At 28.7% G+C, this 144179-nt stretch overlaps 3 protein-coding genes across 7 annotated transcripts; all 3 read right to left on the minus strand.

Moving 5' to 3' along the window:
• Positions 1 to 6590: 6590 nt before the first annotated feature.
• On the minus strand, positions 6591 to 90481 carry Axn (protein axin). Of its 2 annotated transcripts, XM_065514665.1 has the most exons (12): positions 89100 to 90481; positions 59885 to 60181; positions 15943 to 16488; positions 15642 to 15874; positions 14842 to 15567; positions 11754 to 11888; positions 10960 to 11056; positions 10759 to 10893; positions 10443 to 10698; positions 10226 to 10370; positions 9816 to 10151; positions 6592 to 9740 (listed from the first exon to the last, which is right to left on the minus strand). In XM_065514665.1, exons 3-12 carry the CDS (start codon positions 16033 to 16035, stop codon positions 9614 to 9616), a joined length of 2283 nt encoding a protein of 760 aa, XP_065370737.1. In that variant the 5' UTR covers positions 16036 to 16488; positions 59885 to 60181; positions 89100 to 90481; the 3' UTR covers positions 6592 to 9613. The 2 variants fall into 2 exon arrangements, with proteins under 2 accessions (XP_065370738.1, XP_065370737.1); XM_065514666.1 differs by lacking the exon at positions 11754 to 11888 and having other exon boundaries at positions 6591 to 9740.
• An 8235-nt stretch (positions 90482 to 98716) lies between these two features.
• Positions 98717 to 112611, minus strand: LOC135949142 (ninjurin-A-like). 4 transcript variants are annotated; one of them, XM_065498603.1, is made up of 4 exons: positions 112435 to 112595; positions 100061 to 100237; positions 99464 to 99669; positions 99214 to 99331 (listed from the first exon to the last, which is right to left on the minus strand). In XM_065498603.1, the coding sequence occupies exons 1-3, from the start codon at positions 112483 to 112485 to the stop codon at positions 99466 to 99468; spliced, it is 432 nt and encodes a 143-aa protein (XP_065354675.1). In that variant the 5' UTR covers positions 112486 to 112595; the 3' UTR covers positions 99214 to 99331; positions 99464 to 99465. The 4 variants fall into 4 exon arrangements, with proteins under 4 accessions (XP_065354677.1, XP_065354676.1, XP_065354675.1 ...); XM_065498605.1 differs by lacking the exons at positions 99214 to 99331; positions 99464 to 99669 and adding an exon at positions 98717 to 98987 and having other exon boundaries at positions 112435 to 112611; XM_065498604.1 differs by lacking the exon at positions 99464 to 99669 and having other exon boundaries at positions 99009 to 99331.
• A 13846-nt stretch (positions 112612 to 126457) lies between these two features.
• LOC135948744 (ninjurin-1-like) lies at positions 126458 to 134276 on the minus strand. The gene is made up of 3 exons (XM_065498181.1): positions 134144 to 134276; positions 131857 to 132033; positions 126458 to 126661 (listed from the first exon to the last, which is right to left on the minus strand). Exons 1-3 carry the CDS (start codon positions 134192 to 134194, stop codon positions 126458 to 126460), a joined length of 432 nt encoding a protein of 143 aa, XP_065354253.1. The 5' UTR covers positions 134195 to 134276.
• Positions 134277 to 144179: the final 9903 nt, after the last annotated feature.

The following is a 144179-nucleotide window of genomic DNA, read 5'->3' on the forward strand; positions in this document are numbered from 1 at the left end:
GAAATGTGAGCTTTACAAAAAAACCGAAACCGACCTTACCAAAAAACCATAATATTTACTTTTATCCAAACAAATATAAATATACACTAATAGCTCGGTTTGTATCGCTTCGTTCTGCGTCGGATTCGAAGTTGCGTCTTTTAAAATTTCTGTGATTTCGATGTTGCGTCGATTTTGTTCCATTTTGCGTTGCATGGCTTCGAAGTTGCGTCGTTAGTGCTTCGATTTGCATCGTTTTTGTTTCAGTTTGCGTCGCAAGCTTTGAAGTATTGAAAAATCTGTTTTTTCAGCAACAATTATGAATCTGGGAACCAATTAAATGAAATTCAATACAAATGTATGGAAAATCTTGCTTCGTTTTGCGTCCTTTCTGTTTGTGTCGCGTTTCTCCAGGCCCAATTATATACATATGTACACTTAGTCGCAAAACTCTACATACGATATCGACATTTCATTTAATTTGCGAATAATTTTATATTTAATGTTTAATCTTTGAAAATGACCATTTGTAAATATTTATCAGGGTACACTTTATATCACTGCAATACATTTTTTTAAAAAACTATGGTCACTGTTTATTAAAATTGAAATTATTGCAATATTCTATATATGAAGCGTTGCAAAAGTCTACATACGACATCCTGTTCGTGACAAACTTTCATATCTATCAAACCGTTTATAGTTCCTATGGATAGTTTGGACTCTAGATTTTGACAAACTAACGATTTCCCCCACATTTGCCGTAAATTTTCTTTTATTTGACATCTTGACAACTAATGTTCCGAAGTCGGCGGATATTTCCTATATTTTCGCCATTTTGAGATTCATTGTATTACAATTAATAAAAAATTAGCACCAAATCTCACACACGCAGCTACTATAAATAGAAATCAACTCATCAATTGTGAAATTAACGTCTTTATCATAACAATTTTGTATAGAAGCGTTGCAAAAGAAGACTTTTGCAACGCTTCATATGTAGAATATTGCAATAATTTCAATTTTAATAAACAGTGACCATAGTTTTTTAAAAAAATGTATTGCAGTGATGTAAAGTGTACCCTGATAAATATTTACAAGTGGTCATTTTCAAAGATTAAACATTAAATATAAAATTATTCGCAAATTAAATGAAATGTCGATATCGTATGTAGAGTTTTGCGAATAAGTGTATATATGTATACATAAATGTCTTTGTAAGTTTGTTTGTTCAGCAATTACGCCTAAACCGATTTTATTGAAATTTGGAACGTAGATCGGTCTTTACTTGCAAGCTATATATTTTTTCAATTCTTGGACCAGAAAGTGATAAAAAGGTGAAAACCGGTCAAATCGATACCTTTAGTTCTTAAACAATCAAGACTAAACGGCTGAACCGATTTAATTGAAATTTGCAACGTCCCATGCAAAGTATATAGTATTTGCGAATCAATTTCTTATCAGTGCATGAAGTTTATCCAAAAATGGGACGAATCGGAACAAGGGGTATGGCACCTTCCATATAAAGTAAATAGTTATTTTGAAATATCTTGAGAACTATAATTGCGAGATACTTCAAATTTTGTCCGAATGGCTCTCTTATCACTGTACGGAGGTTAGCTAAAAATGTTCTGGATCGAAACCGTGAGTGTGATCCCTCTCATACAAAGTACATAGTCAATTTTGAATATCTGGATAACTAAAATTGCGTAATCCTTCGAACTTTGCCCGAAAGCAGTAAAAAATTACCCGGGAGTTTTTTCCCTTTTCTCATTTTTCCTATTCAAATTCTATGTTAAAAAAAACGAAAAGGGAAAAAACTCCCGGGGATTTTTTTCATAATTGGGCTGATAAAGTTTTCATATTTCCTTTAAACTGCGTTGTTGCCAGTACTCGTTGTTTGTCTTAAAATGAGGGGCGTGTTATTAATGAATATCTGGAGAATTGCAATAGTGTGATTCTCATTAATTTGCATGTATTATTTTGGTACGATTGATCTATTGAAAATGGTATTAGTTCATACAAAGTAAATATATATTTTCGAATATCTAGAGCAGGGAAGCGCAAAAAGAGAAATTGTAGTTTGTGTGCATGTATGGGTTAAAAATAAAAAATTCGCAATAACATCAAGCAACAGAATGAAATATTTCTATTTTTACGCTCTATTTTTTGCAACTAAATGAGTTATTTGTATTTTTTACGCTCTTGCTGTGTGTTTTGTTTACTTTCGGGTTGTGTACGTGTATATTCACGAAAATGTTCGTAATCTCAACAATATGAACGCCTACCAATGATCTAGAGGATGGTTATAGCTAGAGTCTTCTTACTTTTTATAAATTACTTTTCTATTATTCTAAGTAGTTTGACTAAAAAATAGGCTGGATCCAATCTTGACCACTGTAAAATCATACGTCTTTAGAAAAGTATCAAGAATTTTAAAAATAGCAGGATATTTTTAATATTTTCAGTGACATGAGAATTGATGAGACTTTGTGAATTGACCAAATATATTTACAATTTTTTTTTAATCTGATTAATTTAATTCAAAATTTAAACTCAGCTAAATAGATAAATTTATTTCATATGAGAGTTGGTGTCTCATTTGTATCTCCTAATTTATTGATATAAATCATTTGCAATTGGAAGCAATATTTGGCATTCATCCAGTGCTTGAGAAATCTTGGTAATAAGGTGAATAGCGAATTCAAAAACAAAACATTTTATTTACTATTTTTACTATACTCGTAGTTTTGTATTAAGATTTTTGTAGTTGTACACAATTTCCCTTTGAAAATTGTCATCAATTTACATACATATCGAGCCATAACCGCCAAAAAGATGTAAGCGCCATGATTATCAATTTTTGTTTTCTGATAAAAATCGATAGTTCTCGATCATTCGCATCATCTCACAAAATACCATCGCTGAATAATGTACCGTTATGATTTTACAGCAAAACCAATTTAGACGTAAGTACAATTTATTGTTTTTTCTACATATTTTGTGAACATGAAGTGGCACTTACGTCTTTATTAGTTTTAACAAATTAATTAATATTAGTCTTTTAAGGCTAAAAACGTACACGAATTTAATTTGAACAAATTAAAAAAATTTAAACATTAAGTTGTGTTTTTAATAAAATTGGCGAAAAAGACGTAAGCGACATAAATACCCGTTATCTTAGAAATATATGAAATAAAATAAATGCAATGTATAGTTAAGAAGTAACAGTGCATACATACTAGGGTATTCAATTAATCGGTTAATCGAGCTAATAATTAATCGGGGTTTATATTTATTCGGTTAATAATCGGTTAATTTAAAATTATTCGATTAACCGAATAATTTCTATTTTAATTTTAAATTAAAAATACAACAACGAATTTTGAGTACAAAAACACAAAAAAAAGAAAACAACAATTCAACCAAAAAATAATAGCAAATATGGTATTTGAGATCCTTTTTGTATACACATTTGAGTTTTTTAGGGTTTTATTGAAAACTTCTGAAATAATCTTTTAAAAAAACAATATAATTTAAATGTTTTCCTTTAAAGTTATTTTTTCTTTAGATTTAATAAAACTTGACTTGGAAAAAACTCTTTCGCTGATGTATTGTTGGAGAAATCGAAATCATGATAAAGAATATCCAATATATCAGTTCTCTTTTATACCATTGGAGTCCTTTTTGGATTGTTTTAGATATTGAATACTTTTAACAGTTTCGTTAAGTTCTGATAAAACACTCTTTTCCAAAAAAATTTTGTCTATACATGTAAATACAAAGTTTCAAATACATGTAAATTAAATATGTACATATGTAAGTTTTTATACTCACTAAACATGTTTCTTGAATGATCGAAAAAATACGTAATATGTATGTAATTTTAATTTGAAATTTGTTTTTTAATTGAAATGGAAAAATAAATCCAAAAAAATACGTATGTTAAAGTGCAAAAAAAAGTAATTTCGGTTAATCGGTTAATCGACACAAATTAATCGGTTTATTTGTTATTCGAAAATCGGCAATTTTAAATTATTCGAACAGTTATAGCCCTGACATACATGTGGTTTCTATACCACGATATGTATACTACGTACACATTCATAGTATACGAACCAGCTTTACACCATAGTGTTTGATGGTTTAATTATATTATAGGTTGACACACATGTAGTATACTACGCTAGTATAGTATACAAATCCTATGTCTGTCAGGGCTATTAACCGTCAAAAATTAACCGGTTATCCGATTAACGGTTAATCGATTGAATACCCTAATACATACTCAATTTCACGGTAATACTTAGACTTTAACCAAGGATATTTAAAAAAAACCTTCCCCTGTATAATTAGCTTTTTGGAGCTTACGTCTTTATTTCTGTTATGACTCGATATACCCACCTGTATATCACCCAACCTTTTATTTCATCCATTTTATTGTTACCCAAAATTGTTTTCAATATTTTTCTTTGGTGAAGGTTATAAAAGATTTGGCGTTGCCAAATAAAGCACTCTTAATTGTTAAATATCTTTTAGTTTTCTTAGCCATTTTACAATAAAATATAAGTCCTTCGATTTTATTTATCATATTCAAAACTTGTTCTCCTTTAAAACTCCAGAACCTATTTTTTTACTTATAAAAAAATTTCCCTATTCTGTTTAACACTAGTTTTTACAGAATCCGAAAAAGAATATTATGCATTAAATAAAACAAAAAGTGAATATTATTTTTATTTTTTGTATCTATTTTTTTTCATTTAAATTATTTTGATTTGATTTTATTTTTTGTTTTATTTTAAATAAAATTATTCATTATTATGTAAATGTAATGTTGTTGTTGTTTTTTTATTATTTTCTTTTTATATAAACGTTAAGATGGCAAATTCTCTTAAAAAAATATCATTACGTAAAAAATATTTTGTGTTGTTGTTGTTGCATGTGTAAATACAATATAAATTATAAATAATAATTTTAATAATAATAATAATCATAATATTAATTTTTTTTAATGTCTATATATTTTGTTTGTCATAAATTAAATAAGTTTTGTAATGTTAAATAATCTGAATAAGTAGTACATAATTATAATAATAATAATAATTTAATAATAATAATAGTAATTGTAAGCTTCACACCTATAGTATGTTTTGTTTTTGTTATTTATGACATTATTATTTTCATCATTATCGTCATCATCATATAATTTTTTATTTATTTAATTTTTTTTTCTTTTATTAATTTGTTTTATTTTGCATGGTTTTTCTGAATTCATTTTTAAATGTATTTGTTTTGTACAGACTTAAATATAATTTTAATATTGTTTTTCTCTTTTTGCTGCTGCTATTGTTTAAACTAACATAGTTATGTAAGTAATTATTATGTTTTAATGTGGTTTTAAATAATTCGCCTATAAACCAGGTCTATATAAACAGCGGATAAAAGAATGTTTTTTGCTTTGGAAATTAGTTTCCGTGTTTTTTTTTCATCTTCCTTTTTAAATATGTGATGATTTAAATGTGTATAAAGATTTCAGTATGATACAAAAATTATGATTAATTCTGAGAATTCATCAATACGGTCTGAACATTGTGGTTTAGATTAGGTTAAGTAGGTTTGTATGTTATTGAATGAATGAATGAAGTAAGTAAGTATAAGGTAGGGTGATGGTGTGTGATTTAGATGCATTTCTATGTTAAGTTCGATAATGATTATGAGTTGGTATAATAATGTATTGTATTAAATTTAATTTAATTTATTGTATATGTTGTTTTTGTTGCAATTAGAATTTATTATTATTTTTGTATATATTTTGCTTAAAAAAATATTGTAGTCGGATTTTGTCCTATAGTAAGTAAAAAATATATATATTTTACAATTACTACGAATTACAAAGAAACATTTGCAAAAATTATATTGTAGTTACATAATTAAAATATCAAATCATTGATATTTGAACTGAAAGCAAATAAATTATTATGATATTTAATTTTAATTTTAAGAGAATTATGCAAATTATAAACAAACTGATAACTGATAAACTGATTTATAAAAATATATAAAAAAATAAAAAAAATCACATTTTCTTGTATTTATTGCAGGCAGTCCTTAAGTTAACACTTTAAATTATTTTTATTATTATTGTGATTACTGTTAAATTAATAATAAAGAATACTCAACTGCTTTGACAAATTATTGAATTAATTAGATACAATTATAACAATAAAAAAGGAAAATACTAAAAATAAATAGATTCTTAATTCTTTTGATTATAAAAAAAATGGCGTAGAATAAAAAAATATAGTTTTTTTTTTGTAACTAAACATCAATCAATTAGATTTCGTTTTATTCGTTGATAAAAAAATGTTCGTTTTTCTTTTAATTTTTTTGTTTGTTTTGTTTTGTATTGTTTGTTTGTATAATATAAAAAATTATATTAAATATTTTACATTTTCTTTGTTTAACTATCCATTAACTAAATACATTTCTTTATACATTATATAAAACATATTTTAAAACAAATTGAAGAAATTCAATAAATTTTCTATGTGAAAATGTTCTTTTAACGTAAATAACTAAAGCTAAATTCTGCAAAATAATTGTCGAAATTAAAAAAAGAACAGCAATTAGCAACCTAAATGAGACAATACAGAATTCTCCGCTTTGGGACTAAAGGAGAAAAATGCTAAAATTATTTATTATTTCAGTAATATACATGCTAGATTGATTTTAACAAATGTAGAATTTAATAAAAATAATGTACGATCTTATTTTGAAGATTATGACAATATTCGATCAATAATTTTTGAAACTGAATAATTTGTTAGGGTAAATACTACAATATACGTAAAAACGGATTTTTACTCACATCTAAGTAATGGAATTTATATGGACTTTGTGAAAGGAAGAAGATTACCAGACATCTATCTATATTAGGTTATTAAAGATAAACATCGTATGTTACAACAAACTCATTTTACAAAAAAAAAATACACAGTCTATTACAAGTTCTGGTATAATTATTATTGTCCCTACTGTATGAAATGTACCGACCATAAATGCGTCATCTTTACTGTTTATTCATTTACGCATTAAAAGTTTTTGGCTTGTGTTATTTAGCATCATGGAATGGGGATATACAAAACCGTATTGTAATTGTTGGTCTAAAAAATGTGGCATAGAAACAGGCGACATTTTTCGAAAGGTGTTACACGTAATTTTGTGTATGCAAACGTTAAATTGTCTGAAGAAACTGGAAGAGAGGTTAACAGTAAGCGCAGCTAGCGAACTCCCAATGCCGATACAGATTACAAATGAGAAAAGTTTCGCATTAGTAGGAGGAGTTTTTCAACAGACAAAATGACAGAGTCTATGCTACGTCATCTCGATAAGCATCGTAAGCATCCGACATTTTTGAGAATGTTGTGTATTCACTAACCAGGGCAGGGCCCTCAGGATATAAGGCAACGATAACACAATAACCTGGCTAAAAAACAATTTGCCCAATTTTATTTCTACTGATGATTGGTCTTCTGGTAATCCAGGTATGAATCTTTAGATTATAAATTATGGTCTGCATTAATCGTCATTTAAATTTGGAATCCCTAAAGCGTGCACTTATTCGGGGAGTGGTAAATTTTCTTATGAATTGGGTGCGTACTGCGATAGGCGGTAGGCTTGTCGGACATAGGTCGTGCTGGCAAACGACGGCCATTTTGAATAACCGTACCTTTTAATATCCTCAAATATGCAATATAATAAATTAAAAAAATATATTTTAACATTATTGTTGTTACGATTTTATCACGACAAATCCGTGTACCAGAATTTATGATAGTACTAGACATAGAATGGATGTAGAGAGAAATGCCAATGAAAAAAAAATCAAACAAAATTCCACTCTTTTCACACATATGTATGTGTAATACAATAAAAAAATTAATGGGAACACATTCTCTTGAATTAGGTTTTTGACAACAGTCTTAGGTTTTTGGCTCTCAGTTACCTATCTAGTTTTCATCTTTTTTATCGACTGAATTTTAAGTGCGATAGTGTCAAAACAAAAGGACCAAGGGGTATGAAATTTAATATTAAAATTTTTAGTTGATCAAAAATATGTGGAAATACGTTGAACCGCCACAGCGAGCATCTGCTGTTAATAACATGATATGGCCTAAACAAGTGGAACTAAAAATACGAAACTTAGTCTGAATATTTTCTAATAATAAAAATATAATTATATGTATAAATGTTAGGACATATGTTTATTTAATAAAATTTTTGTTTGTCATTTTGTATAAACAACATATGTATGCGTTCGTGTTCAATATGTATGAATTGACACATATGAATAAAACACACTTATGTGTTAAAACAGTCCTTTTGCATATATATTTATGGAAATATTTGAAAAATTAATTGAGAATCACATGGAATATAGGAAACAATTTTGTCCAAATTGGATTAACATATTTGTCCTTTATTTAATTTGTTACGGTGTTAACTTAACAAAATTAATGAAAAAGGTGCTAACTTGTAATAGAATTGAAGAAAAACATATTATACTTTGAAATGGTTTTGAAGTTAAGAAATGTTAAATGATTCAGAAAGATATAAATTATATAAAGAATGAATTCTCAAAGTATGAATTTATAATAAAAAAATAAGTTTAGTTACTAATTAAGGTGAATGTAAAACATTCATCATTCTAATCATTAATTAACTTGGATATTGTAAATTTATATTCACGGTATTGTGGCAGCATTGAAAACAATAGTCGGGGATGCTTATTTCAAGTCATCAATTCTACTGTATCGCAACCACGTTGTGCTAATTGCAATTTTTCCGGGTATGTTGATAATACACCATTTCCAAAAGTTGTATACAACCACAACATATGAAATAAAAATCTTACGGTGAGGCTACTACTACAATATGATTAGTTTTTGGAGTAATAATAGTGTGACAACATTGAAAACAAAAGTCGTGGCATGCTTACTTTGCATTATCATTTCGATGGTGGTATTTAGTGAATATCTTCGACTGTTCAGATTTTTTTCAAGATTATTTTCTTCCTATATAATCCATTCAACATAGATTTATGTTTACCATTTAATTAGCATAACTAAAAAGAAATGAGCGTTATGCAATATCTACTTAAAAACTACTCTAAAAACAGATCAGTCAAAACACTTGGAGGAAACTTGGAAATTTTAAAGTTCTAAAATTCAATTAGAAATTTCTAACACTGTCTACCACTTTAAATATAAAAATGGATTAAAATTTCTTTAAAGGATATTCTGCATTCAAAATATACAATTCTCTCAAAATTAAAAGTAAAATCTATGAGGGAAAACAAATTATACACTACATATTGAAGAAGAAAAAAAAAATAAATTTAATTAATTACATACATTATCAGAATATTATCAGTCATGTTAAAATGATAAACAAATGTATTTAGTTCTATTACACAATTTTAGCATTTTTCGTTATGTTTTGAATTTTGTAAGCTTATCATCGTATTATAAATTAATAAAGTGTTTATGTTGGTTTTAATAGTTGTATTGTTGCTTCTATTGAATCGTTTTGTTACATGCAGATGATGTATAAAAACTTAAAACTTACACTATTATTAATCGGATGGTTTAACGAGACCCATCACTTTGCCCTCAAATAAGGGAAGGATATCGTTGTCATTGACAATTTCTTCTTGAATAACTGGACTGTCGGGATCTTCGCAGTGTGTTTTAAAGAAAAACCTGGAAAATAAAATTTTGTAATTTTTTTTACTATATTGGGATGTGAATTTTATATATTTAAATTTTCGATTTTACCTAAAATGACCCTTTTTGGGTAAATAGTCCTTAAATTGCTTTAGTGTGGGTTGGGTACCGGGTATTTTAGTTCTATAGGGATATTCTTCATCACAAAATGAAAATACAACTGTAGTCGTCTCTTGGGGTTTAGCGGGTAATGGAGGCGGGAGCGATTGATGGTGTAGACTACTACTGCCACTGCTGCTGTTACTAAATGAGGCTGATGGTTGTTGTTGCTGTTGCATTGGTGGCAGCATATGTTGTTGGGTATATCGACGAGACCGTCTAGTCTCATCTTCCAGTCTTCTTTTTGTCTCTTCTAATTTTGAGGCTGTACTCGTGCCAGAACGTGAACTGTAATTTGATTTTTTTGTTCGTTTGTTAATTTTTGTTTAGAAATAAAAAAAAAAATTGTAATTCCTATTTACCTATTGTCTTTGTACTTCATTAGAGTATCAGCTGAGAATAGGCTTATGCCACTATCTGTATTCATGGAAGGCCATTTATTTGTTAGCTTCCTGGCTGAGGAACTATGATCTGGCATTGATTTTGAGTGTTTCATCGAATGGCCACCTAGAACAATGAATCAATGATTTAATTCAATTAATGTTTTCTTTTTATTCACATAATACAATAATAACTTACTCATACTCACGGCACCATCACTCAACATGCCTGAGTCATGCGTTATGGTACGCCTTCTGGATGGTAAAGGTGGGCAGGGTGACATTGTACCAGGAGAACGATGTGGGGTCTGATCATTCCAAACGCGGGAAACATGTTGATCAAGTATATCCTGATCATTGTCTTCGTCGATAGCAAATTTTTCACGTATGGCTTGTGCAAACGCACGATCACTGGCAATTCTTTCATTGGTCGGCAAAGATTCCTCAGGGAAATGCTAAAATTGTTATAATGTTATTATTTATTTTTTTAACTATTAAAATATTACAAAAAATACCTCTATTCGGCCTCGATCTTCAAGGTCTTGTTTACGTTTAACCTCCTCTAGTTTGGGTATAAGTAACGCTATTAATTCATTTTCTTTTAAGGGACGATGTTCGTTTGAATGAAGACGTTGAGTGCGAGGTATTACCTTAATAAGACATCAAAGATTATAATGACGTTCAAATTATGAAACCATATTTATGCAACAACAAACCTGAAAGGAATTTGTTTCCTTATTTGCCAAGGCACTCTGACGTATAGCTTTAGTTTCAGTAGAGCTATGTCTTCGTTGAATATATGGGCGTCCATCCCTAAAAAATATAGAAAAAAACAAAATACAAATATGTGGGTTTATTTTTTTTTTTTGCAAACATTTGACAAAAGGAGAAACATTTCAACTAAACCCGAATTCAAATTTGCAACCTTTAACACAAAATATCACTTGCAGTTGAGAATATGGAAATTTTGTCTAAGAGTAATATTATTATACGTTTTTTTTTATCACAAATCCTGAGTATAATTTCTTTTGTAAAACTTACAATTACAACTGTGTAGAAAAATCTAGGTTAATACATTTATTTTGTAGTGTTGCAAACACTGGCATTTTAACTATATTTACTATACCAATAAGATTTAAAGAATATTTGCTATCAAGAGTGAAAGTAAAAAATATTTTGAATTTGGAAGCAATTGCATTTATGTTGCTTCCTAATAACTTGTAATACAGCTTCTCGCGGTGTTTAGCTTACAAAAATTGTGACATACAGCGAGAAATCACGAACAAAAATCATGTAATAATATCTCAGTAGTATCGGAAACACTTATCAAATTTTGGCATACACGAAAACCGGAGAAGCTAAATATTATGAAAAGCTGTATGGAAGCAATAGAGAATATGTATACTTGTAATACTTATATTTTTACGCTATGTTTAAATTAGACAATAATATAACTCGCTGCAATGTGTTTTTTTATGTTAAAGGCACTTGATATTGGTTATTTACTTACATAGAACAGCTTGAAAGAGACATTGTATCAGAATCAGTTCTACCGCCCGAACTGACACTGGCCCTTTCAGAATCTACACGGGAATTCGGTACATAGGAGGTATTTGTTTTTCCTGTATACACATAACCATGAGCACTACACTCACATGCATTGATTTGTGTGCATTATTGGTTTGATATATTTTTTAATATTTGTACATTTAATAACAAATTTGTTTTGATAGAAAACGAGAGTCGGGTTTCATTCATTCCATGCATCAAATTATTACAAAAATTAAAGAAATTAAAATAAATTTATAATAAATATAAAAAATTAAATGAAATTAAAACAATAAAATAAAAATATTATTAAAATACAAGCACACATTTGATTGTAGTAAACGTTTGGCGTTACGGATAATAAGGCATGGTGTAATATTTTTTTTGTATTATTATTTGTTTAAATTTATTGCATAAATTTAGTGTGTGGATGTGCATTGTTTGCAGGTGGCATTGTTGTAGGTTGTGGTGGATGGCAATGGATTTTTTGTGGTTGGACGTGTGCAGATGCAGATTAAAATGAAAATAAAAGAAAAATAAGAATTTACACAAATTAATACAAAAAAATAATTAAAATAATAAAAATTAAATACAGTACACGAAATAACAATTACAAATTTATCTTATCATTAAGAAAATATGTATTAAAATCTAAAACTTAAAAAACTTATACAAAAAACTTAAAAAATTACAGAAATATATAGAATTATATTCGCAAATTATAAAGTACATAATTATTATGGTCATAGATTGGGTGAGAATACCGATTTTATTGTCAGTCTGCATACATCTGTTAATTCTTCGAAATTCCCGATAGAATTCTAATTAAAACTAACAATATTAAAAGTACGGTTTTCAATATTAGTGGTAAATGGTTTTAAACTATTTAGAAGAACATAGCAGCAGTATTGTAAATACATAGCAGTATTTTTTGCCACCTGATTCTAAATGATAAATGTTCATTGATTACTTCAATAATGTAGTGACATGTATTATAAGAAGCAATAATTTTATTTATAATTTAGAAATAATTTAAAACATTGCCCGTAAATTAGGCAATTTACAACAAAATAGACTTTAACAAGTCATAGTTTATATTCACCTGTACAAATTTTAGTTTATTTAAATGTATTAACTACCCAGCAAAAAAGTAATGGAAGTCATACTTTGCAAACGACATCTTCATTACATGAAAACAAGCTGAACATATTTTTTAGCTTTTATGAAATAGCATTATAAACTTCTCTTATCTAATTTTATCATTAGTTTTTAGCAATTTTTTAAAATGTACTTAAAATGGTTCAACGTATTAAATTCTTTTATTTAACACGGTAAAAAATAATAGAAAACTAAAACTACAAACGAATGAATAATTACATTCAAATATGCTAATATACAGTTTGTCAACTAATTGTTTTCAAAACAAAAATATTGTAAAGCATTTAATTTGAATGAAGACAAACACTAACTAACAAATATTAAGTTTTTTTATTATTCATCTTAGTACGATTATTAATTTATTTATCTTAAGTTTAAATATGCGAAAAAATAAATTAATATCAAAACGAAGCTGTAAGAAAAAGGATAAATAGGAAAAACATCAATAATTGTTTTCAAATTTTTACACGGACAATTTTAATTAGAATTTTTTTTCTTATTTGGACAATACTGATGACGCCAGTTGACATACATTAACTTTGAACTACAGCAATCAAAATAACGAAGTTTTGTAACAAAAAAAGAAAATATAAAGATGCCAGAAAGCGAGCCGTTTTGAAAATTATTCAATTAGTTTATTATCAATATTATGAGGGAAAGTCTCCTAAAAAACTTTAGAAAATGTTTTATTTGTAACTGTAAACCGTGCTGGGAAGGAAGAATAATTGGAATTAATCAACTTGAAGAAAAAGGGCTCTTACAAAACGAGCTGAATGAAAATAATAACTATTGAAACAAATCCACAAACAGGCATGCAAAAGGTCTTAAAAATGTATGTGGACTATCAGTTTCGCATGAATAAGTTCAAAAATGTCTAAATTAAAACAAATGTTCATCGCGAGTAACTATAAAGATGCCGTTACTTTCGGGCAAAATGTAGATTAAAAACTACACTTTGCTATTGATCACATTTTTCTGTCAATAGAGTGTTAGGATGACGTTATTTATTGTGATGAAACAAAAATAATGCTCTACATTGGATTTATTAATGAAGAATGGTTAAACATTTCCCTTGTATACGATATTCCAAAACTGATGCCGAGCAGATTGGCATCTGCGATTGATGGTAAAGGTGTATGCATAAAATATTAGAAGATTACTTTACCAAATCGCTAAAAGATGTATTATTCTATAGTACTATATTTTGAAAACAATTGTTTGAAACTTTTGAATATTGTGTTATTTTCTTTTTTCCTACATTCTTCCTAACTATAATTCGAATTTTAGGTTTCCTTTGTCTTACTACTTTTTTTGGTCTTTATTTCATTTTATTTGGGCCTTATTTGTTTTTCATAAAAATGATTTGTTGTTATAATCGACTTAAAATATTCTTGATGTAACTTAATAGCATTATAATTGGACTACAAATATTATTCTTTTGAAAACCTTCGAACTAGTGACATCAAACTAATTGTTAATAATGAAATACGAAATTATGAGTTGTCGCCGCAGAAATATTATTAAATTATTTTTCTAATTGGCCATTATTTCATTGGGTGTTATTTCATATCGCCAATATTTGGAATTTCGAAAAATCAAACATTTGCATTCAAATTCATTTGACCCTACTTATAAAGCTATTTTAGGTTTTTAAGTTTCAAAATTACGCTGTTACAAAACATCGATAATTTAACAAAATTATGGCTTTCGACAGAAGAAGTCAGCTATAATACGATTTTAGCTATAAAATACATTTTATATTACATATTTATATTACATATTTTCTTATACTTTTAATAAATCACAACAGATATACAAAATAAATATACATTTTACTTATTTACACACAATAATAAATGAAAATGAAACGAATTATAATGAAAAACACTTACCCAGGTGGTCGAATTTCCAGTCTTCTCTTTTGTGTAGCCAATAATAAATCACGTGTTAAGCGCATACCCATGGGCATATCAGCTGATACACGTCCGCCTTCAACGCGTAGTTTTTCCAAATCGTCGCTTAATGACAATTCCGAATCTTCATGTAGGGTGGGTAAGGTTGAGCTGCGAGGTAGGGTGTCTGTCGCACTAACGGAACCGCTAGAGCTGGCTGAAGTTGAGGGACCATACACGCTGCCACTAGCACTGCAACTACCAGCAGTTGAAGCACCAATAGCGGCACTAGTACTCGCAGGCAAATTTATAATTGGACCCAATGAACTGCTAACTTTTCCGCTACTAGTGGAAGCGCCTGCAAATGGCAACGCACATGCTCCACCACCTCCTCCCGCTGTTATTGCTGCCGCACCACCGCCACCATTATTACTACCACAACTAGCACCACTACTACTACTGCTGCCAGTACTGCAGCTAGCGAGGCCCGTTGTTGGGCCGCCACTACTGCTAAAACGTTCATGGGCAGCAGACATTTGTTGTATATATAGGATGTACATTTCCGAACATAAAAATGATGGATAAATATTATCCCGTATTGTGTTTTCAACATGTTTTTGCATTTCATCGAATATATTTGGACTGAGAGGTATTTCATTTTTGAGTCCAGCCTTAATATTACGCCTCAAATCTTCCGATACAGACAGTGTACTTTTGCGCAAAAATCTATGTGAAAATGTCCAAAAAAAAAAGTAAATACAAAACAAATAATAATATAAAAAATCAAGTTTTTTACGCACCTGTAAATAGCCTGGATAATTTGCTTGATTTTTTCTGGATCGGTTTGTTGTTTCAAACCCTCACAGGCAAAGTAAAAATTTAAATGATCATTATATGCAGGCGCTTCCTCTTCCACGTACTTTTTAAATAATTCAACACCATCGCGATCTTCAAGTAGATGATTGAGTGTACGGGCCCAATTCAAATAGGATGGTGGTGAATTACGCATATGTTCTCCCAGCCCTTCGGTCATCTATTAAGGAATATACAAACAATTTAGCTTTATCTATTAAACAATATATAAAATATTAGTTTACAAACCTTTCTAACACGACATTCTTCTCCGGGTACAGGTGGTCTTGGCCCACTACACTCATTATCATCATATTTTCGGTAACCCGATGTATGGCTCATGCCACTTGAACGAAATGTTAATGGCTTTTTGAATTTTCCTTTTTCAAATTTAACTCGTTTAAATGGCGCTTATGTTTTGTATTTATAATTGAAATTATAATATTAGTTCGAAATAAGTTTCTCTTCCTGTATTTCGTTAGTATTTCTTCGCTTTACTGAATGATTCTTTATGTATTTTTCTACTGCCTCTTATTCTGCTTCTTAATTATTAAATGTGTGATGTTAATTATTTATTTATTAATTAATTATATTTAAATAATTTCGTGTATGTTTAAATATTATTATTATTTGTATATTGTATATTTATGTAGTTGTAGTTTTTTTTTATAAATTAATTTAGTAATTTTAAGTCGCTAATTAGACATTACATACAATTACAATTCGCTAAAGCCCTTTTTATTTAAAATATTAGGGCATGGAAGATTTTCAAATCGGAAGGCAATAATACAAGGCCTGAAAATATAGAGAATAATAAAACGGTATTAATTATCAAATTATATTAAAATTATATAAAATACTAATATTAAACTATGCATAATTAAATGAAAGTAAATTCGGGCATATAATGCTGACCTGCATCATTATTGATTTCGGATTACATATTTGGGTCGCGATTTGTATGAATACCAATATTTCTAATAAATGTACATACAGTATTGGCCATAACTAAAGCACCCCCTCAATGAATTTTTTTCATATGGTATTTTTTTGTATAAAATCAAAGTTTTAAATATGTATTATGTATTATTTTCATTTGTTAATATGTTTAGTATTGATAAACAAATACTTTCAAAGTTAACCTTTCTATAAGAGGTAACTTAAAATCAAAAAATATTTTAAGGTAGAAAATGAAACGGACAAAACTAAAGCACCCCTTCAAGGATATACTATAAACAAAAATTTTAGTTAATTTTTAGTTGCAAATCCTATGTTTTGGATGGCACAAGAACATCTCTTGGCATAAAAGATAATATGTTATCATGGCGTTTTTCGATATTCCTTCCCAGGCTATTTTAACGGCATGAAATAAATCGTGAAAATTTCCGATTCTTATTTCAACAATTTTCACGATTTATTTTCATATTAACAATGTGCCACAATTTCTCAATAGGATTGAGATCGGGAGATTGACCAGGCCAATGAAGAACTTGAATCTTATTGCTGTGTAGTCAAGTCTTACAAACTTTGGAGGGGTGCTTAGGATCGTTATCCTGTTGGAAGCTTAATATAATTGGTATCTCTTCACTGGCATAAGGCAACATTACAGCCTTAAATACATCACGGTAAATGAACCGATCCATGGTTGGTTGGTTGGTTTACGTGGTAGTTCACTACGTGCGAACAATCAAGTAGAGTCGAAGGGACCCCGTTTTGATGAGACCACACCACTCGTCAGATGTATTGTCGTTTACATCGCAATGTAACTAAAAAGTGCTAGCTAGACCCAACCTGTAGCTGTGAGATATCTTAGTAGGTCATTGAGTTTAGACCCGGCTACCTCACAAAGGTTGGTCAATGTATAGTTGCCCATGAATTTATGTCTCTTGACACTCAGAGCTGGGCATTCGCAGAGAAGGTGGAAAGTCGTTTCCTCCTTTTCCCTATCCTTACAACTGCGGCAATTGTCGTTAAAGAGGAGTCCCAGGCGATTTGCGTGCTTGCCTAACGCCCAGTGTCCCGTTAATACTGCCATCAACCTAGATATATCCCTTCTATTCCGGGTTATCAGTTGCATAGTGCGTTTTTCGTTAAAAGATGGCCACATCAACTTGGCTACCCTACATGTGTCTAAATTACGCCATCTATTCTCAGCCTTTGTAAGAAAATGTCTGAAGATGATACCTTTAATAGTCCCCAGTGGAATTGCTACTGAGACCGCATTGGAGATATCTAAGGCAGATCCCATTCTGGATAGTTCGTCTGCCTGTTCATTACCGTAGTGGTCCCTGTGCGCAGGTACCCAAACCAAAGTAATATCAGATAGACGACCTAGCCTTGACAGAGAGTTCTTACATTGCCTAACTAGTGAAGATGAATTTGTGTAGGCATTCAGCGAGAGAAGTGCCGCCTGACTGTCGACAAAAATACCTATATTGCCGCGGGTGTTATGATCATGTAGTGTATTGCAAGCTGCCATGATTGCAAAAATTTCCGCCTGGAAAACACTACACTCATTCGGAAGACGATACGAAATACCTATCTCGGGTTCGTCACAGAAGACGCCAGAACCAACACCACAGCTCATTTTCGAACCGTCTGTATATATCCTAGTGTCATATTTGTACACGAGATTACCCATACCCCACTCACTCCTGGAGGGGATTAAGACCTTGAATACCCTATTAAAATCTGTATATGGAGTAATATAGTCAGATAATCCCATAAATTGTATGACCAGAAAAGCAATCCCAGACCATTACATTGCCTCCTCCATGTTTAATTGTTCCTTTGCAATACATAGGATTCAGTCTTCCTCCTTTTGGTCTGCGTACACGCCTTATTCCAGCGGAACTTTTTATATTGTATTTGGATTCGTCAGGGAATAGGACTGTCTTTCATTTTTGGATACTCCAGTCGATGTGGCTTTGGCAAATTTCAGTCTAGCTTTTTTGTTCTTAGTTGATAGAAATGTTTTTTTTTGCTGGTCATCAGCTGAATAATCGGTCTCCTCTTTTACGGATTGTTCTTTCGCTAAAGCATAATCTGTGATATGCGACCAGTCTTAAAAAAATTTGAAACGAGCCTGGAAATAACTGATCTGTTAATTGAATATTTTTTACTCAATTCATGTAGTGATAAGCCAGTCTTCCAGTCTTCAATAACTTTAATTTTAAATTTACTGGAGTACTTGTTCCTTGTCATTGTTTTTTCACAATAAACTGTATAAAACTTAAATTTTGCACACTACGTCTTCCTATATTTTTCTCTTTTGGAATTTTTAAGTCCATTCATTGTGATTCCCGATAATTCACATACCGAGTCAAATTTTTAAACATCTTATAAGAGGGTGCTTTTGTTTTGTCCATTGCGTTTTGAGTTTTAATATGATTTATCATTTTAAATTAATTTTTAATAAAATTATCTTTTCCAAATGAATATTAAATAAACATTAACAATATTAGTTAATAAAATATATACAAAATAATCCCAAAAAAGCCGTTTTTATCAAAAAAATTATGATTTGAAAAAACCCATTGAGGGGGTGCTTTAGTTATGTCCAATACTGTATATGTCCACCACCGTGCACATACTACTAGAGGATTAGTAGTGGAACTTAAGTGAAGAGTAAAATAAGCATCTGCTCTTTCTGGTGCAACATTTATTTTAAAGTTGACATGTTATTTAATAAATGAGTATTAACAAAAATTAAAAAAAAAATATCAATAAAAACCGGTTAACCAACCGGCCTGTCGAATTATTCGAAATTATTTTGAAAACTTAATAAGTGTTCATTCAAATGCCAATTTTTTATCACAACATTTTCAAAATTTGTTCAGATATTGCGTTTGATAAAATTCGACAAAAAAAAGTAAAAATATTTTTTTTAACATTTTTGATACATATTATTATTGCAAATAAGTTTCTGCTATCTTCATAGAAATATATAAATTTAAAAATACTCGTAGCTTCCTAAATACTTTATTATAAAATTATTCATTGCTGAAGAACAAAATCAATAAAACTCAAATAAAAAAAATTATTTACAAAATCATAAAAAGTTTATTACAACTCAGAATACAAAGGTCAACACGTTACTGAACAGTTAAAGTTCACGAACTAGTAAAATACGATAAAGTAAAATAGGAGTTAGTTGAATAATTAATATTTGCTCTACTTCTGCACTTTAAACGTATTTTCTTTAAAGAACAAAACATTAATAAAATTTAATTATTATGCACTCATAATAAATTGTTAGCAAACAAAATGCTGTGGGAAAGGCATTATTTTCTTGACAAATAAAATACAATAAATAAGGAGTTAAGATCACATCCTTCTAATCTCAAGGTGGTATGGAATAAATTTGTTTCGATAAAACTCGCCTTTTACCAATGGTATATCCAAGTTTATATGGATGTTCTTATGAAACATCTGTTCCTATCATGGCTCAAAGAATTTAATTTATCAAAATTCAGTAACCAAGCCTATTGGCCTTCTGTATAAGATCAATTATGGTATTCCTAGAGTTCCCCATAACTGAATTCCGTATGTCAAGCCTTAATTTTACAACTTTAATTTTCATGTAAAATTCTCTGTATTATATATAACTACGCCAAGTTCGGCGATTATCTAAATAAAGGCTAAATCTATGGAATGTCAATCAAGACTCATTTTGAATTAAGTTATGTTTTGTTATATGTACTTCAAAAAACCATTTGACCATTTAACAAAAGAACTAGATTGAAATCTGCATTTGCATCGGGAACAATATGTTATATTTTACCTCAGGTGATAATGAAAGGCTTAAAACACTTTCAGCATTTGATTTTAAATGTTTAGGGGTTTCTTTTGCAATATTGATTGCATTTTCTTGGTTTGATTTCTAATATTATTCATTTCAAAAGTCTGAAGCAACTACTACATATTTGATCACAAAACATTCCTATGTCTGGAATTCTTGTTCAAGAAAATGCCAAAACAAACAAAGCAATAAAAATGGGAATGATAACGTTTGTTGCATCCAAGCTCTGGCAACAGAAGTGGCGTAAAAGAGACAATATGAAATTCTATAGAGCACTTCCCAATTCTGATGAAATTCTATAGAGCACTTCCCAATAAAACACTAGCTTTAAAAAAATGTCCAGCAGGTAAACTGACTAAGAAAGAGTTATCAGTGTTATTCTGTGTTAGCATGAATAACACTGATACCTTTAGATCAAGTTATTATTGAAAGTTTCAAATTTTATTATCGCAGTTTTGTTGTTAAAACTATTCTGTAGTATTTAGATGCAAAAAATCTACATTCTAGATTTTTCGTGGAAGATGCATGGAATTGGTTGGCATGACTTTTTGTTTTGTGTTATAAAATAAACTAAAGAAAATATATAACTATGTAGTTTTTTTCATAGACCTTCCTTAGGCGGACACCTCTCAATAATGGACAAATTTCAGGCGGCTGTAGCTGTCCACTATAGAGAGTTTTCACTGTACATACAGGGAAAATGATAATAAGCAGCACAGTGGCTTATTATCGTTCAGCAGTTGTTGAGAAATTTAAAGCTAATGTTGAACTTTTAATTATACCCTACACCACCATAGTGGGGAGGGTATTATGTGTTTCCGCAGATGTTTGTAACGCCCCAAAAATATTAGTCTAACACCCATCTTAAAGTATACCGATCGACTTAGAATCACTTTCTGAGTCGATTAAACGATGTCCGCCCGTCCGTCTGGCTGGCTGGTTGTCCATGTAAACCTTGTGCGCAGAGTACAGGTCGCAATTATGAAGATATTTCGATAAAATTTGGTACATATAATTTTTTCAGCCCAAGGACCATGCCTATTGAAACTGGCTGAAATCGGTCCATTATTTCACCTAGCCCCCATAGAAATGTCCTCTCGAAATTGGACTTTATAGGTCATAAATGTTTAATTTACATATGTATCTACACAAATTTCGCTCCAAATAAGTTTTATATATACAAATGTCACCAAATTTTGTTACGATCGGTCCATAATTAGTCATAGCTCTCATAGAGACCCGCTTCCGAAAATCACTTTAACGTGCATAAATCGCTTAAAAATGTTGGTATACACACAAAATTCAACATAGTTAATTTTCATATAGACACAAATCACACGACCTAATTTCATGGTGATCGGTCCATAATTGGTATTATGTTTGGCCAAGCTGGATCATATAATACCCAACACTATAAATTATTTTCGTGAATGATTTTCGGAAGAGGGCATTATATGGGAGCTATGACTAATTATGGACCGATCGCCATGATATTAGGTCGTGTGATTATGTCTATTGAATGTTATTTCTGATGAGTTATATGTTTATACCAACATTTTTACGAGATTTATGCTCGTTAAAGTGATTTTTGGAAGCGGGCTTTATATGGGAGCTATGACTAATTATGGACCGATCATCATAGGTGACATTAATTTGTGTACATTAATTTGTGTAGATACATATGTATATAAATTAACCATTTACGACCGATAAAGTATAATTTCGGGAGAACATTTGTATGGGTGCTATGTGAAATACTGGACCGATTTCAGTAATTTTCAATAGGCTTCGTTCTCGGATTTAAATCGCAATATCTTGAAATTTTATCGCAATATCTTCAAAATTGCGACTTGTACTTTGCGCCAGTCATATGAACAGGTAAAATAAAAATATAAAAAAATGTGGGAGTAATTTCATTCAAATGAAAAAAAGTGTTCAACAAACAGGTCAACATGTATATATAGGCTTAAAGAGGACACTTTGGCCTTTCTCCTGGTAGCAAAATTTGTTTAACCCCTTTTGGCCCTAAACACCGATGAAATTGAGATCTGAGCCACCGTGTGCTTTCCATCATACCAAACGTCTAGGAGTGATGTATGTATTCTGATACAGTGTGGCCATCTTCGATAATGGAACAAATATCATAATCACTTCTTCACTAATCTAAAGTACGTCACAGTATTAAACTTAGTTACTACTTTTTGTTTTTTAATGATACTTAATAATGTTGGTGAATCAGTCTAAGTATTAAGTTTCATTAAATAATTTAAAAAAAGGAAGAGTGCTTTGAATTTGCTTAATTGCGTAACATTGGAAAATATCATTCTAGTGCAATAAATTCTGGAGTAAAAATACTTGAATAAAATTAAAAAAATAATAGAAATAACAAAAAATACAAAAATTCTAAAGTTTTAGTTTAACCTTGATGTTATTTCATGAATAATTTGGTCCCTAACATAAATATGTATATAAAAGCTTGTTAAATAAATTAGTTATGTATGCAGCAGAAAAGCTTGATTGAATGCTTCCAATAAATTGTATTCCTATTGTCATACACGATTTTAAAAAAACAAGTAGTACATATAACATCTTCAAGAAAGTAGTTACTCAAATTAAAAGGAGATTATTGGAGACAGTAAAAAGATGAAGATTTCTTTTATTGTTATTTCTTCTTTTTAGTTTTGTTAAAGAAGGTAAGGAATTCTTCATTGAGGAAGGGATGATGAAGAATAGAATAGAATACGGTATATGTGCGGCCATTTTGAAACCAATTTTGATTGGTGGATGAAATCGACCAATACAATATATTCGGGATATAGTACGTACTATTATCATACAATAGCGGCAACAACAATAACACAAACACACACACACATCCATAAATACATACGAGTACAACAAAAAAGAAGGACAATTATTCAGCCATTATGTACAAAATTGAAAATATAAAAAAAGGAAAAAAAAAATATATAAAACACATTGAACTCATCCACAGGCAAATGGGGAATAGAATGAAAATATCGTAGAACAACAACATTCGGTATGTTTCAGTAGTTTAGTTGACGCACTGAGTGAGTACGATTCTTCTTTTTTCTATTATCAATCCAACAACAAAACAAAGGACTGAAATATATGTTCATCTAGTACGTTAGTATATCGTCAGTGAAAATGCAAAAAACACCTAAAAATTCGAAAAAATTAAACATGCTTAAATCTATATGTACTTAAGATTAAGTTTTGGATGTATTCATTATAAGAATACTTTTAAATTTATTTTTAATTTGAAATTGCACCACAATTATTTAAATATTTCCTTCCTTCTCTTTTGTAAACATGTTTGAAATGTTTGAAAACGCTTTTCGTGTTTTAGGTAACGATATATATTACTACCATTAAACACAAAAAATCACTTCATGAATAAAACTGAAGTCAAACAAATTTTACCGATGATGACAGAAACAACATTTAGCAAAAGACAAAAAAAAATAGCAACCATCACATCATCATCAGCAACAGAAATAGAACAACGTTACTGGGAAGCACTGATAAAAAACATCAAAATGTACAGTGGATTTCATCGCAAAATAATTTGTAATAAATATGTATGTAACTTCCAAAATTCTGACACATGGAATACATATCTACCTTAGAGTGCTCCAAGATTGTATGGACGAAAAAAACTTTCTAGGTACAGGCCGTCCCCCCCTCTAGAATTGTTCTATGTACTGTAGAAACACGTTGTGTAAAATATTAGGATGATAGGATAACGTTAACTGGTGGCGCAACGACGCTGAAGTTTTGAGGTGCATTTACAAGGGGAAAATATGCAATTTTTTCAGTTTTTGTAAAAATTTTGCCATTAAATAATGACTTTTACAATTTAATTTAAAAGAATCGAAATGTGTACGTAATTGTCGTTATAATAAGATATAAAAGACACAAATTGGTGAAAGAATGTTAAAGTTATTAAAAAATCGCCAGGCCATTAACGTGTCTCAGGCCACTAGAACAAAAAATGTATGAACAAAATTAACATATTTTGAGAAATATTAAAATAAAAGCTTATTTTTACTTAAAATATATCCATATTTACTTGTATATGAGTTTTTGTCCTCGTAGGATACCTATTCGCAGGTATGACCAAAAAAATTAAATTTTTTTAACGGCAGTTTCAAAACTCCAATTTCAAATTTTTAAAAATTTTGTTAAACAAATTTCAGAATTTTTTGATCATCACATGGGGATTTATTGACAACATAATAGGGAATAAAAATGTGAAAAAAGTATGTCAATACCTCCTATAGTTTTTCCGTACCTGCGATATAAATTTTGCGATTTTCGAGAAAAACAAATTTTTTGGCCATATTTTGGGGAATGACCAGAATTTCCTTCCTGTAATAATTTTTAAGTAAAATCTATTTTTTAGAATAATATAGTCCAGGTAATTTTAAATATAGTCTGAAAGTTTTACTAAAATCGGAAAACTTTAACCCTTAAATCGTGAAGGTCAAAGGTCAATTTTTTCAATATTTGGAATTTCTCATGGAAAGATAGCGAAATATTATATATTTTTGGGCCGATTTTGATGAAACTTAAGAAAAATATAAAATGAAGTCTAGTATTCACAATAACAGTACAAAAATGGAAATTATTTCTTGATTCTTGATCTTGATTCTGTTATGGAAAAAACTAATATCGATTCTCCCCGTGGTATTGGCTGGAATTTGAATGAATATCTCAACGATATAGATTATGCGGATGATTTATGTTTAATGGTCCATTGTTTCTCCGATATCGAAGACAAACTCAAGAAACTGGGAGCCAACGCAACAGCAGTTGGCTTGGACATTAATATCGGAAGACCAAAATAATGTGTATCGGTTCAACGAACTCATCGCCCCACACATTGTATAATGAGACAATCGAGGACGTCGAAACATTTTGTTACCTCGGAATAGAGTGTCCAAAAAACCGGCAAATTTGAAAAACCGGTTTCCGGTTTAACCGAAAAAGTGTGTTTTTGAAAATCCGGTTTTGATTATTGTCTTTTAAAAAACCGGTTAAATGGTTTCAGTTTTTGTTAAAAAAAACCGGTTAATCACCAGACTACAAACTTTCATGCCTCCGTCAAATAAACGGCCCAATTCTGGCCCAATTGGGTGACAAACGAACAGTTACTAGCGATCTCGAACATGTCTCCTTTTACTACGGAGATACTTAGACGCAAATGGACTTGGATAGGCCACATACTCCGTAGACCAATATATGACACCGCAAGAAATGCCCTGGAATGGAATCGAAGGCTATCGATGACCAGGTCGCCCACGAAACACTTGGCAGCGGATAACACTCAAAGAATGTCAAAAGGCAAATAAATCTTGGAACCAAATCAAAGCACTTGCAGCTGATCGTGTAAACTGGAGAGGATTTGTTGTGTGAACCTATTTCAAATCCATTACTTGTGGTAATTCATGTTTTAGCTGGGTAATACAATATTATAAATCGATTGTCTTCATTATAGCCCCACTGTGTGTTGACATTTTGTGGGCATATTCACAACAGTAAGTAATATACAAGTAAGTCTAGTACATATGAATATAAGGCAGCCATTGTGCCTGTAACGAAAAAATCTGTTCAAATAGTCAAAGTAAGTGACAAAGTGTGAGGAAATACTTGTTAAATACGATGAGTAAGCAAAAATTTCCACATACGCGCATACATGTTTTTAGGAACTCAATGAAAAGTGAACACAATATACGGAATAAACGAATGGGTGTAAAGGGGCCTAGCAATGGTAAAGAGGACATTATCTAAAAGTTGAACAAAAAACATGGCAGTAATAAAGGGACTACAAATGGAAATGTCATTTACATACTGCTCCACATTTTGGATGGCGAAAAGAACAAAGGAAATCGCAAATTAAATGTTGCAAAACATAGATCTCACAATTTCACATGTTTTACATAAAACACGATACGAGTATTAATAATAATAATAATGTACAGTGTAGGCTTAAACACTTTGAATAAAATTTAATTGCAAACTGTATGTTGTGTCTTGTACATTACTTTAGTCATTGGTAGTGATGACAATGAATATTTCATATTGTTGAAAATGTTTTGAATGACACTGTTTATAATATATATCTAATGTGCTGTTTTTCTATAGCGAATGAGCGTTTTGAGTGGACGTTTTACATGTATTTTGCTTTTGTTACAATAACAAAACACATCTTAAATTTCCACTCAAAGTACTCGTTCGCTATAGAAAAACAGCACATAAATATAATAGCTAACGATGCTCAAGTATTTTTCATGATTTTCATGCTTATGAACCTTTTCAAAAACATTTTTTTTTAATATATAAATTTGATTTTAGTCTTCAAAGTAAAATTACAATAATTCAAAGCACATACATATGACGATTTTCTAATAACTGTATAAGTGCACTGATAGAAAATTATAAACGGAAATCACACTTTCCAACATGATTTGTGCACAAACATTCGTAGGAGACAATTATGCAAATAATGTTTGTCAAACATAAATCGCTTAAAACTAAAATAAAATTATTTAAAATTATTACAAAATATTGTTAAAGGTAACAATGGTTTATTGCGCACATTTTCCATAAAACCGCTGTAAGTCTTCAATTTAGATAAAATTTGATATATGGGCATTTCCGCCGATTAGTCAACCAGGATCGAAAAATAAAATGTTGATAATCTTCGTGTTTTACTGAAGATATTTAGATATATTTTGATACAAATAAATTTTTCGGCCCAATGACGGTCATAGATGTTTAATTTATGTAGGTATCTACACAAATATTGATCCAAATATTCATGTCACCAAATCAGAGCTGTAAATGAATCATTCTTTTTTGATTTTAATTCATTATGAATTAGCTAAATTTTGAATTAATTCATTGAATTGAAAAAATGAATTGAATGAAATTTGAATCAATTCAAACGAATTAGACAGAAATGAATTTCAATTCATTTCCAATTCAAATGAATTAGTAAAAATGAGTTGCAATTCATTTACAATTCATTTGAATTGAATTGATTTTGAATTAATTCAAATGAATTAGAAAAAAGAATTAGCAATTCAAATGAATGATTCAAAAATGAGTTGCAATCAATTAAATTCAATCTCTAGGGGGAATGAAAGATTTCTCCTACCAAAATGAAAATATCCAGTACAAAAATTGAAAAGCTTTGTCCTGTATACGCGCCTGATCAATGAAAACATGGTGTTTGGAGTTTATTTCTTCAAGAAGAACTGATTTTTATTTTGAAATACGCTGAACGACAAAACATATTTAATATTCAAGAAGCAATTAATAATTTTTTAAATTTTGTGACAATGTATGTAGTTCAAAACACAATTGAGTTTCATAAATAAGGCTAATTAGATTTAATTAGAATGCATCATTCACCTTAAACAACAATAGCTTTTCAAAATTATCATCTGAAAGAAATCCACGTTTAGGGATGTTTAGAATAGAGGCGTACGAAAATAATCGTTCAACACCAGCTGACGATGGTAACGGCGCATTATATTTAAAGGAAGACTTTTTAACCGTCGATTAATTATACTGCATACTTACTGACATTGAAGAATCTGCTAAATATGCTGCGAATTTCGCGTCGGAGTTGGAAATGAATTGCTAATTTTTTTTCTAATTCTAATTAATAGTTTGAATTAATTCAAAATCAATTCAATTCAAATGAATTATAAATGAATTGAATTAATTCAAAATCAATTCAATTCATTTGAATTGAAAACGAATTGCAATTCATTTTTACCAAATTAATTTGAATTAATTCAAAATCAATTCAATTCATATGAATTGGAAACGAATTGCAATTCATTTTTACCAAATTCATTCGAATTGACTCAAATTTCATTCAATTCATTTTTTTGTGTGAATGATTCGCGAATTAATTCAAAAATGAGTGATTCATTTACAGCTCTGCACCAAATTTTATTATGATCGGTCCATAATTAGCCATAGCTTCCATATAAGACCCGCTTCCGAAAATCACTTTAACATGCATAAATCTATTAAAAATTTTGGTATACACACAAAATTCAACATAAATAACTTTCATATAGACGTAAACTACGACCTAATTTCATGGTGATCGGTCCCATATAAGGCCCACTTCGAAAATCACTCACGAATATAAATTATTGAATTTTTAAAAGAAAAATGTTTTTGCTCAATTACTTAGTGTAGGGTATTGACCGACCATATAATACCCTGTTGTTAAGGAAATTTAAAGGTATTTATGGGAAAAATCGTACGTTTGCGACCGGTATTTAAACCAATTAAACAAAAACTAATAGAGATATTTTATTGTGTAAATACCGGATAGAGACCTACATTAATACACTAAATTAAACTTAAACTCGATGAAATCAATCTTTTGCACTAAACATAGAGCTACCAAAATGCTTTGTTTTCTATATTCTTTGGACATCAAAAGCGTACGAACGTACGTTTGTGACCCAAGGAAATGTCCATATGCATATGATCCCAACAAAAAATTAGAGAAGTTAAGACACACTCGATACAGAGTAATTTTTAAAAATTTAAAATATTTATTTTATTAAAGTAAATTGAAAAACTGTTTCTGAATATTAAGGTACACGTCAGAGCCGTTGCACCACCTGCTAAAGTTATCCTATCATCCTAATATTTTACAGAACGTATTTCTACACAACATATAACAATTCTAGGGAGGGGCGGTCGCAATTTATTTTTTGTGTAACACTCTAATGTCAATATGAAAATAGCTCTTTATTCGAATGCGTTATTAGAACCAATAAATATTCTCTGAATCGTCAATGCTTATGATAACATTTTTAGAAGCAGCAGCCCCAAGAAATATTGTAATTAAACTTGCACCGCTTAACACAGACATGTTGCATAATATTTGTGGAATTCGTAACTCTCATTACTGAGAATCGTAATAATTTCAATGTAGGCTAAAATAAAAAAATATACTCTTACAAATAGCGGACATACATTGTTTGCAATACTAAAAGTAAAATGAATTACAAAAATTAATAAACCAAACAAAAAATAGAAATAAAACATACAAAATGGAGCGTAACCCTAACAAAACATCCCTCAAAAAAGAACAAAATCAAAATTATTTTTTAATAACTTACGAATTAAATAAACTCATATTTATATTTTCCACATGAAGCGTAAAAATATTGAAAAGAATTGTTGGTAATGGAAATCATAACAATGAAAATAAATAATCCTCATCATATTAACAGACTGTATTTTGTATGCTATGGGCAACATTATGTACATATGGATGTCCGTCTGTTTGCCTGTCTGTCAGTAAGTAAACAACATCGTATACAATTTCATTAATAATACCATATTTCATATTTTCTTTCTTTTATCAGGAATTGAAATGTGTTTCGTTAACAATTGTGCTGCTATAATTTTTTTTACGAGTACACAAATAAAAAGTACCTACTTATATAAATATGTATTTAGTTTTTTGGCATTTAAAAGTAAAATTAATTAAATAGGAAAAAATTCAATGTCTAGATTACATAATACCATTCATACAGTTAGGGTAGAATGAATGTTATGACGGGATTATTGTTATTTTTTAATTAAATTAAAATTTAGTTCCAGTAATTCTTTATTTTCAGCACAAGATGTATCAATATCATTATGGATTACGATTTTAATCATCATCATTGTTTTTGAAAATTACTATATCAGAACCATTCATTCGATCGAATAATTCTTTGCTACTGCTACCATTTTAAATGACGAATTTTTCTAAAATGAAACCAAAATCACCTTTTGAGCAATAGTTAATGACAGAGCGAGCATTGAATTAATTAATTCAATTTAAGCTAAATTCACTGACATCTTAATTCAGAATTAGAAGATTCAGCAATTCGTTCCGTAAAACCATTCACAAACATACAAAATTGTTTAGCTTCATTCAAGGTTTTTATTCGAATAGACTTCATTAATTGTTGAATTAATTCATAAGAAGTAAGAAAGTATGGTCGGTCAAGCCTGACCATATAATGCCCTACACTAAGTAAATGAGCAAAAACATTTTTCTTTTAAAATTTCAATAATTTGTATTCGTGAGTGAATGGGGCTTATATGGAAGCTATGCCTAATTATGGACCGATCACAATGAAATTAGGTCGTGTGATTTATGTCTATACGAAGGAATTTATGTTGAATTTTATGTGTATACCAACATTTTTAGGAGATTTATGCACGTTTATGTGATTTTCGGAAGCGGGTCTTATATGGGAGCTATGACTAATTATGGACCGATCATAATAAAATTTGGTGAAATGAATTCCGTATATATAAAACTTATTTGGAGATACCTATATAAATTAAACCGATAACGTCCAATTTCGGGAGGACATTTGTATGGGTGCTAGGTGAAATAATGGACCGATTTCAGCCAGTTTCAATAGGCTTTGTCCTTCGGCGGAAAAAATAATATGTACCAAATTTTATCGAAATACATATCTTCAAAAGTGCGACCTGTACTTTGCGCACAAGGCTTACATGGACAGATAGGCGGACGGACATCGTTTAATCGGCTCAGAAAGTTATGCTAAAGGTACGGTCGCACATGACCAATATTTACTCAAAAAAGCGTAACCACTTTTTCTAGCACAAATTTGTTTGACGTGTTTACTCTTACAAGTGTTTTGTAAGATCAAACAGCATCAAATAAAATAAACTAAATATTTGTTTTGAATTGTATTCAGTAAAAAGAGAGAGACAATAAATAAAAGAATTAAAATATATTTTATTTAGCGGTTACGTCTTTTTCGTCAAATATTTGCCATGTGTGACCCTACCTTAAGTCGATCGGTATACTTTAAGGTGGATGTTAGACTAATATTTTTGGGCAGCAGCCCCAAGAAATATACCCTCCACACTATGGCTGTGTAGGGTATAATAAAATTCATACAATCTTGAATGTTTAAATTTTGTTAACTCAAATCTAATACAAATTGAATGAAAATAATTACTTAAGCCTTTTTGTACAATAATAGATTTGAACTGAAGAAAAAAAAAATGATGACTAATTTCTTATCTGTTATATAAGGACTGAGATCGAAAAAGAGTATTATTTGTTTTTTTTATCAAGTTACATTTGTAAAGTATGTCAGTTATTATGTTTAATGTCAATTTGTGGTCATTTGTTGTTAATCTGATTAAAATGAGTGACGAGAAAAAAGTGCGTACTAAAATTATTAAATATTTTCAACGAAACCCAACTTGGTCCTACAAAAAGTTGGCCAAACAATTGAAGTTGTCCGTTGATAGAAAACCTGATTCATGTAGAATGAATGGTTCACATGATGTTTCTATAGCCAATAAACACATCTGGTAGGAGGAAAGCAGTCCGGTTAGGTCAGTACTCGGACTATTTGGTACAAAAAGTTAAAGCCAATGCAGGTTTAAAAACATAAAAGGCTCAAAAAGTTCCTGACAGGTGCTATGCTAAAAATTTGGAGGCCAAATACAGAGCACGGAAATTGAAGTCAAAATTTATACAAAAAATATAGCTGCTGCATATGCTCTGGAAAATTTTTCACAGCTTCCGGGTCAATATTTTTATGTTGCTCCTGCTCGAGGGAATGTTGTAGAAAAGTTTAGGACCCAAATGCAGAAAATTATCCCAAAAAGTTCTTGGTTCATGGCAAGCAATATGCAGTTACAATTCATTAATTGATAATGAAAGTTTTTGCTGAGAATATTTTAAAATTTAGAATTGCTTATTTTTTGTATTATCAACTAATTCAGTAGTAGAAAGTAAATTTATTTAAAGCAAAATATTAGCTCCTTGCCCCTGTAGTATAACATTAATCATCGAAAAAACGAAATTGCTAAATTTCCTATTTCTAATCATGTTTAAAACAAATAAAACACTTCCACCTTTACATATTTATTTCCTTTTTATTCAATCAATTAATCGTTGAAACATTTATTGCAATGTTTTGGTTTATATATAGTTTACAATATATGTGTAAATAATATACAAATTCTTTAAAACAATGAAATACTTCAAAACAAACCTTTTTTGTTAGCAGACAATACAAATCCATTCATTATTCTCTTGTATAACAATACAAGAGAATAAATAAAGGACCTACTTTGAAATATTATGGAAAAACAAAAACAAAGAATACTTGTAGATTTAAAATTAAAACATTTTAGAACTTTCTTTTATATTCATTCACGTGAGATTTACAAAGAAAAATGTTCTTTTTTATTTTTACTTCATTATTTTAATAAACTACTGATAAATTTGAATTTAATATCTATTTCTTATTATGTGATATTTCCTTAATAACAAACACATTTTAATAATTCAAGAAGAATTTTCGAAATGTTGGTTATAGTTTAAAAGTATACGGGTTAAATGTTTATTTCTGAAATTGGACATTTATCAATACAAATGTTTAAGTCGCAACATGAGACTGTGGAAATACCTTACATTTTACATAAATTGCTGATTTTCAATACCAAAATTATCTGAGGTCTTCGAAAAACATTTTTCAGGGAACAATGGGACTCGAACAATACTTCTCTACAAATAAGGATCCATATAAATAACAATTTTATCTTTTTATAGAAGAAGCTAGAAATGTTATAAATCGTTTTTCAGTTCTTTATGAATAAGCTAGAAATGTTATAAATCGATTAATTTTAAAAATTCAAATAAAACGACATATTCATAACATAACTACATTTGCTGTGATAAAAACTACTGGATTTAAATCAAAAAAAGAATTCTTAATTATTAAAAAGATAAATGTTGCTCAATTAAGAGCTTAGTTTAATATATTGTAAAACCATAAACAGTTTTTTAACAATTTCAACTAACGTCCTGTTTTTGACGTAAAACAGTTTAAAACAAATAAATAAAAGAGGAAATATTTCAAGAACTGAACTTATATAAAAAATATATTTTCAAAAATTGTTATTTGTTTAGTTGCTTAATTTAAGTCAGTTCGAAATATCCACCATATATGGGGATCAATTTGGATGATTTATTACTCTCAGATAATTCAGATGGAATTTCTGATTGAATTCATTGTTTTCAATTCTTTATGTTGAAGTTTCGCGTTCGGTTTTAACCGAAACCGTGGTTTTTCATGTCTTAAAACCGAAGCCGACAATTATTGTCTGACTTGAAAATGAGAGAATTACAATAGATGGCGTATCTTTTGAACGCGGTTTTTGTTTTTAATAACTTATAGAGTAACTTTGGATATTGTAGACTTTGTGTCCAATGTGGACCTGTGTCTTTTTTCAGAAACTACTGCTTTGTCGTACATTTTACAGTTTGTTTGAAACCACAATTCCACATGTGCATGTGTCATGAGTAATTGATATGAAGTCCTTTTATTCTTGTATTAAAAGATAATGCGCGTGATCAACTTTTCGGCCCATGTAACAAACAAAATTTGGTACATTTAGGGCCATTATTACAACTTGCCGTTATAGTTAAAGTTAACTTTAAGGGTACCTTTTTCTATTGTTTAAAGTTAACTTTAACTATAACGGCAAGTTGTAATAATGGCCCTTAGATAGTAGAATTTAATGTTTGGTTGTTTTATATAGTTAAAGTGGACACGTAGTTTTGCATATATTTGGATTAGTAGGAAAAATTAAGTTTTGATAATGAGATATTCATATTCGCTAAGCAGTTTCCATAGCAATGTTTTACATATTAAAACATTGCTATGGAAACTGCTTAGCGAATATGAATATCTCAAAAGCGACTTCAAAAAATATAATAAATCTTATTGTTTGAATTCTTAATCCAGTTGTCTTGAAAACAAAAAAAAAACTAATGAAATTGTTAGATACTTCGACGGTTCATTGAAAATATTGGAGGTCAATTTCAACAATAACATTGTTTTGGTTTGGATGAAGTACTGGTTAAACACTCGCAGTCAGCGTTGACGGCGAAAACCCCCTAACACACGTTTTTCATTAAAACTTTTAACCCAAGTATTATATTATTTTTGATCGAGTTACCTTTGTAAAGCATGTCAATTATTATGTTAATCTGATGAGTGACGAGAAAAAAGTACTAAAATTATTAAATATTTTCAACAAAACCCAACTTGGTCTATGTTAATAACTGTATCGGGAGAACTTGTCCGTTGATAGAAAATTTGGTTCAGGTAGAAGAAATGGTCCACATGATGTTTCTAAAGCCAATAAATTGAAAGCATTTTCAAAAGAGCTTCCAACACATCCGGTAGGAAAGCAGTCCGGTTAGCTCAGTATTAGGACTATTTGGTACATACGAAATTGAAGCCAAATTTTATACAAAAAATATACCTGCTGCATAATGGACGACGAAACTTACGTATAGAAAATTTTTTTGCAGATTCCGGGTCAATATTTTTATGTTGCTGATGCTCAAGGGAATGTTGTCGTTTTAGGACAACATTAGGACCCAAATGCAGAATATTTTCCAAAAAAGTTCTTGGCATGGCAAGCAATATGCAGTTGCGGCAAAAGAAGCCAAACATTTTTTACAAAGGACTCAATAAATGCCGAAATTTATATCAAGGAATGTTTACAAAAAAAGATGCTTCCATTCATAAGACTTCTTAATGTGTCCACTTATTTTTGGCCTGATTTGGCATCCTGTCACTATGGTAAGCAAGGTCTTGAGTGGATTTCCCAAGAGAGGTAAATCCTCCAAACTGCCTGGAGCTAAGGCCAGTGCAGAGATATTGGGCTCTTGTTAAAAGAGAATTCAAGAGCACAAAAATGTGTCCAAATGTGTGGTAGATTGGACTACCTGTTCGAACAAAGTGACAGAAAGCTCAATAAAAACCATAATGGAAGGGTTTCCGGAAAAAGGTTCATAAATTCATAACTATTGATTAGAACTATAAAAATATTATTTTTTGTTAATTGTAATAATAATTTCAATCAAATAAAAAAATCAAAACTGTAACTTTAGTGGTTATTGGATTTTTTCGATCTCAGTCCTTAATAAAATTGTTATACATATAGATACGAGTATCATTATCTTAAATATTTAGTTTAGTAGTATTCAGCTCAAAAATACCAAACGGCTCGCCAAACTCTTTAAATCAACTTTTTTCATGAAAAGTTGCAACGTTTTTATTTCAATATGCAAGAATTGAATTGTATTATTTTTTCTATAACAAGAAACACTTTATATCTTCAAAAATTATATAGATTTATTGCAAATTTATCGGTTTTTACAGCCTATATATGTACTTGCGGTTTCCTCTGGTATTAACTAAGTATGTATAATAAAATGTAATGTTTACCTACCCAGTATTACAACGATTGAAGTCAATAAAATGATTATAGTATTAGACCAGAATTATTGCACTTCTCCCCTTCAATTAAAATGGTATAATGTAATGAAACTATGCATTTATTCTGTAGATTGTTGGTTAATTGTTATTTTTTTTTTTTTAAATAATCTTATAGGCAATGAACTCTATTATTATTGAGCAAAATGTCAACACACTAAAGAAAAAATTATTTTAATTTGTAGGGATTATTTAACAATTTAACACAAAAGATAAGTTAAGTATTCCGTAGTATGGATAATGTTGGTGACGATGATAATGAGATGATTACGATCATAAATACGATTATAATGATGGAGATGTAATGAATACAGATAATTCCGAAACCGAAATAAACACACGAAACAATAATGAGTATTGAACAATGACGAATGCGACACAAAAACACTCACTCACATCACCACAACGACATCAAAAAACATACAAATACATACGATTATCGGTGGTGACAATTCTTCAACGGCACGAGAAGAAGGAACCTTTGATGGAAATAATAAAATGCAATTGGATTGTGGTACGTGCTTGTCTTTTAAGTTTTGTTGTTTGTTTTTGTTGTTAATGACGACAAACGACGATAGCATCAACCAAACGAAACAATGAGGCTGACACAAATGTAGGACCCGACCCGTAGATGAGTAGTTAGTTAGCACGATGTCAATGAGCAACAAGCTATGCAAAGCTGAAAAGTCAAACTGAATCAGAAAAAAAGGATATAAAAGGAAATTACCGGGGTTGCAATACAAATGAGCGACTTCAAAATTGAGATACACAGTTATTATTATTATTATGTACGGGAACGTTTTTACATACCAAAATATATGCGAATGTACATATGTACCAGTACATGAATTATAATCGTATATACAGTGATTTACAGTGGAAATGAAACACCATTTTTTTATGGACAAAAGAAAAAAGTTTGTAGCATATCGAAATATAGGTCGTAGAACCAAAAAGATTCTGAGACGATTTAGCTATATCTGTCCGTCTATCTGTTTGTTAAAAACACAATTGGGCCACAAATAATCTATGTTGAAAAGGTTTGCTTGGTATTGAAAATGGGCAATATCGGTCCATGATTTCACCTAACACCCATACAAATGTCCCCCGGAATACTGTTTGAGCTGTTATAAATATGTTGATTATGCGGCAATCCTGATAAAATTTGTAAAGTATGCCGAAAATCGGTTTAATGGTATGATTTTCGGAAAAAGTGAATAAAATTATAAACACATTAAACGGTTTAAGTTTTATTAAATTTAATATAACTATAAGTTTTTTGGCATACTCTTTATTTTGGCATATATTGTTAATAAAATTATATCAAATATTTGGTTTGATTTAACATCTAAAATGCTGGTACAATATAAAACTCTTTCGATGCAAATTTGGTAAATCCTTCTCCATAAAAAGGGTTGTCATTAGTTACTATAATCATATATATGATTGCTACAATCATGTATATCGTAAATTTAGCACGTTATATTGCCGCAATCATATAAATAATTACAGTGATCATAATATTGTTAAAAATAACTTGTAAAAATTTTGAAATGGTTACAATGGTTACAACTAACTATATTTTTTCTCTGCGTTTAACAATAAAATGTTAAATAACTTTTTTTGGGAGAACTTGTAATAGAGATTTTTTATAGGATGATGTGATACAATTGGGGTATTCACATGGTCTGCTATTAGTCATATTGTCATAATGTCCTAATATATTATAATAGTTGTATTAGACAGTTGTGTTTTAGACAAAAAAAAGTATTATTTTATGACAAAACAATAAGCATAGTTCAAATAGTCTTATAAGTTTACAACTTTTTTGTTTGAAACACAACAAAAATTTTATTAAACTATCATAATATATTAGAACATTATGACAATATGACCAAATAGTAGACCGTGTGAATACCCCAAATATATTGTAATAAAATAAATTACAAAATTAACTATTTTTGGTTCGTAAAAGGTGGATCATTTTCAGTTTGAATCACTGTATATGTATGTTGGGTATGGTATACAATTGATATTTGTTGCTTTCTATTTATTTTGTTTGCAACTGAGATAATCCTTGTAAACAGGGTGCTTATGTAAAATTGTATGCATGTAAATATATATTAGTAATAACTAGGGGTGGATTTATATGCAAATGCATGTCTAAATACCACATATTACTTATTATCTACACGAATCACACATTTTGTTATAAAGTGGCATAGCTTTGATAGGACATTTTTTTAATATTTTATTGATAATGCTTATTTTGTTATATTTTACTTCAAAATTCATATGATCACAATTTTTAATACAAATATTTGTCTCGACGAAAAGATTTTTGTAGAATTTGTTATAAAAATAGCATCACATGTTGTCAACTAACATCTTTTGACATCGAGCAACTAGCGGCAAGTCTTCTTCATTTCTCTATCAGCAATTGGAAATTTACATTTCAAATTAAAACACTTTCGATATATTAGAGATTTCGTTAGCGAATGATTTTGTTAAATCATAACACAGTTACGAGATGAAAATAAAGGTTGGATTTTAAAAGGCCATATCTAAAGATTATAACGATAAAAAGGTTTTAATCTCAAGATATTAGTATTAATTAGGGTATTCAATCGATTAACCGTTAATCGGTTAACTGTTCGAATAATTTAAAATTGCCGATTTTCAAATAACAAATAAACCGATTAATTTGTTTCGATTAACCGATTAACCGCAATATTTATTTTTCCAATTCAGTTCAATTACAAATTTCAAATTAAAAGTATATAATTTTTCGAACATCCAAGAAAAATGTTTAGTGAGAATAACAACTGACATATTTAATTTACATGTATTTAAAACTTTGTTTGCATTTACATGTACAGAACTTAACGAAACTATCAAAAGTATTCAATATCTAAAACAATCCAAAAAGGACACCAATGATGTGCTTAGAAAAAACTAAAAAAAAACTGAGATATTGCATATTCTTCATCATGCTTTCGATTTCTCCAACATCCACAATCAGCGAGAGAAAAGAAAAAAAATCGTTTAAAAGGAAAAAAAATTAAATTATATTCATTTTATAAAAGATTATTTCAGAAGATCTGACTAAAATCCAAAAAAAAAACTAAAATGTGTATACAAAAAGGATCTCATCAAATACCACATTTGCTATTATTTTTTGGTTGAATTGTTATGTTTTGTTTGTTTTTTTATGTTTTTGTAAACAAAATTGGTGGTTGTATTTTCAATTTAAATTTAAAATATATATTTATCGGTTAATCGAATAATTTTAAATTAACCGATTATTAACCGAATAAATCTAAACCCCGATTAATTATTTGCTCGGTTAACCGATTAAACCAGAAACCAGATTAATTAAATACCCTAGTATTAATATATCTATAGTTTTCTCAGGAAAACAATTATAATTTTATTGTTAGTATAATTTAAAGAATTCTATCTGCTGGAAACTTGTTGGTCATTGAGCTATCCATAGTTAATTATGTGCATATTATGCACAAAAATATAAGTGCATATTTTTTTAAGTTTTTAGGTTATATTTTGATTTTGTTTGAAACAAATTTTAGTCGCTTATTTTCCAATAATAAATCCCTGAAAATCCGCGTTCTAGTAGTAACCCTGCAGGATTTTCAATTATTTTAAATGAAATAGTCCATGTGACTTGTGAAAAGAGGTAAAAAGTTGCTAAAAAAAATATCATAAAAAAAACCGAATCAATTTAACTCGTGCGTCCGTCTGGCAGGTTGTACGCAAAGTACAGGTCGAAATTTTGAAGATATTGAAGAGGAAGCCTATTGAAATTGGCTGAAATCCATTATTTCACCTAGCCCTTCATAATTGGTCCTCTTCCTAAAGCCTTGGGGAAATGTTTTTCTTATAATCTGACCTACTATGCGACCAGTGAAATGTACAAGAAACTCGATTAACCTCCAACAATAAATTTCTGTGAATTTTTATTGAATATGAGTGAGTGAAGTCAAGAGAACCATCTTTGGAAATAGATGTCTTTCGATAGGGATGAAATTTGCACCAAGGTTCAGACACAATTTTTCTCATCCATGTAACTTATTACCTATTGTTCTTAGCAAAATGTGTCCCAAATAGTTTAAATAGCAATTTCTTCAATCTTTCGAAAATTTTGACATTTTATTCCAAAATAGTGGGATGCGATTCGAATATATATCAAGATAAATGTTTTAACTCAAAAATTGTATGTCTTGAGTTACAAAACATTTATTTTGATATACACACAGTTACTAATGTATACGTACAACCGACTTATTGTCATTTTTGTAAAAATCTATATATGTATATAAAAATACAAGACCTGAGTCAGGCCTTGTATTTTTATATACAGTCACACAGATAATAGTACGTACCCCTTAAAAATTCTGTAATTTTACAAAAATTGGTGATATTTAAAAAGTAAATAAACCAACAAATTTTAAATGAACACAAATATTGATTTCAATATTTAAATTTAAAAACTTAAATTTTATAAAAAAATCACAAAAACCTATTTCATAGCACAGATAATTATACGTACTCTAAAAAAAAGATTAATGTACAAAAATAATTCCAGGTATATATTATGCCTCAATTACTGCCCTGAATCGATTACTCATTGAAAATACCAGTTTTTGTTTGTTCCTGACAGTTTTTTTTCGAATGCGCCGTTCCAATTCATCCCATAAATGCTATATGGAATATGCTTTTTTGCAAAATACTTCGCACTGTTTCTGAATGAACATTAATAATGTGGTCATTTTCGAAAGTGTTTCGAATTTCCACGGCTGTTGTTTTAGGATTTTTACTAAGAATCGGCCAAATCTAGGGGAAATTTTTGGTGGACGTCCAGTTTTTGGCTTGCTTTCTAAAGATTGAGACTCAGACAAAATTTTTTTTACAGTCTGCACTGTATAATTGTCACGTCTAACAATTTTAGCAATTGAACTCAAGGAATTACCACCTTTCCTCTATTTTAAAATATGTTCACGCATTTCGATTCAAATGTCCTTTGTTTTCTTACCCATTTTAAGAAAAAAAAAATACTTTATTTTTTAAGAAAAAAATTTACTTTTTTTTACTTTTACTTTTTACTTAAAATGGGTAAGAAAACGAAGGACATTTGAATCGAAATGCGTGAACATATTTTAAAATATAGGAAAGGTGGTAATTCCTTGAGTTCAATTGCTGTTACTGTTGTCTTCAAGAATAAGCTTACAAACTAAGCTTTTAACACTTTCCGCATATTATTTTTTCTTTAAATCTACTAATTTTTAAAAAGTACCGATCTCAACTTGGTATCTCGTACGTATAATTCCCCCTCGCATCCCACAAAGCGACCAAAAAGCTATTAAAGGAAAAGACCTAAGCTTTCTTTTGAGAGAAAAGGGCCCATTTAGAAAAAAGTTTTTGATTTTGGAAAAAAAATTCAAAAATTTTTATTTTTTTTTGTCGAAAGATTAAAGAAATTAAACTATTTGGGACACATTTTGGTAAGAACAATAGGTAATAAGTTACATGGATGAGAAAAAACACTTGTTTGTCAAATATTTACCACCTCTAACTCAGAGAGTTCTTGACCGATCTTGTTGAAAAATTTTGCCTGAATTACTGAATATGACTAACCCGATCGGAAGACATTGATTTCAAAAGTTGGTTTACTTGATATGAAATCCCCCATATATAAATTAAACACGTTGAAAAAACTAAAACTTATTAAAATATTGTAAATTTTGTATTGTAAATTTGCCGTAAATAATTTTGATCAGAATTTTAGAATTTAAACAAAAAATTCATTTATTTTGACTCGATATTTAACAAAACACCCTGTTTTTTTTTATTAATATTATTATTATTGTTATTTATTTGAAATGCATATAACAATGCATCTAAAGTTATGTACATTATTCAAACGCTCACAAAAGGATGCTCTTTTGTTGGAAACATATATTAAGCGCAAAAGAGACGGAAATAAATAAATTATAATCCCAAGTAAAACGCCATTATAAACAACCCTCCATTATGTATGCGCAAGTCCAAAGTTTACTTATATACAAACAAACAGAGTAAATTACGCTGTATATACATGCTATGTATGTATATAAGGATGTACATATAGACTTGTACATACAACCATGTTAAGTTTACATACAATGTGTTGTGTATTGTTGAATTTGTTGTGGTTGTTGTTGTTTATTTGTAATATAATCCGGTATATATATGTATGGATATAAGTAATCGTATTTGTATATGTGGTAAACACTGCGTATGTATGTAAATTGTATATAATCATGTAATTGTATGATTACAAAGTATGAATGTATGTATGTACTTGTAGTAGTTGTAGTCGAATGAATGGGCTTTCCTGACATTGAGGTAATTGTTGAGAGGCAGTCATTTCATTGCAATTTTGTTGTTGTAGTTGTTTGATTTTAATGAACTTTTAAAATGATTTTAATGAGTTTGTAAAGTTTTACTCATTCATTCAACCACTCAGTCATTCATTACCTTTTTGTAATGGGGTTTGTTCGTTATTATTTTTTTTAATTGTAATTTTTTTCCCTTATACATATACATATTTTCAGAATCACATTCACACAGAAGGTCTTTTAATTATTACCACAAATACATTCACACATAAACCAAACCATGTTTTTTTTATACAATTGTTCCTGTACTGTATGTGTCTGTATCTATGTAAATATTCATACATACAAACATACTCGTACATACGTATTTTGCCATGTAATGAGGTTAAAAGTTAGCAAGCGCAATGATACTCTTGTGGATTTTGAATTGAATCAAGTGCATGCGAAAAAGTTCACTGTGTCTATCCGCAGTCTAGACAAATACGAACAAAAAAAAAGTTCTTTTGACCTTCATTACTATTGTTTTTACAATTTATGCATTCTGCAAATGCTTAACATTATAAATTGCACAAAAAGGAATATAATTAAAAAGTGAAAGTCATGAACTTTTATTTATACTTGAATTCAGAAAAAAGGACCTGTTGTTAATGACACTGGCAAACGACAACAGTTGTGAAATGAAATTAACAAAAAATATAAGAGTAAGTTTTTTTAAACAATTATTTTTGCACTGCACAGTTGGAAATAAACCTGCCATATCTAACAGGCTGGATCCGATTGGCATGAAATTTCACACAGGCGTAGCAGAGGATTATTCAAGTTTTTTGAAGACTAACCCCAAATAATTTTTTATGGATTGTCTAAAATCAATGATTTTAATATATGTAATCTTAAAGCCCTCGATAAGGGTTTATAGCGTGTGCTATTATCTCTCATAGTTATTGAGTTATACGCATTTGCAAATTTAAATGTCAAAATTTCACCATATCATGGCCCAGTTTTTTCATAATAACGGACACAATCTAACGGACAATAAATTAAAAAATCACATGAAAAAAGCTTCAAAGTAGCCCTATTGTATGATATATATGAATTAAATAACTATTAACAATTTTATTAATATTTATGACATTCTTTGGAAGATAGAGAGAGAACTAGTGTTTATAAAAAACCGGTTTGTCGGTTAACCGAAAATTGGTTGTTTTTAAAAAAAACCGGCTTTTCGGTTAACCGACATCAAAAAACCGGTTAACTGTCATATATGTGTAGAAAACATAAAATTTTCAATATATAGCTATATACTAGGGATGCCAATCCCGAAATCCCGGGATTTGTGAAAAAGAATATTATGAGATTTTTGATATTTTAGGAAGATTTTTGAAGCACCCAAAATACCTAGAACTAAATTTCAAATATTTATAATACTAATCTCGCTTCAAATCCAAACGCAGCCAGATTTTTTCATTTGAATCACGGAGCAGCACATCTACTTTGCATTGACAGACTTTTACACAATTTACACTTTTACGAAATTTATGTTCAAGTTATTTTCTGAAGGGGACTAGGGGCAAATGTAGCCCGATTTCAGCAATACTTTACAGTATAATTTCTGAGTACTTACAACTTATTTTGTGCAAAATTTTATAAGGATATTTAGGACTGCTCAAACAGTACTCCGGGGGACAATTGTATGGAGGTAGGGAAAATCATGGACCATTTTATTTTAATTCAATGCATTAGTTTTTGATTTGTTATATTTTTACTTAAATATATTAATGAAATTAATATTTTTATTCTTGAATTTGATGTTTTTGACGTTTAACTAAAATTCCGAAGTCCCGAAATCCCGAAAAATCCCGGGATTCCGGGATTTACATTTCTAAAATCCCGAATCCCGGGATTTGTAAAACCCAGTCCCGTTTGGCATCCCTACTATATACAGCTTTAAAATTTGTAGTGTTTAGTAGTAAGGAATGATTAATATTAAATAACTATAAATATACAAAAGTTCTAAGTCCATTTTATTTTGTAAATATTTCAAAATTATTATCTCAGTCAAATGGAATTGAGTTTAAATATGTTACTACTAAATATATGTATATATAATTATTGGTTTATTCCTTCAATTTCAACTAAAAAATGTAAATCAATTTTTAATAATTTTGAAATTTTTTATCACCTCGACTTTCTGATATGAAACAGAAAATGTAAACGCGCTTCTTCTTAACTTTGATTATTTGTCATTATAAATCATACCAAATAATTAATAAAACTCCAATCAGATTTCAAAAATATTTCAGATTTAGATTTTGACACGTTTTTTGTCTCTCCTGTAATATTTCTGAAAAGCTAACAAAATGATTAATAAGTTAAAATTTTAAGAACAAAACACACTAATGAAAGAAGGTATGTACATCGAATTCAATTTAACGTTTGGTAAAATCATCACTGAGTTTTTAATGAATCATTAGTAAGATTTAGCCTAAACTTATAGAATTATGTGGAATTTAATTTAAATTTTTAATAGATTAATTATGTGCAATTTATTCTAAAAAAAAATTTTAAGTAAACTCATCGTCCGCTTCTACTTAGAACCATTGTAATTCTTAAATATATTAATCTAAAGAGGTTTGTGTTGTAAATCAGCAGTTTAGGTTTCAAATCAGACCAATAACGTGTACACAATGCATATTAAAAATGCACAAAAACATGAGATTTATTAATTTTAGTCCCAAATTTTAAAAACCGGATAAACCGGTTAACCGAAAATCAACATTAACCGGTTCGCAAAAAACCGAGATTTCGAAGAAAAACTGGTTTTTCGGTTAACCGGTTTATAAACACTAGAGAGAACATTAAAAATTAGTGATGCCATTCAAAAGTAAGGAAAAAAGAGGGTTCAAATATTTTTGTAAAATTATTCAATAACTTTATAACGCTCCCAGTTTGAAAAGCAAAACATATATAAGCACCTTAAATTATATTTTTCGAAATATTGGGTACTGCGGCACACATTGTACTCACCACAGATTTGGGGACAATAATGCACTTTATTTGTGGGAGTAATTGCAAACTACCTTGATGGTAAGATTTTTGAAGTTCGAATAATTTAATTTTATTTATCTCTAACAATATTCAGGCATTGACCTTAAATCTGTTAATATTGGAGCGAAACAGATTATTGGCAAAAAAAAAACTATTTCCAATTTGGAAATTTCATGAACTTCAATTTGCAAATCGTGGAACATCAATGAATGTAATGTAGCTGCAGTTATAACTGATAATGGACCAAACATTGTTGGACCAAACATTGTTGTAAACCTTATGGAAAGGTTTAGTTAAATTGAGGAGCACCGACAACGCGATGCTAATAGTTTGTGGAATATACATGACCAAGTAGTTGAGTCCCAAAATGTAGGGCATGAAGAAACAAATAAAATTACACTTGAACTTGCACAATACTTAAATCAGACAGTTTGTCCCCGTTACTTAAACACCATTGAAGAATGGGAAAACTGCAAAAAAAAAAAAAAATGTACTCAAACCAGTACGTGAAATTCATAGTGATATTGCCTGAGAAAGGCTGGTTATTTATGACCAGGGCAACCAAAAATATGCTCTAAAAAAGTGTTTTATGCGCATAAAATATGCACTTAAAACCGAAAAATATGCTCTTAAAATATAAAAAATATGCACTTAAAAATAGTTGGTTATTGTTTGATTTCAAAATTTCATTAAAAAATATATATGAATTAAATAAAATATTGAGCTCATAAATTAAAATTGGTTATTATAGGATTAAATTTCGATTTTAGTGAATTTGGCACTACATAAAAATAGTTTGATTCAATTCATTTTATTATATTTAGCAATAAATTACTATGTGTTTACTTAAGTTTGAAAATTTTTAAACTAAATCTTTGTTTTAGATTTCCGAGTTTCTTAGACAATCTTAAACAATTGATTTGTCTCATCTTTTAAACTGCCTAATACTTCAAACTTTTTTTAGTAATTAGTGGCATAATATTTTACTTTCTCAATCCATGTGTCCAAATGTTTATAGGATCCCTACTGAGGATGTACATAATCATCCTCATTCTATATGAAGCTTTAAAAACTTTTTTAACCATTTAAATAATGTTTCAAAAACTCTATGAATAGCCTGTCATTTCTTGGTAAAAATTGCAATGGATTTTGGAGCATTCATCATGTATCTAGATTAACATCTGAATACGGCTTCTAAAATTTAAATAGAATTATAAAAAAGCCTTACAATAGTGGAATGACTGCAATTAAAAAAATATAAAACAACTTTTTATTCAAGTTTTATCATTGTGACTCAAAATGCCCATGTTTCTTCCTTTCTTATCCATTATATCGTCTATCGATATCCACATATATATTGTTTTATTAATAACTTTTTTTTACAAGTTATATAAATACATATATCAACGGGTTTTGAACGCGAAATTTTCGATGGATCTTAATATTCTGAACATCTGTTGAATACTTATTCAATTTCACATTAGTGGTAAACTATTAATGCCCAACCATAACTGTATCAAGCTGTCTTAAATTCCTTCTTTTAAATGAATCCAAATATTTGTTTTGAAGTTGCCCATTTTGCCCAATTTTGGAATTTTCTTTTAATTTTTTACTATTTGTTAAATTTTAATATTTGTGTGCGTATATTTTTAATTTAATTGAAATATTTGGAAACTAAGCACCCTTAAGTCAACGAAAATTCTATGAAGATAAGTCGATTATGGGTACTCTATTTTTGTATTTAAGTAGCTTAGACCAATTATCATTGGACCTCAACAAAATAGTAAAATATAGAAATGAAAAATTACAATACAAACAATAAAATTATATCAGGAAAATAAAATAATGAAAAATAAAAGAAAATATGCAACAAAAATATGCAGTTATGAGTTAAATATGCAAAAATAAGCTATAAAACGAAAAATATGCTAAAATATGCAGTAAAGATCAAAATATGCAAAAATATGCACTAACAAATCGATGCCAAAATTCTTAAAATTGAGATGATCAAAAAATTCTGAAATTTGTTTAACAAAATTTTTAAAAATTTGAAAATGGAGTTTTGAAACTGCCGTTAAAAAATTTTATTTTTTTGTTCATACATAAGAATAGGTTAACGGTATCCAACGAAGACAAAAACTCATATACAAGTAAATATGGACATATTTAAGTAAAAATGAGCTATTAAACTGCCTGAGACAGTTTAATGGCCTGGCGAATTTTTAATAACTTTAAAATTTTTTGACCAATTTCTGTTTTTTATGTCTTATTAGAACGACAACTGTAATTTTTGTTTAATAAATAACTCAAAAAAATGTTTTAATTATTAATTTATTCACTTATTGTGCACTTATTGGGCTGTAAAATATGGATTATTTACATTAAGCCAGAGATATTCATTGAATTTTCAAGATAATTTCGCCGAAATTAACTTAATAAAACTGGTTTTTCAGTTAACCGTATTATAAATAACTTAATTAAAAAGTAACCAAAATGTATGGGAAATTACATAATTTCATGTTGATTTCGGCCGAAATAACAAAATTACTTAATTTGTCTCGGTCTGAATGGGCTATAAGATGTTTTTTTTTGAACACTAGCCTTTGCCAATAACGGCAACTGATATTGAGATAAAAGTGTATAACGATTCATGTAATCGTTATAGAAAGGCAAATAGTTACTACAAATCAATGATCACTAGTACAGTATCTGAAAATGTTTACCGGAAATTTAACTGAGTTAGCTGCTGATGGGTGGAAAGCATTGAAGTCATTATACGAAGCTTCATCGAAATATGAAGTATTCAAATTTTGTACCGACTTCTTTTCATTTGGTTGGTCTTCTAATCAAGATGTGTCAAGTCTGTGGAGTTAACTTAATAATGGGCTCAAAAGCACAGTGGAGAAGCGGTCAAAAATCAATATCTCCAAAACTAAAAAAGCTAGGGTCTTAAAGTTAGGAAAAAATAACAAAGATCTTTTAAGGGTTAATTGGCTTATAGATTTATTTTAAGAATTTTTGAAATAAAATATGAAAATTCGTTCGTTTTAAATAATTTTTGTAAATTTGTATTCCATTTTAATTCATTTGAAATATACACTGAAACAAAAACTTAATTAAAAAGTTATACAAAGTTATGTAATGCAATATGAGGTATTATATGATTTTTGATTTTATATGTTCACAATTTTTGTTCTTTATTATAAGAGCTACAACTTTGCCTCAGACAATAAATCAAAATTCCATTAAAACAAATGATTGACTTTGGGCAAAACTGAGAGACACGGGTATTTTTTTTGGTCGTTTATCACGTAGTGGTGTCCGTTATATTGTTATATTTCCATGACTTAAAAAATTACACACAGTGTTATTAAGTAATATAATAAGGTTATAAATAAGGTAAAATATCATATTAATATATATCAAGTATTAAGCAAATTTAAAACTCTTTGACTTTAACTACTTGTTTTCTGTGTTGTTAAGTTTTGGGCTCTGAATGGATCTGAAGTTAAAAATATCCTATTTAAATAATCTATATTTGTAGCAATGCACGATATTTTTCGCAATCTAAACTGTTTTATATCCTTATTTTTCGCTTCATCCGATAATTCACCTATTGACACTAATGCATGCTTGTTCACATCAGTTTCATGGATCAGAATTTTGTGTACCGATGGAGAGAGGTAGTACCAGGGATACACTTCAACAAATTTTCTGACTGTCTATACAGCATATTCTTCAAACTTTACGGCATCAGTTTCAAATACAGAATTTATAGCTTGGAGAATTGTAGCACAACTTTGCAAAATCGATCGATTCCTGTTATTTTTTATGAAAGATCAACATTTTGGTAAAATCTCCACGCTATGTTGCCATAGTTCGAATTTTCGCAACCACCAGCTTTTGGCCTATCTACCAAAAGTACCATTTATGCCCGAAATCGTTGCTGAATATATTGTTTTCTCTTTAAAACACTTGACTTTTCGTTTTTACTGTTGTTCCATTTTTTTACAGTGAATGTCACTTAAAATCGTACACTATCGTAGTCAAATTTTATTCATTAGTTTTAGAAAGTTGACGTTTTGGAAATATTTTAAAATGCTATTTTTATATTGTGTGTGCTATTACCTATCAGAAAATTGGGTATAATTTTAATTGCCCTTATCCACAAATAACAAAATTGGGTAAGACTGTCAGTGCCCAGAATATCAACGCTTCATTTAAAATCCTAAAGGCACTAAAAAATAGCAAATGATACTCTACAAAGTATTAGGATTATTTAATATTATCATTTTTTTTAATTTTTAAAGTTTTAATTATAATTTAATATAATTGTTAATAATTTAAGTGAAATATGAATTTTGTGATGTTCTTTAATTTTCGTCAATATTTTTTTAACGAATTGAGGTTTTGTTAACTTTTTTGTTGAAATACATACTTTTTGTTCCAATTAATAAAATGACTTTTAATTTTTTATATAATCACCTATTATTGCCTGTATAATTTCATAATATTTAAAAAAAAATATGTTGTACGATTTTGAGTGACACTCACTGTAGCTCTAATTTGTATGATAAGTGAATAAAGTACTCAAAAAATGGTATGTTGGCAAAATGCGATTTTTCATTATTTTTCGTCGGATGTCTATGTAAATCACATCCATATGCGAAAATATTGAAAATCCCGCGGCCACAAAATTTTTTAATTTAAAGAGGCGTAAAAAATCTACAATTTGATGTATAAGATGTTGTGGGCAGATGAGGACCAAACAACTAAAAGTCTACGTGAAAAAGTAGTTTTTTTAAAAAAAAATTGTGTTTTGAAAAGGTTAAATAGTATCCTTCACGGATTTTTTAATGGGCTTATATTTTCCCAGCTTTTATTATTTAATTTGATAGAAAATTTAATGTTTGTAGGGTTTTTGGATACTTCTGCCACAATATCGCGAATAACCTTTTAGATAAAATTAAGTTTTCTTTTCTGACTATGTAAATACAATATATGAAATATAAACATAACTCCACTTTCAACGGACACAAACATTAAATATCGCAGAAAAAAAACAAAATTTGTTAGATTCATAAAATTTAGAGTGTTGTCAAAAAATTTAGTGCAATAAAGCTTAGATAAAAAACATTATTGTTTTTGATTTTTGGCCTATTCTAGCACTGTGCGTTGCTAGAATTATTATTGGTTTGTAAAACAATGCAGATTTTACCGGAACAATTTGAAAACTTTAAGAGCAGTTGGATGATATATTCGACATGGCATTCGTACACAGGTTCGTCATGGTCATACAAAATTCAAAGTTGTTTTAAATTGGCTTTGGTTTGTCTTTTTTTATTCAAAGTTCAAATTTTAGATAAAAAATTCGCTCAATTTCAATAGTATATGTATAGATATTTTTTAGCTTATCCAATTTTTACAATATTGGTCTCATAGTAATGCTTAGGGTACAGACGTTTCAAAAGTTTTTTTTACTAAAATTTTTTCCTTGAACAAAGGATATCTCAAAAAATATATCTTCCATTTTCTAATGATTTTAAGCCTTGCATGGTTAACATACAAAATACATAGTGGTATTCATAGCAAAAAGATAAAAAAAATTAATAAACCATTTTGGAATTTTATTGTATTTGTTCGGATTTTGAACGCTTATTTTATTGCTATTTACTAGGGTATTCAATCGATTAACCGTTAATCGGTTAACCGATTAATTTTGGACGGTTAACTGTTCGAATAATTTGAAATTGCCGATTTTCAAATAACAAATAAACCGATTAAATTGTGTCGATTAACCGATTAACCGAAATTCCTTTTTTTTGCACTTTAACATTTTTTTTGTATTTATTTTTCCGTTTCAATTCAAATACAAATTTCAAATTAAAATTATATATATTTTTGAACATCCAATAAACATGATTAGTGAGTATGTATAACAACTGACATATTTAATTTACATGTATTTGAAACTTTGTTTGTATTTACATGTATAGACGAAACTTTTTTGAAATGAGTATTTGATCATAACTAAACGAAACTATTAAATTAGTCAAAAACTAAAACTAAAAGATTATTTCAGAAGATCTCACTAAAACCCTAAAAAACTCACACATCGCTCATTTGCTGCAAATAATTAAAAAAAAGTCGTTTCGAGAAAAACGTCTTTGAATAATTTAAGACATTTTACTATTTCTTAAATAAATTTTCAAGAAATCATACGATATATAATAGTACATGTTAATATCTTTCTAATCTGTATTTAACACAAATTTTTACTTGTCAAATATACAAGAAAACATGAATTTTAATTTTGATGTTTACAAAAAAAAACACTCTCACACAAAAAATAATTGACTTTTTTGAAAACTGATGAAACTATATGAAAGATTATAGAACAGCGCATATTTTGTATTACTCAGTTCATAAAACACGGATTTTGAGTTATGACGTTGTTGCAGCAAATAGTCGATATGTTTATAAAAATGATCCCAAATACCTTATTTGCTGATTTTTATGTTTTTGTACACAAAATTCATTGTATTTTCAATTTAAAATGAAAATAAAAATTATTCGGTTAATCGAATAATTTTAAATTAACCGATTATTAACCGATTAAATCTAAACCTCGATTAATTATTTGCTCGATTAACCGATTAAACAAGAAACCCGATTAATTGAATACCCTACTATTTACATTCCACATACAGTATTGGCCATAACTAAAGCACCTCCTCAATGCATTTTTTTCATATGGTATTTTTTTGTATAAAATCAAAGTTTTAAATATGTATTATGTATTATTTTCATTTGTTAATATGTTTAGTATTGATAAACAAATACTTTCAAAGTTAACCTTTCTATAAGAGGTAACTTAAAATCAAATATATTTTAAGGTAGAAAATGAAACGGACAAAACTAAAGCAAATCCTTTGTTTTGGATGGCACAAGAACATCTCTTGGCATAGAAGATAATATGTTTTTATGGCGTTTTTCGATATTCATTCCCAGGCTATTTTAACGGCATGAAATAAATCGTGAAAATTTCCGATCCTTATTTCAGCAATTTTCACGATTTATTTTCATATTAACAATGTGCCACAAGTTCTCAATAGGATTGAGATCGGGAGATTGACCAGGCCAATGAAGAACTTGAATCTTATTGCTCTGTAGCCAAGTCTTACAAACTTTGGAGGGGTGCTTAAGATCGTTATCCTGTTGGAAGCTCCCTATAACTGGCATATCTTCACTGGCAAAAGGCAACATTACAGCTTTCAATACATCACGGTACATGAACCGATGCATAATCCCATACATTTTATGACCAGAAAAGCAACCCCAGACCATTACATTGCCTCCTCCATGTTTAATTGTTCCTTTGCAATACTTAGGATTCAGTCTTCCTCCTTTTGGTCTGCGTACACGCCTTATTCCAGCGGAAGTTTTTATATTGTATTTTGATTCGTCAGGGAATAGTACTGTCTTTCATTTTTGGATACTCCAGTCGATGTGGCTTTGGCAAATTTCAGTCTAGCTTTTTTGTTCTTAGTTGATAGAAATGTTTTTTTTGCTGGTCGTCAGCTGAATAATCGGGCTCCTCTTTTACGGATTGTTCTTTCGCTAAAGCATAGTCTTAAAAAAATTTGAAACGAGCCTGGAAATAACTGATCTGTTAATTGAATATTTTTTACTCAATTCATGTAGTGATAAGCCCGTCTTCCAGTCTTCAATAACTTTAATTTTAAATTCACTGGAGTACTTGTTCCTTGTCATTGTTTTTTTCACAATAAACTGTATAAAACTTAAATTTTGCACACTACGTCTTCCTTTATTTTTATCTTTTGGAATCTTTAAGTCCATTCATTGTGATTCCCGATAACTCACATTGCAAATATGCAGAACCGAGTCAAATTTTTAAACAAATTATAAGTGGGTGCTTTTGTTTTGTCCGTTGCGTTTTGAGTTTTTATATGATTTATCATTTTAAATTAATTTTTAATAAAATTATCTTTTACTAAATCAATATTAAATGAACATTAACAATATTAGTTAATAAAATATATACAAAATACATCCCAAAAAAGCCGTTTTTATTAAGCCGTTTAATTATGATTTGAAAAAATCCATTGAGGGGGTGCTTTAGTTATGGCCAATGCTGTACCTGTATATCTAGAAAATAACTAAAATTTGCATAATTTAAACTGGAACTTTTTGCAGAAAAACCAAAATAACTCAATTTCTTGAGCTCAACAGATAATTGGACAAAGTAAAGTAGGTATTCCAAACTGTACGATCAGTTGCATATCCTTTGTTGTCTAGAAAGGGTTGTAATCGCTTTGGAATCGATTTTACCAAGTTTCAGCTAACTTCCGGCTCTGTTGAGTTCTATGCTTCTAGTAAGAACTCTTTTAGCTGAACTAAGTTGTTAAATTTTATTTGATGAACTCTATTCTCTATAGCTAATTCCTCCCAAAGGTGCTCAATTACATTAAAGTCTGGGCTCTTTGCAGGTGTTTATATATGTTTGGGACATTTAAGGATCAACCAAAGCTTTTGCAACACCTGATGTGTGCTTGGGATCATTGTCTAGATAAAAGTCAAAGTTGTTTGCAATACCCACTTTTTCGCAATATGCTTTAAATTTTGTTTCAAAATATTGAGATAGAGAAATTTGTCCACTTTACCTTCAATACAATGCAAATTGTATACTACGGCACTAGAGATCCATCCAAACCATAACCATAACAGAAGATTTTTGGAAAATGTTGTATATTTGTTGGTAAAACACTGTAAAATACATTTTTATTTGATTGTAGTTTATTTGAAAAGTTTTCCGCTAAGTTAAAAATTAATAAAAATTTAGTTATTTTACAAAGAATTTTAGTTTTTAACTTTTTAAGTATGATGTTGAAAAACTTTTTTTCTGTACAGTTAATACTTTCACCCCCAGTAACTCGAAGTCCGGTTATGTTTTAACTAATAGATATACTTACAGTTTTCATACAAAAATAAGTTTAACCGACTGTATAACTATTAGTTAAGGCATAACCAGACTTCGTGTTAATGGGGGTCAGTAATTTTTATTTAGATGTGTATGTGTTTATATAAAATTAATATTAAAAAATATTGAAAAGTTTTAATTGTCAAAATAAACTCAAATAAAATTAAATATTTGTTTGTAAATAAAAAAAATTTATTTGATATTGCTCAAAGGATTTCACCAAAACTATGTACGTTTTTTGCAAATTATACTAAATATTGTAGTTGTTGTTAAATAAGGTGCCATTTTATATCCGTCTGATATTTTGTCCACCCTCTATTTTCATTTACAGATTTGTATTGAGAGTAATAAGCAGGGAAACCAAAATATGCAAATGCATGTTTTTTCTGGTGAGTCTAATGGGCACATGGATAAGATATTTACACGTTTCAGAACTATTTAAGAATTTTGGCATCGATTTGTTAGTGCATATTTTTGCATATTTTACCCTTAAATGCATATTTTTGCATATATTTGATTTAAGAGCATATTTATGTCATATTTTTGCATTTTAGAGCATATTTTACTGTTTAATAGCATATTTTGACTTTATCAAAAACTTATTTTTCGCTGTTGTGTTACAGGTATTTACTTCCTTTGTTTAAAATTCAAAATTGAAAAATATATGTTTTTTTAATATAAAAAAGCACTATTTTAATAATATCGCCATCCAAATATCAAATTTTAGTTCTAATTCAAACTTAACCGTTCTAAAGTGTTAAAAAAATATTGTCTTTTAAATTTTCTCCTATAACATCAGTTGATGTCGAAAGAACATTTTCTATGTATAAAAATGTTTTCAGATCCTATAGACAACGATTTTTATTTGAAAATTTAAGTCAATATTTTGTAATTTATTGCAATAATAACCTTAATTGAAGAAGTGACTTTATATTTATATAAAATATCATCAAAAATACCTCTCGAGGCCTTTTCATAGCTTAAGTTCCTATTGTTTGTATGTTGTATTTATTTTTTGTTATATTTGTTTTAGTTCATGTTATTTTTGTTTATTTTATGTTACTTTACCTTTTTAGATATGAATTGTATTGATTTTTTTTTAAAAAGTATGTTTTGGTTAAAATTATATAAAAGTTTGTTTTTTAAGAGCATATGTTTTAAATTTTAAGAGCATATTTTAAAGTTTTTACTGCATATTTAAAGCGCTTAAAACACTTTTTTTAGAGCATATTTCCGGTTTCCCTGGTAATAAGTAATGTTAAAAAATATTAAAACCTTTTCAATTTTCAGATTAGAAGGGTGCCAATTAATACCACAAAGCCATTTAAAGACCAACAATTGCGGAATCAAATTAATTTTGTGAAATACTTTTATATAATATATTATATTAGGGTATTCGAATTATTCGATTTTTCGAATAAAACGAATAATTCGAATAAGAGATATTAACTTGTTCGAATAATTCGATTACACGTTTAAAATCAATCGAATTATTCGAATAATTTAATTTTTTTTTAAAAATTAAAGAATGAATTTTTGATGTCGGTTTTTTTAATATTTTATTGTTAAAGAAAAACAAAAAATAATGTTAAAGTTAACAATTCAAATATTGATAATGTTAAAAAACATTCAAAAACAAATGACATCATTAAATTTTCAACAGAAATATTCTGATCAGAATAACTCCCGAACAATCTACAAAACAACTGACTAGCAAAAACTTTATTTTCCGTTTTGGATCTATGCTTTAAAAAATTTGAGTTAGTTGCACATGATCCTGAATTCAAATACAATATAAGGGTATTAAGAACTTTTTTATGTCGTTCATTAATTCGGGTTTTAAATTGAGTAACTAATTCTTTAGTAAGTTAATTATTCACTATTTCTTATTATTATTTATAACAAATTGTATTATACAACAAGCTCTATCAACGTTGCCGAATCTTTGCTTAATAAAGTGGTCTTGGGGAATTACACAATAAAGGGAACGTGGCTAATTTGAAGTCAGGCCACTTAAAATCCATACGCACTGTAGTAATCATAACAAAGCTCCCAGTTATCAAAATGGAAAAAGATTTACATATGTATGTTTTTAACAACAAATCTACCGCTTTTCTACAATGAATTGCAAGTCATTATGTTTAGTTTTAAAAAGTGTAGACACAATGGAAAAAGAAGCTAGTGATAAAATTGTGCACAAATATCTAGAAAATCCGACTTTGTCGTGTTAAAAGAACCCAAACTCTGATTTTTGGCAGATATCAGGTCAGAAATTTTACATCTCGGCAGCTCGAGGTTGTGTGGTCTTTAAATATGAATACGTAAAATTTAACAAAAATATTAATTTGGCAGGCAATGCGCAGCTGCTGTTAGAAGAGTCAAGATTTTCAGAAATGTTTTTAAAGAATTTTCAGAATTATATATAAAAAGATAGTTTGGAAAAGCGATTGTTGTCATTTATAAGACATCACACATCTAATACAAAGTTTTAGTCAAGTTGTCATAACTCAATGACAAGTTGTCATTACTCAAATACAATTATGAAGTGGTATAATGAGAATAATATTGATGTTATAACAAAACACATCAATTAAACAAATTGCTTAAATCTTCGTCCAATCGAGATATATTGGAGAATTGTTAAACGTAAATTGAAAAAGAGTGCAGGTACAGTAAATAACCAAATTTTGATGAGAACAAAGTGGAATAAATATGCTGGAATAACGGTAGAAGTGGGAAGTAAAGTTGTGCAGCTATTAATAGGAGGCATAAAAAGAAAGGCCAGAAAATGTATTCGAAATAAAGACACATAAACCTGCAGTTATATTTTTTTAAAGCTTAATAATTTACCTTTAATTTCATGTATACAATGTTAACATACGTTGTTTCATTTAAAAGTTATGCTCGTTTTAATCCGTCCGGATTTTAAGTGGCCACTTCTTTACAAATACGCAAAAAGTTTATTACCATGTTAGACAAAGATGTCCAACGATGTTTAACCTCATGTATAAGACGAACTCCTTGATTTTCTTGCAACAAAACGTTAGTTTGCAATATTTGTGTTTATCATTCGATTTATTAAATATTTTGCAACACTTACGTACGCGGTTAATAACATCACTTATATACATATATTTTAAGATCAGATAATGTAATCATTATAAATGTCATCCCCAATATCACTTTCGACGACAGATTCAAAATCACATTCTCCATCACATTCAACTCCACTTTAATCTAAGTTAATATTTTGATTATTAATTGCGATTCATCTAATATTTCGCCAGCTAAATAACAAATATTTTATTCCGTACCTATTATTTTCATTGGTTCAAGTCCTAAGTTAAAAATTTTGAAAGATTTGTTTTTAGAATTGTAACTTCTTCCAGTAATATTTATATATTTATAGGAGCTATCGGAACACTCATCTATAGTGCACATATTGTGCCCATTTTAAATTTTTGCGGCATAAATTCAAATGTTCAATATTCGCTTTTTGAAAAAAATATTTTAAGGTTCAATTCCTAACACTTCGACGATATAAATGCCAAAAATTTGTGCCAATTGGGCACTCAGTTTATATATAAACAGCTATGAAAGTTTACATTTTTTAAATAGAGTTTTCAAGCTGAAAAAAGTAAAACAAATTGCATTAGGGAAAAAGTGATTTTTTTTAAAAAAATTGGTTATAGCTAAGATTTTACCAAAACGGATTACAATACCGGAGGGGTGTACCTTAAAAACAACTGAAAATATTTTACTTAATGTTTATACTATGTGTAAAATTTCGTGGTTTTATTAGTAATGTTTTTTGTGAAGTTACGAAAAAATTGTTTGTCTTCTGTAGTATAGAACTTACGTTGCCTGCATTTGCCCAAGGAATGAATCATATGTGGTTATTTGTTGGATGGTCAGGCTTCATTCCATACTCAAATTTTTTGCAACTACTTGCACCGAAGCAAATAATTTTCTTTTTTCTAGAAACATACTCAAATTAATATAATAATGACAAATTTTTTAAAATGGTATTTGTGTAAAGTGCTATGAGAATATAGATTGAGATCTTTTTTGAATATGTTTGGTAAGTTGGTGGGGGAGGGGGTTTATCAGAAAAGAGGGGAGGGGGTATTTCCAATTTTTTGAAAATGCTTATTTTAGCAGCACACATAGTGCAGTCATTGTTACTTATTTAAATTTGAAATTATGAACAATTTTAAGCAATTTAATAACTTTAAATATACATATATGAACATTTATTCGTTTTATTCGATTATTCTACATAAAATTGTTCGAATTATTCGTTATTCGAAAATGGCCATTTTTAATTGTTCGAATAATTATTCGTAAGAAATTATTCGATTAATCGAACGATCATTATTCGAATGAATACCCTAATATATATACATATATTATTTGTAAATTACGCACTAATGTAATTGTTAATTACATAATTCTTAATTGTTAAAATAATAAAATGAAAAAAACATATGTAAAAAACAGTCAAAAAAGCGTAACCACTTTCTTTTAGCATATAAAAATAAGATGTCAGTAGTTTCTAATTTTTTTGTAGTTTGTTTTTTGTGAGTTCGGTTATTTTTACGGAACTTGTTGGTTAAAAAATTAACATTTAAAAATAAATGAAAATTTATTTTGATTTAAATTAAATGAAAGCGGTCCGTTTTTTGAATAAATTTATAGTTATTATTAATGACTTTTCTGTTGAATTTACCTACATAATATTTTGAGTGTAGTTTTAATTATTTCAAGGTTTTGTTAACTGACGCACAGAGGGGCCAAATGGAAACTTCTGAAATACAATTGGAAAATGCTGAAATACAATTAGAAAATTCTGAAATACAATTAGAAAGTTCTGAAATATAAATGGAAAATTCTAAAATATAATTGGAATATTCTGAAATTCAATTAGAAAATTCTGAAATCTAATTGGAAATTTCTGAAATATAATTGGAAAATTCTGAAATATAAATGGAAAATTCTGAAATATAATTGGATATTTCTGATATTTAATTTGAATTTTCTGAAAAGAAATTTCTGAAATACAATTGGAAATGGTGTAGAAACATTTTAAATGTAAATTAAAAATCCTGAAATACAAATGAAAATTTCTGAAATACAATTGGTAATTTCTGAAATTTAATTGGAAATTTCTGAAATAAAGAAGTGGCCACTTAAAATCAGTACGGATTAAAGCGAGCATAACGATGTAGTGGGATAAATGCTAAAATTTTATAATCCCAAACATCCCAAAAACTAGACATATTTTTTACACACTTCTAACGTTACCTTTTTTATTTATACATAGTATTATTTCAATATACTCGTACATAATGGTATTCTATTGGCAATTTAACGTACAAACGCATCAGAGGAATTTTTATTTGCGTTTGTTGAAATTTATTTGACAACAAATATGAATATATTTTTCACTTGATTAAACAATAAAAAATAAATATATTATTGAGTTTGAAAGAAATGCATACAGATTTATATAAAATTGGTAGAATATCAATTTTTCTTTACTTACCATAAGAACATAAAATGGGAAATGCCAAACAAACACAATTGGAAAAACAAATGGGTAACAATTATTGAGGTGTGAATAATTTGATTTCGTCTGTCACTTTTTAAAGAGATTTATCGTAGCTTAATAATTTATAATTTTTATATTAAATTGATTTAATTCACTCTACTATGTTTGTAATTGCTTAACTTTAAGTTTTTTTATTTCTTATTTTAATTATGTTTTATTTTTTAACTTTAATTGTTTAAACACTGGTGCAGTTTTTAATTACATTTCATTATTAACACGAACTTTTCAAATCTGCAAATAAACAAAACAAAATATTTATTTAGTAGTTTGTTAAATAATATAAATACATATACATATTTTAATATTTCTTTTTAAATGGCTACTACCATAGAGAAATACACATAAAGCGGAAACTAGAAAAAACTCAAACAAAACAAGTAAGGGAGCTATATTCGGCTGTGCCGAATCTTATATACCCTTCACCAAATTATACTTAAAAATAAAAATTTTAAATATTTTTAGGTAAACAAAATTTAAATTTTTTTCCAGTTGTTTTTTCGAAATAGTTTTTTAAATTTTTTTTTTTAAATTTTATAATTTTTTTTTTATTTAAAAAATTTTTTTTTTAGTTTTAAAATTTTTTTTTTTTTAATATTTTGTGAGAAAAATTTTGGTGAAAAAAAAAATTCGGGTTAAAAATATTTTTTCCGATTTTGACCCATTGTAGGTCCAACTTATTATGGTATTATATACGTCGTTGCACAGGTCTTTGAAATATCTATCATTAGATTCCATATTGTCTATATTAATGATTTAGTAATCCAGATATGGGTCAAAAATAGGTCAAAAATCGAGGTTGTCCTGGTTTTTTCCTTATATTTCAGCCATTTGTGGACCGATTTTCTCGATTTTAAATAGCAACCGAGCCGGAAGAATTTCGGAGATATTGATGTATCATTCGTGTATGTAAGTTATTTGGGGGCTTCAGAAAGTTGATTTCAACACACAGACGGACAGACGGACATGGCTATATCGACTCCGCTATCTATAACGATTCAGAATATATATACTTTGTGGGGTCGCAAATGAAAAATGTAGAAATTGCAAACGGAATGACAAACTTATATATACCCTTGCCACTCATGGTGAAGGGTATAAAAATTACTAAAAATAAGGACACATACGAGTGTTGTTTTTGTTTTCACATAGTTTTTTTTATTAATACATTCTCAACATATTGGTTTTTGACAACTGAGTTAGGTCTTTGACAGGAGAGTTTCCGATCTATGTGTATTTATCTATGCCTACTACTTTTATAAGTATAACAAAATAAACATTATTAGTTTGAAACATTTGAAATATGATTACTGTTTTTAACTTTCCGACCTTTTTTGATTCCCGGGAATTTTTTTATACGTTCCCGGGTAACTGGGTATTTCCGAAATATATATTGAAAATGTGAATTAGTTACATTATGAATGATTGAATTTTTGCCAATTCAAATCGACTACAAATTACATTAAAATATTTTTTCTTCATTGAATGTGTTGATAAAAATGAATTGAAAAAAAAAATTGACTTAAGCCATTTTGTAATAGAAATTAAGACTATTCATAATGAATTCATGAACTGAATGGTTCAGAGATAACATTTATTTTGATTTCGAAAATGGAATTTGGAATAATTCTTTCGATCCTATGTTAGATGTATATACAATGTACATTAGGGTGGCCCTTAATAAACGAAAGTTGGATTTTGGCCATTCTCACCCTCCAGTTTTGTGAACATTAGTAAAAAAATCATCCTGAAAAAATTTTAGGTAAATCGGTTGGGGATAATACGTGCCGCAAGCCCTCTGAAGTTTTGAGATGCATTTACAAGGGGAAAAATGCCTTTTTTTCAGTTTTTGTAAAAATTTTGCCATTAAAAAATTACTGTTCCAATTTAGTTTAAAAGAATAGAAATGTGTACGCAATTTTCGATCTAATAAGACATAAAAAACATGAGACATAAAAAACCCTAGAGTTTATGTTATATTTTTGTTAAATTTCATCAAAATCGGCACAAAAATATACAACATTTCGAAATCTTTCCAAGAGAAAAATTTGACCTTTGACCTTCACGATTTAAGGGTTAACGTTTTCCGATTTTAGTAAAAGTTTCAGAGTATATTTAGAATTATCTGGACTATAATATTGTGAATAAGTTTGGCATAAAATTCATAAGAGTAAGGAAATAGAGCTCATTGGCCTAAAAATTGCCAAATAATTGGTTTTCCTCGAAAATTTCAAAATTTAAATCGCAGGTACGGAAAAACTATAAGAGATATTTTCATAATTTTTTACATTTTTATTCCCTATTATATTCTTAATAAATCTCAATGAGATGATCAAAAAATTCTGAAATTTGTTTAACAAAATTTTTAAAAATTTGAAAATGGAGTTTGAAACTGCCGTTAAAAAAATTGTATTTTTTTGTTCATATCTAAGAATAGGTTAACGGTATCCTACGAAGACAAAAACTCATATACAAGTAAAAATGGACATATTTTAAGTAAAAATGAGCTTTTATTTTAATATTTCTCAAAATATGTTAATTTTGTTCCTACATTTCTTGTTCTAGTGGCCTGAGACACGTTAATGGCCTGGCGAATTTTTAATAACTTTAACATTTTTTGACCAATTTCTGTTTTTTATGTCTCATTAGAACGACAATTACGTACACAAAAGTAATTTTTTAATGGCAAAATTTTTACAAAAACTGAAAAAAATGCATTTTTTCCCCTTGTAAATGCATCTCAAAACTTCAGAGCGCTGCGGCACGTCTTAACCCCAACCGATTTACCTAAAATTTTATATTTTGCAAAAAAAAACACAAAAATTTTCTATTTTGCAAAAAAGTTTGATTTCGAAAACAAAGTCAAAAATTGTATTTCTTGAGTTCCAAACATTTATTTTGATATACTATATGGTCAATTCCACGAAAATCGCTACCACTACTGAAAACACAAAAAAGTCGATTTGAATAGAAGAAAATAATAAAATGTTACTATGTGAAAGTATTTAGATCATATTAAAACATTTTAAAGACAATAATAATAGTTTAAACTGATTATATTTAGTTTTTTAATATTTTAGGTATGTTTTAGGCTAAAATTGCTGCGAAAAATAGGCTCCCAATTAGCTTGTAGTATGAAATGAATTTGACTCTGATTTGTTATTGTCAAATTGTTTATTGAAACCGAATGTATATTTTCTAATAATTTTTTTAGTTTTTGTATACATATATTTACAGAATATATATTGTTTTATTTTAAGAGAAAAATCTGTCATGTACGGTATGTCACGTACGATATTAAATTTTATTTAATATAAAATCAAGCAAAGATTGTTTTTATTTAAATATGACGGATTGTAAAGGAAAACTATCTCGTTTAGGGTAAGAAATTAAATTAAAGAAATTAAAAAGAAAAACAGTTTTGCATATTTCTACATGTACCTCAAAATGAGTTCCGTTTTATGTCAAAAGGTCTTAGGAAATGGATCTAAGCTCTCTTTTGAACAAAAACAAAATTTTAAAAGGGCCCATTTTGAAAAAATATGTTAAAAGTCAAAAATTTTATGTCTTGCATTACAAAATATATATATTTTGCAAAAAAGTTTGATTTCGAAAACAAAGTCAAAAATTGTATTTCTTGAGTTCCAAACATTTATTTTGATATACTATATGGTCAATTCCACGAAAATCGCTACCACTACTGAAAACACAAAAAAGTCGATTTGAATAGAAGAAAATAATAAAATGTTACTATGTGAAAGTATTTAGATCATATTAAAACATTTTAAAGACAATAATAATAGTTTAAACTGATTATATTTAGTTTTTTAATATTTTAGGTATGTTTTAGGCTAAAATTGCTGCGAAAAATAGGCTCCCAATTAGCTTGTAGTATGAAATGAATTTGACTCTGATTTGTTATTGTCAAATTGTTTATTGAAACCGAATGTATATTTTCTAATAATTTTTTTAGTTTTTGTATACATATATTTACAGAATATATATTGTTTTATTTTAAGAGAAAAATCTGTCATGTACGGTATGTCACGTACGATATTAAATTTTATTTAATATAAAATCAAGCAAAGATTGTTTTTATTTAAATATGACGGATTGTAAAGGAAAACTATCTCGTTTAGGGTAAGAAATTAAATTAAAGAAATTAAAAAGAAAAACAGTTTTGCATATTTCTACATGTACCTCAAAATGAGTTCCGTTTTATGTCAAAAGGTCTTAGGAAATGGATCTAAGCTCTCTTTTGAACAAAAACAAAATTTTAAAAGGGCCCATTTTGAAAAAATATGTTAAAAGTCAAAAATTTTATGTCTTGCATTACAAAATATTTGTTTTCATAGATATGCCACTCGCATCCCACTAAGCGACTAAAACTCTCTTAAAGGAATGCACAGTGGTTGCACCCATACGACAAAAATAAAAAAAATTATATTAAAATATTGATCTTGAAGGGGAATAACTAGTCGCTAAAACCATTAAATTTTTCTACTTCGGATTTGTTTTGATAATTTCTAACGGTACTTCCATAATATAAACAATTTAAGTGAGAACAAACAAATGTGCATAAGTTAGCAAAAGAAAAAACGAAAACAAATTTTAAGTTCAATTGTGGATTTATATTTTATAAAAGTGTTTAATTTAAATTTTTAAAAATGGATATAAAAACTATGGTATTGCCTTTGTCTATATAATATAAAAATGAAATGGTCCATGTATGTAATGTCATCACGTGAGAACGGCTGGAGCGATTTGGCTGATTTTTTTTATTCGATTCGAAATTTGCAGGAGATGGTTTGTAAAGAAAAAAATTAAAAAATTCCGTGTAAAACTCGAAAATTTTTTTTGAGTCAAGTCAACTGTAATAAAAAAGCTCCCTAAAGTATGCAGTACAAATTTAGATATTTTATTTGCAAATAAGTAAGAACAGTGGGTTGCAGAATCTAGAAGAACTAACATTAGTAAATGCTACCGGGCGAAGCCGGGCGGGTCAATTAGTTTTAAATATATTTCATGTCGGTTATTTGTGTTCCGTATTTAAAAAAACATCATTTTTCGGAAGTAGCTTTTCGTACGTGTTCTTAGAATTTGTGTGGAAATAATTTAGAGTTTTAAAATGTTTCTCAATCAAATTTAACCACCAAACCTTTATATATATATTAAAATAAGTATATAGTTTACGATTTTGTTTAATTTAGATGCGCATTTTTGCGCCATTTTCAGTAACATTAAAAATGCCTAGTTCAAATTAATGTTCTATATAAGTTTCAGTACTATGTTCTGTGTAATTTGTTAAGTAGTGTACTTTTTTATTATTGAACATTGATTACACTAGTTTACAAGGTTTTTGCTCATGAATTGAAACATATGGGGATTTGTGTATTAAGGTCTTCTAACTTTGGAAAAAATATAAAAAAAATCCTGGACGTCAAACTTTTGAGATATTTATTAAAAACGAAACATATAAAAATGTACATTAAATTACTACAAAAAAATTAAATGTGAAGTGTTTAGTCCTCTTTTTATAATTATTTTCATTTGTCTCCCTCACGACACTTCAACAGTAGTCTCCTAGCATATTCTGATCCCAAAAACCTTGATAATTCCTCTCGAAAAACTTCAAATCTTAATGGAAACGCTCTCCATGTTCGTCACTCATGTGTCCGAGGTTTTCCGGGAAAAAATCCACATGAGAATCTAAATAGTGAATCTTGAGGGATATATTTACACCCATCTGTTCAAAATTATGTAATAAATTTGCAACAATATCTCTGTAATTTTGACTTTTCTTATTCCCCAAAAATTCTTGAACAACAAGTTTAAAAGAATTCCATGCTGCATTATCAACACCGGTTGATAGACACTCAAATTTGGTATCAACCAAAATTTTTCTTATTTGCGGACCCACAAATATCCCATCATTTAGTTTAGCCTCAGAAAGACTCGAGAACACGCTGCATAAATATTGAAATGCTTGTTTTGTCTTATCTAAAGCTTTTACGAAATAATTTAATGTATGTAAATAAGCATTTTGCAGTGTTTGTGTTATAGGAAAACCTCGATTTGACTGAATAATTTTTCTGCAAATAAAACAAAAATGGTCTGGGTTTATTTTACACTTTCTAGAAGACATTTTGATATAGTTTTTACTTTAGAAATTTGTATTTAACAGCGATTTATTAACGTTTATCTACAGGAAAGACGTACTTTTAAACCGTATTTATTTTTTTTCCGTTCATTTTTTTTGGAATTTGTCAAAAGAATACAACTCTGAAAGTATCTAGCAGCTTCACCAGAGTGTTGAGTACCCAAAATCGATGTAAATACTTATTTACTACAATTCGGTACACTACAGTATGTATTAGTAGTACTCAGGGCAGGTGAAAAATAAAAACCTATATATCTCAAAATTTTGACGTATAGGTGGGAAACAAAAAATGGTCAATTAACAAGCGTCCCTAGCTCTTCTCAAAAATATAAGTTTCATTCCATGAGCAAAGAAAAATGTTTGATTTGTAAACTAGTGTTATTTATATTTTTATTAATTTGTTTATTTACATATCTTTTTAATTTATTATAAAGGAACGTCCAATAAATGCCGATTTTCACGCCTCTCCATTACAATATATCTAGTCTATCTAAAATTAGTTTCTAATGTAATAAAAGTTACATACATTATTTATTTCATATTTTCTTACCTTAATGTGAGTTGCAATAAAATAGAAAAGTTTAAAACGAAAAAATATTTGTATTTAATGTTTAGTATATAATATTTTGTATTAATTGTTTGTTGTTCTAATGCCTTAGGAAATACAATATTTTTGGTTTTTCCATCTGGTGCATAGACCTATAAGTATGTGGGGTTTCCCACTCGCAAATACGAAATTTCTGTCCTAAATATTAATATTGATAGCTGCTATAGCTTCCTCTATTTATAAATTGTAATAACTATGGGAGGTGTCACGCCCACTATTTTGCTAATTTTTGACCTAAATAAGTAATTCACACAAAATTTTAATTCTTTACATATTACAATTATCATAGCACTATCACTCACTAAAATTGCAAAAAATTTTGTGTACACTATTTTTTATCAGCTATAGTGATAATGCTTATTTCTTAACTAGCACTAAAAAAATAGTGATAGTGATAATTTTTTAACTATCACTAAACGAAGATTTAGTGCAAAAATCTGCACTACAATTAATTAAAAAGCTGCATTAAACATACTTTCACTTAATTTTCAAAAATGAGTAGTCACGAAATTGTTGTATCCAAATTCAAAAAATAAAAATTTTAAATATTTTTGGTTATTTTTAATGAAATATTAGTCTTAAGTTTTAAATTAGTGTACAGAAATAAACTTAAACCATTTTGAACTTAAAAATTTAGTGCACAATTTGAAGCTGCACTCAAATTAGTGCATACAAAAAAGTTGCAATAAACAGATGATTGCATTTTTTAAATCAACTAAATTAATTTTAAGTGCAAAATTTTTTAATTTACTATCACTAATGTTTAGTGAGGCTGCTAATTTTCAACTCAGCACTAAATATGAACAAAATGATTGCACTAATTTTGCACTATCACTAAGTATGAGTGCAAACTGCAATATTAGTGCACTACCCCCATCTATGACAATTATACAGATAGATCTGAATTTTAGTATTTAGTTTGTATGGGAGGTGCCACTCCCACTATTTATAGTTAATATTAATGGTAGAATAAACGTACATAATTAAGGACTCTATCTCTTACAGTATATATTCGATTTTTTAATTAACATCATATGGGAGGTGCCACGCCTTATGCGGCTACTACTCCTATTTTTGCCTCAAATATTTATACTAACGGTGGAATTGCTCATGTAAAATTTGAGGACTATAGCTATTATAGTTTCCTAGATATCTGATTTTTTAAATTAACTTTGTATTGGAGGTACCACACCCACTTGACATTTCAAAACAAAACGTAGCCTATAGTTCCTTCCAGACATACAGGAACATACTGTACATATTTCAAGCAAATCGGGCAGCCGGTTAGCCGTCTATAGTCTTCAAACCAGCAAACACACATTCACTTTTATATATATGGGGCATTTCATGTCAAGTGAACCAACTTTTGAAATCGATGTCTTCCGATCGGGATGAAATTTGCACCAAGGTTAGCTCTATTGGATAGTAACTCAGACACAATTTTTCAACAACATCGGTCGAGAACTCTCTGAGTTATAAGGGGTAAAATTTTGACAATTTGGTCAAACAGGGGTTTTTTCTTATCCATGTAACTTATTACCTATTGTTCTTAGCAAAATGTGTCCCAAATATTATAGATAGCTATTTCTTCGATCTTTCGAAAAAAAATATTTAAAAAAAAAAATAAAAAATTTTTAATATTTTTTTTCCGACTTTTTTTTTGACTTTTTTTTAAAATACGTCCTTTTTTTTTTTTTTTTTCTTAAAATAAAGTTTAGATATTTTCCTTGAACACCTACTTGGTCGCTTAGTATGTCTTGAGTTACAAAACATTTATTTTGATATATATCCCACTCGCATCCCACTAAGCGATCAAAACCATCTTAAAGGAATAGGCCTAAGCTTTCTTTATAGCAAAAAAAAAAAAATTACAAAAAGGGCCCATTTTAAAAAAAAAGTCAAAAAAGTTTTTGATTTTGCCAAAAAATCAAAAATTGTATATCTTGAGTTACAAAATATTTATTTTGATAGATATCCCACTCGTATCCCACTAAGGGACCTAAAATATCTTAAAGGAATGGACCTAAGCTTTCTTTTGACTAAAAAAAAATTTTTAAAAAAGGGCCCATTTTGAAAAAAAATTCGAATTTGCAAAAAAAAAAGTCAATAATTGAATGTCTTGAGTTACAACATTTTTATTTTAATAGATATCCTACTCACATCTTCCTAAGTGACAAAATAGGTCTTAAAGGAAAAGACCTAAGCTTTCTTTTGAGCAAAAAAAAATTTTTAAAAAAAAGTCCCATATTGGAAAAAAATTTCGATTTTGCAAAAAAAAATTAAAAAATTGTTACAAAATATTTATTTTGATAGATATCCCACTCGCATCCCACTAAGGGACTAAAAATATCTTAAAGGAATGGACCTAGGCTTTCTTTTGAGCAAAAAAAAAATTAAAAAAGGGCCCATATTGGAAAAAAATTTTGATTTTGCAAAAAAAAATTAAAAAATTGTATGTCTTGCGTTACAAAATATTTATTTTGATAGATATCCCACTAAGGGACCTAAAATATCTTAAAGGAATGGACCTAAGCTTTCTTTTGACTAAAAAAAAATTTTTAAAAAAGGGCCCATTTTGAAAAAAAATTCGAATTTGCAAAAAAAAAAAGTCAATAATTGAATGTCTTGAGTTACAACATTTTTATTTTAATAGATATCCTACTCACATCTTCCTAAGTGACAAAATAGGTCTTAAAGGAAAAGACCTAAGCTTTCTTTTGAGCAAAAAAAAATTTTTAAAAAAAAGTCCCATATTGGAAAAAAATTTCGATTTTGCAAAAAAAAATTAAAAAATTGTTACAAAATATTTATTTTGATAGATATCCCACTCGCATCCCACTAAGGGACTAAAAATATCTTAAAGGAATGGACCTAGGCTTTCTTTTGAGCAAAAAAAAAAATTAAAAAAGGGCCCATATTGGAAAAAAATTTTGATTTTGCAAAAAAAAATTAAAAAATTGTATGTCTTGCGTTACAAAATATTTATTTTGATAGATATCCCACTCGCATCCCACTAAGGGACTAAAAATATCTTAAAGGAATGGACCTAAGCTTTCTTTTGACTACAAAAAAAAATTTTAAAAAAGGGCCCATTTGGAAAAAAAATCGTATTTGCAAAAAAAAAAGTCAAAAATTGTAAGTCTTGAGTTAAAAAATATTTATTTTGATAGATATCCCACTCGCATCCCACTAAGCGACCAAAAGGGTCTTCAAGGATAATATCTAAGCTTTTGTTTGACCTAAAAAAAAGATTAAAAAAGGGTCCATTTTGAAAAAAAAAGTCAACAAAGTTTTTGATTTTGCAAAAAAAGTCAAAAATTTTATGTTTTGAGTTACAAAATATTTATTTTGATAGATATCCCACTCGCATCCCACTAAGCGACCAAGTAGGTGTTCAAGGAAAATATCTAAACTTTATTTTAAGAAAAAAAAAAAAAAAAAAAAAAAAAGGACGTATTTTAAAAAAAAGTCAAAAAAGTTTTTGATTTCGGAAAAAAAAATATTAAAAATTTTTTATTTTTTTTTTTAAATATTTTTTTTCGAAAGATCGAAGAAATAGCTATCTATATATTATATAGATAATAAGTTACATGGATAAGAAAAAACCCCTGTTTGACCAAATTGTCAAAATTTTACCCCCTATAACTCAGAGAGTTCTCGACCGATGTTGTTGAAAAATTGTGTCTGAGTTACTATCCAATAGAGCTAACCTTGGTGCAAATTTCATCCCGATCCCGGAAGACATCGATTTCAAAAGTTGGTTCACTTGACATGAAATGCCCCATATAGATAAAAAGTGGGCGTTAAGTGAAAGTGACCACGCCCACTTTTTGTCAAATTAATTTTCTTATCGGCAGGAATATGCTGTAGAAGTTTCTAGACGATATTCGAACTATTACAATTTTTGTCGCTCTCTTCTATATAACTGCCACCACTGTGGGTGGAATGGACCTAATCTTTCTCTTGAGCAAAAAAAAAATTAAAAAAGGATCTATTTTGAAAAAAAGACAAAAAAGTTTTTGATTTTGCAAAAAAAGAAAAAATGTATGTTTTGAGTTACAAAACATTTATTTTGATAGATATCGAACGCGCATCCCACTAAGCGACCAAATAGGTTTTCAAGGAAAATATCTAAGCTTTCTATTAAGAAAAAAGGGCCCATTTTGGAAAAAAGTCAAACAAGTTTTTGATTTCGGAAAAAAATATTAAATTTTTTTTTAAAATATTTTTTTTTCAAAAGATTGAAGAAAGAGCTATATAAACTATTTGGGACACATTTTGCTGAGAACGACAGGTAATAAGTTACATGGATGAGAAAAAACACATGTTTAGCTAAAATGTCAAATTTTGATCAAAGAGTTCTTGACCGACCATGTTGAAAAATTGTGTCTGGATTACTATCCAATATCATCGCAAAGATTTGCGACGCACGTTACAAAAAATTGAAGTAACTATAAAAGTTGAAGTGTTTTTTCTTTCGTAATTTTAACGAATTTTGCATAATAAAGCACACAAAATCTAACTCCTAAAAGAAAGATGAATGAAAGAGAATTCTAATATAACTTATTAGCATGAACAAAAATTTGCCGTTTTCATAAAAAGCTTAGAAAACTTTGTGAAAAATTAAATTTTTTCAAAAATTCAATATTAAGATATCTGAACTAGTGTTGGATTTGTAATTATTATTGTATGAATGATCATCGAAATACATTTTGTTTATATATAAAATATAATATATGTACATTAGGGTGGCCCTTAATAAACGAAAGTTGGATTTTGGCCATTCTCACCCCCCAGTTTGTTGAACATTAGTAAAAAAAATCATCCTGAAAAAATTGTAGGTAAATCGGTTGGGGTTAAGACGTGCCGCAAGCCCTCTGAAATTTTGAGATGCACTTACAAGGGGAAAATGCATTTTTTTCAGTTTTTGTAAAAATTTTGCCATTAAAAAATTACTTTTGCAATTTAATTTAAAAGAATAGAAATGTGTACGCAATTGTCGTTCTAATGAGACATAAAAAACAGAAATTGGCCAAAAAATGTTAAAGTTATTAAAAATTCGCCAGGCCATTAACGTGTCTCAGGCAACTAGAACAAGAAAGGTAGGAACAAAATTAACATATTTTGATAAATATTAAAATTAAAGCTTATTTTTACTTAAAATATGTCCATATTTACTTGTATATGAGTTTTTGTCTTCGTAGGATACCGCTAACCTATTCATGGAGAGATAGATATTTCGCTATCTCTCCATGAAAAATTCCAAATATTGAAAAATTTTACCTTTGACCTTCACGATTTAAGGGTTACCGTTTTCCGATTTTATTAAAAGTTCCAGAGTATATTTAGAATTATCTGGACTACAATATTATGAATAAGTTTTGCTTAAAATTCATAAGAGTAAGGAAATAGAGCTCATTCGCCTAAAAATTGCCAAATAATTGTTTTTTCTCGAAAATTTCAAAATTTAAATCGCAGGTACGGAAAAACTATATATATATATATATACTCGATATCCTTCGAAGACAAAAACTCATATACAAGTAAATATGGACATATTTTAAGTAAAAATGAGCTTTAATTTTAATATTTATCAAAATATGTTAATTTTGTTCCTAGCTTTCTTATTCTAGTTGCCTGAGACACGTTAATGGCCTGGCAAATTTTTAATAACTTTAACATTTTTTGACCAATTTCTGTTTTTTATGTCTCATTAGAACGACAATTACGTACACATTTCGATTCTTTTAAATTAAATTGCAAAAGTAATTTTTTAATGGCAAAATTTTTACAAAAACTGAAAAAAAATGCATTTTTTCCCCTTGTAAATGCATCTCAAAACTTCAGAGGGCTTGCGGCACGGCACGTCTTATCCCCAACAGATTTACCTAAAATTTTTTCAGGATGATTTTTTTTACTAATGTTCACCAAACTGGGGGGTGAGAATGGCCAAAATCCAACTTTCGTTTATTAAGGGCCACCCTAATGTACATATCTAGTCTAATATTACAATTAAAAAATGTCAAGTTTGATTTTTTTTTTTTGGCTGTTTCTGAGACTTGCCCATATGTATAATTTTCCTGATAATACCATTAACCTCTAACATATTTAAAAAACATAGCATTTCTCCATAAATAAAAAAAGATGATTATTATTCCCAAATCTATAAGCCTCTAAAAATTATTTTGATTTTAAATGGAAAAAAAATCTCAGTGCGTTAGCATGCGTCCTTTTTATGTTTCAGAAAAACTTGGATAGAAAAAATTTTATGCGAAAAAATCGATTTGGACTGTATGGGCAGAATATAGCCTTCCATAGACTATATTCTGTTTTCTTAGTAGGGTCTATGTTTTGCATATATTTTCTGAGATATGACTCTAATAGAGTAGAAACTTCAGAATCGAAGAACGTTATTCCCGACAGGACATTTTTATCTGTGAGGTCTGCCTACTTCGTTGTAGAGATGAGCGATACTTCCATACCATGATTGAAAAAACACTGGTAACAACTGTTATAGAATATAGCAAGTAACAGGTTGTATTTCAAATATCACGGTTTTAAAGTCTGGTTTATAGTTGCATCATGTTTCTCAACCTTTCTATTTCTAGAGATTTTTAATTGTGGACAATGTTGTTTGCCAGCCGATTAACAACAGTTAACATAACTGAGGACATTATTAACATAGCTGTGTAACATACAACATTGAATAAAAGCTTTGAGTTGATCATTGTTTTTAAGTATGGCAACACTAAATGTTTAAGCTGCTAAATGCTCTAGAATTCGAACATTCTAGTTTTGTCCGTTATGATCATTGTAGAAGATACTCGAAGGAAGATGGCACTGCGTATAAATAGTGGCTGCAGTCGTTAGTTTAGTTTATGATAGATAGACGCTGTTAGAATCTCTAAACAACTTGTTCGATTCGAAGGTATGTGCAAATTATTATTGTGATCCAAATGGAATTGTACGTAACCACCTCGTTTAAATTCTAAATGATTTCAAATGTTCTAACGTATTGAAATACCAACATTTTTCAAAATCGATGAATTAACTTTTTGTAAAATTGACAATGAGGTAAATAGTAGGGTATTCATTCGAGTAATGATCGTTCGATTAATCGAATAATTTCTAACGAATAATTATTCGAACAATATAAAAATTACCATTTTCGAATAACGAATAATTTGAACAATTTTATGAAGAATAATGGAATAAAATGAATAAATTTACATATACATTTTAATTTATTAAATTGCTTAAAATTTTTCATAATTCCAAATTAAAGTAAGTAATAATGACTTACAAAAACTTTATTGTTTCTGAAATTAGACAAATAACTAAAGATAAGAGAGTCTTTCGAAAAAAAACTTGGAAAATGACCGTGGTGGGCTTGCTGAGTACATTACAAATTGTGTCAAAAAATTTCAGAAACACCCTCAAATTCAGAAGTTATTCTGAAAATCCGTTTTCAGTGATGTTCGTCAAGTTATCGATCTGTAACTGTCAGTTTATGTCCGACTTTAAATTTGTTAACGGGTTTGGAAAGAAAACTGATTACGCTTTAAAATGATGTGCATTTTTTGATACATTTGTAAGTGATAAGTAGGGGGCGAATTTATATGCAAATGCATGTTTTTTCTATCCGAATCGCACATTTTACTGCAAAATGGCATCGATTTGTTAGTGCATATTTTTGCATATTTTATTGATAATGCATATTTTGTTATCTTTTACTTCAAAATGCATATTTATATGCATATTATCCAAGTTTTTAATAAAAAAATATTATTTTTTTTCGTGAATGGGCAACATATTGTCTCGAAAAAAGTTTTTTGTCGAATTTGTTATAGAAATACCATTAAATATTATCGACTAATTTCTTTCAAAATTGAGAAACTAGCATTAAGTTCTTCATTTCTCTATCAGCAATTGAAAACTATCGTTTCTAATCATTTTGCTTCAAAAAAGTTTCGAGTTGTTTTTAAGTACCAATAATTCATTAATGTGCTGTTTTTATAATAGAAGCGAGTACTTTGAGTGGAAGTTTAACAAAAACAAAATATATGTAAAATTTTCTCTCAAGTACTCGCTTGTATCGAAAACATTCAAATTTGTTTTCATTGCTATTTCCATTTATAAGAGATATCGATATCGTGCATGTCAATTGACCCTTTTAAATAACTTAGAGATAAATGCACTAACAATTAAAGTTTAATGTGACTACACTATATATTACTTAGAGACACTTAAGTGACAATTGTCTTCACGCTAGATTACTTGGGATATATAAAGTAACCAATTGACTTATATCTGCGTTACAAATAGCACATACGTGCCAAATGACCCAAAATATATAAATTGGAGTCAGCCAAGTGATCAGACATTAGTTACAATTACTTTCTATAAGGGATACATTGACTACTTGCTTAACTGCAATACATTGACTACTTGCTTAATTTTTATCTCGTAATAAACCAGCATGCTGCTAATGTCAGCTAATGTCTCGTTTTTGTCTACATAAAATTGACTTTAAAACACAGTGCAAAAACAAATAGGGTTTCATAGAAAAAATTAAAATAACTGTTGTTGAATTTGAAAAATTACGAAAAAAAATAGAAAAGAAAGCGAAACTATTTATAAAAACTTACACAATTTCTATGGAAAGCTTAATTCTTTACCTATCCATAATTGTTTAAAATTTTGAAATCGGTCCAAAAATGTGTGAATTAGAGGTACTAAAGTACTACGACCTACCCTAAAACAGTTTTTTCAAAATAACTCAAAATTTTGAGGTTGTTTCAAAATCTTTGAAAACGGTTTTAGTATGTCCTCACCTAGGCCTACAACCTCCATTAGGTCGCTTTTCAAGTTCTGACAAAAAGTGTCATTTTGTAGCAGAGTGTTATCGATACTTGAATTGTTAACTTTAATGTTAGTTTTTGTTTTTCTTTAACAATAAAATATTAAAAAACCTACATCAAAATTTCATTCTTTACCTTTTTACAAAAATTTAAATTATTCGAATAATTCGATTAATTATAAAAGTGTGATCGAATTATTCGAACAAGTTAAAATCTCTTATTCGAATTATTCGTTTTATTCGACTTTTATTCGTGCATATGACTTTTTATAAAAGATTTCGTTATATTTTTATAATTATCATACATATTAAAAAAAATAACACCGACAAATATTTGAAAATATTGTATTATTTATTGTATTTACAAAAAAAAATTAAAACCAATTCATTTATTAAAAATATTTAACATAAAAACTAAATTTTAAGAAAAGCAACCTCACAGCTTATTTCGTGTACATACTAAATTAAATTATTACAAACAATAAATTAACGACTGAGATCCAAAAATTCTTAACACACGTTTTTCATTAAAACTTTTAACCCAAGTATTATTTGATTTTTTTTTTTGTTATCAAGTTACCATTGTAAAACAGTTATTTGGGGTATTCACACGGTCTACTATTTGGTCATATTGTCATAATGTCCTAATATATTATGATAGTTTAATCAAATTTTTGTTGTGTTTCAAACAAAAAAGTTCTGAACTAATAAGACTATTTGAACTATTGGGGGATTCAAACGGTATCCTATTAAGTCGTATTGTCGTAATATCCTAAAATATTTTTTTAGTTTAAACAAATTTTTGTTGGGTTTCAAACAAAAATATTATAAACTAATAATACTTTTTGAACTATGTTTATTGGTTTGTCATAAAATATTACTTTTTTTGTTTCAAGAATTCAAGAATTTGTTTAAACTAAAAAAATATTTTAGGACATTATGACAATACGACCTAATAGGAGACCGTTTGAATACCCCATATGTTTATTGTTTTGTTATAAAATAATACTTTTTTTGTTTAAAACACAACAACAAATATTATAATATATTAGGACATTATGACAATACGACTAATTGGAGACCGTGTGAATACCCCAATTATGTTTAATGTCAATTATATTCATTTGTTGTTAATCTGATTAAAATAAGTGACCAGAAAAAAGTGCGTACTAAAATTATTAAATATTTTCAACAAAACCAAACTTGGTCCTACAAAAAGTGGGCCAAACAATCAAAGGTCTGCCACTAAACTGATTCAACAACTTGCCACAACTACAAGCAATTTGTAGTTGTGGCAATAGAAGCCAAACATTTTTTACAAAGGGCTCTATAAATACCAATTTGATCCACATTTATTCCGAACAATTTTTTTGTTTAGATAAGATAATTTTTGGTCTTACAAAAAAATTTCAAGTCAATATCTCAATTCGATTCAAAAATACGCCACTTTAAAACTCAGTCCTTCAAAAAAAAATTTAACTTTGTCATATTTTATTATAAAATGTGACTAAGTCAGAACCATTGACTTGTTGTTGAATAAAATATTAAGAAAATTTATCAAAAAAAATCTGAAAATGTGCAATATTTTTGAAAGACTGAGGGCCGTTTTCTCATTAGGTGATTATCTTTTTTCCCAACGAAAAACTACAGATTAAAGAAATTTGGTTTTCTCAATGTCTCATTTGCTTCTACTCTGCCGCAAAGCTAACCCGACCTCATCTGCCAATTATTTATTTATCGTGCAGATAAATTCAATCAGCTTACTGCAGTTCATAGTTTTTATGTGTTTGTGTTTTTGTAAACGTAATTAAAAAGATTTTATAAAGTTAATAGAGGAAGTATGTCGATACATTGAGAAAACGGGCCTGAGTTTTAAAAGTGGCATATTTTTGAATCTAATTGAGATATTGACTTGAAATTTTTTTTGTAAGACCAAAAAATTAACTTATCTAAACAATAGTTCGGTATAAATGTGGATCAAATTGGTCATAATATTTGCAATCCTATTAAAATTTTTATAAAAATTTTAGTTTTAGAAACTCAATAAATATGTAATAGAATCGTTATTTATTAACAAAACTAAATGAAATTTTCAACGTTTTTTAATTTTGTCATTCTAAATAATAAAGTGTAAAAAAACTTGTCAAAAAGTCAAAGTGAATCCCGCAATTCCTAAAAATTGGAGCAAAAATCCCAAAAATGGTATTTTTACAATTTTGCCCATAGGATCCACATTTCCTTCGGGGCTGGGAAAATGCTTTGCGGATTAATAGGGAACATATCAAGGTTTCCAAAGCTGCTTTCCGTTTTCTGATCCCAGCTTTGGGATTTTAGAACATGTGGCCCAATGTTGAAATTTTGATAAAAAAATAGTTCAATTTCCGAAGGACGTGAGGCCGATATATTCGAAAAATAGGCCGACAAATACCAAAATGTTGTCCGTAAAGATATCTTACAGAAAAACATAAAATTGTTATATGTTCTTAAAGAAAGTTTTTTAACAAAAAAGAATTAAGTCTTCTTTTCGCCCAAAAAACATAAAAAATTTACTATTTTTTGAATTTTTAAATTGAAAATCGTTTATTTTTGGATTCATAATTGATATTGCTCTGAAATCTTTTGTGTATTATTGGTAATTTATCCTAGCCGAACGCATTCCAAAAAAATAAAAATCTTTGAAATCGCATCGGAAAGAAAAAATGCCACGTGTTTAAAAATTATACATGTCAAAGTACATGTGTGTGAAGATAAATTTAAATTTATTTAGCACAGACCTAAACCACATATTTTAGCTCAGCCCATTTTGCACTTAACAGAGCACTGTTAATCACTTAACAGTGATAATACTTGAATTATAATAAACAAATTTATACCTACATAATCTGAAATAATTTCAGAATAAGAAAAAAATGGAAAAAATTAAAAAAAAACTATCCATCTGAAATAATGGATGGATATTTGAACCCATCGTAATATCAGGATTCCAATAAATTTGACTTTTTTGAAAAAATAAATCTGGAGAGGATTTTTGGCCATTATGGAAATTAGGAAAAGGGCTCGGATATGACACTATATAGAAATGGTAGTCCTAGGGTCACTGAATGGAACTGTGGTAGTGGGATATCTGAAATAATTTTGGGATTCCAATAAATTTAAGTTTTGTGAAAAAATAAATCTGGAGAGGATTTTTGGCCATTATGGAAATTAGGAAAAGGGCTCGGATATGACACTATATAGAAATGGTAGTCCTAGGGTCACTGAATGGAACTGTGGTAGTGGGATATCTGAAATAATTTTGGGATTCCAATAAATTTGAGTTTTGTGAAAAAATAAATCTGGAGAGGATTTTTGGCCATTATGGAAATTAGGAAAAGGGCTCGGATATGACACTATATAGAAATGGTAGTCCTAGGGTCACTGAATGGAACTGTGGTAGTGGGATATCTGAAATAATTTTGGGATTCCAATAAATTTGACTTTTTTGATAAAATAAATCTGGAGAGGATTTTTGGCCATTATGGAAATTAGGAAAAGGGCTCGGATATGACACTATATAGAAATGGTAGTCCTAGGGTCACTGAATGGAACTGTGGTAGTGGGATATCTGAAATAATTTTGGGATTCCAATAAATTTGAGTTTTGTGAAAAAATAAATCTGGAGAGGATTTTTGGCCATTATGGAAATTAGGAAAAGGGGTCGGATATGACACTATATAGAAATGGTAGTCCTAGGGTCACTTAATGGAACTGTGGTAGTGGGATATCTGAAATAATTTTGGGATTCCAATAAATTTGACTTTTTTGAAAAAATAAATCTGGAGAGGATTTTTGGCCATTATGGAAATTAGGAAAAGGGCTCGGATATGACACTATATAGAAATGGTAGTCCTAGGGTCACTGAATGGAACTGTGGTAGTGGGATATCTGAAATAATTTTGGGATTCCAATAAATTTGACTTTTTTGAAAAAATAAATCTGGAGAGGATTTTTGGCCATTATGGAAATTAGGAAAAGGGTTCGGATATGACACTATATAGAAATGGTAGTCCTAGGGTCACTGAATGGAACTGTGGTAGTGGGATATCTGAAATAATTTTGAGATTCCAATAAATTTGACTTTTTTGAAAAAATAAATCTGGAGAGGATTTTTGGCCATTATGGAAATTAGGAAAAGGGCTCGGATATGACACTATATAGAAATCCCAAAATTATTTCAGATATCCCACTACCACAGTTCCATTAAGTGACCCTAGGACTACCATTTCTATATAGTGTCATATCCGAGCCCTTTTCCTAATTTCCATAATGGCCAAAAATCCTTTCCAGATTTATTTTTTCACAAAACTCAAATTTATTGGAATCCCAAAATTATTTCAGATATCCCACTACCACAGTTCCATTAAGTGACCCTAGGACTACCATTTCTATATAGTGTCATATCCGAGCCCTTTTCCTAATTTCCATAATGGCCAAAAATCCTCTCCAGATTTATTTTTTCAAAAAAGTCAAATTTATTGGAATCCCAAAATTATTTCAGATATCCCACTACCACAGTTCCATTCAGTGACCCTAGGACTACCATTTCTATATAGTGTCATATCCGAGCCCTTTTCCTAATTTCCATAATGGCCAAAAATCCTCTCCAGATTTATTTTATCAAAAAAGTCAAATTTATTGGAATCCCAAAATTATTTCAGATATCCCACTACCACAGTTCCATTCAGTGACCCTAGGACTACCATTTCTATATAGTGTCATATCCGAGCCCTTTTCCTAATTTCCATAATGGCCAAAAATCCTCTCCAGATTTATTTTTTCACAAAACTCAAATTTATTGGAATCCCAAAATTATTTCAGATATCCCACTACCACAGTTCCATTCAGTGACCCTAGGACTACCATTTCTATATAGTGTCATATCCGAACCCTTTTCCTAATTTCCATAATGGCCAAAAATCCTCTCCAGATTTATTTTTTCAAAAAACTCAAATTTATTGGAATCCCAAAATTATTTCAGATATCCCACTACCACAGTTCCATTCAGTGACCCTAGGACTACCATTTCTATATAGTGTCATATCCGAGCCCTTTTCCTAATTTCCATAATGGCCAAAAATCCTCTCCAGATTTATTTTATCAAAAAAGTCAAATTTATTGGAATCCCAAAATTATTTCAGATATCCCACTACCACAGTTCCATTCAGTGACCCTAGGACTACCATTTCTATATAGTGTCATATCCGAGCCCTTTTCCTAATTTCCATAATGGCCAAAAATCCTCTCCAGATTTATTTTTTCACAAAACTCAAATTTATTGGAATCCCAAAATTATTTCAGATATCCCACTACCACAGTTCCATTCAGTGACCCTAGGACTACCATTTCTATATAGTGTCATATCCGAGCACTTTTCCTAATTTCCATAATGGCCAAAAATCCTCTCCAGATTTATTTTTTCAAAAAAGTCAAATTTATTGGAATCCCAAAATTATTTCAGATATCCCACTACCACAGTTCCATTCAGTGACCCTAGGACTACCATTTCTATATAGTGTCATATCCGAGCCCTTTTCCTAATTTCCATAATGGCCAAAAATCCTCTCCAGATTTATTTTTTCAAAAAAGTCAAATTTATTGGAATCCCAAAATTATTTCAGATATCCCACTACCACAGTTCCATTAAGTGACCCTAGGACTACCATTTCTATATAGTGTCATATCCGAGCCCTTTTCCTAATTTCCATAATGGCCAAAAATCCTCTCCAGATTTATTTTTTCACAAAACTCAAATTTATTGGAATCTCAAAATTATTTCAGATATCCCACTACCACAGTTCCATTCAGTGACCCTAGGACTACCATTTCTATATAGTGTCATATCCGAGCCCTTTTCCTAATTTCCATAATGGCCAAAAATCCTCTCCAGATTTATTTTTTCAAAAAAGTCAAATTTATTGGAATCCTGATATTACGATGGGTTCAAATATCCATCCATTATTTCAGATGGATAGTTTTTTTTTAATTTTTTCCATTTTTTTCTTATTCTGAAATTACTTCAGATTATGTAGGATAAATTTGTTTATTATAATTCAAGTATTATCACTGTTAAGTGATTAACAGTGCTCTGTTAACTGCAAAATGGGCTGAGCTAAAATATGTGGTTTAGGTCTGTGCTAAATAAATTTAAATTTATCTTCACACACATGTCAAAGTACCCTACTTTATTTTGTTTAGAAATGCCTGATTTATTTCCAACAAATTTCGAACACAGAGATACAAGTAGAAATACCTGGGAAGTGATACTAGGTTTAGTATCCATGTATCTTATTACCTATTATTCTTAGTAAAATGTGTCCCAAATAGCTTATAGTGCATTTACACCGAAGCGAAATCTAGTACATATGAGATTTCGAGCCAAATCTAGTTATTTTGACGAGATTTCCCATACAAAATGAAATCTACTTCGTGACTAGATTTTGGGGAAATCTCCTCAAATCTACTCAGTACCAAGTGATGCAACCTTGAATTTCTTCATAACGGACTAAAAAATACAGCACTGTACAAGTAAAATTTGACAGATACGAATAAAAAAAATAATATAAAAAGTGCGGAACAATTTTAGCGTTTGATAAGTATTTTCAATGGATGCAAATATGAATAAAAGTTAAATTTATAAATTATAATACTAAAAATTTACTTATTTACTGCGGGTTTTGTTAGTCAGCTGTTTTTGTTATTAAATGAAATCTTGCTAAATGTCAGAAAACAGCGGTGTAAACGGTATAGATTTTGAACAAGATTTCAATTAAAATCCACTAGATTTCGCCTCGGTGTAAATGCACTATTAGATAACTCTTCCTTCAATCTTTCGAAAAAAAATATTTAAAAAAAAATAAAAAAAACATTTAATATTTTTTCCCGAAATCAAACTTTTTTGACTTTTTTTTTAAATGGGCCCTTTTTTCTTAAAATATAGCTTAGATATTTTCCTTGAAGACCTATTTGGTCGCTTAGTGGATATCTATCAAAATAAAATTTTTGTAACTCAAAACATACAATTTTTGACTTTTTTTGCAAAATCAAAAACTTTGTTCTCTTTTTTTTCAAAATGGGCCCTTTTTAATTTTTTTTTGGCTTGGTTATATTCCTTAAAGACCTATTTGGTAGCTTAGTGGGATGCGAGTGGGATATCTATCAAAATAAATATTTTGTAACGCAAGACTTACAATTCTTTACTTTTTTTTTGCAAAATCTAACTTATTTTTCTAATACGGGCCCTTTTTTCCAAATTTTTTTTTGCTCAAAAGAAAGCTTAGGTCCATTTCTTTAAGACCTATTTGGTCGCATAGTGGGATGCGAGTGGGATATCTATCAAAATAAATGTTTTAACACAAAAATTTTATGTCTTGAGATACAAAACATTTATTTTGATATATATCTCTCTCGCATCCCACTAAGCGACCAACACCATCCTAAAGTTATAGACCTAAGCTTTCTTTACAGGAAAAAAAAATTTAAAAAGGGCCCATTTTAAAAAAGTAAAAAAAAATCAAAAATTGTATATCTTCAGTTACAAAACATTTATTTTGATATTTATTAAACTCGCATCCTACTAAGCGAACAAATAGGACTTAAAGGAAAGCTTTCTTTTTAGCAAAAATAAATAAAAAAAATTTGAAAAAAAGTTCGAATTTGCAAAAAAAAAAGTAAGTAATTGTATGTCATAAGTTACAAAATATTTATTTAGATAGATATTCCACTCTCACCCCACTAAGGGTCCAAAATTATCTTAAAGGAATGGAACTAAGCTTTCTTTTGAGCAAAAAAAAAATTTTGGAAAAAAGGGCCCATATTGAAAAAAAAGTTCGATTTTGCACAAAAAAAAATTCATAAAATGTCTTGAGTTACAAAATATTTATTTTGATAGATATCCCTCCCACTCGCATCCCAAAAAAAAATGTTTGCCTTTTTTTTTAAATATTTTTTTCGAAAGATTGAAGAAAGAGCTATAAGAAAAAACACCTGCTTGGCCAAAATGTAAAATTTTGACCCCTTCTAACTCAGAGAGTTCTCGACCGATCTTGTTGAAAAATTGTGTCTGAGTTACTATCCAATAGAACTAACATTGGTGAAAATTTCAAAAGTTGGTTCACTTGACATGAAATGTCCCATATATGTATATAAAAATTAAATGGTCCATGTATGTAATGGCATCGCGTGAGAACGGCTGGAGCGATTTGGCTGATTTTTTTTATTCGATTCGAAATTTTCAGGATATGGTTTGTAAAGAAAAAAATTCAAAAATTGGGGGTAAAATACGGAAATTTTTTTTTTGAGTCCAGTCAACTGTAATAAAAAAGCTAAAACCTAAAGTTTGCAGTACAAATTTAGATATTTTATTTGCAAATAAATAAGAACAAGCAGGTGTATGTGGGTTGGAGAAATTTGAAGAACTAACATTAGTAAATGCTACCGGTCGAAGCCGGGGCGGTCAACTAGTTAATTAATAAAAACAAAATTAATTAATCTTATATATAAATAGGCCACACTATTTTTTTGGTACACTTTTAAGTATGTTATTGTATGTTATTGTCGAACAATATTAATTACATACATATATGGGCATTTCCACCGAAAGGTCCTCCGAGACCAGAAAATTAAAAGAGTTTGAAAACACTTTGTTTTATCCCATTTTCATAGGGAAACAATCAAATTTAAATAATGTTAAGAAATTTTCCATTTATTCATAACCCATTTCAAGATAATCGAATGCAAAGTCAACCAAGGGCAACTTTTCTGATTTGAATATTTATAATGCATATTTTGTTTTAATACAAGTTCTTAAAGAGAGACATTGACTTTTGATATCTAAAATCTTCCTGAGGTGCAACGAGTTAAAAAAGAATGCATAAGAAACTATGCGATTGCAAATAACTGTAAGTTTTTGCTTTACATTATCACATATTTCGATGTCCCGTGCGACATTGAAAAACAACGTTTGGTATTAGTGCGTCGAAAGTATATGCAGAAAGATTATAAAATATTGAGTTCAAACAGAGATTTTTTATTCAATTAAAATAAAAGAAACTTTACTGCAAAATAAAAACATTTATGATTTTGGTACTCATATAAAGTTGGTCCCGTGCGACATCGTAAGTGTGAAATTCAATAATTTGAAAATTATTTTTTCTTACATAAATGAAATAAATCATGTAGATATGGAGACCACAACATAAATATGTTAAAATTACATCTTATGTCGTCTGATCAGATTGAAAAGCATTCTTTGTTATATAATTTAGACAAAAAATGGAGAGAAGTGAAAAGCATTCCATGTATAGCCCATTTGGAATACAATGAGCAAGAAGGAAAACCAGATAGAACTGCGTATTCTGGAAAAAATATCCGTTTGATATTCCTGAAAATACTTCATTTAAAATTATTTTTTTATTGTATTTACTTTATACAATACTTTGCCCTATGTCTATTCTTGATACATTTTTTGAATGATTATAATTTTTTAGTGTTATTGCTTCGTTATGACAAAATTGTTACCCCCATTTTCTCAAAATCTGGTTTTTCGTAACGATAAACTTCCAATTAACATTTTTTGTATAAGAACTGTCAGTTTATCGTCACGATAAAAAAATAACCAGAGATTGAGAAAATGGGGATAAGTGTTTTTTTTATGATAAATATTTGTCAAGTATAGACAGGAGCTTATTCGTACTAAATATTTTTCTTACGTTTTTATTTTGTTGATATTATATTGAAATAAATACATTGAATACTTCTGTTAATTTAAAAACTATGCTTTTTTATATATTATTTCGTAAAAAAAAAGCAACAGAAACTACATAAATATGACAGGTATTTCACGACAGCCTGTTCTACGCACCGGAATGACCCGAGTTCACTCGGCCAAGAGCTGTCATCTCAGCAATAACTGCTGCTACAACAACAACAATATAAATATGACGATGGAAAAAAATGTCCCGTGCGACTGTGATTAAAATTAATTTAAAAAAAAGTATAACTAATTTCAAAACCATTTTTAATAGACATCAATGGACAACATTCTAAAATTAGTCACATTTAAATATTGCATCCGGTTTCGCTGAAAATGGCGTTCGAATGGTTGGCCGCGAAATTGACTTCTTTCTGTATTTGTCCCGTGCGAATGCCTCGGTTATTTGCAATTATCTTGAAAATGAAAACTTGCCCAAAATCAAACTTAGCACCAATTATAGGGCTAATTGAGTTTCAAAAATGTGTAACGTCACGCCATATATGATGATCGGTATATAATTAGTCATAGCTCCCATATAAGTTCCGCTCCCGAAAATCATTTTAACGAGCTTAAATCAGTTTAAAATGTTAATATCCACATAAAATTCAACATATAGACATAAATGACGCGACCTAATTTCATGGCGATCGGTCCATAATTAGTCATAGCTCCCATATAAATCATTTACGAAAATAAATTATTATAATGCATGTCAAACCGCACTTGTTTTTGGTAACGTCACGCAATCGCATATTTTTGCTAATATCTTCAAATCCTTAGGGTCAATTGTTGAAATATTTTGTCTGAATAAAGTGGTACTAAATTACTTCGGAAATATACTAAAAAAAACATTTTACAAATTTGACCTTTTCAATATTTTTTTTAAATATTGTCATACAAAAGTCATGTCGCGCCATAATGGAAATGCCCATATACACAATATAAAACATTGTATCAAAATCTTTCAATAGAAGTGGTAAAAAGCGTTTTATACAATTATACATACAATTTCTTTTAATCAAATTATTCAAGGGGTACTAAGTACTCTTAATTTATTTTAAATCTCCCTTTTTAATTTTATATGTCCATGAATTGATGTAATGCTGGTTTCTGAAACTCATTTGACGTCCAGATGTTCATTTAAAATAATAATATATGATACCAAAGATCCCAGAGGTAGAGCATGTGGAGACAAGGCAATTTTAATAATAGTTCCAATCAAACACTACTTAATGTGTGATCTTTGCGAAGATTATCATCAAGCTACTACGGTTTATCTTATAGATTTTCATTGAAACTTAGTGATTTTATCGATATACTCGCCCCCTAAATTTTCAATTACAGGATGTTATTGTGTTTACCGTGAAGAAAAATATACATAGAGAAATGGTTCAAGTTAAATCCTCGCTAGAACTATCTTCAGATCACTCACCCACTATTGTTACTTTATTGAGCCCCCGAGAAATTGTATTTCCGGCTGGTAATTTAGCGATGACAGGCACAAGAATTAATTGGCTCAAATATAAAAAATAACTCAGTACACATTGCTCGCAAAACATACCGCTAAGAACACCAGAAAACATCGATCGCTTTCTTATCAATTTCGATAAAAATCTCCCCGACAAATCAGATATAATAGAATTTATCCTTCAGACGTAGAAAAGCTCTTAAATGAAAAAAGAAGAGTTCGAGGAGAGTGGCAATTGCACAGATCCCCTCAACTCAAATCGGAGCTAAATGATTGCACAAAAAGACTCAAAAAGCTGTTGGAAATTCGAAAAATGGAATCTTTGAATAAATATCTAGAAAATCTGGACGCAACCCAGCAATCGGATTATTCACTATGGCGAGCTACAAAAAGTTTTAAAAGACCTGTCTTATGTAAGCCTCCCTTGGGAAATTCAAGTGGTAGTTGGACAAGAAATGATGCTGAAAAAGGGAATCTGTTTGTTAATCATTTGAATCAATTATTTACCCGAACACATCAAATGAAACTATTGAGTTGCCACATGTTGTTCCCCTTTTTGGAGCAGCCGTACCCCTACGATTTGAGATTCGAAAGATCGAAAAGGCTATTGTTGATTTAAACTCCAAGAAAGCGCCTGGTATTGACAATATCAGTAACAAGACGCTTATGGAGCTACACCGGATAGCAATAAAAATAATTCTTTTTATTTTTATAAGAATGACACTTTTTAATTACTCTACTACACATTGAACCTGGAGTCCCCCAATTCGTCGGATATGCCAACTAACAATCGCACTCATACATAAACATTTGCTGATGATACTGCTATTCTAAGCATTAATGGAAACCCTCAAGAAGCGTCACGTTACTTACAAAATCACATATTTGAAATAAAAAAATGGTTAAAACAATGGAAAATTAAAGTTTACGAGCAAAAATATACACATATAACATATACATTGCGTAGAGAATCATGACCCCATATTCATATCAATAACCAAACAATAATTGAACAGTTGGAAGTGAAATACCTCGGAATACATCTCGATCGTCACCTTACATGGAATAGTCATTTAGATACAAAGTTGACTCAAATGAAATTGAAATCAATTCAAATTAATTTGCTTATTGGCAAAACTCTACGATTAATTTATATTGTAAACTTCTACTTTATAACATGATCATAAAACCGATATGGTGTTATTGCATACAGCTATGGGACACGGCCTCAGCGTCAAATGTAAAAAAGATTCAAAGACACCAAACAAGTTTTTAAGAAGGATCACAGTTGCCCCCTGGTATATCAAAAACGAGAATATACACAAAGGTCTAAACGTGCGCCTTGTAAAAACTGGGATAACGAAAAATATAACAAATTATTTTTAAAAAAACTTGAAATTCACCCAAACCCATTGGCCTGCAACATATTAGATAACCGTGGGTAACCGATTAAGAAGGAGGGACACAGCAGACCTAATCCAAAGACTAGAAGGAAGAATGCCAATTTAATCAAAACAACCATGAATAAACAATTCTTAGTCCTGCACTGGCTGAACTAATTAAATAATATTTATTAGATATAAGATTTGAACTACTTATTGTTAGTTCATTAAAAATTAAAAAAAATATGTCCATGAACCTAGACCTGTGTTACTAGCATTCGTTGTTAAGTCTAAAATGAGGGATCCCGATTTTTTTTATATTACAACATAACAATTTATAACAATTTTTTTTTGTAACAAAAAAATTAGTTTATTCACAGCAAAAACTTATGAATATCTTTGAAATTATACTTTACAATTTGATTCTACATGAAAAATAAGCTTTATTTCATACTTCTAGATTGCACCAAAAAGGAATACATTAAATTAAGTGATTTACAGTACAGAAAATATGAATATTAACAGAAAAAAAATATAAACTGTTACTGGGATCTTGATTTGTTCCCTAAGTTTATTTCTAGATATTTGAATAATATTTAGTAAATTATATATAAACATGGATACATATTAGTTTTATGTAGTTGAGAGTCTAATTAGGAAAAATTAGATAAAGTATAAATTATAATGTCATGTATAATACCATAATCTTTATATTTTATTATACCTATCTGAAATTTTTTTAGAATTACTTAAATAAAATTTGAAATATTTTTGAATAAAATAAATGAAATCTTAAAAAAATAAACAAATTAAACATTCATACATCTAAATAACGTATGTATGTACGAGTGTATATAACAATATTAAATAAAAATATATTTTTACCTTTGAAGTTACGTGTTGTGGACAAACAAACGTAAAAGTACTGCTGCTGCTACTACCACTGTCATTAAGATGCTAAGAAGAGCAGCAAATAACAAAAACAAAGTAAATTTGACATTTGCAAAGTTAAGAAGACGACGACGAAAGGTTTTTTGTTGAGTGGGTGTGGACGGGTTAAAAATTACTTCCTTTGATGTTGCGACAAAGATGTTGAGTGTTTTTTCATTTGCAACAGGATCAGAGACTGAGACAGTTAATGATGGAAACGCCGACAGTAGTAGTGGTAGGAGTGGTGTTGATGACGATGTGACACAACAAGGGAGGGAGCTGATTTTCATTTTGATTTAATGCTCATAGATTTTAAGGAAAATTAATTGTAAACTAAAATCACTTTTTTGTTTTATATCTTTCATTTAAACTAAATATAACAATTAAAAAACAAAATTTACAATGTAATCGGCAAAAAACGACAGAGCTTCCAAACAATTATTTCAATTTTTGGCAAGACTTTTTCCATAAAGGGTGACGGAGACGAAGAGCTGGGTTATGGAGTTGTGTGTAAAGGTATGTATATAAATGTTTGTTGTGTATTCACTTTGCTATTGTTTGCTTTTTAGTTTTACTATTATTTTGTTTTTAAATTGTTATATAGACATTCATACAAAATCAACCCTTTGGTGTTGTTCTGCAATTATCTTAATGTTGTCCGGGCAGGTCCACAACAATTCTAGACACTCCGAGCTGACAAATTTCTTTATGCCGACATTTTTCATTATCGTTCGGTTCGGTAAAGCGAAAAAACCGTGAAAATTTTTCAATTTACCAAGGACGCCCTGCTGTTTATTTCAGCAGGTGTATTTGTTATTGTATTAGCACCATTTAATCGGAGGGGATTACAAGTGAGCTTTTCACACAATTCTTATTTGTTTTAGCTTTTGGAACCGAAGAAATTTTCACAAAAATCCATTTATTTAATTGGTAATTAACAACGTTTTTATGTTTCGTTTTTGTGTATTTTTGTGTTTTCCACGAATTTTTGTGTATTCTCTTTTGTGATTGTATTCTTCCCTTTACTGATACTTCTGGTTTTCTTGTCTTCTACAATATTTTTTCCGAGTTTGCAGGTATTTTTTTTTGTTGTTGGTGTTGTTGTGCTATGCTAACTGAATTCAATTATTTTTTCATTCTTTGTGGTTGGACGTTTGACTTTGATATGAATTTGTTTAAAGAAAACTTAATTTAAATGAACGGAATCACTGTTTAACAATTAAAATTTGATTAAATTAACTAAATTAAAAATTTATTTTCACTAAATACACGCACAAGATGAATTTATTTTTTCGTCTCTTTCAACTTTTGTTTCGCCTTAAATTTTTCTACTTTGACTTTTGTAAGTAAGGTTAGGAATAAAATATTACCAGATGTGCAGTGTATAAAATCGCTTATATTAATTTCTACTTCAAAGATTTTTTGCAAAAAAATATCAAATCTGACTAAAATCTAAATTGAATTTTACGGAGATTACTAAATATGTTTTGTTTTAATAGCTTGATGTGATTTTTAATTAATATTTAATTTAATTTCAACTATTTAAAAACTATCCTATAAAATATGGTAACTTATGTATAATACAAGATATCTCATATATGAAAAGTAAATGCTCTGAAAGCTTGCTGAAAAACCATATTTGGCCGTTTTTACACTAGCTTAAAAACCAGTTACATTTAAAAAAAAGAAGAAATAATTAAATCCGTTTACAAAACACGAATCTTATTATTCTTGCATTTAAATGTACATATTACATGAAGATATTAACATAATATTTATTAAAAAGTTCCAAGTATTTTTTTATCCATGCTTTTGTATGTATAATACAAAACCATGCACATATTTTACAAATTCTGCTAAATCCTCGAAAATTTTACATTGATGAATATTTAGATACCTTAAATAACTTTATCCAATTATTTTATATCTATTAGGGTAGATCGCTTACTTCTTTTAATATAGATATACTGTTATATTTCCTAAGGGACTATCTGAGATAAATCTAGAACATTTTGTTGATTTAAATTATGCTCATAACTTGTAAAATGTTAGTCATAATATTTCAAGACAATATTTCATGTTTAATATTGAAACAACTGCATCTATGTCCACTCAAAAATACAGTTTCAGCTAGACTACCGTTACCTCTAAAATACCGTTACCAACGCACAGTGGTTGCACCCATACGACAAAATTTAAAAAATATTATATATAACCATTAATTTTTTTACTTTGGATTTGTTTTGATAATTTCTATAATAATACATATAAACAACTTAAGTGAGAACAAACGTGCAAATTTTTGCGCCTTTTTCAGTAACATTAAAAATGCCTAGTTCACACTAATGTTCTATTATAAGTTTTAATACTGTGTTCTGTACTGTGCAATTTGTTAAGTTTGGGAATTTAGCATAAAACAATTTTACTAAAATACTAATTTTGTATTCCCTAATAACCTTTTAACGATGTACTTTTTTATTATTGAACGATTTATTATTTATATTTTTATTTATTTATATATAAAAATACGTCGACATAAGTCTACGTACGACCAGAATTTTTGCCACTTTATGAGAGAAAACCCGGTAAATAAAAAAATAATAATGCAGTTTTGTTTGAAATCTATTTTTATTGCTATGCACAAAAAAAAAATGTTGTTGCAATGTAAACTTGCAAAATTATTCATAAAAAACAATAAAAAATACATTGACAAAAATCTACTTACGACCACAGCATATCCTGTTTTTTTGAATACTAACAGATAAGCAATGCAATTTATTAAGTCTACAGATCAAGAAATATTCAGTTACTTTGAAAACACTGGTACAGTTAAAAACAAGCCGCGAAGTGGTCGCCCAAAGAAACTACATCGTAGAGATGTAATCTTCATTTTAAAAGAAGTCAACAATAACTCAAAAGTAAATACCACAAAATTTGCCGAAGAACTCGCAACAAGATCAGAAGATATTGTTTATTCACGAACAATTCAAAGAACCTTAAATAATAATGGTAATTAAAGCAGAAATCCTCGTAAATTAGCGAACGGAGGATCGCAAACTTCGTTTGTAATTCGCCAAAAAGCACTTTGAAAAGGACATGGAATTCTGGAAGCGAGTTATGTTCGCTGATGAGTTGAAGTATAACATATTTGGAAGTGTTGGAGAGAGATAAAGTATGGCGCAAAACAAATACAGCAATGGATCCGAAAAACTTACTTGCTACAGTTAAGCATGGTTCTGGAGTGGGAAAGTTAGTGATTATTGAGGGTAATATGGATCGTTATCAGTACAAATCCATTTTGGAACAAAATTTGAGAGCACCAGTTGATATTTTAACTCTTGGTTAAAGTTGGATATTTCAGCAAGATAACGATCCGAAACATACGTCTCAAACTGTCAAAGATTTGCTACTCTACCATGCCCCACGACAATTGTACACACCACCTCAAAGCCCGGACTTAAATGTTACTGAGCGCATGTGGGAAATTCTACAACGAAAGATCCGAAAACATCTTATTACTTGTGAATCAATGTTAAAGGAGAAGCTTCCAGAAGAATGGCAAAATATAACGTCCGCAGAACTGGAAAATTTAGTTACTTCGATGCCCAGACGCTTGTATATGCCCGTGGTGGCTCAACGAAATATTGAATTTAATGAAAATTTGTATTCGCTGAAAAATGTTTATTTAGTGTACAGATCGTATGTAGACTTTTGTCAACATATTTTTTTTAATTTTTTGTGAATAACAGTTTAAATTACTTTTACTTATTATGGTTTAGAAATCCGAGAGTTACGAAAATAATGGTCGTACGTAGACTTTTGTCGGTCACTGTATATATCTTTTTAATTTATTATAAAAGAAACGCCAATAAATGCCGATTTCCACGCCTGTCTATTACAATATATCTAGTCTATCTAAACTTAGTTTCTAATGTAATAAATTTCATATTTTCGAAGCTTAATGTGAGTTGTAATAAAATAGAATAGTTTAGAACAAAAAATATTTGTATGTTTAGTATATCGAGGGTCTATATGAAAAACACAACTTTTCAGGAGAGCCAAAAAAACAAACGTATTACTTGAGTTATTAAAATTCGGTATTCTACAATATTTTTTAAATGCACCTACTGAATCTCACATATAATTGGTTTTACAAATTTTGAATTATTGTGGACTTAATGATAGATAGAGGGTTTTGCTTTTCAAAAATATTCAATGTGTATGAATGAAATGATCAGATAGAGGTTTTTTGGTATTTTGATTTCATTTATGCCATCTGTCAGTTTTTAACGTGATTTATTTAAGATAACTTGATTTATTTCAGATAGCGTCTAATAATACAATATTAAACAAAAAATTATAGAAAAAATGTTTTTACGCTTTTGTAAAGTTTGATTTGAAGAAATTGTTTCAAAAAAATATTTGAAAATAATTTTTTTTGAAAAGAGGTTTTGCATTCTGAAAAATTATTTGTCTAAGATAGAGAAATAACGAAAATGCAAATAAAACAGCAAAAAAAATGTTAGTTATAAAATTCACACCATATATCGTCCCCTTAATAAAACAATTGTGTATAAGCATATAAACCATTATTTTTTTTATTGAATAATAAGAATCTATTGAAATATTACTTTTGTTCTAGATGTCTACTAACACAAAAAATATATATTTGATTCTAGTAAATTTATATTAGGCTAAAATGTATTAATATACAAACGTTTTTATATATTTTATTTCAATTATTATTAAAAGTATTCGAATGACGAATATTCTGTGATAAAATAAACATCACTGTTTTATGATTTGTTTTATTAATTTATTTTGATTGTCATTTTGTTAAATTTTAACAAAATTTGAAGAATTTCTATTAAAAAATATGTAGTCTTTTTGGGAAAAAACGTAAAAAATACGGTCATTTTTACAAATTCCGATTTTGGATACGTATAACTTTTTATAGGGAAGAGATATTTGTTAGCAAGTTGCTTTTATTTTATTTAGAATTTTATCACCAATATAGCTGATATTTTAGAAATAAATTTTGAAAAGATCGAGCAAAATAAAAAAAAAACAAGTAAGAGAGCTATATTCGGCTGTGCCGAATCTTATATACCCTTCACCAAATTATACTTTAAAATAAATTTTTTTAAATATTTTTATGTAAACAAAATTTAATTTTTTTTTTGAAATTGTTTTTCAAAAAAAATTTTTTTTAAATTGTTTTTTAATTTTTTTTTGTGGAAAAAAATTTTTTGATGAAAAAATATTTTTCCCGATTTTAACCCATTGTAGGTCCAACTTACTATAGCCTTATCTACATCGTTGCAATGGACTTTGAAATATCTATCATTAGATATCCATATTATCTATATTAATGACTTAGTAATCCAGATATAGATCAAAAATAGGTCAAAAATCGATGTTGTCCCGGTTTTTTGCTCATATCTCCGTTATTTATGGACCGATTTTGCTGATTTTAAATAGCAAACTTCTCGGTCTCCAGAAAATTGATTTCAACAGACAGACAGACGGACATTTATATTTAAAATTTCAGCTTATTCGGATCATAAATGGAATTTTGGCGATTTTTTTAAAAAATTTGAGACCCGAGGTGACCAACTTTGAGAGGCTACGCACTAAAGGCCTGCACAAGACAACATTTTGTAGAAAAATGTCTTACTTCAAAATTTGATGCTTTGTTTTGTTGTGTGGACGCGCACATCATGTTGTTCAATGTCATCGCGCCGCAAAAACCATGTTGTACCATGTCATTGCGCCGCGAAAACCGTGTTGTGCCATGTCATGTCTATAACTATTGATGATGCTGTTGTTATGTGTGGTAGCTTGAATTGAATTGATGTTAACAAGTGTCGCATTGTTAGGCAGAATAAAATTGCATAGCAGAATGAAATTGTACATAACTGCTGAACTGTGAAAATCTGAGAACTATTATTATTTAGCATTATATATTTTTTTTTAAATATTTAGAACAAATAATATAAGGATTTTTAAAAATATAAATAATAAAGTGTAACACAGGAAAAAGAAATTCATAATTGGAATGAATTTTTTAATAAATATTATTAATCGAACATGAATTTTTTCCAAACTTTTTTCATTCAGAATAAGAACATGTTCATAAATATTATTAATTTGTACATGAAGGAAATTTTTAATTTTTTTACACAAATTTGTTGCTATTTTATAATAAATTGCATTATGTAGTTCAAATATTTTTGTATAATATCCCAATATTGGCCAATATTTCTAAATGTATAGAAAAGTCTGAAACGTATACATATTTTCTCATTGTATAGCTGAAAATCATAAAAAAATTAAATATTTTCCAAGAAAAATTTCAAACATTTTTGAATAACATAAAAATATACTAGAAAATTTAAATAATTTTGTTCAAGCCTTCTAGATTTTATTTGAAAACAAAAAATAGGGAAAAAAATTCTGTGAAGTTACGCAATAAATGCCCTACACTTTTTCTTCAAATCGTTGGGCAGTTGCTTTTGTTCCATTGGATCATTTTAGTAGATTTATATTTTTGTAGCAATTATGCAGCGAACGATTCAGAGACACTTCATTAAATTTAAACATTAAATATATTATAAACTTCACCGTTAAGGATTTATACATTAATTTAATTTTCTTTAATTAAACACCGTCTAATAGGCCAATTGGCTTTGTTCATGAAGTTTTATTTTATTTAGCAATGTAATTATTAAATGTCCCGTTAATAATATTCGAGCGGTTGTACCTAAGTCAGGTAGTATTTAAAATATGTATGTGAAACACATTACATTTTTAATTCCATGAAAATTATTGGCATTTTATGGCTTATATTCCACGTATTCCTTTTAAAGTAATAATATAACAGGTAATATTACTAAATATTGTAAAATTTTCCAAAACAACATTGAAAAAACCCATTGGTGTACTTTCGTATTTTTATTTTGACCTACTATATAATATAAATATAAATTTCAGTTGTATTTTTATAGTCAACTAGCTTGACTCGGTGCGCTTCGCTAGCCCTGTCGTAGTAAAAAAATATATAGCCTATTGACGCTTCCCAGTAAGGATCTATCTACGTTCCAAATTTCAATAAAATCGGTTCAGCCGTTTAGGCGTGATGCTCAAACAAATAAACAAACCAACAAACTTACAAAGACATTTATATATTAATATAGATTTTTTCTTATTGCACACAATAAATACTACAAGTGAATTGAAATCATCTCATACAAAAAAGGCCTCATACATGATTTAAATGACTTGAAATTATTTTCCATGTCATCCATGCATCTGTTAATTTTTTTAATGTTGTGTGTGTTATGATGTTGTTAAAATGATGCTGCGTTTGTTTTTTGTTTTGATATACATTGCCTTTGCGTGTTGCTGTTAAGTAGGTAAAAGAACATAACATGACATGACAAAAGCATCATGTGGCAATTGTCTTCGTGTTAAACAATGCAGCTTGTGCAGGTCTTTACTACGCACTTGCACCCATTGTCGCTAGGAAGCTGCACAAACGTAAATCGACTGAAAATCACATCAACTCAAACCGTGTGAAATTTGGTAAAAATATCTCCAATAGTACCCAAGATACCGAATTATTTCCAAAAAAAAAGTTTTTAAGCCACTGTGCATTAGTTAATTTCCAATAATATGTAAAAGATTTCAGCGCAATATCAATTACTGATCCAAAAATAAACGATTTTCAATTTAAAAAATTAAAAATAGTAGATTTTTGCTGTTCTTTGAGAGAAAAGGTGACTTAACTCTTTTTTTATTAAAAAAAAACTTTCTTTAAAAACATATAAAAATTTAATGTTTTTCTGTAAGGTATCTTTACGAAGAACATTTTGATATAAAAAACATTTCCTATTTTTTAATATGTCGCCTCTACACTCTTCGGAATTTGACCTATTTTTTTATCAAAATTTCAACTTTGGACCACATGTTCTAAAATCCCAAAGCTGGGATCAGAAAAGTGAAAGTAGTTTTGGAAACCCCTGTGTGTTCCCTATTTATCCCCAAAGCATTTTCCCAGCCCCGAAGGAAATGTGGACTCTACGGGCAAAAATGTAAAAAATAAATTTTCGCTCCAATTTTTAGGAATTGCGGGAATCTCTTTGACAAGTTTTTTTACATTTTGTTATTTAGAATGACAAATGTAAAAAACGTTGATAATTTCATTGAGGTTTGTTAACAAATAAAGATTTTATTACATATTTATTGAGTTTTTAAAACGAAAATTTGCATCAAAATTTTAATAGGATTGCAATAATAGAAGCAATTTGATCCAAATTTAATCCAAATTAATTTTTTTTTGTTTAGATAAGTTAATTTTTGGCCTAGTCAATATCTCAATTAGATTCAAAAATATGCCACTTTAAAACTCCGCCCTTCAAAAATATTGCACTTTTTCATATTTCAATGTAACTAACTCAGAACCATTAGTTGTGTTCGCGTACTTGATAATTTGTAATAATTTGTACAAATTATCACTGGAAGTTACTGAATTCTGTTCGTTTACTTTTAAAAACTTGTAACGAGAGAGCAAGAGAGTGATATTGTTACGAAATTGTACTTGAATTCAAATATAACAAATTTGTTAACAAACACTTTTGCTTTATAAACCTTTAATAAAAGTATTCTATTCATAAACGTTTGTTAAAGTGACAATAACTAATGTACTGATTTTTGTTTAAGCTGGCAATTCTTCTCATTTATTTCCCCTTTTTCGTTGTTAGTGTTGCTTTCAATTAGGATAAAATATTTGTTAGTTTTCTTTTTTTCATTTATTGCTTTTATTAATAATACATTTTTGAAGATAACAACTAATTTTTAGATAAAAAATATACATCTGATTCTAGTAAATTTATATTAAGCTAAAATGTATTAATGTACAAACTTTTTTATATAGTTTATTTCAATTATTATTAAAAGTATTCGAATGACGAATATTCTGTGATAAAATAAACATAATTTATGATTTGTTATATTAATTTATTTTTATTGACATTTTGTTAAATTTTAACAAAATTTAATGAATTTCTATGTGGAAACACATAGTTTTAATTCCGGAGTGGGTATATTAGATTGTGTGGACGACCTTCTTCCACAATGTTTACACATTTTATTGCTATATGGCGTTGCAGGTTAAACGTAAATGACAAAAATGCCAATCAAACTCACTTGTGAACCTCATGTATGTAGTTCACTGCCGGAGGAATATCATACAAAAGCATATACTATTAAAATGGAACTTATTTGCCAGCGGAGTGGAAATTGTGCTTAGCAATTGCAATAGTATCGTCTATTATTCTAAATTTATCTTTAAAATCCTCTTTTTTAAGATAAAAAGAATTCCTTAAAGTAGGTTTAAAGTAGGGTTGTACCAACTTTAAAATTTGTACAATTAACAATTGTTTATCAAAGGTATTTTAAGCTATCAATCGCTTATGAATACAACTTTATGAAAATTTCCTATAATTGGTTTATAAACCTTTTGTAAATGTTTATGCATATGGCTGTTAGTATTTAAATAAACAAAATGAATATGTAGTATCAAAATTATAACGTTTATTAATAATAAAGTACTTTGACTTAAAATATACCGGTTATATGTATGCTATATTAGTTTTTGTCTAGAATTTCGACATCTGCTATGGCTGGATCTAAACCAAAATTCATTTTTATAACATCACAAAATACTGAGAGAAATATTAAACCATTTATAATATGATTTAAGACATCGGCAACCTTGCGCTCTTCTTTGCCCTTATGAATGCTGAGAACAGATTGTATCATTAATAGTAAACCAGCGCTGATCTATGAGAAATGAAACACAAATTTATATGCATGTAATACTATACAATTTATGAAATACATATTTTTATTTAACTTAATTCTAAAAATAATTGATGCTATAATTTTTATTAAAATAATTTTGCCGTTTATATGTATATCTTCTAAAGATCTTTTTTCGGATGATCCAATAATCGTAGAGGTTGAGATGAGTATTCGATGCCAAAACCGGATATAATCACATTTATTACCGATATGACAAATATAACAACCAAAATGATATCATTTAATATTATAGCGGCCGTTTGATCCTGTTTACGATTGATATTCAGACTTCCGATTATTACAAAGAATATACCAACCATCAGCTACACCATAAAGAAAAATTGAAAAGAAAATTTAGTTTTAATTAATTTTATTGAAGTATTTATGACTTATGGAATAAGTTTATAGCTAATTTTTTAATATTAATCGCATTTACAAAATCCACAACAACATACAATTAATTTAAACCACTTAAGAAATCTCCTTGTGGTGGCGGTAAACGAGAATCAAATGCCGATATAAATAAATTGATCATGGTTACAAAGAAAGCGAAACCCGTTCGAATGTGATTAATCATATTGGCCGATTGATGAAATTCTGGCTTGTGCATACGACAATCACGCATTAGACTCAGTGATAAACTTAATACACCAGACAGGATCTATATTTTTATGCAAAAACAAAAACAGCGACAAACATGGCCAATGTTGTGTATTATACATGAAATAAACGATTCAATATTTATTTAATTCACAACCCATAGTACGAGTATGTTGTATCAACTTTACTATCCCGGATGTATTCATACAACTTTAGATAAACATTAGTGAGAATGCTGTATGTGTTGTACCATCATTTGTACAACTATTGTAAAATCATACGACATACAACTCGTACAATAGGTTGTGAATTTAACAAATAAGTATGTTGAGGGTATTCACAATTCAGTGTAAAATTCATTTCAAATATTTAAGTAGCAGAATTTGATTGATCTCATTTGATTTTCTAAACTGTGAATATCTCAATTAAGCTTAAAACAATTTAAAACTAACCTGCAATACTATTGATAGACTGATAAGAATCAACATTAATTTGTAGAACTGATGCTGCTCTCCCACTTGTAAAATGTATTTAAGTTGTGATGCGTTTGCAGTCAGCAACGCTATATCCAACATGCCCTGGGCAATTGTCTTCTTCGTGGCATATCTATTGGCATCCATACCTTTCATCTAAAAGAAAATAAAATTGTTATTGTTTAAATAAATGATTTACAAATTAGATTAGAAATTGCTTAAATACAAATTGAAACTTCCGAAATATAATTGAACATTTCTGAAATATGGCGTTTGCAAGGTGTGAATTGTTTGAAATTGTAACATTCGGAATGTTAAAAACAAATAATTTGGATGGTTCATTCCAAAGCTGACAGCAGTCGGATTTGTCATCTTAGAAGTTTAAAATTTGTAACAACTATTTATTTTTGTAAATTTACTAGGGTATTCAATTAATCGGGTTTCTAGTTTAATCGGTTAATCGAGCAAATAATTAATCGGGGTTTAGATTTAATCGGTTAATTTTAAATTATTCAATTAACCGAATAATTTCTATTTAAATTTTAAACTGAAAATAAAACAACGAATTTTCTGTACTTATTTAATTAAGTGTTTTATTAATAAAAAGAACAAAAACATAAAAAATAAATTTGTGTGCAACTTCAAATTGTTTATTTCTGTACACTAATTTAAAACTTAAGACTAATATTTCATTAAAAATAACAAAAAATATTTAAAATTTTTATTTTTCGAATTTGGATTCAAAAATTTCATGACTACTCATTTTTGAAAATTTAGTGATGTATGTTTAATGCAGCCTTTTTTTTGATTGCAGGTTAAAATTTAGCACTAATTGTAGTGCAGATTTTTGCACTAAATCTTCGTTTAGTGATAGTTAAAAAATTATCACTATCACTATAGAGCTAGTTAAGAAATAAGCATTATCACTAAAGCTGATAAAAAATAGTGCAAACTAAATTTTTTGCAATTTTAGAGAGTGATAGTGCAATGCTGATTTCAATCAATATTTAGTGCACTATATAACCTAACTACCCCCAACTGTGATAAAATCTGTATTATACTATTGAATACCTTTTTGGATTTTTTAGATTTTTAATACTTTAAATAATTTCTATAAGTTCTGATAAAAACTCACTTCAGTATTGTCTCCAGTTTCGTCTATTAGCATGTTCTCATCCGACAAATACATGTAAATTAAATATGTCAGTTTTTATACTCACTAAACATGTTTCTTGGATGTTTGAAAAAATATGTAATTTTACTTTGACATTTGTATTTGAATTTAAATGGAAAAATAAATACAAAAAAATATGTTAAATTGCAAAAAAAACGAAATCTCGGTTAATCGACACAAATTAATCGGTTTATTTGTTATTTGAAAATCGCCAGTTTTGAATTATTCGAACAGTTAACCAACCAAAATTAATTGAATACCCTAAAATTTACACAACAATTTAAATAGTCACACTTTAACAGCGCATAGTGGGGGATCTGAAAAAAATATGGAAATAAATCTGTAACTTCTAAACGAATAGCCCGATTTTAATAAAATTTCCCATGGCTATACAGGAGGTGTTGATAAGTTTTTGTTTTGAATTTGGGCTTATAACACCAAGGGGGGGAGGGGGGTTGTTGCGAGCCACAATACCCCACCTCGCATATATCAACAATTAAAAATGATGCCAAATTTTTGTTTGCAGTCTGATTTAAAAGATTTTTATATATATGGAATCTACTAACGGATCCAATTCTTTCCCGATTTTCTTGAAATATAATTTTTGGAATTAACAAGACATGTATTAATAATAGTAAGAAAGAATTGTTTAAAAACCTCTACTGAGTCAAAAGTTATGTGCATTAGGGTGGCCCCTAATAAACGAAAGTTGGATTTTAGCCATTCTCACCCCCCCCCCCAGTTTGTTGAACATTAGTAACAAAATCATCCTGAAAAAATTTTAGGTAAATCGGTTGGGGTTAAGACGTGCCGCAAGCCCTCTGAAGTTATGAGATGCATTTACAAGGGGAAAAAATTAATTTTTTCATTTTTTGTAAAAATTTTGCCATTAAAAAATTACTTTTGTAATTTAATTTAAAAGAATAGAAATGTGAACGCAATTGTCGTTCTAATGAGACATAAAAAACAGAAATTGGTCAAAAAATTTTAAAGTTATTAAAATATCGCCAGGCCTTTAACGTGTCTCAGGCAACTAGAACAAGAAAGGTAGGAACAAAATTAACATTTTTGGATAAATATTAAAATAAAAGCTCATTTTTACTTAAAATATGTCCATATTTACTTGTATATGAGTTTTTGTATCCGTAGGATAGCGTTATCTCTTATAGTTTTTCCGTACCTGCGATTTAAATTTTGAAATTTTCGAGAAAAACCCATTATTTGGCAATTTTTACCCGAATGAGCTCTATTTTCTTACTCTTATGAATTTTAAGTAAAACTTATTCAGAATATTATAGTCTAGATAATTCTAAATATACTCTGAAACTTTTACTAAAATCGGAAAACGTTAATCCTTAAATCGTGAAGGTCAAAGGTCAAAATTTTCAATATTTGGAATTTTTCATGGAGAGATAGCGAAATATTATATACTTTTGGGCCGATTTTGATGAAACTTAAGAAAAATATAACATAAACTCTAGGGTTTATAATAACAGCACAAGAATGGAAATTAATGCTTAATGGCACTTGGGGTTAAAATGACCCCAAACTTTTAAAATCATAATTTTTTTATGGTTTTAAAAGTTTGGGGTAATTTTAACCCCAAGTGCTCTATTGGGTTAATTTTAATTTTTCTGCTGTTTTTGTAAATACTAGGCTTTGTGTTATATTTTTGTTAAATTTCATCATAATCGTCCCAAAAATATACAACATTTCGAAATCTTTCCAAGAGAAATTCCAAATATTGAAAAATTTTACCTTTGACCTTCACGATTTAAGGATTAACGTTTTCCGATTTTAGTAAAAGAATTTAGAAAAAAAATTCATAAGAGTAAGGAAATAGAGCTCATTCGAGTAAAAATTGCCAAATAATTGGTTTTTCTCGAAAATTTCAAAATTTAAATCGCAGGTACGGAAAAAGTATAAGAGATATATTATATTTTTTTCACATTTGTATTCCCTATTATATTCTTAATAAATCCCAATGAGATGATCAAAAAAATCTGAAATTTGTTTAACAAAATTTTTAAAAATTTGAAAATGGAGTTTTGAAACTGCCGTTAAAAAAATTTTTTGTTCATAACTAAGAATAGGTTAACGGTATCCTACGGAGACAAAAACTCATACAAGTAAATATGGACATATTTTAAGTAAAAATGAGCTTTTATTTTAATATTTATCTTGTTCTAGTTGCCTGAGACACTAATGGCCCGGCGAATTTTTAATGACTTTAAAATTTTTTGACCAATTTCTGTTTTTTATGTCTCATTAGAACGAAAATTACGTACACATTTCGATTCTTTTAAATTAAATTGCAAAAGTAATTTTTTAATGGCAAAATTTTTACAAAAACTGAAAAAATGCATTTTTTCCTTGTAAATGCATCTCAAAACTTCAGAGGGCTTGCGGCACGTCTTAACCCCAACCGATTTACCTAAAATTTTTTCAGGATGATTTTTTTACTAATGTTCACCAAACTGAAGGGTGGGAATGGCCAAAATCCAACTTTCGTTTATTAAGGGCCACCCTAATGTGCATTCAAACATAAACAAATAAAAATGTCGTTTAATCGCCATTTTTTTCCGAAAAGGTACTTACATTAATTTTAAATTCTACAGAAAATAAGAAAAACATAAATAAATAGTGTATGTATATTTTTCAGAAATACAACATATCAAGAAATATTATAAAAGCAAAATAATATCAAAATTCGTATTATTGCGTGGTCCAGAGCCTTCCGAAGTAGACTTATTTTTATATAAATTTCAACTTTAGACAACATTTTCTCAAATCGCATAGCTGATTTCATAAAATTAAGACTTGTTTTGTATGTCCCAATATGTTCTTCAATATTGTGCAAAGGGATTTCATAGCCCCGAGCTTGGTCCCTTCAATATATCAAAAAATCTGAAAAATCCCAATTTTGGGATTTTTGGAAAGTTTTTTGGGAATTGTGGGATTATCATTCACAAATATCTTTTTCACTTTTGGATTTGGATCGAAAGTTTCTATAAAAGAGTAAAATTTCATTAAATAAAATTTTCCAAAAAAATTAACTATAATTTTTTATTGAAAAAAGTTTTTTATAATTTTTTTAATTCTTAAAAATTTTGTACATTTTTGAAAAGAGGACATCATTTCATACACGTTGATATATAATATGTATATCTTTTCTTTTCCGCAAAATTTGGCATCATTTTTAATTTTTGATATACCCGAGGTGTCCCACAATGGGGCATTGTGGCTCGGCCCCCCTTGGTGTTATAAGCCCAAATTCAAAACTAAAACTTATCAACACCTCCTCAACACCGGGCTATTCATTTAAAATGTACAGATTTATTTCCAGTTTTTGTTCGACCCCCACTGTGCAGCGCCTATGATAAAACTAACCTAATTGCAACGTACTGTTACAGTAGTTTCATGAATTTCAAAAAATATTACGAATTTTCTAGCCGATTTTGATGAAACTATAGAAATATGTATCTGACATTAGTTTTATAACTAATGACAAAAATTGATTTATTTTGCAAATATTTCAATAGCTTTTCAGTGTCACGCACTCACATCCATTTAATTGACAAAGTGAATAGTTTAAAGTTATTAAATATTTTATAAAGAAAATACAAAGTATGTACATCTTCTGCATGAAATTACTAATGTGCTGTTTTTCAATAGCGAACGAGTGCTTTGAGTGGAAATTTTACATGTATTTTGTTGTTGTTACAATAACAACATAACATAAATCTACTACCATAGAGAAAATATACATTGAGCGGAAACTAGAAAAAACTCAAACAAAAAAATTACTCAAAAAAATAATACATAAAAGTGTTGCTTTTGTTTTCACATAGTTTTTTTTACCAATACATTCTCACCTCTTAGGTTTTTGACAACTGAGTTAGGTATTTGACAGAAGAGTTCAGCTCTATGTGTGTTCTCTATGCCTACTACTTACAAGCATACTTACAAGTACACTTAAATGCGTACAGAACATTCTCGTAAATTGTTTTCCGTTATTGATTTCTTTGGTCATAAAACATTTAAAATTATTTTTATATGTTATGTATAAATGGCATGATGTAAATCAATTCATAATTAATGATTTACTTAATAATTATACACTATGAATACTTTAAAAGAATTCAAAGTGTACATTTTTCAAATTAATTCATGACTTAAATCTTAATATGCTGCAATATATCAATATGGATATCTTATTTGTCATTGAATATATGTATTTAAATATAATTTTTTGCTGTAAAATATAATTACATATTCGCATATGTTGGAATTTGTATTTCGGAAAAAACAATTTGAACATGTCTTTATTTATCCTTATTTACAAGGTTGGTAATCGATTCAAAACTGCTAACGCTAATTTGGATTTAAATGAAAATGAAAAATAACAAGTAAGAAAGTATTGTCGGTCAAGACCATTTTTCTTTTAAAATTTCAATAATTTATATTTTTGAGTGATTTTCGGAAGTGGGCCTTATATGGGAGCTATGACCAATTATGGACCGATCGTAACAAAATTTGGTGACATGAATTTTGTATATATAAAACTTATTTGGAGCGGAATTTGTGGAGATACATGTATAAATTAAATATTTATGACCGATAAAGTCCAATTTCGGAAGGACATTTGTATGGGGGCTAGGTGAAATAATGGACCGATTTCAGCCAGATTCAATAGGCTTGGTCATTGGAAAAAATAATATGTACCAAACTTGATCGAAATATCTTCAAAATTGCGACCTATACTCTGCGCACAAGGTTTACATGGACAGACAGCCAGACGGACGGACGGACATCGTTTAATCGACTTAGAATGTGATTCTAAGACGATCGGTAAACTTTAAGTTGGGTGTTAGACTAATATTTTTGGTCGTTACAAACATCTGCACAAACGCATTTTACCCTCTCCACTATGGTGTTATAGGGTATAATAAGAATTCTTAATTAAATTTTCAAAATCAAATTATTTTTTTTCGCTTAAGAATTCATTGCGTATTAGTTATTGGGCATAATTCCTTAGTACTTCAAACTAGAGTTTCGTGTTTTATTCAATTATTGGCTTTTACTTTTTGAACTATTTTTAGCAGAAAAATTCAAAATTTGGAACTGAAAAATATATTTGGATGTAAAAATCTAACCTAACAGTGAATAACACGTTTATTGACTCGGAAATTCATCCACAATATTCTTCCAATTATACTCTAGCATTTAATTAAGAGTGAAAACAAATTTTTTTGGAGACATGTTTAGAATCACGTAATAGTAACTGAGACCATAGAGCGGAAACTAGAAAAAAACTCAAACATAAAAATTACTCAAAACAATCACATAGTATATTCACTAATATATTCTCACCACTTAGGTTTCTGACAACTGAGTTAGGTCTTTGACAGGAGAGTTTCCGCTCTATGTCTATTCTCTATGACTGAGATCGATAATAATATAATATATATTTGTTTTAAATTTTTGGATCAATATTTGGAAACCTTCCAATAAAGAATTACCAAATCATTTAAAAAATGTATCATATCTCCTGACGATTAAACTTAAAATTGAGTTATCATCAAAGAGCGGAAACTCTTCTGTCAAAGACTTACCTCAGTTAACCGAGTGATCGGTTAACCAGTTTCTAAAATTTTGCGCAGATATGTTTAATTAAAAATTAAGATTTTATTGCAATCAGCTCTACGTAGCCTTGATCTGTTTTGAGTTATTGTAAGTAGCCTTGCGAGCGGGTTCGGATTATGATGTAATTTTTACACATCAGTTTCTCATGTGCTCATGGTTCTAAGAATTTTGGATTATGCCCTCTGAATGAGATCTATACTGGTATTGCTTGCTGTTCCCCATAATTGGATTCCGTATATCCAAATTGGTTTTAAGACCGTATTATACAGAACGATTTTGCAGTAAAGGCTTAATTTCGATTGATGGTGGATTAGCCCGTGTAAATTAGAAGCTTTTAGTTTCATGTGAAGCCGCTTGGCTTCTATCTAAATTAATACCAATGTAAGTAACGTGATCGGACTGTGGAATATTCACACTGTTTAGTGTCACTGGTGGACAACTACCTCTCCTATGTACTTACATTTGATTTCATTTACTTTTATTCTCCAATTTTTTAACCTCACATAATCGCCGCACTTTATCCTAAACAAGCGACAAACCTTGTCAAAAGCCTGGGCAACATCTTGAAATATTGTCAAACTGTACTTTTTTTAGTTCGAACGATTTTCGTATCTTTCTAGTTAGGCGGTTAACTTGCTCAATTGTTCGGTGATGTTCACGGAATCCAAATTGATGATCTGGGATAATGTTTTGACTATTAAGAATGTTACAATTTTTCCTTGGATTATCTTCTCAAATAGTTTAGACAAACAAGGCAATAAGGTAATCGGTCTGTAGGATGATGCCAATATCAAATTCTTTCCTGACTTGGGTATCGTAACAATTCGTGAGATTTTCCGATTGAATAATACTGAGAGCACAACAATTGCCACATCTGGTAGGTTTCCAATCATGGAAGGTGTAATTAAATCATAACCTGAAGATTTTTTAGTTTTAGTTTAAGATTATGTTTTATGATTTTCTGAACATCTTCTGTTTTAGTGAGTATTCTAGGGGTAACTACAGCCAACCTTGTGTAGTACATTAGCGATGCCTTTTAAGCGTTTTGTATTGTATGACCAACATTTTTTATTAATCATACAAATTTAAACATTTTCATTTTCTAATCGTGAATTGGAGCGTAGAGAACATAGAGCAGAAACTAGAAAAAAACTCAAACAAAAAAATTACTCAAAATAGTCACACATTCGAGTGTTGTTTTTGTTTTCACATGGTTTTTTCTACTACTACATTCTCACCACATAGGTTTCTGACAACTGAGTTAGGTCTTTGACAGGAGAGTTTCCGCTCTATGTCTATTCTCTATGAATTAGAGTAACATCGTTTTTCGAAATATTTTTTAGTTTGAAATTGTTCCAATACTCTTACCGTAATTATATTTTCATGTAAAATTATCAGCGCGCAAACACACCTTTTTCCCACCATGTCAATGGTAATAGTTTGTAAATAGTTATCGAAATATTTAAGTATTATGCGAGTATTTTAAGATTTTTATATTTGTTTGTTTATTTGTAGGTGAGCAACATTGAACAGTGGGTTGGATCGTAAACATTTTAATAATCTTGCTGATCTGATTGAAAAATTATGTATCTTTAGTAAACGTATTAGGCTGGCCTAAAATTGTTCTACGTCGTCTAACAACTAAATGCTGAAAATTTTAGCAAAATTGGATATCGTTTATATCATAGAATAAACACATAGAACGGAAGGAGAGAGTAATATATATGGAAAAATTACTCTCTTTTCACACATACGGGTGATACAATAACATAATACATGCAATACATTCTCATGAATTAGGTTTTTGACAACAGACTTAGGTTTTTGGCTCTCAGTTACCTATCTAGTTGTTGTCTATGGTTTATATGTTGCTCGTTTTATTTGAAGTTTTGAGTTCAGGGTCAAAGTAGCAATATTTTCCAAAAAAAATAAATATTAATAAATTCAATTAAAGATAGTTTTTGTATTTCATTCACCCATATATGTTTAACTATAAACATTTTCTGACATCTATAACCATAGAGAATTATACATAGAGACGAGACACTCCGATTTGTCAAACAAAAATACAACAATCATATGTCTGATACAACAACAAAATATATTGAATTCAGTGAATTCACTTAATTGTGAATAAATTCGTAAATAATTCATCGATTTTTATGGTCGATATCTCACTTTATTCCTATTACATATGGCTTTGCGATAAAGCAATAAATCTGAACACTGTCTGCCGTTTTCGATTTTTTATGATTTTTTTAAAACAAAAAATTTGACATTTGAGTTTGAGTTTTTTTCAAGTTTCCGCTCTATGTTTCTCTATGATTATAACTCCGAAACTACTTAGCCGATTGAACCGCAATATATATATGTATGTGAAATTTTTTAAAAAGCATGGGGAAAATTTTTTCAAAATTCAATCAATCGAAAGAAAAACATTAACTACTTAATTTTATGTATATCAAACAAAAAAGTAAAATTTTGTGAAAATGATCGAATTCACTTAATTGTGAATAAATTCGAAAAGAATCAATAAATTTTTATGATCGATATCTCATTTTGTTGCTATTATATGTGGGTTTGCGATAATGAAAAATGTTTGCCGTTTTAGATTTTTCATGAGTTTTTTAAAACACAAAAATTACCTATTTTCACGTAAAAAATATATTTTTGGCTTCAATTTGTTATTATAACTCCGAAATTACTGAGCCGATTAAAACGCAATATATAAACGGATTAAAGGCTATGTAAATTTAAACTTTTCTAAGTTTTGTTTTCTCAAGTACATATTATATTTTAGTAAAATTTTAAGTTTTTTGGAATAGAACTTTTGAGGGTTAAAAGGGGTTAAACAAATTGTACTACCACCAGAAAGGCGAAAGTGTCCTCTTTAACCCCATATATACTTTTGTACCTGTCTGGAACTGTCTGTAGATCACTTTTTCCATTTGAATGAAATTACTCCCAACATTTTTTCTATTTTGAGAAGATTTGCTACATAATTTTTTTCGGGCCCTTGGTCCATTATTTTACTTAGAAACTGTACAAATTGGACTTTATCGGTCGTAAATGTTTAATTTATATAGGTATCTACACAAATTTAGCTATAAATAAATTTTATATATACGGAAGTCATGTTACCTAACTTCATGACGATCGGTCCATAATTAGTCATAGCTTCCATATAAGGACCTCTTCCGAAATTCACTTTAGCGAGAATAAATCTCTTTAGCTTTAAATTTCTCAACTGATAAACAGATTTTCATGACATTCAAATAATTCTGAAATATCTCTATCGCTTCAAAAGTTACAGAGTTTTGGTCGATGAAAAACAATTCTAAGCCACTGTGCGGCGCAGGTCTCTGCTTGTTAGTTACGATAACACAACAAGTAAGAGTGCTATATTCGGCTGTGCCGAATCTTATATACCCTTCACCAAATTATACTTCAAAATTTTAAATATTTTTAGGTAAACAAAATTTAATTTTTTTTAATTGTTTTTTTTTTCATTTTTTGGAAAAAAATTTATTTAAAATTTTTTTTTTTTAAATTTAAATTTTTTTTTTTTTTAAATTTAAAATTTTTTTTTTTTAATTTTAAAAATTTTTTTTTGGTTTTTTAAATTTTTTTTTTTTAAAAAAAAAAATTCGGGTTAAACATTTTTTTCCCGATTTTGACCCATTGTAGGTCCAACTTAATATGGTCTTATATACGTCGTTGCAAATGTCTTTGAAATATCTATCATTAGATATCCATATTGTCTATATTAATGTCTTAGTAATCCAGATATAGGTCAAAAATTGGTCAAAAATCGAGGTTGTCTTGGTTTTTTCCTCATATCTCAGCCATTTGTGGACCGATTTTGCTGATTTTAAATAGCAAAATTCTCGAAAGCATGTCTGACAGAATTATTGAAGATTTGGATCCCGAAGATATCTGGGGTCTTCAGAAAACTGATTTCAACAGACAGACAGACAGACAGACAGACAGACAGACAGACAGACAGACGGACAGACAGACAGACAGACAGACAGACAGACAGACAGACAGACAGACAGACAGACGGACATGGCTTAATCGACTCCGCTATCTATAAGGATCCAGAATATATATACTTTATAGGGTCGGAAATGAAAAATGTAGAAATTACAAACGGAATGACAAACTTATATATACCCTTCTCACGAAGCTGAAGGGTATAATAAACATAGCATACAGAGTAGTATGAAATTTTTTGCTTGAAATGCAATAAAACCATTCTCAAACCATTGTGAAATATTAGAACATTATGACAATATGACATGATAGGATACCTTGTGATCACTATCCCCTTTCTTTGGAAAGGGGATAGATTGTAGAAGGAAAGGTGGTGGAAGAAGTAGAAAAGGTTGACAACTCTGCAATTGCGCGTTATGTTTGTTATTAGTACATAGCCTCTAGTGGTGAGAAAATATTGTGTGTTACAATATTTTCTTTAGAAAACCTTGTGCGTTACAATATTTTCTATAGACAATCGTGTGTATTACAGTATTATAATACTTTACTTTACAGAAAATCGTGTGTAAAACATAATTTTCTATAGAAGCGAATTTTCCATTGCAAATCTTGTATGTAACAGAATTTTCTAAAGAAAATCTTGTGCATAAAAATATTTTCTAAAAGAGGTTTTATGTATAACATTATTTTCTATAGAAAATGTTGTGTATAACATTTTTTTATTTCCACGACAAAGCTAAGCTAATATGAAAATATTTACAATTTAAATTTTTAGAACTCTGATTTTAAAAAAAGTACTACTTAATTATTATTTTCATTTTCCATCAATGCAAGTACATATTGATTTGAATTTTAAAAATTATGCTAATAAATAATAAAAAAAATGTTTATTTATTGCATCTTCATTAAGCTAAACAAAGAAATCGTAAAATATTTATTTCTCGTATTTATTTCTATGTAGGTATGTACGAGTATTATCCACAAACAAAACTTAAATTCAAATAAAATTAAAGATTTGAAAGTCTTGTGTATGACTAATACTTGAACTGTTGCTTATATCGTTTTTTTTAATTTTTTTTTTTCAATTTAATATCTGTGAATATATTTTTGTTTTCATAATTATTGTATCTGTTTTTTTTTTGTACAAATCTACTAATTTAGACCAAAATATTGCAATTAACTTATACATATTGGTATAAGTACGTTTTTATATGAAAGAATATGTATGTATGTACATTTTCATACATTGTATGTTTATTGTATAAAATACATAGTTGATTTCTGGTTTTTCTTTTGTGTTTTTGTTAAAATTTTGTTTAATTTTATTGTGTAATTGTGTAATTATATACATGTTTGTTTATGTACATAGTCTGAACATATAGTATTTCCGAAATTAGTTTCATTTCAATGATTTTTCTTTATTGTTTGTTTTTACTTTATGTCTTTTTGCAAACAAAAATAGGTGGGAAAAAAAGAAAAAAATCTAAATATATTTACAGATATTTACTGGTTCCCATTCGAGTTTTCAAAAAATTACCTCTGTCTCGTTGTTCATCATGCCATTAACACTATGGATTACTTGCGCCATTTTACTTTGGTTTGGTAGCAAAATATACAATTATTACATTTAATATTGCAATCCGTAGCAGGATAATTTTGTATAATTAATTCCAGTTTTTTTTTTGGTTCAGTCAAAATTAACTATTAATTAATACTACCACAACAGTTGTAGTTATGAACATCACATCAATATTTTACAATGTACAGTACTTGCATATAATTGTATGTAGTTATATCTACTTTCATTGAAATATTTAATTAAGTTTTTTTTTTGTTTAAAATTTGTGTCTCTATGACAACTTTTCGTGCGGTGTTTGAAACACCAAACACAACTTAACGATTTAACAACTGAACACTTACTAACTGAAAATGAAACGAAACAGAAACTAAATTTGATTTTGTTTATTTACGCCACCAGTTTGTTGATTAAATTGCCGGTTGTATGTATCAGTTGTACGAAGATATTAAAATACATCATACTTATACAGTGTGAATGAAACAGTTCATACAAAGTAATTGAGAAATTGTTAGTTGGTTATGCTCAAACATATCACACTCGTTCAACAATACTGTATTAACTCAATTGATATACCCTTCACCTTCGTGAGAAGGGTAAAGTATATGTATTCTGGATCCTTATAGATAGCGGAGTCGATTAAGCCATGTCCCTCTGTCTGTTTGTCCGTCTGTCTGTTGAAATCAATTTTCTGAATCTTCAATAATTCTGTCAGACATGCTTTCGAGAAGTTTCCTATTTAAAATCAGCAAAATCGGTCCACAAATGGCTGAGATATGAGGAAAAAACCAGGACAAATTTGGTGAATGCTACTCGAAAGCAGATGACACTGTGTATACAAAAATTTATAAAAGCACTGAGTGTATATTTAAACTGTTGTTGTACATTTGAATAAATGAAGTTGTTACAATTTTAAATTACCAAACAGCTTTTATTTGCAATCCAAAGTATCCGGTTTATTTAAAGGAAATAAATCACAATTTTAAATAGGTAAAAATGTAACAATATTATTAAAAAAAAGTATAACAACCCAGCGGTAAAAATACACATTACGTAATCGCTTATATAAGCAGTAGTTCGTAGCAGTTATTAGTGATTCTTTCTCTTATTTTCCCAGTTAGATTTAAATGTGTCATAGGCAGCCTAATCGCTGTGCTCTCGCTTAGAATGTAAGCCACAATATCAGTAGGTACCATTACTATTTAATTTACATCAAAAGCGGAATTCTAAGCGAACTTGATGATATGCCTATAAAGACTTGCTCATTAGAATGAAATCAATGTAGATTGCAGTCCTTTTTGCATTTGTAAGTTAAGGTGTAGTAATATTTTATATATTTTCATATACCACCTGACTATCCGTTTTAATCCTAAACGAAGTTATAATTAGTTCATGATGTGCTGGATTACGCATAGATTACACTTATACCATGTTCACACGACGGCATTATTCGTCATTCACGCTCTCATTCGTCATTCAACCCCCAATTACGAACTGAATTACATGATTCGCCATACAAAATTTCAAGTGCGAATTACCTTGTTCGTACGTAATTCAGTTTGAATTACCTTATGAATTACGAACGAATGACTGTCATCTCTAATTTTTATCGATTATTTATATATCAATATCAGCTGTCCGAACAAAAATGTCAAAACAAAATAAAGAAAAAGATTTTTGCATTAAATAAATAAATTAAAAGAAATAAAAAGTCTGATTAAAGTTAAATTCATTTGTAGAAGTAGCAGCTCTGCCATTCTTTCAGCCCACACCTCTAATAAAGCCCGCTCGCTGCCCTGGTCCCACTTGCTTACACTTTTCTTTTTTCTAATAATGAAAATAATAATTAAATTATATTTGTTTAATTAATAATGCTACAATTTTATGTTTTTACTTACCTTTTTTATCCATTGCCAAATTACAAATTTAAAATTCGCACCAAACAAACAAAAAAACAAAACGTGTAAATAGAAGAAAAAAAAAACAAGAAGAAGAAATAAATAAATGTCAAACTGAATTACGAATGTTGTCGTGTAAACAGGTTGATTCGCAATCGTAATTCAAAACGCGAATTAAGTAATTCAGACTGCCGTGGAAACATGGCATTAGAGTATGTTCTTAGATTACTCGCAACAAAATCGAAAAAATTTTAGAAGCTTTTTAAACCACTACACAATTTTGATGTATTGTGGTTCCAGTAGTACAAATATGGTCCAAATTTTAAATTCTATTGAGAATTTTGTTTTTAGTAAAATTATGAATTTTTTTAGACGTTTATCAACATAATTTATGATAACTCAAAAAGTGTTAGTCCGATATTAATAAAATAAACTCAGAAAAGTTTTTTTAAAGGTTATAATCCGTTTGTATATTGCGTTTTAATCGGCTCAGTAGTTTCGGAGCTATAATAACAAATTGAAGCAAAAAATATATTTTTTACATGAAAATAGTAAAATTTGTATTTTAAAAAACTCATGAAAAATCGAAAACGGCAGAAATTATTTAGGTTTATTACTTTATCGCAAAGCCACATATAATAGCAATAAAATGAGATACCGATCATAAATATCGATTGATTCTTTACGAATTTTTTTACAATTAAGTGAATTCGTTCACAAAGTTTTACTTTTTTGTTTGATATACATAAAATTAAGTAGTTAATGTTCTTCTTTCGATTGATTGAATTTATAAAACATTTTCCCCATGCTATGTACAAATTTTCACATATATGTATATTGCGTTTCAATCGGCTCAGTAGTTTCGAAGTTATAATAACAAATTGAAGCAAAAAAATATTTTTTTTTTACTCATTTTCACAAAATTGTATATGCTTACAAGCGTGTACTTTGAGTGTAATTTTTTTACTGTAACAAAAACAAAACTTATGTAAAATAATTTACACTTAAAGTACACGCTTGTAAGCAAAACAAATTTTGTGAAAATGAGCGAATTCACTAATATAAGTCGGACATATAGTGGGTCAAGATCGGGAAAAATATTTTAAATAGAAAATTTGGAAATTGTGTTTTAAACAAATAATCGTTTCACTTACCGCTGGGAAGTAGTATGACGATTATGAAATGGTATTAAAATACATAAGTTTTTGACAAATATTAAAACTCAGCATTGTCATCAAGACCATTTTGTTACTACAATTTCCGTGTCATGTCACTTTCATGTAATTTATTCAATCTTTATTTAAATTTTTAAAACATTTTTCCACACTTATTCACAAATATTCAGTTTTGAATCAAATAAAATGTTATGATATAAAACATATTATCCAGTCGGGTTTTTCAACATTGTGTTTTCTCAGAATTTTTGGAATGGTTCAATATTTATCATCTATCCGGGTACAATATATGTGGTAAAACAGTAAAACATTTAAAGTAGATAATGAAAATATTTGTCCATTCTGTCCATAATTCAAGTCACACTGTATAATATGCTGAAATAAGTTGAGATGAATTCTGCATTCATTGTTCAAATGAGTATACATAAGAACGACTTAGAGAATCATCTTTCTTCGTGATGTGAGTAAGTAATTAATTTGAATTAATTTATTCTTAAATGCAAGTATAGTCAAACATGGTTATGACGAAGCACGGTCTTTGTCTTGAAGATTGTTTTGGATCGTCGCACAGTGTGGCAAATTTAAAAATGGCGGACAAAACTATATAACTTTTGACACAGGAGGAATTTTTTAATGCGTTTTTTTTGTTTTTTACCCTTATTTTGATATATCAATTTGTATATTAGCTTGTGACGGAATGTAGTTATGATGCCTAAGAAATTGATAGTTATTTTCTTAAGAATTATTAGCCATAATTTAAGTAAGAATTTTTTTTTGCAATTTGCATATGAAATTTATAACTAAAAATTGAGTATTTATTATATTGTACAATATAAAGGCCTTTCTGAGTCCATCTGAGTCGAACAATTAAACAAATTTTAAATGAAATGTTGAATTTTTTAGAAAAGTTTATTATTAGAAATATTTTATTTTCCAATAAAATTTAATAAATAATGATAATAGTAGTGAAGAGTTATAAAAATAACAAGTAAGAAAGTATAGTCAAGTCCGAACATTATATGGACCCTACACTTTAAAATTTCAATTATTTTTTTTCGGAATTTCGGAACAGGGCCTTATATGGGAGCTATGACTAATTATGGACCGATCGCCATGAAATCAGGTCATGTGATTTATGGCTATATGAAAGTTATTTGTTTTGAATTTTTTGTGTATATATTTTTAAGAGATTTATGCTCGTTAAAATGATTTTCGGAAGCGGACCTTATATAGGAGCTATGAGTAATTATGGACTGATCGCCATGAAATTAGGTCGTGTGATTTAAGTCTATATTGAAGTAATTTCTGTTGAATTTTATGTTTATATCAAAATAGTTAAGAGATTTATGCTCGATAAAGTAATTTTCGGAAGCGGGTCTTATATGAAAACTATGACTAATTATGAACCGACCATCATAAAATTAGGTGACATGACTTCCGTGAACATAAAACTTATTGGAAAGGAATATTGTGTAGATGCACATATTAATTAAACATTTATGACGAATAAAATCCAATTTCGGGAAGACATTTGTATAGGGGCTAGGTGAAATAATGGACCGATTTCAGCCAATAGGCTTCGTTCTTGAGCCGAAAATATTGTATGTAGCAGATTTTATCGAAATATCTTCAAAATTGCGACCTGTACTTTGTTAGCAAAAATGAGTATAAACATCATACTTGAGTCAGAAAAATTGATCAAGCTCAAAACGAGCAAAACGAAATGGGTATGTAAATAAAGGAGAGAGTACTTCTACTTTAAAATGGTACTAGGCTTTTTACGAAATATACGAATTCCCTAAGGTTCAATTCCACCAAACCTTAAATTTATGTAAAATTTAACACATTTTTAAAAATAATATAGAAGCGATTTTAAAAGCTGTGGAAACATATATCTGCATTGAAATTAACTATGAAATCATTTTAACGAAACCCGCTTACTTCATAAAAATCCCGTTTGTAAATAAAAGTTATAAGCGATTGAATTTTCAAAATTTATTACAAAATCCTACTTTTCAGTCAAATAATAAAATGGTGCATATTGAATCACCCTGTTTATAGGAAATGTGTTTAAATAGAGACCTGAATTTTAGGCCTCTGAGGTTCTCAGGTGTTATCTTTAATATGAGTATTTAAAATTGGCGGCAAAAAAAAGACTTTTGGCATCTATTTCAAAATTAGCAACACAGTACGTCGATTGTTTTGTTTGCTAGTTTAAGCTGCCAAAATTGGCGAGTAAAACTTTGCGAAAAATCTGAAAGCACAAACAGCTAATGAAACAAGTAAGAGTACTATATTCGGCCGTGCCGAATCTTAAATACCCTCCACCTAAATATGAAGGTATAAAAACTGAAATAATATAACAATTGTTAGAAAGACTAGTTTACGCAGAAGATATTTTATTTCAAATGTACAAAAAATTGTATCTAATTCATCAATTTGTAACTGAAATTCCTATTAGAACGTATGAAATTTAATAATTTATATACTTAATAATCAGTTAATACATTTGGATCAACATTTTTCCCTTTTAACATCAAGTGAAGAAACAGAGTATAAAAAAGGGTATATACATATATTTAGACAAATTTCAAAATATTTGGTTATGGGACTTATGTGGGAGCTATGACCTATTATGATTCGATTGTCATAAAATATTTTAACGTGATTTTTACGTATTTATGTGAGAGCTGTGGCCAATTATGGACCAATATTCACAAAATTCAGTATTATGATTTTAGAATACAAATTACTGATCTGTGTACAATTTTGGTTTAATATATAGATGCTAAGACTTATTATGGTCCTAAATATTTGAGGGCCATTTTTGTTGAATTTCATATAAACAACGCTATTAACAAAAGTGGACCTTATATGGGAGCTATGCCGAATTATGGACCAATATTTAAAAAATCTTGTAGCTCGATTCTTGGATACAAATTACTGCTCGGTGTAAAGTTTTGGTTCAGTACAGATTTTTTTTGGATATTTGTGCAGGTTAATGTGTTTTCCAGAAGTAGTTCTTATATGGAGGCTATGACCAATAATGGGCCTACCATCATAAAATTTGGTACATCGAATTTTTGTATATATTGAATAAATTTGTTTCGAATTTCAACCTGATAACTATATTTGTAACAAATTTATGAGGATTTTAGTGATTTTCGGGAGTGGACCTTATATGGGAGCTATGGCTAAATATGGACCGATATTCAAAAAATTCAGAAGTATGATTACTGGATACAAATTACTGACCTGTGCGTTATTTCATTTTGATATCGATATGTTTTAAATATTTTTTAAGATTAATATCTTTTTCGGAAATGGGCCTTATAGGGGAGCTATGACCAATTATCGGCCAATCTGCATACAACTTAGTACAGTGATTTCTATGTATATGAGTATTATTTTTGTCGAATTTTAGCATGATAAAGATATTTATAAGAGATTTATGAGTACTTAACTGATTTTCGGAACCTTATATGGGAGCTATGGTCAAATATGGACCGATATTCACAAAATCCTGTAGTATGATTTCTAAGTATAAATTATGGATCTATGTAAAATTTTGTTTTGATATTGATATTTTTGCACAAATAAGGAAAACTATGTTAAAATTATCAAGTTTTTTTATGTTGTCTCACATTTTGGTTCATAACTCTGGTTCCACTGAACCGATTTTGCTGATTTTCAATACCAAACTGCTTAGGAAAACAATAAACATTTTTTTCCAAGTCTACCAATTTTGTTTGCCTATTTTGGACGTGAGCGTGTTTTACACAGACAGACAGACGGACATGGCTCAATCGACTTATAATTTCATAAGGATCAATAATATATATACTTTGTTGGGTCTCAGATGAATATTTCTCAATGTTACACACGGAATGACAAACTTATATATACCCTCATTCACCACTTATGGTGGTGGAGGGTATAAAAATATTTATGCAGTAGAACATAAAAAATGGATTATTCCAATGCACTATAGTTCAAAGTATCACTTTTTCCGTGCGAATAACTATTAAAGTATTCTACTGTTTGAATAAATTAACCCTTTGTCGACCATTAACCCATCAGGAGTAAAATAAAGTAAATTTATTGCTTTTGATTAGAAAAAATTTATTTCATATTAGTTTTCAGTTTTCAAAAAGAGGGAAATAAATCTGTAATTTCTAAATTCTTAGTCCGATTTGAATGAAATTTGACATGCGAAAAGAAGAAGTGTTGTCGAGTTTAAATTTTGACCGCATGGGCTGCGGCCAGCGGTCCTCATAGTTGGACACCTCGGGTATGTTCAATTTTTAAAACGATCATATTTTTTCGTCTTTGTTTTCTATCATCTGCTTCGAATGTATTAATACCTTGTGTACTGTGGATGTCATTGGTAACCAAAGATACAAATCTGAAAACATATAACACGATTAAGCCATATAGTGTTTCCATTTCGAAAATTATCTTCCTTTCTTCCGCATTTTTGACATTTTACTTTTAAGTAATTGTTGAAAAAAGGCGGACTTTTCCATCCAATAATTTCTTACAACCCTTAGGAATAACAGGAGCACTAATTTTCTTCACAACAATTTAATAATAGATTCATACTTTGTGTCTTTTGGGCGTTCTTTTGGCCAAATTTCAAAAAGTTAATTTGTTTATAGCACAGTAACCTAGAAAAAATTAAATTACTCAGAAAGTGCAAAAATGCGCAGTTTGAAATAAAGTGAATGAATTCACAACATTTAAATATATTTATTTTTTAACAAACGTTAACTATTTTTTTAAAACCATCTAAAAAGTTAAAGTTTTGTAATCAAAAGACATTACTTTAAGGCTATGTTTAAAAATTGTAATTTTTAATATAAAGGAAAATAGTTTCCAAATATTTAGGAAAGAAAAATTAAGTACTTACACGTCTCGTTGTTTTCCATTTTAAACATTATTTGAATTATTCACATAGTTACAATATAAAATTGATACTATTCACAATTTTTTAAAAATGTATCGAAATGTTGACTTTGAAGGCGTGCTGTCAGCCGTATTTTATATTTTACAAAAACCAATTGCGATTTTGATTGCATTGGATTTTTAGTAACAGGCTGACAACAAAAAATAATGAATAATGACAACTTCGAAATTTAAATTTTGCACGGAAAAAGTGGTATTTTGAACTTAGTGCAATGCTAAAGTCAATTTAAGAGACTTGAAAATATATTTTTATACCCTTCACCATGAGTGGCAAGGGTATATATAAGTTTATCATTCCGTTTGTAATTTCCACATTTTTCATTTGCGACCCCATAAAGTATATATATTCTGGATCATTATAGATAGCGGAATCGATATAGCCATGTCCGTCTGTGTGTTGAAATCAACTTTCCGAAGCCCAAATAACTTACATACACGAATCATACATCAATATCTCCGAAATTCTTCCGGCTCGGCCACTATTTAAAATCGAGAAAATCGGTCCACAAATGTCTGAGATATAAGGAAAAAACTAGGACAACCTCGATTTTTGACATATTTTTGACCAATATCTGGATTACTAAGTCATTAATATAGACTATATGGATATCTAATAATAGATATTTCAAAGACCTTTGCAACGTCGTATATAAGACCATAGTAAGTTGGACATACAATGGGTCAAAATCGGAAAAAAATATTTTTTAACCCGAATTTTTTTTTCATCAAAATTTTTTTTGTCATAAATTCTTTTTTCCAAAAAAATTAATTAAAGAAATTTAAAAAAAAAATTGAATTAAAAAACGATTTAAAAAAAAAAAATGTTAAAACATTAAAAAACAAAATTTGATTTTGTTTAAATAAAAATATTTAAAAAAAAAATATTTTTAAGTATAATTTGGTGAAGGGTATAAAAGATTCGGCACAGCCGAATATAGCTCTCTTACTTGTTTTGTTTTTATTTGATTTTTCGGAGTTTTTTCAATTTATTTTCTTCTTATACATAAATTATTCATTATATTGACAAGTAACTGTGAAATTGTCTGACGTTATGTATGGCAGTACTACTAAGTTTAAACTAGAACTCTGAAACATCAAAGTGGATTAACGTTAGCTTATATTTATTTTGACTAATCTGATTCACTGTCCAACAAATTGAGACTTTTTGATTGGATCATATTCTGAAAGGACATGTTGAGTAGATAATTTTTGTAGTATAAACTTATAGTCCAGCTGGTCTGATTTTTTTTTACAATGGATCAAAGTGAAATGAAATGAAAAAAATCTTGTAAGTTAATGTATGAGAGAATTCTTATTGCCCTCCTATCTTTAGGGGTCAATTTGGCCCTTTTTTCCAGAAAAAAGTCCTTTCAAAAAGGACATTTAAGAATTCAAATATTCCACGAAAATATTTGAGAGAAAATTTCAGTGAGGGTCACCAAAGATACCATAAATGCTCTTTACGCTTAATTCGCAAAATTACACGCCACAAAAAATCGTCAAAAATCCATTCATGATCCGAATGATTTGAAATTTAAAATATAAACAGTTCTTAAGAAGATCAACAAAAACCATTCATACATATGTATGTAAGTTATCTCTTTTAGTTCAAAAGATATTTAGGTTTATTTATTTTTTTAATTTTGCTCCATCTTTTATTGTTTTTTTAGATATCAGCTATATTTGCTATAAATTCTGAATAAAATCAAAACAACTTGCTAACAGTTATCTCGTACCTATAAAAATTACATACATTAAAAGTTGGAAAATGTAAAAAAGGCCGCATTTTTTAATTTTTTTCCAAAAAAAAGTACCTATATTTTTTTCATTTGCAGAAAAAAAATTTGTATATGATCCGTAAGGACAACTTAATGCAAAAGTGTATAAAGTAAAACTTGGTTCACTTAAGTGGACCTAGTCGCCCTCAGACCTATCCAAACTTTGCCAATTTAAAACAAATATTTTAAATTTGAGTAAAAAATAAAAACAAATCACCGATCCTCGAAAAAGCTCCACATTAGTATAACCCTATGGCCCGTTTTCTCAATGCATCGACAAACTGCCTGTTAACAATTTTGGTTTTCTTAATATATCGACAAAAAACATTATTTTCAGTTGACAATACCTCTCAAAATAGATGTGAAAGCTGGGAACCCTGCCTTCTATTAAACTTTTTTTATAAAATCTATTTAATATCGTTTACAAAAACACAAACACATAAAAACTATGAACAGCGGTCAGCTGATTGAAGCAAATGAGACATTGAGAAAACCAAATTTCTTTAATCTGCAGTTTTTCGTTAGGAAAAAAGATAATCGCCTAATGAGAAAACGGCCTTATATCTTGTTTAAATACATACAAAGTAATTTTACTATCACAAGGTAAATAACGTCACTGTAGGCACTTTTCTAAAAAAAACTCAGTTTTAGGAATTTTGGTATTTGAAAATAAAAAATTTCAAAAATTATTATGCCATTGATTTGGATCTACATTATTTCCAAATTTTGGCCCTAATTTTGTAAATTACGTCACAAAGTGATATTTATATGGAAAGCAAAAACAAAATTTTAAAAATTTGTTTTTGTTTTATATACAAATTCTTAACAGAACAAACGCACCAAAATTCAAGCGTTGATTTGCCTTTCATAATTTGAACAAAAACAAATATTTAAAATTTTTGAAATTTTGTTTTTGCTTTCCATATAAATATCACTTTGGTGACGTGATTTACAAAATTAAGGCCTTTGTTATAATATCTTTAACCGTTAAAATGTTACATTAATTCAAATTTTATATTTTTGTTCATGGAAAATCCCTATATTATAATCAGGGCAACCAAAAATATGCAATATCATATTTTTTGCTGTGCGTCGTATAAACATATGAGTTAGTTATTTATCCGTTTCAGACAATTATAAGAATTTTGGCATCGATTTGTTAGTGCATATTTTTGCATATTTTGCTCTTTACTGCATATTTTTGGATATTTTGCGTTTTATAGCATATTTTTGCATATTTAACTTATAACTGCATATTTTTGTTGCATATTTTCTTTATTTCCATTATTTTGTTTTCTAAATATAATTTTATTGCTTGTATAGTAATTTTTCATTTCTATATTTTGTTTAGGTCCAATGATAATTTGCCTAAGCTACTTAAAGAAAAAAAATAGAGTACCCGTAATCGACTTATCTTCATTAAATTTTCATTGACTAATATCAAAATTTAACAAATAGTAAAAAATATGTACATAAAAAATTAAAAGAAAAGAAATGGGCAACTTCTTAACAAAATGTTGGATACATTTAAAAAAAACTTAAGGTTGCTTGAGACAGTTATGGTTGGGCATTAACAGTTTACCACTAATGTAAAATTAAACAACTTTTCAACAAATGTTCAGAATATTAAGATCCATCGAAAATAATATCGAAAATATCACGTTTGTTACAAATTGTAACAAAGATATTAGGAAATCATTAAAAAACAATCAATTGATGAGAAAGGAAGAAACTTAGGAAATGTCATGGTATTTTGAGTTCCAATAATAAAAAAGCAAAAAAGTTTTTTTTATTTTTTCGCTGTTTTAAAGAAAACAAATCATTTCACTATTGTAAGGCTTTTTGATAATTCTGTTTAAATTTTGGAAGTCAAATTTAGATAAGTGCTCCAAAATCCACTGCAATTTTTACCAAACAATAACAAACGCTCTCTATATCGATTTGGAAACATAATTCAAATGATAAAAAAAGTAGATTTTAAAGCTTTATGTAGAATAGAAACATTTCGAGAAATTCTTAATATCCTCTCCCTACAATATTATGCAACTAATTACTAAACTAATTTTTATTTACTTCTTATATTATTTTTAATAAAACATTGAATCAAACAATAACCAACTATTTTTAAGTGCATATTTTTTATATTTTAAGAGCATATTTTTCGTTCTTAAGTGCATATTTTATGCGCATAAAACAGTTTTTTAGAGCATATTTTTGGTTGCCCTGATTATAATTTTTTAGTTTCTAAGGTAAATGACGTCCGAAAAATTCATAAAATTATTTCATTTCACTAAGTTGATAATCTGCAAGTCCTAAAGTATTCACCAATACCAACTACTTACACAAAAAGCTTACATTTATTTATCAGGAGCTCCACAAACCTTGCTCCCTTTTGAAAAATTTTAACGTTTTTTTATATATTCAATACAAAATGAGTTTGGAAAAAAATAACGTAAAAAATACGGCTATTTTTATATGTTCCAACTTTGGATGCGTGTAACTTTTTACAGGAACGATATAACTGTTTAGCAAGTTGCTTTAATTTAATTGAGAATTTTATATCAAAAGAATTTTATATCATAACCAAAAAAAGATCGAGCAGAATTAAAAAAATAAATAATAATAAACCTAAATATCTCTTGAACTAAAAGAGATAACTTACATGTGTATTTATATATTACATTTCAGCTCATTCGGATCATACTTGGATTTTTGGAATTTTTTTTTAAAAAATGTGAGACTTGAGGTGGCGTGTAATTTTGCTAATTAAGCGTAAAAGCTTTATTTACAACTTTGGTTTCTTTGGTGACCCCCACTAAAACTTTCCGACAAAAGTTTTCGTAGAATATTTGAATCCTTAAATGTCCTTTTTTGATTTTCTGGAAAAAAGGGTCAAATTGACCCCTAAAAAGAGGAGCTAGAGGGTTAAGATCTTCCACAAAAATTATCCCCATAAAATTCTACGATATAACTCTGACCATAAGAATTCTCTCAAACATTAACTTACAACATTTTTTTCAGTTAGTATAATGCTACCTTCGATCAAAAAGTTAAAATTTTGACCTACTGTAAAAAAAATTCAGACCAGCTGGACTATAAGTTTATTCTACAAAAATGATCTACTCATCATGCCCTTTGAGAATTATAGGGTGGCTATTCTGTTCCGAAAATGCTGTTGGACATTGTAATTATTTCATTTCTTTTAAATATTTTTAAAAATGTTATCAACGTTTTTAAGAAATATGTTCAAATAAGCTAGAATATATCGCACACCCAGTTCAAAAGTTACTCAACTCAAAATTCATTTTTCTGGTTTACATGCTTAAACTATGCACAATACACTTGTTTATCTATAAAAAAAAATATCAGTGTATTTTGTTGTCTTTCATTATGTTTCAATTGGTATATATTTTTTTTTTTTGGCTTCTGAAAAATTTGTCAGAAAAACCGAAAACTTCCGAGTTTAGAATAATGAAAAAATCAGTTTTGGATACTCTAAGTACAATCACAACCGAAAAAGTTCAATTTTCAATACAGAATGGTACGATTTTTCATTTGCCATTCCTGATTTAAAATATGATTTAGCACATCGGCAACCTTTCGCTCTTCTTTGCCCTTATGAATGCTGAGAACAGATTATATCATTAATAGTAAACCAGCATTGATCTATGAGAAATGAAACACAACTTTACAAACATATTGCATGTACATATGTATACAATTTATGAAATATTTTTATTTAATTTAATTTTAAAAATAATTGATGCTATCTATAGTAAAAGTAATATTTATTAAAATGATTTTTCCGTTTACATATATTCTAAAGATCTTTTTTCTGATGATCCAATAATGGTAGAGGTTGAGATGAGTATTCGATTCCAAAACCGGATATAGTCACATTTATTACCGATATGACAAATAAAAAAAGCAAAATGATATCGTTTAATATTATAGCGACCTTTTGATCCTGTTTACGATTGATATTCAGACTTCCGATTATTACAAAGAATATACCAACCATCAGCTACACCATAAAGAAAAATTAAAAAGAAAATTTAGTTTTAATTAAATTTATTTATGTTTTATGAAATAAGCCTATAGTAAATTTATTTAAATTTGTTTCGTTTTTAATTTTAATCGCTATTACAAAATCGACAACAATATACAATTAATTTAAACCACTTAAAAAATCTCCATGTGATGGCGGTAAACGAGAATCAAATGCCGATATAAATAAATTGATCATGGTTACAAGAAAAGCGAAACCCGTTCGAAAATGATTTATAATATCGGCCGATTGATGAAATTCAGGCTTGTGCAAACGACAATCACGCATTAGACTCGCTGATAAAATAAATACACCAGACAGGATCTATATTTTCATGGAAAAACAAAAATAGCGACAAACGACAAACATGCCCAATGTTGTGTATTATACATAAAATATACGATTAAATATTTATTTTATTTAATTCAAAACCTACCGTACGAGTATTTATTTATGTTGTATGGAAAATATTAATACATATGTACATTAGGGTGGCCCTTAATAAACGAAAGTTGGATTTTGGCCATTCTCACCCTCCAGTTTGGTGAACATTAGTAAAAAAATCATCCTGAAAAAATTTTAGGTAAATCGGTTGGGGATAAGACGTGCCGCAAGCCCTCTGAAGTTTTGAGATGCACTTACAAGGGGAAAAAATGCATTTTTTCAGTATTTGTAAAAATTTTGTCATTAAAAAATCACTTTTGTAATTTAGTTTAAAAGAAACGAAATGTGTACGCAATTGTCGTTCTAATGAGACATAAAAAACAGAAATCGGTCAAAAAATGTTAAAGTTATTAAAAATTCGCCAGGCCATTGACGTGTCTCAGGCCACTAGAACAAGAAATGTAGGAACATAATTAACATATTTTGAGAAGTATTAAAATAAAAGCTCATTTTTACTTAAAATATGTCCATATATACTTGTATATGAGTTTTTGTCTTCGTAGGATACCGTTAACCTATTCTTAGGTATGAACAAAAAAATAAAAATTTTTTAACGGCAGTTTCAAAACTCCATTTTCAAATTTTTAAAAATGTTGTTAAACTAATTTCAGAATATATTGATCATCTTATTGGGATTTATTAAGAATATAATAGGGAATAAAAATGTGAAAAAATTATGAAAATATCTCTTATAGTTTTTCCGTACCTGCGATTTAAATTTTGAAATTTTCGAGAAAAACCAATTATTTGGCAATTTTTAGGCCAATGAGCTCTATTTCCTTACTCTTATGAATTTTAAGCCAAACTTATTCAGAATATTATAGTCCAGATAATTCTAAATATACTCTGAAACATTTACTAAAATCGGAAAACGTTAACCCTTAAATCGTGAAGGTCAAAGGTAAAATTTTTCAATATTTGGAATTTCTCTTGGAAAGATTTCGAAATGTTCGAAATGTTGAATATTTTTGGGCCGATTTTGATGAAATTTAACAAAAATATAACACAATCTCTAGGGTTTATAATAACAACACAAGAATGGAAATTAACGTTTAATGGCACTTGGGGTTAAAATGAACCCAAACTTTTAAAATCATAATTTTTTTATGGTTTTAGAAGTTTGGGGTCATTTTAACACCAAGTGCTCTATAGGGTTAATTTTAATTTTTCTGCTGTTTTTGTAAATACTAGGCTTCGTGTTATATTTTTGATAAATTTCATCAAAATCGGCCCAAAAATATACAACATTTCGAACATTTCGAAATCTTTCCAAGAGAAATTCCAAATATTGAAAAATTTTACCTTTGACCTTCACGATTTAAGGGTTAACGTCTTCCGATTTTAGTTAAAGTTTCAGAGTATATTTAGAATTATCTGGACTATAATATTCTCAATAGGTTTTACTTAAAAATTTTAAGAGTAAGGAAATAGAGCTCATTGGCCAAAAAATTGCCAAATAATTGGTTTTTCTCGAAAATTTCAAAATTTAAATCGCAGGTACAGAAAAACTATAAGAGATATTTTCATAATTTTTTCACATTTTAATTCCCTATTATATTCTTAATAAATCCCAATGAGATGATCAAAAAATTCTGAAATTTGTTTAACAAAATTTTTAAAAATTTGAAAATGGAGTTTTGAAACTGCCGTTAAAAAATTTTTATTTTTTTGTTCATACCTAAAAATAGGTTAACGGTATCCTACGAAGACAAAAACTCATATACAAGTAAATATGGACATATTTTAAGTAAAAATGAGCTTTTATTTTAATATTTCTCAAAATATGTTAATTTTGTTCCTACATTTCTTGTTCTAGTGGCCTGAGACACGTTAATGACCTGGCGAATTTTTAATAACTTTAACATTTTTTGACCGATTTCGGTTTTTTATATCACATTAGAACGACAATTACGTACACATTTCTATTCTTTTAAACTAAATTGGAACAGTAATTTTTTAATGGCAAAATTTTTACAAAAACTGAAAAAAAGGCATTTTTCCCCTTGTAAATGCATCTCAAAACTTCAGAGGGCTTGCGGCACGTATTATCCCCAACCGATTTACCTAAAATTTTTTCAGGATGATTTTTTTACTAATGTTCACCAAACTGGGGGGTGAGAATGGCCAAAATCCAACTTTCGTTTATTAAGGGCCACCCTAATGTACATATGTACATTAGAGTGCTCCAAGATTGTATGGGCGAAACAAATTTCTAGGTACAGGCCGTCCCCCCCTCTAGAATTGTTCTATGTATTGTAGAAACATGTTGTGTAAAATATTAGGATGATAGGATAACGTTAACTGGTGGCGCAACGACTCTGAAGTTTTGAGGTGCATTTACAAGGGGAAAAAATGCAATTTTTTCAGTTTTTGTAAAAATTTTGCTAGTAAATAATGACTTTTACAATTTAATTTAAAAGAATCGAAATGTGTACGTAATTGTCGTTATAATAACATATAAAAGACAAAAATTGGTTAAAAAATGTTAAAGTTATTAAAAAATCGCCAGGCCATTAACGTGTCTCAGGCCTCTAGAACAAGACATTTATGAACAAAATTAACATATTTGGAGAAATATTAAAATAAAAGCTTATTTTTACTTAAAATATATCCATGTTTACTTGTAAATGAGTTTTTGTCCTCATAGGATACCGTTAACCTATTCGCAGGTATGATCAAACAAATTAAATTTTTTTAACGGCAGTTTCAAAACTCCAATTTAAAATATTTAAAAATTTTGTTAAACAAATTTCAGAATTAGCTGATCATCACATTGGGATTTATTTAGAACATAATAGGGAATAAAAATATGAAAAAAGCATATCAATACCTCCTATAGTTTTTCCGTACTTGCGATTTAAATTTTGCGATTTTCGAGAAAAACTAATTTTTTGGCCATATTTTGTCGAATGAGCCCAATTTCCTTACTATTATTAATTTTAAGTAAAATCTGTTCAGAATATAATAGTCCATGTAATTCTAAATATAGTCTGAAAGTTTTCCTAAAATCGGAAAACGATAACCCTTAAATCGTGAAGGTCAAAGGTAAAATTTTTCAATATTTGGAATTTCTAATGGAAAGATAGCGAAATGTTATATATTTTAGTGCCGATTTTGATGAAACTTAAGAAAAATATAACATGAAGTCAAGTATTTATAATAACAGCACAAAAATTAAAATTAACCCTAAATAGCACTTGGGGTTAAAATGACCTTCAACTTTTAAAATCACGAAAAACACATTCAATATGGATGGTGCTAACTTTAATGTTTTTCAGAATTAAATAAACTGAATCATTTAAGTTATTTTTTAAATTTAATAAATCGAAAGTGCAATAAAGGCTTAAAATCAATTTTATTATTCAAAAATCTTCAATAATTTTGTTCATACATTTCTTGTTCTAGTGGTCTGAGACACGTTAATGGCCTGGCGATTTTTTAATAACTTTAAAATTTTTTCACCAATTTTTGTCTTTTATATCTTATTATAACGACAATTACGTACACATTTCGATTCTTTTAATTTAAATTGTAAAAGTCATTATTTAATGGCAAATTTTTTTACAAAAACTGAAAAAATTGCTGTTTTTCTCCTTGTAAATGCAACTCAAAACTTCAGCGTCGTTGCGCCACCAGTTAACGTTATCCTATCATCCTAATATTTTACACACCATGTTTCTACAATACATAGAACAATTATAGATGGGGGGACGGTCAAAATTAAAGTTTGAGTTGACTCTCTTTAGAGGAACCAGTGTATATACTAATATATATAATAGTATCAACTTTACATTTACACATTAGGGAAGATCCATGTGAATGCGGACAGCAGTCAGATTTACCATCTCCGATTTTAATGAAATTTACCACACACATAATATATCCAATATATTTCTCATATCAGTGACTATTTCAATGGAAACTCATTCAGATGTATAAATATCACGATTTGAAAATTGAAAAATTTTTAAAATTGCCTTAAATTATATACACATAATTGCCCATAACTTTGAAACTACTCAAACATTTGATTCCATTTTAAAGCCAAAGATATTGTCCTTAAAATGGTGTAAATAAAATTATTTACTTCCAAAAGGTTAAAGGTCATTAGTCGGAGTATATATTTCAATGTCAAAAATATCAAAGATCGCGGTGTTAAAAATTCAAAAAGAACATGGTATGAGGACATCTAAACTCTTTACTATATTCGTGCAAACTAATTTCGATGGAGAGTCGATTAGTTCAGGAGTTATAAAGAAAAACGTTATTAAAAGTACGTTTTTTCATATAAATTCATACAAAAATTTAAGCACCTGTGTTTTAGCATAAAAATTTAAATTGATTCAACTTTGTTCTATTTTCTATTTGCTTAAATTTTTACATGAATTTATATGAAAAAACGTACTTTTAATAACGTTTTTCTTTATAACTCCTGAACTCTTCGAGTCTCCATCGACATTTTTTTGCGTTTAGGTGTCCTCATAGCATTTTCTTTTTGAATTTTTAACACAACGATCTTTGATCTTTTTCACATTGAAATATATACTCCTAAAATTGACCTTTAAACTTTTGGAAGTAAACAATTTTATTCACACCATTTTAAGGACAAAATCTTTGCCTTTAAAATGGAATCAAAAATTATGTTGAACTTTAAGTAATTTCAATGTTATGGGCAATTATGTGTATACAATATTTGACAATTTTAAAAAATTTTCAATTTTCAAATCGCGATATTTTTGAAATGGAAAGGGTTTCCGATGAAAAAGTCATTGATTTGAAGAACTCTTTGGAACCGTAATATGTGTGGTAAATTTCATTAAAATCGAAGATGTCGAATCCGAAAATAGCAGTTTTCTGTCCGTTTTGATATGGATTCTCCCAAATTCAGTATGTGTTCGTACAACTATTGTAAAATCAGACGACATACAACTTGTACAATAGGTTGTGAATTTAACAAATATATTGAGGTTATTCACAATTCAGTTCAAATATTTATGTAGCAGATTTTTATATATCTCAATTGATTTTCTAAACTGTGAATATCTCAATTATGCTTAATACAATTTAAAACTAACCTGCAATACTATTGATAGACTGATAAGAATCAACATTAATTTGTAGAACGGATGCTGCTCTCCCACTTGTAAAATGTATTTAAGTTGTGATGCGTTTGCAGTCAGCAACGCTATATCCAACATGCCCTGGGCAATTGTCTTCCTCGTGGCATATCTATTGGCATTCATAACTTTCTTCTAAAACAGAATAAAATTGTTATTAGTTGTGTTGGCGTACTTGATAATTTGTAATACATAATTTGCAAAAGAGCAAGATAATGTTAAATGTGTCAGTTCTTTGATAGAGAACTTGATATTTGTTAATGAACAAATATACAAATATTTTAATTGTTCAAATGAATAAATATAAAATAATATTAAACAAATACTTAAAATATATTTCTAGTTGTTTTTAAATGAGTTTGTTAATAAAAATTATGAATTATACTTTGTTTTAACTTTAAATTAAATTTTATTAATATTTTTTATATAATTTATAGTTTCAAAGCAAACATATAATTACTATTAACTGCTATTTTTACTGTTTGTATGCGCTTGTTGATCAAAAATCATTGTATTATTACCTATTCGTTCCTTTGAGCTTTCAAAATACATTCATTAGAGAATTGGTTCCAGAACCATCCCAAGGAACTGGGCTATACAAATATGGAACTTTTTGAGAATCGGTGCTTTGCGTTTTTAGAATTTTTTTACTCAAACCTATGTGGGAGCCTATGTTCGCTTAAATGAGCCAAATTTTATTTTACATGCTTATGCATTAAGTGATCAATCAAAATTAAGCCTTGAATATGAAGTCATCCTGCATAAGAACGCTTTAAAACTTATTTGGACCATGACGGGAGCACCATGGTATATAAAAAATGAAAACATTCACAGGGACTTGGAAGTTTTAAAGGGGACTTGGAAGATTTAAAGAAATTCCGTGAGAAATATATTTTATATATACATATATATATATTTTTTATATTTTTAAGAATTTTATTTTAATATTGTAAAACCATCCCAACAAGTTATGCAGAGCCAAAACTCGATCAAGGCAGATCTAAGATGAGTGCTATTTATTCATGAAGCTCTATTGTTAGAGAGAAACTAGTTTTAATTTTAATTATATGATCAGTGAATCAGATGTGGGGATTTCTCAACAAATTTGGAATTTCATGAATAATTTGGGACAGAATTTCGTGGGGAGGGATTTGGGGATTTTAACAAAATTTGAAGATATTACATGCATTTTATCAAATTTTTAAACTATTTTAGTTTTGACTTTATGCTATATATTCAAAAATCGTGTAAACAAATTTTATTTTTTAAAAAATTATTATCTGCGTTTAAAAATGTCACATTGTTTCTAAATTTCGTGAAAAACACAAAAATGTTTGAAATGCATTTCGGAATGTTTTTGTTTCTAGGACACTTTTTAATTTAGTTTAAAAAAAATAATATAAATAAAATATATGTAGAAACAAAAGGTTTCATTAAAGTTTTAAGGGTGAATGACTTAAAAATGCGGGATTTACAATAGATGGCGTATCTTTTATCGCGGTTTTTGTTTTTAATAACTTATAATCGATCGCCTTTTAACATGGACCCACCATATTGAAGCCAAGGTTACACAAATAAAATTAAAGTCAGGCCCACGGCTCTAGACTGCTCTAGACTTGGAGTACAAAGTGCTTTTGTACATTTATAAAACCGATATGGCTTTACGGCATTCAGCTATGGGGAACAGCCTCATCATCTAACGTTGAAAGAAAGCAGTCAGCACTGTTATGGACAATAAAAGGTGTCCCATGGTACATTCGCAATAGTAATATCCGAGGGGATCTTAATGTCCCCATAATTCGCGAGGAGATCAATCTCTCCAGTTTAAACTAACTGTCAAAACTATTGGATCACCCAAATCACCTTGACAGGGAGTTGCTGTCATTTTGAAGTGTACATATCTGTCATTTATTCTCTATTCTCTCACATAGTTATTGAACATTATATTTAGTGTAAACAACAAAGATTTTTCATGCTTCGAATTGAAAGACGATTTCGGATGTCCGAAATGATGCTTGGACGCTATAAAAGAAAATAATTTAATAATTTTTTTATTTTTTTCAACTATCGCAGTGTTATTATTTATTTTTCAGAAATACCAAATAGAAGCAACTAATTTTTAGTTGATTTTTTTTTTTGCAAACAAAACAAATAGGTGATAAAATAAAAAAAATACATCTGTTTTAGTATTTTTTTTATTTTATCACCTATTTGCTGGTTTTCATCTGAAATTTCCAAAATTTACCTCTGTCTCGTTGTTCATTATGTCATTAGCACTATGGTTTACTTGCGCCATTTTACTTTGGTTTGGTAGCAAAAAATACAATTATTTAATTCGAAATCCGTAGCAGGATATTTTTTTATAATTTATTCCAGATTAGTTGAAGGCACAACAGCCAATTTTATTTTCGACTTTTTAGGTTGCTTGAAAAATAACTATTTAATTAATACTGCCACTATACAGTTGCATTTATGAACATCACATCAATATTTTTCAATGTACAGTACTTGCATATGATTGTATGTAGTTATTATATCCACTTTCATTGAAATAATTAATTAAGTTTTAATTTTTTTTAAAAATTTGTGTCTGACAACTTTTCGATCGGAGTTTGAAACACAAACACATCTTAACGATTTAACATCTGAACACTTACTAACTGAATATATTAAAATACATCATATTTATACAGAGTGAATGAAACAGTTCATACAAAAGCCATTAAACAATTTTCGGTTATGCTCAACCACATAACCTACACCACACAGTGGGGTCGTTCGGAAAAATGAGCTAATAAATTTGTATATTCTAAAATACTGTTTCGATTACTAAATGATGTACGAACGAATCGTACAGGAAGAAATAATCATTAATAAAATAAATATGATATATCATAGGAGCGAAGTTTTCTGCTGGGGGAGAGAACGATACTTGTGGAAGCTCAGTACCAGAATTCTGTAACTTTTTAACAACAAAATTTAGTCGTTAAGTAATCAAAATGCATTAGTTAACAATATTTATCGTTAAAAGATAATCCGAATTAAATTTTACGGATTATTTTCGTTAAAAATAGTCGGTAGATAACGACATTTGTCAGGTTAACAACAAATAAAATGTTCTAGTTAAGCCATAACGATAATTGTTTAGAAGTTAGTTTTGTAACATAAATATTTGAAATAAGCCGTTCTTTGAAAGTACGATTGGTCAACCTTTTTGTGTTCGTTAGATACGGACTGATTTGAGTTTTAAATATACAAATTATCTTGCCTTAATTACACGGTGATACGATGGAAAAAAAAACTTGGAAAACGACCTAGCGTGGGTTATAGGTCTTACTGAGTAGATTACAAATTATGCCGAAAAATTTCAGAAACACCCTCAAGAAGTTATTCTAAAAAAATGGTTTTCAGTGATTTTCGTCAACTTATCGACCTATAACTCAGTCAGTTTTTGTCCGATTTAAAATTTTGTAACGTGTTTGTAAAGAAAACTGATTACGCTTTAACATTACATCCATTTATTGATACATTTGTAAGTTATAGGTATTGTTTTTGTTAAGAATATCTGAAAACAAAACAAAATTTATCAATTTTTTTAATTTTAGTCGCTTTTCATTGATGATTTTGATATGAAAGCTTATAAAAATGTATATCAAAGTATAAAGAAAATTCAGTTCTTAACAAGACATGGTTTTAATTTTTCCAATCGCATGAAAACTGTAAAAGTTATTCAACTTTTCATTAATACGTTTTTTTATTATTTTCTCAGCGCACATGAATAAAAAAAAAAACAAAAAACTATACAATAATATTTATAAAATTTTTAATTTACAATGTAAATTTGTTGAACATTTTTCGAAAAAGTTTAATAACTTTTGCAAATATAATCCGATTTTAATAAGCAATGTCACGTTTTTGTGTAAATAAAATTGTCTTTAAAATGCTGTGCAAAAAAAAATTTGGTTTTCATAAAAAAAATTTAAAATAACTATTGTTGAATTTGAAAAATTACGAAACAAAATAAAAAATTAAACAATTTATTTTATAAAAACATAATCAGTTTCTTGGAATATACATTTTATGCCTACATAAGAGGAAAGCTTAAATCTTTGTCTATCCATAGTTTTTTAAAATTTTGAAATCGGTATAAAAATGTGTGAGTTAGAGGTACTAAAGTACTACGACCTACCCTAAAACAGTTTTTTCAAAATAACTCAAAATTTTGAGGGTGTTTCAAAAGCTTTGAAAACGGTTTTAGTATGACCTCACCTAGGCCTATAACCCCCATTAGGTCACTTTTCAAGTTCTGACAAAAAGTGTCATTTTGTAGCAGAGTGTTTTCATTTTAAAATAAATTTGGACATAAATTATATTGCTTTTAGAAAATAGTATTCGAATTTTAAGATCAACTTTTATATGGGACATAATATCCATATTTAACACATTTCTGGAGTGTATAATGTTTATCCTAATATTCAAATTTCCTAGTGAGCAATTTAAACCATATTTGGAGATGTAATACGAGTATAAACTCATATAAAAGCTAAAAATCGTTTTTAAGACCGTATTGTAAGAAGGAAATTCATCCGAATTTGTCGACTGTCCTTATAACAACACATATCTAAATTCTGAATCAATGATCACTTGTGGTGGCATAGAAATATGGATTACACTGGATTACTTTGATTTTTAGATAAAAAAAACTCTTGATCTTCTGTTTTCAGTAGGTTTCGCGAACATATTTGCGATTATTTATTCACACGACTACAATTTTATCTACAAACACGAAAATATAGTGAACATTTTAATAAATAAAAATGATTTTTTTAATTTCAAAAATATTGAAATTTATATTTTTATCTACATATATCACCGTCCGACAAATAGAGAAAAAAATCGTTAGACACGAACCGGATGATATATGTACGTCTGAAACTATAAATTTAATGAAGAAAAACTGTGTTTTCAGTTTTTCATTTCGTGATCCTGTGTCCTTTTTTAAGGACTTCAAAGTTTCAAAGAAGTAGATTTTTCAAAAAATATTTAAAAATACTACTATTCCAACAATGACATATTGTATGTCAAAAGAACAAGAAGAGTTGTAAAATATTTAGTATTATTAGATGTCAAAAATGTCCTTTAAAATGTTTATCCTTTAATATCCTTTAAGATTGACAATAAATTCCTTTATATATATAAAGGTCAAATTAAAATATAAAAAGTTTTATTAAGAAAAGAGCATGTTTATAAACTACACCACCATAGTGGGGGAGGTATAATGGGTAAGGGCTGTTGTTTGCAACATACAAAAATATTGTCCCATCACCCTAAATTATACCAATCTGCTCAGGATCTCTTTCTGAGTCGACTAAGCGATGTCCGTCCGTCCATCCATGTAAACCTTGTAATCAAACTACAGGTCGCAGGTTTAAAGATATTGCCCCAAGGACAAAGGCTATTGAATTTGGTTAGAATCAGCCCATTATTTATCCAAGCCCCCATACAATTGGCCTATTTGAAAATAGTTAAGCTCTCATAAATATCTTATTTATAAACATATTCAAACCAAATTCAGCACAATTAAGTTTTATGTAAGACGAACTCTCACGACCAAATTTCGTGACGATCGGTCAACAATATTCCATAGCTCCCATATAAGCAACATTCTCGAAAATGTCATTAATATACATAAATCTCTGAAATATGTCAGCAGAGTTCGAAAATAAACCGTACCTTATTCGTACTGTACATTTAAAGAACACATTCCCTTCATTTGTTTTTAGTTTTTGCGCACATATACAATATAGCGAACACTACGTTTGTGAGATGATGTTCGAAAACACTACGAATAAACAACATTTGAGACCGTGATAATGTAGTGACTACTTTTATACAATAAAAAGGTATTATTTTAAGTCAATACAAAAGTTGAAATAGAAATGCATCGTATATTTTCATAAAAAAGGTATTATTTTTAGTTGAGCCTTTATTCTAGTTAAAAATAATCAAATTGTTTTATTTATATTTGGTTGTATTTTGAGTTGATACTGTTTTGTTAATAAAATTGTTCATATTTTTTCAAAAAAATGGTATTAACTCAAAAAACAGATTTTTTTTGCAATAATTGGAAATTTTAAATTTATTTACAATGTAATTATATTTTGAAATGGAATTTACATACTATGAAGTATTCAGATTTTCAAATTCTCTTAACAGTTTTTATGCTCTACTGAAAATTTTAAAATTTTGAGTTAATACCCTCTTGTTGATCAAGTGCGATATGTAAATATAAGTTTAATAGATAATAATAACTGCACTGGTTGCCAAGGCCATCGGCAAATTTTTTTTTTTTAAATTTCCTAATCTAGTTAAAGTAGCAAACAAACGAACAAAACAGTTACTTATTTTTTATACATTACGAAATTTTCTTTAATTTAACTCTATACATTTATTGCATAAATTTGCAATTTGGGAAAAATACAGTGTTAAGATAATTGAGGTATAATTTCTTATCTTTTGTCCCGCGTAAATTTCGAAAATCCCGCCATTTTTCACCTATTTTTAAAATTGTCCCGCTTTTTGCAAAAATAAAACTGGCAACCCTATTTCATATATTCGCAATTCATCCCACCAAATTTTGTGACGATTGGACCATAATTAGTCATAGCTCCCATATAAGGCTCACTACCGAAAATGTGTGTATTCAAATAAGATTCAACACAAATAAGTTTCATATCAAAAGAAAATTCTTTATAATCATATACCCGGTGTAGGGTATCATAAGGTCGGGCTTGCCCGACTATACCATTTTACTTGTTTATTAAAAAGTATTCTTCGTTTCTTTTCACAACGGATTTTGTTATATTTTTTTCGAATGAAATATTAAAATAAAATATAAAAAATCAAATAATGCAAATTTAAAATATTATTTATAACTTAAGTTGTTAGATAGAAGGATGAAATTTTGGCATGTGGTATTCAATATTTGAATCTTTAACTCACTGTTTTTATGAAAAAATAAATATTGGGAATCTAAAAGGATATTCAAGGATAAAAATGTTAAAGGACATTTATGACATCTTTTGATCCTTACAGGATTTAATGACATCAAATTTGGTATACTAGGATGATCAGAAGTATTTTAAAACATGTTTTCAAAAATTTAGTCCTCTGAAAATTTTAAGTCCTTTTAAAAGGAAACAGGATCATGAAATGAAAAATTGAAAACGGAAATCAAAATTTTAGTTGATTTCCTTGTTCGAATAATCAACAAAAATTTTTGTTAAACTTTCTTATAAACTTTTCAAAATTACAAATGATGGCGAAGCAAATTTATACTTTTATTTTTGGTAAATTATCTTTGTAATAAAATGTAGGTTTAGTCAAATTAACTATTTTTCTATGCTATAGTACTAATAATAATAATAAAATTGATTTTTTATTTAATTTATCTTTATTTATTGATAAAAAGAAAACTTAATGGAGTAAAACATTACAAATAAAATTGATTTGGGAAACAATTAATATCCAACCCTATGAATCTGAATGTTACTATGTGGAATGTTTGAGAAATCTCTATCTTTTGACCTGTTCCAGTACTAGTCAGATTTGAAGCTTTTGTTTTATTAATAATAAACTTATGAACCAATTGTTTATAGTATAGTATTTTTGATTGAAACCTGCAATCTGAGATAGAGGTGGACATTCCACATAGTAACATTCACATTCTTATTATTCTTAATAATACCAAATAAGTAACTAAACAGCATTAACAGAGCTAAACAGCAGTTAAATAAAATATTGAAAAATTTCACTACCGGTACTTCAAAAATATCTAATTACAAGAACTGCTGGGAGATAACTTGCCATGTAGGTGGATTTGACGGGAGTTGAGCTTGTTGTGGGCTGCTTGATTTTTTGTGTTTTAAAATAATATCTATCGTTGTCCAAAGACGATGTCTGTGGTGGTGTTGTGGAATTTTGATTTCTTTTGGGGTCTTTTTTCACCAAACGTTTCCCTTTTTCAAATTTATTTGAGATTTTGAAAGCCTTTGCTGTAATTGTTGTCGGGCCACTGCTGAAGTTGAAGGTCTATATCAACAACGTGAATAATACTTTTATTTGATTCACTACTCCATGATTTTATACATGTCGCTTGTCTCCTCGCGTTTGATTATATTGCTAAAAATGGAATTTATTTAAATTTTTATATTTTTAAAGTTAATTTAATATATACATACTAGGGTATTCAATCGATTAACCGTTAATCGGTTAACCGATTAATTTTGGTCGGTTAACTGTTCGAATAATTTAAAATTGACGATTTTCAAATAACAAATAAACCGATTAATTTGTCTCGATTAACCGATTAACCGAAATTTCTTTTTTTTGCACTTTATATAGAAATATTGTTTTAAAAACACATATTTTATTACTTAACTCGTGAACATTTCCTCCTAGCAATAGTTTTTTGAAGTATAGTAAGAAATCTGAAACTAAGGAATTTGGAAATTTTTTCTAGAATGCTCTATGATTAACTTTGTCCTAATGAATCGGTTGAGGACAAGGTAATAGACGAAATTGAAGACATTACTGAAACGAGTCTTTTATCAGAACTTAACGAAACTGTTACAGTATTCAAAATCTAAAAAAATTCAAAAAGGACTCCAATGGTATGATGGAGGATTTTATATGCTTGTATATTCTTTATCATGTCTTACTTCCGATTTCTTCAATATCTACAATCAGTGATAAAGTTTTTTCAAGTCAAGTTTTATTTAAACTAAAAAAAATCGTTTAAAAAGAAAGCATTTAAATTATATTTTTTGTAGAAGATTATTATAGATATTTATTTATTGTTTTGTTGAATTGTTATTTTTTGTTCTTTTTATTAAAAAAAGTACACAAAATTCCTGTTTTTCTTTTCGTTTTAAAATTATTCGGTTAATCGAATAATTTAAAATTAACCGATTATTAACCGATTAAATCTAAACCCCGATTAATTATTTGCTCGATTAACCGATTAAACCAGAAACCCGATTAATTGAATACCCTAATACATACCCTTTTGCACCAACAATATTTTCAATTGACAATTAAATAAACAAAAAATAACAACAACTAAATTCGAAGATGTTACTAATTCCAATAGTTATATTAACATAGTTTTTAGGTAAAGTGTATTGTTTGAATTACCTATTGGCATAGATAATAAAACTTAGTTTTTCATTTTCATATAAAAATAAATTAACTATGCAAACTCGACTATTTTTTTGTGTGTAGCACAATACAAATTTTATGAAAAAAACATTCAAAATATTTTTTTTAAATTTAAATGACAGATGACAAATTAGTCAGGGAATACGTTGCTATAAAAAACTCATTTTCGAGAAAATGTCGTATAGCACTATTTGATTATAAACCCTCGATATGCTTTTCATGAAACTAGAGACATGTTATCCTAAGTTAGTATTAATTCATTAATTGAGACTTACTATTTCTTTCTTCCAATTGGGGTGGCGAAGCGCACCGAGTCAGGTAGTACTCCATACTTTTAGCAGATATTTGAAAGCAAATAAGTATTTGTTACAAAAATTTTACATTATTTTTTGGTTTAATTGTCAGGAAATTGTCGTGTGATCAATATTTTTAAATTAGTTTGTGTCATTGTTTATTTACAGGTTTCCTTGCATAGCCTGCGAAAGGTAGCCTGCTACATCATCTGAAGCAATTATAGTAATACAATTTAAAGAAATCATAAGATATTTGTTTTTTTTTTTTTGTTTTTAGGGATATTGGATGAAAAAGTTTATTTCTAAATTTATAATTTTTCTACTGAAAATAGATTAAAACTAAAAACCAAAGAATAATTGTCGGTTTCGGTTTTAGGCCTTGAAAAACCGCGGTTTCGGTTAAAACCGATCACGAAACCCTACTTTTTTCAACATTGTGTTTTTAAAGAATTGTTTGAAATGGTTTAATATTTATTTATCATCTATCCGGATACCGTATATGAGGTACAAAAACGTTTAAAAAACGCTAAAAAAAAACTCAACCGTCAAATATTTGTTAAGTCTGTCCATAATTCTGTAAACCTTATGCATAATGTTAGAGTACCCAAAAAACCGGAAAATTTAAGAAACCGGTTTCCGGTTTAACTGAAAAAGTATGTTTTTGAAAAAACCGGATTTGATTATTGTCTTTTAAAAAATCCGATGAACCGGTTTAGTTTTTGTCTTCAAAAAAACCGGTTAACAGATTTATAATAAATTTTTATTTAATATGAAAAAGGTATACTTAAATTTAATTTTATTTTTGGACGCTAATAGGAAATGTGTTAAGAATTGTCCACTAAATATTCAGAAACTTAGAATTTTTGAATTCTTAAGGCTCTATCTTTATGCAATTATTTTATATCTTATACGAAATATTGTCAAATGCTATAATTTTCTATAAAATAAATCAATATTTTTAAAAATGGTATCAAAATTTTTCATAAATATGTTTGAATGAGCTTTAGAAAACATATATCATTAAAACCGGTTAACCATCTCAAAAAAACAGGTTTGTCAAAAAACCTAAAACTTAAAAAATCGATACCGGTGGAGTTTACAAAGAAGAAATAACCGGATGACCGGTTTTCGGTTTCGGATACTCTACATAATGTGATAAAATAAGTTGAGATGAATTCTACACTTATTGTTCAATAATCTTTCTTCGTGATATGAGTAAGTAATTAATTTGAATTAATTTATACTTAAATGCAAGTATAGTTAAACATGGTTATTATTAGATAAATACGGGTTGTCTTGAAGATTGGAGATTAAATTAAGTTTTATCTACAAATGTTGTTTTTGGGTCGTCGATAGTTTTGTTTGGTAGTTTAAGCGGCCAATATTGGCGGGTAATCTTTGCAAAAAATCTGAAAGCACACACAAATGATGAAAACCTATTTATTAGGGTATTCAATTAATCGGATTTCTGGTTTAATCGGTTAATCGAGCAAATATTTAATCGGGTTTAGATTTAATCGGTTAATTTAAAATTATTCGATTAACCGAATAATTTCTATTTTGAAAATGTATTTAAGAAATAGTAAAATGTCATAAAACATTCAAAGACGTTTTTCTCGAAACGACTTTTTTTGAATTATGACGTTGTTGCAGCAAATGGGTTGTTTAGGGTTTTAGTGAGATCTTCTGTAATATAGAATATAGAAAAAGAATATAATTTAAACGATTTTTTTCTTTAGATTTAATAAAACTTTTCTTGAAAAAAACTCTTTCGCTGATTGTATATGTTGGAGAAATCAAAAGCATCATGATAAAGAATATTCCTTTTTGGATTGTTTTAGATTTTGATCAGTTTAATAGTTTCGTTTAGTTGATAAAAGACCGATTTCAAAAAAAGTTTCGACTATACATGTAAATACAAACAAAGTTTCAAAGACATGTAAATTAAATATGTCAGTTGTTATACATACTCACTAATCATGTTTATTGGATGTTCAAAAAATATTTAATTTTAATTTGAAATTTGTATTTGAATTTAAAGGAAAAATAAATACAAAACAATTTTTTAAAGTCCAAAAAAAGGAATTTCGGTTAATCGGTTAATCGACACAAATTAATCGGTTTATTTGTTATTTGAAAATCGGCAATTTTAAATTATTCGAACAGTAACCCGTCCAAAATTAATCGGTTAACCGATTAACGGTTAATTCGAATTTTTCAGGAGATCGTAAAAACTTCTAAATTGATCCATTATTATAACAAAATTTTTGTTTATACCGTGAAATTTTATTATAAATAAATATACTTTTTTCATAAATATTAATAATCAGTATTGTCGCCTGTAAAAAACTTAAAACCCGACTCATATTTTACGCAAATATGTATATCAGAAATTCCTCTAAATTATTAATAGACCCACATCTATGAATAAGTCGACAATGAAATAAATTTTGCGGTTGTAAATTATGAGTCATAATTTTGTTCGTGTCATGGGATTTTGCACTTTTATGTCTCATGTTTTTTAAATTTATTTGATGTTTTCTCACTTTTTTAAATAAATAGACCACATATTGTGGGTTTCCTTGATTTGTAATTGCTACGAATATTTAGCTGTGAATTGAATAAAATTTTAAGCTATAAATCTATTATCCAGTAGTTTTTTTCAACATTGTGATTTTTCAGAATTGTATGGAATTGTTCATTATATATTTGTCATATATCCGGGTACAATATATGAGGCAGTAAAACGTTTAAAGAAGCAATTCCTTT

The sequence above is a fragment of the Calliphora vicina genome, chromosome 1, assembly GCF_958450345.1.
Source record: "Calliphora vicina chromosome 1, idCalVici1.1, whole genome shotgun sequence".
Classification (NCBI taxonomy): Eukaryota; Metazoa; Arthropoda; class Insecta; order Diptera; family Calliphoridae; genus Calliphora; species Calliphora vicina.

Excerpts from the sequence above, each read along its gene's own strand:
- Axn (XM_065514665.1), bottom strand. The coding sequence starts at position 16,035 with ATGAGCCATACATCGGGTTACCGAAAATATGATGATAATGAGTGTAGT. Across the intron at positions 15,568-15,641 it reads ATTATCCAGGCTATTTACAG|ATTTTTGCGCAAAAGTACAC; the intron begins GTGCGTAAAAAA and ends ATTTTCACATAG. Across the intron at positions 9,741-9,815 it reads CCCAAAAAGGGTCATTTTAG|GTTTTTCTTTAAAACACACT; the intron begins GTAAAATCGAAA and ends TTTATTTTCCAG.
- LOC135949142 (XM_065498604.1), bottom strand. The coding sequence starts at position 112,485 with ATGGCGCAAGTAATCCATAGTGTTAATGGCATGATGAACAACGAGACA. Across the intron at positions 100,238-112,434 it reads TGATGAACAACGAGACAGAG|ATGAAAGGTATGGATGCCAA; the intron begins GTAATTTTTTGA and ends ATTTTCTTTTAG. Across the intron at positions 99,332-100,060 it reads GTCTATCAATAGTATTGCAG|CTGATGGTTGGTATATTCTT; the intron begins GTTAGTTTTAAA and ends TTTATGGTGTAG.
- LOC135948744 (XM_065498181.1), bottom strand. The coding sequence starts at position 134,194 with ATGGCGCAAGTAAACCATAGTGCTAATGACATAATGAACAACGAGACA. Across the intron at positions 132,034-134,143 it reads TAATGAACAACGAGACAGAG|AAGAAAGTTATGAATGCCAA; the intron begins GTAAATTTTGGA and ends ATTCTGTTTTAG. Across the intron at positions 126,662-131,856 it reads GTCTATCAATAGTATTGCAG|ATCCTGTCTGGTGTATTTAT; the intron begins GTTAGTTTTAAA and ends ATGAAAATATAG.